This window comes from Beta vulgaris, chromosome 2 (genome assembly GCF_026745355.1).
Source record: "Beta vulgaris subsp. vulgaris cultivar EL10 chromosome 2, EL10.2, whole genome shotgun sequence".
In the NCBI taxonomy this organism is placed as follows: Eukaryota; Viridiplantae; Streptophyta; class Magnoliopsida; order Caryophyllales; family Amaranthaceae; genus Beta; species Beta vulgaris.
Window position 1 is genome coordinate 4,520,914 of NC_079203.1, and position 108,235 is coordinate 4,629,148.

Sequence of the window (108,235 nt, forward strand, 5' to 3'; positions counted from 1 at the left end):
GAAAAAGTTCATAAAATAAGTTTCGGATCGGATCATCAGATATCCGACCTTGAAAACAGATATTTTGGATTGGATATCCGAAAAATTCGCATGTTTCAGATATTTTCGGATATCCGTAAATGTAAATTTTCAATCTGAAATATCCGAAAACTAAAAAACCGGATCGGATATCCGAAAAACCGGATCGGATCAGATATTTATTAACACCCCTAAAATAATGCATGTCTGTTACAAATATAGTCTAGAAAGCTCATAACCACTAATTTATTGGCTATACTGTCAGGCACATATTCTAGAGTGACAAGATGGGAGTAAGATTGATTTACGAAATAGCAAAGCACCATATGGCTCTTTATCTATAAAGCACAATGCTTGGTTACATGAGGTTTTCCTGTTTTCAAAACGTTCTTGCTTCCAACACCCCATCCACTTCCATGCTAATAAAGTTGCTAATGATCTCAAACTTGTTCTTTGACATAAAGGTACAGATGAAACATGTTCATGAGTGATTGTGGCTTTCTTCCTTCCACACTTGTGCTTGTTGGTTTTGACGTTTATGAGTAGCCCGCCATCGTGTTGCTTCTTGGCCTTCTTCCATATGGTATAGACTGTCCTTGTGCTGATGTTGAACTTCTCAGCACATAGCTTCTTGGCTCCCCATGGTAGACTTCCCACCACTGTGTGACTTAGAAGCCACTGCTCTACTTTTTGTCGTACCTCATTGTTGAGCCTAGGCCCATGATGTGGGTGAGATACAAATGCTACAAGAACATATGCTTCATCTTCATTGTTAGACCCTTCATACCCTAAGGCCATTGATGGCAATGATGCCCAATATTTAACTCTTTTTTTCTCCTCTTTTAAGTCACTTAGTGGTGTGGATACTGTGGAGCACTGTATGGAGTTTTATATACTTAAGTCAGAATTTGTAACTTGGTTGAATTTTTATTATGAGAGAATTTGAATAGAAAACCCACGTATGAAATTAAAGACGGAAATGAAAATGTAACTTCCCCTCTTTATTTTTGGTTGGCTGTTGTAATTAATGTAATTGTACTTTTTATCTCTGTTTTTAAAATAAAATCATATGTCACTTTCATGCTTTATACACAAAATGGTAAAATAATCAGTCCATTGTACTTGATATCTGCCTTTTTTCCTTTTTCTCTTTATTTTGTAAAATCAGATTCCTCCCATGTGGGGTGAATCTCTCCTTTCCTTATTTTTTGTGCAAGATACCAAGGAGGAAAGATTTAAAAAAAAATACAGAAAGAGTATTCCTTAAATTTTTATGATTATATATGTTTTCTAGTCCTTTTGAGCTTCTCATTAGTATTAGTGAATATTTTTACCATTAATTTGTGATTAAATTTTGTAACGCATACAATAGAATAGTTAAAAGAAGACTTTTGAGTATGTTCACAAGCATTTTAAGACAGACTTAGTTGCGCTCGTCTTGAAATTTTGGAGACGAAGTCGAAAAGTTTACAAGTCAGGCATACTCATTAAAACTAGATCCGGTGATCATTTGCGGGCATGGGCGGATTGCGGGCAAGGCCTAACCTTAAATTTTTGTCTAACTGACCTAACATGTCTAGTCCAAGCCCTTTTATGCGGGCTTAACTATTTGTTCATGACCCGATCTAATAAACGGGTGGGCTTATCCATGGGCTTAACGAGCCTATTGATACTTTTATTTTTTTCAAATATCTATAGTTGATTTCCTTTAATGTTTATAGATTAAAACATAATTTTGGTTAAAATAGAAAAAAGTTGATAATGACAACGTAAGATAAAGAGAAAGTTAAAAAATTTCGTAATAAAAATGTTAGAGGTCGACAAATTATTAACAAATTAAGTTGTAAAGATAATAATAAATATAATTATATGTTATCCAAAGCTATATTAGTGCAAATAAACTATATATTCCAAAAGACAAATCAACACTAAATTAGTAAGATTAAAAATTTCAATTGCATAGAAAATAGATATTATAATAAACGGGCCGAGCGGGATTGCCCGCGGTATATTTGAGTTTGTCCATATCCGCCCATTAATATTAGCGGGTTGGGCTTGACCAGCCCATTTAGAAAAAAATTTTCAAAATTTGTTGAGTAAGCCCGCAATTTTAGCGGGTCGGGCTGGAAGGGCTTAGCGGGTCATCCCGTCCATGAATAGCTCTAATTAAAACCCTAACAGTTAGGGACCACATTAATTAATTTCCCACCAAATGGGTGAGTTGGATAAAGGGGTGTGTTTCAACGGTGACGTAGTCCAAGCCCTTTTTCTTTTGTTTTTCCTAAATGGATTATACTAAGGATTTTTTGGTAAAAACACCCTTATGTTTGATCATTTTTAAAACAATCCCCCTTTTGTTTTTTCTTTTGAAATGAACCCCCAAACGTTTTACAAAAATTTTGGTTGCACCCCCAAAACCTAACTTCCGTCAAATCCAGATGTTTGTGGGGACCACCTATGCTATTATATAACAACCACTTCATCCCCAAATCAGGATATTCCCTCTCTCACAACAGTCATTTTCCGACACCCACAAAATGCACCAGTTTCCATGATGACGAGAGAGAGAGTGTTGGATGAGAGAGACTGAAAGAAAAGATGAAAAGGTGTAGATGATGACAAGAGAGAGATGCTGAATTTTTGATTGAAGCAAGTGAGAGAGATGAAATCAGAAATGAAGGAATTGAATGAGAGAGATGAAGAGGTTAGTTTTTATTACCAAGGATACAAATGGCATTTCATGCAACATTTAGGAGGGAAAATGGAAAAAAGGGCCCCACAAACGTCTGGATTTGACGGAAGTTAGGTTTTGGGGTGCAACCAAAGTTTTTATAAAACGTTTGGGGGTTCATTTCAAAAAAAAAAACAAAAGGGGGATTGTTTTAAAAATCACCAAACGTAAGGGTGTTTTAACCAAAAAATCCTACTACTAATGATAAACGTTTAGTTGTCCGCAATTATTTTTGCTACCTTGGGGGGCCGTGCGCGATAGCCCGCGGTCCAACCACTAGTACAAAGAAAAGAGAGGTCTCATAAAAACAGGCAGATGTACAACAACTTTTCATTTTCTAGATTTTTACCCGTATGTTCTTAATAAATTATATACTTTTATAGATATCTGACATATCCTTTGAAAAAAAAAAATAATTCAAGTATCCAACAATTTTCATAGTTTCAGTTAGTGACTTTAGTAAAAGGTTCATAATTTTCGTCCATAAAAAAATTGGGGCATTGCCTGCTCAAGAACTCCCTAAAACCAGTGAACAATTGAAAGGAGATCACAAATTCACAAGAATTGAAAATATGCTTAATTAAACAATGTCACTTTATTGAGACTTAAAAGCAAAAATAACATTTCACAATACTACAATAATTAGTAGTACAACTACTAGTATAACTTCCAACAACAACAACAGCAACAGCAACAGCACGCAACAGCAACAGCAGCAGCAGCAGCAACAACAACAACAACAGCAGCAGCAGCAGCAACAACAACAACAACAACAACAACAACAACAACAGTAACAACAACAACAGCAACAGTGTTACAGGTTGGGTTGATAGTATGTAGAAGAAAAACCAGCCTTACTAACATTTTGTTGCATTTCATCAAATCGCTTAGCCATCAAAGGAGTCAAGTAATTGATCCAATCTCCAACCTCACCTTTTCGAAACAAAGCTTTGTTTTTAACTAAAGGATCAAGCTTACCACTTTTATTGACCTCCATTTCCTTCAAACTTTTAAGGCTACAAACTTCTATGATCTCATCTATAATGTTCCCTTTTTCTTCTTCCTCTGAAAATGGATAGCCCACAAATTTAGCCAACTTTTTCAGATGATATTTTGGGTCATTCTTCAGCCCTTCATATTCTAAAAACAATACCTTTTCTGGGTTTTCTACACTCTTCTTCCAATACCCAATCACATGATCATCATAAGGACCAAATGGAAATATCCCCTTACAATATTTATCTAAATGTTCCTCCATCATTTCTATATTTGGTTTAGTATTATCCTTACTTGTTTCAAATTCCAAGAAAAAATGCCATAATGAAACAAAAGTGTCTAAAGGATTTCGACAAATATAAACAATTCGAGATTTTGAGGTTTGAATGGATTTTGGCAATGATATATATGGTAAGTGGCTAGCGAATATTCTAGGTAACGATACTTCGGTTAAGTGATTTGATTCCGTTTCTGAAAACCCATCGATATAATTCATGCTACGTACATTTGGTTGTAGGTTTTCTAGGTTGTTTTTAGTGTTTTGGTTATATTGAAATTCGAGATGGAGGACGAGTTCATGGGGATTTTTAGTGTGGAAAGGGTGTTGAGAAATATCATTAGATAATTTTTTACGATTGACAATTGTAAAAAGGAGAGATTTTAACCATGTTGTACCAGTTTTGGGTACGCTAGTTAAAATAATATCATTATCATGAGCTTGAAAATGAGTTTGGAATGAGATTACTCCTTTCAAAAGAAGACTTGAACACCAAAAACTTTGGTGAAATTGAATTGGAATACCAAACCATGTTTGTTTTAGAAGGGAGATGAGTTCAGCTGGCTGTTGCAACTCGTTTTCCATTCGATCTTCATCTTGAGATTTTGAAGCTGCCATTGAGATGAACGATATGGGGATTTGTACGTACTACTAATGGAGAATTGGAGATTACTATGAAGACATATGGGCGTGTAATGTGGACTTGTATATAAAGGTGGCCATGGGCCGGGCTGGCCCGTGGGCTGCCCGAGCCCGGCCCGTTTTCGGCCCGGCCCGGCCCGAGCCCGCTATGGGCCCGGCCCGGCCCGCTGGCCGTAACATGGGCCGTGGGCCTTGCACGTTTGGGGATTTTAGATTTCGGCCCGGGCCCGGCACGAGCCCGTGGGCCTTGCAATTTTTTTTTTTTCAAAAACTGTGATTTTTGGACCAAGCCCGCGGTGAGCACGAGCCCGGCCCGCCAGGCCCGTGGGCCGGGCCGGGCCATGGACAAGTTTCCCATAATTTCAGCCCGGCCCGGCACGGCACGAGTTTCATGGGCCACGGGCCTGGCCCGGCCCGTATTCCACTTCAGCCCGCGGGCCTGGCCCGTGGTCAGGCCCAGCACGGCCCATGGCCAGCTCTACTTGTATATAGTACTACCAATCTATCACTATATAGCACTATGAGCCTGTTTTTTGTTCGACATAGAACAACTGAACTGAACTGAACTGATTGTAACTGAACCGAACTGATTGCAATTATACTGTACTGAACTGAAATGAATTAAATTATAACTAATAAAAATGATAATTGAAGTTGAACTGAACTGAACTGATTGCAACCAAACTGAAGTGAAAATAAGTTAGGGAGAACAGACCATCCCTCTATTTTCTTTATCATTCTCACATTCTTATGCGTGTCTCCCAATCCACCTCTTTGATCTTAAACATCTATCATTATATACTAATAAAAATTATAACGATTGAATATATTAATTAACACGAATTAAACAAGACCATATATGACTATAATTTTTTATATAAATTGAGAAAATTCTGCAAGTACCAAAAGTATCAAGATTTTAATTGACAAAAATTAAAAAAAAAAACAAAAAAAACAAAGAGAGTAACAATTAACATTTACGAGCTTTGATTGACAAGCTAAGTATACAACCAGGAACCACCACAGTCCACAAACGTCGCTATCTTTTTTTTCTGGCAGGATCGCTATCTTTTATTAGCTCTTCATTTGCCATGTTTTATTGTTTATCACGTCAAGTTTTTGGCACTCTAGCTCATTCTGGCAGTTTCCACATGGTCTAAATAGTCTACGTCATTATCATCGATTTGAACCTCCAACCATGAACCACCACAGTCCACAAGAGTAATGATATGCCGATATCCGATATGGGCCAATATCATAGTATTTATGTAATTTTTATGATAAAAGTAATGTTAAAAAATTATAATTTCATTTTTTTTTGGAGCTTATTAGTTGAAATCTTATATCATGTCAGTTAGTTATTAAATCATATATGGACTACATCTAATCATATCAAGTATCCGATATGGAAAAAGTTGTCTCGTATCGGATATGGGCAAATACTTTCTCCAATCCACAAATATAGATATATTTTTTAGCTCTTCATTTGGCATGTTTAATTGTTTATCACGTCAAGTTTTTGTACTTTGTACTGCTTTCGTGCTTTCATATGAATAATTTTTTTTTATAATTGCTACATCGTTTAGTAGTCTGCGTCAATATCATCGATTTGAACCTCCAACTTCCAAGTTCCAAATAGGTTAAGGGTGCCTTTTTTTCAACTTATTAACCTTGAAATTATCTGAACTGAATTTATTGAACATGAACTGCACTTAGTGGAACTTATCAAACCTGATTAGACCCGATTCAATTGATCTTGATTGGAACTTATTGGACCTAATTGAAACTTATTGATCTGATTGAAACTTATTAGACCTTATTGACCCTGATTGAAACTTATTAGACCTAAATACCTGATTGAAACTTATTTGACCTTATTAGACAAAAAAATTGACGAGTAATAACATAAATATTACCCCTAACGTAAATACTACCCCTCAAAATTTATTATGATGAAGTAATAATTATTAAAATTCGTCCTTTTAAAAAATTATTATTATTAATTATCTCTTGTGATAAATAATTTAACAAAAAAATTAATATTTATATATTTGCCTATACTTAACTTTCACCACTAATATATCTAATAGTCTCGTTTTGATTGTTATTCGTAGCGAAAACATGTTATCTCTAGTAATTTAAAGACGAATTGCAAAATATTGTAATTATAATGATTATTATTGTTAACCTTATTTGACCATGATTATAATATTTTTTAATAATAATATAATCAGCTAATAGTAATTTGGATAATCAAATAATAGACAATAATACAAGTATAATACTATACATTGTGGTACTTTAATAAATAAAAAATTAATAATAACATAATCAACTAATAGTAATATGAATAATAAAATAATAGACAATAATACAAATATTTAATAAAATAATAGACAATAATACAAGTATAATACTATATAATCATTGTGGTAATCTAATTAAAATTCTAATAATAACATAATCAGCTAATAATGATATGAATAATAAAATAATGGATAATAATACAAATGTTATTGAACATTGACTATTTGGACCTTATTGGACCTGATTAGAACTTATTGGACCTTATTGGACCTGATTAGAACTTATTGGACCTTATTAGTCCTGATTGAAACTTATTGCACCTGATTGGATCTTATTGGACCTTATTAGACCTGATTGGAACTTATTACCCTGATTGCAACTTATCTGAACTTATTGGACCTATAACGCATCCTAAATGTAGCTTTTACCCTAGATGATTTTGAAACACATCTATATATAGAACATGACTTTAATGTAGAGCTGATCATTTTGACCCGGCCTATTCCGATTTTGGGAAGAATTTTTCGGCCCGCGGCCGGGCCCGACCCGGTTTTTTTTTGCTTTGGACAAGTCAAAATTGACTTTTTAGTCTATTTTTTTGGTCCGACCCTAATTGCCCGCTAATTTTGACCCGAAAGAGCGGGCTTTGGGCACAAAAAATTGACCCGGCCCGGCCAATGGGAATTTTTTTTTGCCGCGGCCTGACCCATGATCACCTCTACTTTAATTTATGAAATCAAATCTCACTAGGCACTATTTGAATTGGGATGAAGTTTTCCTTATCATTTTGGTATCCTCCCTCCCCCCCCAATGAGTCTGACCTACAAACTTAACTAGTTAATCTCTACTCCCTCCGTTTCATTTTAATCCACACACTTTGACATTTTACACTATTCACAAATTTCACTTTGACCATCATTTGTGATTTATACGCAGATGAAAATATAGTCATGTGAGATCCTGTTAGATTCACCATAACATGTATTTTATTAATATGTATTTTTTATTATTTTTACAAATACAAAAATAAAGATATATGTCCTCAAAGTTTTTGCATTGACATGCGTGAAAAGTGTAAGTGTGTAAATTAAAATGAAACGGAGGGAGTATTAAGTGAAGAAGGGAGGAAGATAGTGTCCCCTATTAAAAAGTCTAATATACCCTTATTGAATTTAAACTATTATACTTCCTCCGTTTTTTTAGATGTTACACTTTCTATTTTAGGAAGTTTTAAATTAGATGTTACACTTTTATTTTGGGTAATAACTTCTCTCTATCTCTCTCCTATCACATGTTCACATCGGACCCTTTTGTTTTTCACTATATCTCTCTCCTCTCCAAAAATTACCTAGGAGTCCGTGATTTGAAAAGTGTAACATCTAATAAAAAACGGGGGAAGTATGTATTAAATAATCTTTTTTTCCTCTTACTTGCCATATATATTGAACAAGTTAATAATGGAATTGAATTTGAAATTTAAATTGAATATTAAATTAAGGAGAATGATTTCCTCTTCTTACCTATGTGTGAAAAACTCTATTAAAAAATTGAAATGACAATATAATTTGATTGACACAATTAGAAGAAAAATAAAAATTTGAATTTCATATTGATAATTATTCCTATAATATTTCAAAATCTAAACTCTTTTCGATGATTGAACCTGATACACAAATTTTTCCACTTTATTTGAGCACAAACTTTCTTCTATTGTATATTTCTTTCTCTCGATAATATATTTGAATAATGATGAACAAATAACTAAAAAAATCAATGAAGCGTTGATTTAAGAAAAATATATTTAAAAGATTAATGTTTATAAATATATTTTCAAATCAGATTTTTTGTTAAATTGATTAATAACTAATTGAGAAAAAAAAAAGTTAGCTTACACGTGCGTGTAAAAAATGCTAGTTATATCTGTGTGAGCCGTGAGGTACAGTCCAATAGGGTCTTTCATCTTACCAACTTAAAAAAAAAATTCGACAAAAGTTGTTGTTGCTGAGTTGTTACTTGGCGGTAGAAGTATGTTTTCCATTCAAGAGATTTATTTTCTACTCTTTATAAAACAAACAAAAAAAAAGTGTGAAAATTATCTGCAAAAATATTATTTTCCGCTCAACTAAATACTCTTTATATTTCATTAAAAATATTAGATATTATGAGTTGTTTCTCTTTTTCTTTTTAAAAGAAAGATAGTCATAAAAAAAAAAGATTAAGTGTCTACCACATATGGAGAATGATTCTTTTCAAATCCTAAAGATTCATGATCTGTTACATTTTGCAAATGTCTACCAAGCATAAATTGTTTAGTACAACACGGAGGAGGGGTGTGTAAAAAGTAGACATGGTTCACTAATTCTGCATTCTTCCTTGCCATCTTGGCTACGACATCTACAACTTTGTTCGCTTCCCTTCCTACATGATGTAGCTCAATATCTGTATCTTGTTGCCTTGTTGGAGCAACTCCCTGCATTTTCGAGTCAAGAACATTAGCTTATTTCTTAGTTGTGACCGGGATGAGATATGTTGATGGCTTTTAGACTATCCGAATCAATGATAGAATTACCCCAACCCTTGCTTATAATCCATGAGAGCTTGAAGAATTGCTTTAATTTCTGCTTCAAGGGGGGTCTAGAGGAGGATCGGGAGTAGAAGCCTTCTATTTCACAGGCCAAAGAAGCATTTATTTTGTGAAGAAAAGACCCATCAGTGTTAACTTTGAGATAGTTTCGGGGAGGGGGGTTGCAAAGAGAGGTTCTGGGGCGGGGAGGCTACCTTCGGGTAATTCTGGATATAGAACCATTCGGTTGCCGCCCAAGAGATAATTTTGAGGACACGAGAGGGTAGGTTTTCATTTTTGAAGATCCATTTGTTTCTTCTAAGCCAGATGCTAGATATCAAAGATGATTGTTTCTTCTTCTGCTTCTGTGTTGTTTCTCTCCCACTACTATTTCCAACTAAAACTCTGTATCTAATACACTTGAACCCGAAATTACTCAATCAGATTGACCGTGTTGCAAGGATTATCTGTTAGTAACATTTGAAATGTTTCAAGATAAAGAGAAATTATTACGTTTGTGCAAAGTTAGACCAACGTAGACGTATTAGATATGAAAATCCTTTTTGTCTTTCAAACTTCATTAATCATCTTCTGATTAGAGTGTAAGCATGTACAAAAGCTTTTACAACACATGAACTGACTTCTTATAGCATCAGGAAAGCAAAGCCACACTCGTCATTTTTATACAAGCAAAGACAACAATGACACGCCATTGTTTTTCAGCAAAAGCTCTGAACTTCACATCCTCGCCGATAATTCAGCAATGGTAGCAAGCTTCCTGAGAAGTTCAACTTTGTTGGCTCCGACTAGTTTGTCCATTGGTTGTCCAGCTCTCAGGAAATAGAAGGTTGGGGTGGCTTTAATATCCCATGAAGTACTGAACTCCTGCCAGGATAATGCAACAGTAGACTTTTTATGAACCAGAAACGAAGATGGATAATTCTAAGATAACAAAAAAAGACTTCGTAACGAGGAGCATTAACAAGGGTGGACCTTATTAGCAAGGAAACCTACTTTTAATTCTCTGATACGTTTTTAGTTCAAGAATTGAACATGGTTCAAGCCTGACGAATAAAAGAGGTTAGGGGAATTGAGCTTGCTCGGGTCCAAAACTAAAATTTAGTCTAGATTGACTATACGGGCAGGCTGCACCCTAAAAACAGCCAAGCTTATCAGGTCATGACACAGTTCGAGTCAGTCAAGAATCTGATACCATAGTCAAACTCAATCAAACTCTATTTTGATCCAATATTGCAATCTAAAGTACCATAGTCAAACTCAATCAAACTCTATTATGATCCAATATTGCAATCTAAAGTTCCTTGTGCTATCTTGTTGTGCAATCAAACACAATGTATATTTTTCTTCAGGTTGGTAATAAAATTTAAAGCACCATAGTGGAATGGAGCCTCACACAAGTTAATGTGATCCAAGTGTATGGGGGAGTAGGGGAAAGGGTAAGGAGAATCTTGTTCACTAAAGAGTCACTAGTGGGGTTTGATCTCACAATCTTATCGTTTTGAGATACAAACCTTTACTACTAAATCAAACAATGCATTACACACATTGATTGAAGTTTGAGAGTGCAAAAATATACAAGTGACACTTAAATCTTAAAAAATATCTCTAGCACACTTGGCCAATCTTAGGGAGTATTAACTTTGAGATCATAAAGGTTGTTAAGGATTATACATTCATATCACTTTAAAGTACGATAATGTCAGTGTGCATAGCCCCAAAAGAAGAGGAAAGCAAAATCCATCATTTTTCTGTTTCCATTTTACAAGAACTGTTAGTGCATACTGCATAGTACTAAATTTTGAACTTTTTTATTGAGGAAATTGACATTAATTATAAACTTGTTCTTAAAATTATGTCAATTATCTTTTCCGCGGGTCTAATTATTAGGGTTATCACATAACCATCATATTGTTTTAGATGGCCCACATGATAAGACCAACTTTAATTCCTGATGTTAGCCAAAGTTTATTGAAGTGTCCCAAAAACTTTGTCCTAGCCCATTTGATTCTTTCTTGGCTGAAAGTTATCAGGTTCATGTAATTGTTAAAATGTTTTCCATTCTATATATAGCTAAGTATCAAGTGATTTAAAAGTGATCCTTAAACCTTGAGATAATGTGAAGCAAAGCATACTTACTGTCATCTCATCAACATCAACACATAGAAATAATAAAGAGGGATATTTATCAGCAAGCTCGCGGTAGGTTGATGCTATCTCTTTACAGTTCTTGCACCATGTTGCACAAAATTTAACCACAACCTGCACAAAGGGAAAGTTAAGGCAGAGTAAGTTCTAGATCTTGATACGAAAAGTTAATTCAGAGAAAGAACTGTGCCACACTTTGAACTGTTAATTCCGGAAGTATACTTGCTTTTCTTTCTACCTTAATAATAAATTTCAAGTAATGATGTGTAATAAAGATTGATTGACTTTAAAAAGTCATTGTTAAAACTTAAAAAGAGGATTAAGTATCAACTTACAATTTTATCATCTTGCCTGGCCTCTGATATCTTTTCTTCCCAACTCTCTTCTTTAGTGATATATTGAACCTTTCCACCAGTTTGGCGTCGTTTACTATGTCCTTTGCATAACTATCAAATTTAAGTTTTTTTCGACAAAGAATTACATTAAGACACGCATAGTTTAAGCATAAATAAAAGGAAAATTAAAAAAAGATAACTACTTGCAGGAATGGAAGCAAAGAGACATCTCTAATCACAAAGGTCAAATGAACAAGCTCTTCTGAATATTACATGAACTGAAGTTCCTAATGCACGAAAGGCATTCAAGTTATACAAAAAAGGGACTCGTGAACTTGCAATGTTCTGATGACCTACAAGGCATTAACTATGCTAAGGATAATTAATAACAGAATATGCTTGCATTTAAAGATCTAAGTCTCATAGTCCTTTCTGTATGCAAATCTGAAACAATACGCATAAAACATTAATAATCATCTATGTTTTAATTGAATCGTCATTTCTATTGAAAAAAAATGAAATGCATAGTTCATATGAGTAGCTACAAGAAAAATGAAGGAAAAATGGAATCAATAGTCACAATTGACAGTCGACACTATGAAGTTGACAAAATACAAATGACAGTCGACACTGTGACTATAGTTTCAACGGGACTAAATTGGAAATGATTTTACAAGAAACATAGTAAGAACTAATTGTACAGAAAAAGATAGCAAAAACAGAACTGCAAGCGTAATTGACAAATCTGAGAGAAGAAAGTTACCGTAGTCCAGCACTGTCCCATTAAGCGTGGGAAGCCAGCCTTCACAAAATTGCAGCAATCCCCTGTAAAAGAAAGGAAGTGGGAGAGTTAAACTCTGAACAAGAGGAAAATGTGGGCTAGAGGTGAGAACAAGAAGAGAAAAATCATCAAATACTACGTTCAGTAATCAAAATTAACAACCAGTACCACACACACACACATAAGGGTTACTAATTTCCTTGATATACTCAGATTCCGAGGCATGCCTCCTACACACTTACACTTGACTGAAGTACTCTAGGGTGCCGCAAAGGATGCTTTTCTGAGCTTGGCCCCTTACTGCCTCAGGAAAGCTTTTCTATGCGCTAGTTTGTTTCTAAGAACCTACAAAAAGATCCAAATGTGAGCAAGGATGACACTCTACATTGCTACAAAGTTAAATTCTCAATGGGACTCCTCAAGCCTTCCGTATTTCATAAATTGCGAAATTCCATGTTATAGGGTATTTAAGACTCTTATTCCCTAGTTCCCTTCTCCCATGTTGTATCTAAACAAGGAAGATCAATCCGTTTCTTCCCCTTCTCTCCTATTCCCTCCAAATTCCCCTACTCAAACAGACTATAAATAAAGATCTGCCCCATCAAAGGAGACACTAGATCTAGAAGTTCCAGAAAAATCTGACATTTTTTTTAGAAAGTTACAGGGAATATAAGACTCTTATTCCAAATGGAGTGAACAATTTCTTTCTGGGTTCGAAAGGAAATGCATTCTACTACAAAAAGTTGGAAGGAGAATTGAGAAGTTTAACGTTAATGTACCCAAGATCTAGTCTTAGTCACTAAAAACCTCTTTGGTTGGTGAGATAAACTTCATGGCCATATACCTATTGTGCATCGAAGCTACTATAGATAAACTTCTCATAACTCCTAAATACAACAAATTTCTTTAGAAACACGGCAAGACCTCTTATTCAACAAATGAGCACCTTTCGAGACTCTCAACCTCAAACTTACACACTTACACATAAGTTAAGCTCTTATGCTATGCTCGTATCCTAAAAAGTTTCACAATGCCACATATTGGAGATATGGGTTAGTTTTAGACTTTTAGTCAAGTCTAACGTCTTCCAATAACTTAATCTATATATATAGATAAAACCCAAGACAAACAAATATCATGCTGCCACATGTACTCTCCCCTCCCACACACAATCATATGAGACATTAAACAATAAAAATGTCTATTTCAAGACTCGAACTCATGACCTCTCATTTGATATGATAATACACTAACCATTCTAGTTAAACTCTGAACAATACTCATGCTAGTTTTTGTGATGGAAAAAATCATTTAAAGACAATATAATATTTCTATTTATGAAGATTTCAAATGCATGTTGGTAAATAATAAGCGTAACCCGGGACAAGAACTAGTTTCCTTCTAAGACTCAATAAGTTAGCACTTCCAATACTTTCCCTCTTCATAGTAAATTAGGGGTTCAAATTTTAAATGTGCCTGTATACCAGGCACATATGATATTCTGAAGCAAAAGCTTAAGAGCTCATTTGCATTATCCCTTATGTCGCACAGCTACTTCACTTGATTTCCATCTCCCCATACCGGCAACAACACAGACACTTCACTTAATAGCATGTCCTATCCATTGTGTTATAATTCCAAATTTGCCGTTTTTCGCCCCCGTCCTCGTACCCGTTCTTGTCCCCATACCCGACTCGGCACAATCCCAACCACCAACGTGTATAAAAAGCCATGTACTTAGCTCTTACATGATTACTTGGTCTCCATCAAACCCAATAAAGTGCAACAGATATAAGCCTTCTTTATGCCCACAATTCCTTCATTTGATCATTTTAGTTTGGCACATATGCATATTTAACATATAAAGTATGTCATAAGTAGGCATTTAGAAAAAGGCAGTTAAACTATAATCACAGAATTTCATGCCTAAACATAAGCCATGTTCATATAACAGCTTCAAATTCTCATGCAACATATATATTCTGATAAAATTGATTTCTGCAAAAAAAAATTACCATATTCATATGATCATATCACATGTGATGAGAATCATACATAATTTGAAAACAATATAATTATTGCAGCCTATGATTAGTTGGAATTGCTAGAAATTCATGCTATAGTGAACCAAATAATTGGATTATACCTTCAGGGATTTGTTCACCAAGAATCCGTCGTCAACAAAAACCCAAATCCAAAAAAAAATTAAAAGAATCATGTGAAATTAAGAGACATTTTAATAGAATTGATTAATTGGGGGGAATAAAATCTGTGTTTTCGTGTGTTTTGAAGATCCCCCAAGAAATGATGGTTAAAATAGGTGGAACAGCGTTTTTCTAATTTTCTCTCTCCGTTATGCTGAGGAAAGAGGCCAGGCAGACAATCCTCCCTGCCAAGCCCCAAAATTGCAATTCTTGTAACTTGTATTTCATGGGACATTTTCATATAAATAATACAAAAATTATAAAAAGAGACGGTCAAATTTTAATGGAAAAGTATGGACATTCTTCTTGTAGAAAAGTCAATTATAAGTTATTGTTAAATATTTTTAGTTAATACCAACTATGTCATTGAATAATCTAAAGTCTTGTTTGGCGATTAGCGAATAGCTGTTAGCTTATTGTATTAGCTAATAAATGATCGTATTAGCTAAATACTATATTGGTTTATTTGACTAGCTGATTATATTAGAGGTTTGTTTAAAGGTATTTGGTTAGTAGTTGATAGATGATTGCTACATAATTGTGTAAAATGACTAATAAAGACATTTGCATCATCTATTGTTGTACCTTTATAGTTTATTATGTAATTTTTCAACAACTTTATGACATAAATGTAATTGACACACTCATTACAAACCTCTAATGTGAAAAAGATCCTCCCGACATTTTTCTCGGAGTTTTTTTTGCCCCGTTCAGCTAATTGAAACCTCTCTTTACCAAACGCTCAAATTAGAGGATTGACTAGTCAAATACTCTAATATGAGTTGAAACCTTTAATTTTACCCCAAAACTCTCTTTAACAAACAAAACCTAAATACTACGGTTTTTTCACTAGGTACCTCTGTGGTTTTTTAAGATTCAAGGGGTACCCTACTTTTTAAAAAATGCACCAAGTACCCTTACTATTTCAATAAAACTCACCAAATTCCCTTAATGACTAACGATGTTAAGTTTTATTAGTCGTTAATCCTAATTCACCCTGTTGTAACCCAAGGGAACACTCAAGAAGGGGGGGGGGGGGTTGAATTGAGTGGTGAAATCTAATAGTTTTTCGCAAAAATCCTTTCGTGGCTCAGTGCCTGGCACTGAGTCGAACACTCGAAAATCGCTAATTTGAGTTTCTGCGAATAATAAACTTAAAAGATACTAGATTTGACACAAGATATAACGTGGTTCAATCTCACCTCTGAGATCTACGTCCACAAGAAACAAAAACTCTTTTATTTTTTTGAATCCTAAAATATCAAACTCTTGATACAATACGATTCCCCTCACTACTAACCCTAGTAATGACTCCCAACACTTAACTCTAAGTGTTGACACTCTCTATAATGTAAAAGTTACAAGAAAAGAACGATCCTCAAAGATGTGCTTCTTAGTCAAGCAAATAGAGGACAATTACAATAGTGAAATAGTAACTTAAACCTAACTAGCTCAGTGCTATGCTCAGTGCCGGAGGAAATAGTTTTCAGCTTTTAATAGACTCGATTTTTCTCTCTGAAAACGTGAGATTTAAAAGTGAATTCTGATTCCCTTTTATAAGACTTGTTTAAGACGAAAATCACTAAAAAATATCTTTATCTTTTAATCCTTGATTTAAGGGATAAAACTTTATCTTTTTCTATTTTTATCTTTTAAACAAAAAAGATAAGTTTTCCACATAGATTTTCTTTTTCAACTCAAAGTCTGTTTATATCTCAAAAGTATTTTTCCAAATCCTTTTAGAAAATCTGAAAACATGTTTTAATAAAATTCTGTTTTATAAAAATCTTTTTATTAAAAACACGGTTTTTACCAAAAACGATTTTTTATCAAAATCTTTTTCAAAAACTCGTTTTATTAAAAACTGATTTTTATTAAAATCTTTTCCAAAACTCGTTTTTATCAAAAACTTTTAGAAACTTTGTTTTACAAAATCTTTTTCTAAAAACTCGTTTTCCTTAATCCCTTTTTATTTCTGATTTCGAAAATCTATTTCCTCTTATATAGATTATAATTTAATATAATTATTTACTTTCTTAACTCTAAGAAAATAATAACTATACTAACTTTATATTTTTATATTTAGCACATAGCATATTACTAAGCATATTACATTTTTATCTAAAGTTACTATTCTAAGAATTATAAACTAGAATTCATTCTTGATTCTTCTTTTCTTCAAAGTCTTCGTTTATCAATTTCTTTCTTCATGCATCTGTTGCACTGTTACAACTTTCATGCTACAACATATTATATTAATTTTCATCATCAAAACATAACATGTGCATAAAACATAACATGTACCTGCACAACAAATTCCCCCTTTTTGATGATGACTAACCATGAATATAATATTGTTAAATAAACACTTGTTCCCCCTGAAAGTATGCATATTGACTTTTGTTCCCCCTCAAACAATGCATGGATGGATTGAATATTCACCCTTTTGAACCTATCCGTACATCAGATTAATAGCATTCAATTATTCACTTGTCCCTACATGCTCGTTTATATTTTATTCACATTATCTCAATCTAGGATATCATCAAGATTCTAGTCAATATTATATGCTTTCTTTTCCCCCTTTTGTCATTCTCAAAAAGCAGCAAAAAGACAAAAAAAACATGCACATAGTCAGAATATATCCAAAATAATCCAATAGCTCAACCAAGGGAGCTAGTGATGCTGGTGCTACAACTAAACACCAATTCACAATCAACAGAAAGTTCCAAAGAAAACATCCAAAAGTATCAAAACATTTTAAGCAAAAACTACAAGTTTATCCAAAAAACTACAAGTCATCGTCAAAAGTACATAGTGGACTAGGACAAAGAAAGTGCTCAGGGTTTGGACATAATCTGGCGGTGACGTTGAGCAGCAAGAGCGTCACTTGCACGTTGCCTGGCCAATAGCTGCTGCATCTGTTTCTGCATGTCTCTCATATACTCCATCATCTTCAAACATCCTTCACATGCCTCCCTAGGTTGAAACCCCAAAAAGTCTTTCTTGAACAACTCACCCTTTAACACACACAAATCCATACGACTCAGGATCCCATCATTCATTACATCATGACACGGTATTCCCTTAGAATCAGGTGTCAACACATCAAAAGCATGAAAGATCTTGGTGAGCCATAGTCCATACGGATAATAAAGAGGAGTTATGGACAGATTTTTCATATGGCGAAACATCAGATGAGGGAGGGTAATAGGAGTGCCTTGTGTTAACAACCACATCAACACCTGATCCATAATGAGGCATTCTCCCCTATTTTCGATCCTAGGAAGAACATTTTTCGTGATGAAATTTCGCAGCAATTTATTTTTGGCAGAAAGCATCGTGGTGGGAAAGATCTGGGCATGGGGCAAAGGCTGATCAGATATTGTGCGACTTATAGTCGCGTTATCTACCTCAGAGACAAAAGGCCAATTTTGGTGAGGCAAATCCGAAAAACCAGCAGCAGGAATTCCAAGAATTTCGGCTAGAATATCCACAAATAAAGTAATAGAAATTTCGTTGACTGTGGTGGACAAAATCAGATCGTCGGAGATGGAAATTTTTTTATAAAATTGACAAACTTCATCCTCATACACAGCATCAGTGAAAGCAACTAAAGAAACCCACCCCTGAGATTGAAGAGATTCCAAGAAAAACTTAAAAGCAGAATTACCTAACCACTTTTTGGGGAAGATCCGACCAGATAATACTCTTGGAGATTTGTCAGACGCCGAAACCCGTGGTCTTTTAGAGAAGGAGGGAGTTTCGGTCGTCACAGCAGGTGAACCGCGCCGTTTTCGAGGCGGCGGTGTGTCAGATGTAGTGGCAGCGGAAGGTGTAGGAGGTTTTCGAGTGGATCTTCGAGGGTTCGGTTGTGGTACAGAAGTTTCCGAGACCGGAGGGTTGTTTTGTGGCGGTTTCGTGGGTGGTCGTTTTGAGGCGAGGGTTTTGAACCGGCGTTTGGTGTAAGTAGGAGGTGGAGGGTCATTTTGTGGTGGCGGAGAAGGGGTAGGATTTCGGGAAGTTGAGGGCGGTGGAGACGGCGGAGGCGACGGTGTGGGAGTTGGGGTCGGAGTAGGAGGAACTGACCGTTTCGGGGGGAACCGCTGGGTTGTTTTTCGGCCCATGACTGTGTGGAGGGAAGGAAGAAGAGAGAATGTGGAGAGTTTTAGGGTTTAGGAGGGTGTAGGGAACCGGTTATGAGGATGGGTTAGGGGTTTGGGTTTTTTGAAAAAGGTGGGGTAGGAGTTTAGGGTTATGTGTGTAGGTTGGAGTCCACTAAACTCTTTTACTTCAAATGCCTTGCATTATTTTCTTAAAAAAATTTTGAAAAACAATTTTGGAAATCATTTTAGTTTTATCAAAGCAACATCAATGGAGATTTTCGAAAATTGTGATACTTTTGTTGGAATTTTTTCATGGAATTTTTTCTAAAGCAACTTAGGTGTCAGTTATCAGGACAGCATCAATAGCCTTTTTAGGAGTCTTGAATTAAATCAAACATCTGACTTAGTGTAGGTATAATCTTTTGAACTCTTAAGATTGTAAAGGGATCAAATAAACACATAATTCAACTAGGCACTAGAAATCAACCCCAAGGCTAATCTAAGTTTTTCAAATCTTTCACGAGCAAGTGGTTTAGTGAAAATATCAGCTATTTGGTCTTCACACTAGTACAAAAAAGGCAATTTGCGTCGGATGTGAGGCGCCTATTTGCGTCGGACTTTGGTGCGACGCCAAAGCCCTCGACACAAATGACTCAGAAACGATCTGTGTCGTATGCGAAAACGACGCAGATGGTTCACTATTTGCGTCGCACCTGTATACGGTGCGACGCAAGTGGATCTTGCCAGCCCAAATCACCAAGCTCAAAGGGTAATTTGCGTCGCACATCGCCTAGGGTGCGACGCAGATGAGTAATTTGCGTCGCACCTTGGGCCACGTGCGACGCAAATTGCAATTTTTTTAAAAAATTTTTTTTTTTTTTTTATTAAAAAAAACTAGAAAGCATAGAAAGTGGAGTTGGTAGTGATACAGAAACAACAAACTAGAAGTTACATGGTGTGCAGTAATTGAAAAGGAAATGAAGAATCAGATCTAAAATACAAGAAAACAGCAAAAAATACTAGAAGTTACATGGTTTTATATAATTTTAATTGAAAAAAATACAAGAAAAAAATATCACCATTACCACTAACATCAGATCTAAAACTAAAATATACAAAAAAATAACAAACGATGGAGAACAATCAAGAAACTAAATCAAAAATAGAAAAAAGAAATTCTAACCCTAACCAGAAGATGAAGGGGAGATAAAATTAAAAATAAAAATACAAAACTCAAACGCAATCTTCATAGCAATCCAGATCTTCACCTCAAACGCAAGACTTCGAGAAGAACCAGATCTGAAAACGAGAAAAGAATAAGAATCAAAATTCAACCAAAAAAATAAACAAAAAAATCAGACATAAAGAAAAATAAAGAAAAAGAAAAAATACCTTCACAACTCGGCTCCCCTGATCTGTAACGAACTCGTCGAGTTTCGGCGAACTGAAGCAAACTGAAAGAGAGAGACGAACTTGTCGAGTTTCGAAATCAAAATTCAACTCCCTTCATTTTCGGCGAACTGAAACGAACTCGTCGAGTTTCGAAGATGAATTTCGGCGAGTGAAAGAGAGGGAGGGAGAGGGAGAGAGAGAGACGAACTCGTCGAGTTTCGAAGATGAACTCGTCGACTTGTATGCCGGAGATCCGAAAATACGAAGATGAATTTCAGATCCGATGATGAATGCCGGAGATTTCGTTGTTGAGATGAAGGTAAGGTGGGTGAGAGAGAGACGAAGGTAAGGTGGGTGAGAGAGAGACGAAGGTAAGGTGAGAGAGAGAGATGACGGTAGGTGAGAGAGAGAGAGAGAGATGAAGTTAGGGTTTGAGAGAAGTTAGGGATCTAACTGGTGAGAGGAGTGTCGTTTAAAAGTCGCGCATGTTGTGGATTTGGGCCGATCTGCGTCGGATGGGCCAAGGGTCCGACGCAGATTACTTTATTATGTGCGTCGCACTATGGGCTTCATGCGACGCACATAGATGATTTGCATCGCTCGTTAGTTACATACGACGCACATAGTTCGTCTTGTGCGTCGATTCATTGTTGCATGCGACGCAAATAGTATTTTTGCGTCGTTTCCGTGTTTGTGCGACGCAAATGGGGCGACGCAAATTGAACTTTTTCTACTAGTGTCAGTACAAATAAATTAAAGGGCTATATTACCTTTTTCTACATGATCACGTAAAAAATGATATCTGATTTCTATATGCTTTGTACGTGAATGCTGAACAGGATTTTTAGAGATGTTTATGGCACTTGTATTATCACACATATGGGCACATTATCAATCAAAACACCAAAATCTCTAAGTTGTTGTCTTACCCATAATACCTGTGCACAACAAGATGCGGCTGCAACATATTCAGCTTCTGCAGTGGAAAGAGCCACGGAATTTTGCTTTTTGGAAGCCCATGAGATTAAGCAAGGACCTAAGAAGGTGGCTGTTCCAGAGGTACTTTTTCTATCTACTAAAAATCCTGCATAATCTGCGTCAGAATAACCAATCAAGTCAAAGTTACCTCCTTTAGGATACCATAGATATAAGTTATTAGTGCCTCTTAAGTATCTAAGGATTCGTTTGACAGCTTTGAAGTGAGACTCCTTTGGATATGATTGAAATCTGGCGCAGAGACATACACTGTGAAGAATATCTGGTCGACTGGAAGTTAAATAAAGAAGAGAACCTATCATACCTCGGTAGATTGTTTCATCTACTTTCTTACCATTTTCGTCCAGATCTAACTTAAGTGCAGTAGGTACAGGTGTAGGATAAGTCTTTGAATCTTCCATACCATACTTCTTCAATAGTTCCTTCACATATTTCTGTTGATGTATCATGATGCCATTATCCAGTTGCTTGATTTGTAAACCTAGGAAGAAACTTAATTCTCCCATCATAGACATTTCAAATTCACTTTTCATTAGTTCAGCAAAATAATGACATAATAATTTGTAGTTGCTCCAAAAATAATATCATCACTAAATTTGAACAACTAGCAATTCTTCCCCCTTACTTTTCAGAAACAATGTCCTATCTACTGAACCTTTTTAAAGCCATTTTCCATTAAAAAGATAGATAGGCGTTCATACCAAGCTCTAGGAGCTTGCTTTAAACCATAAAGTGCCTTATCTAGTTTATAAACATGTTTAGGAAAATTTTGATCAATAAAGCCAGGAGGTTGTTCAACATACACTGTTTCTTTTAAGTACCCGTTTAAGAATGCAGTTTTGACATCCATTTGAAAAAGTTTAATATTTTTAAAAGCTGCAAAGGATATCAAAATTCGAATAGCTTCTAAAGGGCTACAGGGGCAAAGTCTCATCATAATCAATTCCCTCTTGTTGGTTGAAACCTTGGCACACTAGTCTGGCTTTATTTCGAACAATCATCCCACTATCATCCAGTTTGTTTCTAAAAACCCATTTAGTTCCAATTACTGATTGATGAGTGGGACGAGGTTCTAATGCCAAACTTCGTTTCTTTTGAATTGATTCAACTCATCCTGCATAGCCAAAATCCAATCAGGGTCAGTCAATGCAATTTTATAATTAGACGGTTCTATTTCAGATATAAAAGCATTGAAAGCACAAAAGTTATGAAGAGATGACGAGTTTGACTCCCTTTGATATGTCTGTGAGTATAGGTCAGTAGGATGTGATCCTTGGTGTTTCCACTTCTTCGGAGTGAAAATTTCGTTCTGTGGCTCAGTGCCATGCTCTGAGCGTTCACTGTTGTTTTCGCTTTCTTCAGCTTCTGTTGGTTCTGCCACACTTCTTCTTCGACAGTTTCAGTTACTCTTCTGCATCCTTTTCACGTTCGTCGCAGTTGTTTTGTTCTTCAAACTGTGCCATGCTCTGAGCCTCAGAACTTGTTTCAGTTTGTTTCTCATCATGCGTTTTGTCTCGTGACTCTCTAATCAGTCCAATAGAGAAGTCTTCGTCATCATCTACCTGCACATCTTGTAAGCTTTTATCAGATTCATCAAATATGACATGGACACTCTCCTCCATACGCATTGTTCTTTTGTTGTATACTTTATATGCTTTGCTATGAGGAGAGTAACCAATGAACACTGCTTCATCACTTCTTGGATCAAACTTACCCAAATTATCCTTGCCATTGTTGTGAACATAACAAGTACATCCAAAACATCTTAAGTGAGAGATATTTGGTTTCCTACCTTTGATGAGTTCATATGGAGTTTTATTCAAGATGGATCGTACTTTAGTTCTGTTATATATATAGCATGCAGTACTTACTGCCTCGGCCCAAAAACTTCTAGGTAAGCCACTTTGTAGAAGCATGGTTCGAGACATGTCTTCTAAAGTACGATTCATCCTTTCTACAACTCCATTCTGTTGTGGTGTTCTTGGTGCAGAGAAATTATGATCAATTCCATTGTCATTGCAAATTTTTCGAAATCTGTATTTTCAAACTCAGTGCCATGATCAGTACGGACAGACAGCAATTTACAATTTGTTTGATTTTGAACTTTTCGAATATGAACAAGAAAAACATCAAATGTTTCATCTTTCCCACCAATGAATAATGTCCAAACAAATCTAGAGAAATCATCAACAAGTACCAACACATATTTGCTACCACCTCTACTCCTTACACGCATTGGGCCACAAAGATCCATGTGAATTAGTTCCAAGGGTTTAAGGTGCTAACAAATGTCTTTGACTTAAAAGATGATCGAACATGTTTGCATCTAGCACATGCATTACAAATTGTTTCCCAATCAAAGTTTATGGATGGTAAACCATCTACTAAATCCATTTTTCTCAATTTGTTAAGCAGTCTAGAGCTAACATGTCCAAGTCTTTTATGCCAAAGTAGTGGATTATCTTGTAGGGCACTCATGCATGAAATTTTCTCATTAGGTAAGGTATCTAGACAGATTATATAGACATTGTTTAATCTTTTACCTTCCAATATTACTTCCCTAGTTTTCATATTCAAGATTTGGCACAAATTTGCCTGAAATTCAACAACATTACCTTTATCACACAGTTGTGATATACTTAACAAGTTGTGTTTCAGTCCATTTATTAACATGACATTCTCGATGGAGTGTGTTAGAGATTTGCCGACGTTGCCTATTCCAATGATCTCTCCTTTTTGTTGTCGCCAAATGTAACACACCCTCCATTGTGGGCTACTAGTGAGAGGAATTGTGTTTTGTCACCAGTCATATGTCTTGAGCAACCACTGTCGAGATACCATAGGTTGCTTCCTCTCACGTTTACCTGCACAAGAATCACTTGTTAGTTTTAGGAACCCATATTGTTTGGGTCCCTTTTTCTTACGTTGAGCATCTAGAATGTCTTTTCTAACCCAGATTTGAGTACATGTTTAATATTCTTTGCAATTCGATTTTTCTTTTTGTTACAGTCTCAATTAGGTGCCATTATTTCCACAAAAATTGCAAATAAGATATTCAGGAAGGCCAACATATTTTCTTTTTCGAAAGTCTCTTTCGAAGGGTCTGGCACTGAGCCTGGCACTGAGTCGCTGGTCAGAATATCCTAATCCTGTTTTGTTCTGTTGTTTGTGGTGCAAGTTAGGTAATTTAGAGCATTCTTCCCATTGGTCCATTTTTCGTGCATCTTTCGAGCAATAGAAAGTTGTGATTCCAAATATTCAACTGAGGTGTTCAAATCACTACTTCTTTTTCGGGAAATCTCTAAGTCCTTTTTAACCTTATCCAGTTCTTCTTTTATTTTTCATCACTAGGTACGTAGTGGGACAATTTCAGATTGTTGTCTTGATTTTTAAGTTCATTCAACTCGTGATTTAAATTTTCAATTTGTTCCTCAAGACTAGACTTTTCAGCTTGGAACTCAGTGACTGGCACTGAGTTTTTACGAGATTATCAACTAGAGTCTTTTCTTGTTTTGTGTGTTTATCTCTAAGTCTTTCTCGTCAATCCTTTTTATAGAGTTTTTTTCCTTCAGCAATTCCTTATATTCTGTTTCTAATCCAATTTTTAGCCTGGTCAAATTTTTTATTTCCTTTTTCATGTTATCAAAATTATCATTCATGTTTTGACAATCATCAATTACGTTTTCAAGCAATATGACAAGCTTACTTTTGGAAAGAAGATGAATTGAAGGTTTTAAAGAAGTTAGACTTACCTCACTGTCTTCTTCCTCTTCAAGAGGGTTCGAACTTTTAGCCATCAAGCATAGATGTGAGTCGTCATGGCTCAGTGCCGTCTTCAGAGTTGTCTGTACAGCATTCAGACATAATTTTGCTTCGTGGCTCTGAGCTGGCACTGATTTCGTCAGAATCCGAGTCTCCCCAGACTGCTGCGATCATGGCTTTCTTGTACTCCTTCTTAGACTGCTCCGTTTTTCTCTAGGCTTTTCTTCATCCCACAGAGGGCATTCTTTAATCCTGTGATCATACTCACCACACTTGAAACAACCAGAGTTAGTAGCACTTTTCTTAGGGTTAAAAGTAGTGCCTTTACCTTTGGAGTTTCCACCTCTCCTGAAGTTGTTATTCCTATCTTTTTCAAAAGTTTTGAAATTTTCTAGTTAGAAAGCTAGTTCTTCATCACTATCTATACTATCATCCTTTCTACTTCAGTTTTTAAGGCCAACCCTTTATTCTTTGGTTCACTTGATTTAGAGTCTAAAACAAGTTCGTGAGTCATTAAGGAACCAATGAGTTGTTCTAGTGAGATTTTGTAAATCCTTAGCCTCTTGAATAGCAGTTATTTTGGGAAGCCATTTATTAGTCAAACTTCTTAACACTTTTCTAACTAAATCTTCAGAAGAATAGATTTTTCCTAAAGATCTTAGTTCATTAGTTATTAGTGTAAATCTGGTAAACATATCTTTAATAGATTCGTCCTTATTCATTGTGAACAGTTCATATTGTTGGACTAGTAAATCTATCCTAGACTGTTTTACCTCGTTTGTACCTTCATGTGCCAATTCCAGTGTGTCCCAGATTTCCTTAGCTGTAGTGCATGCCGAGATCCTTGAATATTCATCAGGTCCAATTCCAGATTGGAGAATACTCATAGCTTTGTAATTCTTTTCGGTTTTCCATAGTCAACATAATTGTACTGATCTTCCTCCTTGTCGATCAGCTTTCCTTCAGCATCTTTGACTTGAATAGGTAGAGGCCCAGTCTTTATGATTCTCCAGCATTCAAAATCAGAACCTTGAATGTAGATCCTCATCCTAGTCTTCCACCATCCATAGTCCTTCCCGTTGAAAACAGGACACTTGGAATACTGTCACGATAGTCTCTTGGTTGTTCATGATTTCTATTCTCTAGATGTGAGTCTTACGAGAATAGCCTGCTCTGATACCACTTGTTGTAACCAAGGGAACACTCAAGAAGGGGGGGGGGTTGAATTGAGTGGTGAAATCTAATCGTTTTTCGCAAAAATCCTTTCTGGCTCAGTGCCTGGCCTGAGCGAACACTCGAAAATGCTAATTTGAGTTTTTGCGAATAATAAACTTAAAAGATATAGATTTGACACAAGATATAACGTGGTTCAATCTCACCTCTGAGATCTACGTCCACAAGAAACAAAAACTCTTTTATTTCTTTGAATCCTAAATATCAAACTCTTGATACAATACGATTCCCCTCACTACTAACCCTAGTAATGACTCCCAACACTTAACTCTAAGTGTTGACACTCTCTATAATGTAAAAGTTACAGAAAAGAACGATCCTCAAAGATGTCTTCTTAGTCAAGCAAATAGAGGACAATTACAATATGTGAAATAGTAACTTAAACCTAACTAGCTCAGTGCTATGCTCAGTGCCAGAGGAAATAGTTTTCAGCTTTTAATAGACTCGATTTTTTCTCTGAAAACGTGAGATTTAAAAGTGAATTCTGATTCCCTTTTATAAGACTTGTTTAGGACGAAAATCACTTAAAAATATCTTTATCTTTTAATCCTTGATTTAAGGGATAAAACTTTATCTTTTTCTATTTTATCTTTTAAACAAAAAAGATAAGTTTTCCACATAGATTTTCTTTTTCAACTCAAAGTCTGTTTATATCTCAAAAGTATTTTTCCAAATCCTTTTAGAAAATCTGAAAACATGTTTTAATAAAATTCTATTTTATAAAAATATTTTTATTAAAAACACGGTTTTTACCAAAAACGAGTTTTTATCAAAATCTTTTTCAAAAACTCGTTTTATTAAAAACTGATTTTTGTTAAAATCATTTCCAAAACTCGTTTTTATCAAAAACTTTTAGAAACTTTGTTTTACAAAATCTTTTTCTAAAAACTCGTTTTCCTTAATCCCTTTTTATTTCTGATTTCGAAAATCTATTTCCTCTTATATAGATATATAATTTTAATATAATTATTTACTTTCTTAACTCTAAGAAAATAATAACTATACTAACTTTATATTTCTATATTTAGCACATAGCATATTACTAAGCATATTACATTTTTATCTAAAGTTACTATTCTAAGACATTATAAACTAGAACTTCATTCTTGATTCTTCTTTTCTTCAAAGTCTTCGTTTATCAATTTCTTTCTTCATGCATCTGTTGCAACTGTTACATACTTTCATGCTACAACATATTATATTAATTTTCATCATCAAAACATAACATGTGCATAAAACATAACATGTACATGCACAACACACCCCTCTAACCTTAAACCCTAACGGTCCCACAAGTGATAGCCTAGTGATGTTGGCATCACCTCCGATCCCAGAGATCCTGAGTTCGAGTCTCACCCCTTGCAAGGAGGGATCCCTAATTTTCCCCCTCCTTGCAAAGGACTTCATCTACCTTAAAAAAATGTATTCTGTTTTACTCACAAGTGTATTCATTATACGCTTGAGTTTATATACGTTAGGCTATTTTTTGCTCATTTAAAACTTTTTTCATAGCATTGGATGTACCATGAACACGAAACCCCCAATGTGTATAAAAGTTGTATCCACACGCTATTTTTGTATACCACATCATTACCAATTATGTCTTACTTCAGGTAATATTTTCTCATTTGCACCTCGTATATAGTTGTATCATGTTTCATGTTTGTTGGATTCATTGGCATGTTTGATCTTGAGTCCACAGTCTACAGTTCACGTATCCTTTATTGCCTTATTGATTTTGAATTACAATGCTATTCGACTTCAGAGGTGGTCAAACTCGTCCTTTTTCTCATGATATGACCAAGATTCATTCTCATATTTCCTCCATTTCTAATTAATTACAGCTTGCAATATAGTATGTTTTTTATGTTATCTGATAATCCGATGCATAACTTGAATTACTATTATTTTTCAACAATATATTAACAAAAATTAGAAAAAGTTTATATTTTGGCTATACGTTGTAGCTAATACAACCAAATTTAACAAAAATTTTATTATTAGTAGAAATATAGTAGTATATATTTGCGAGTTTATGACTAAAAACATCTAACAAAGTCTTCTAGAATAATGCAAGGCAAAAACATATGACTATTTTGGTCTACGGAAATTTGGAATGCTTCCTCCATCTCTATTACTTTGGGGGTATTTGGCAATTAGAGTTTTGGGGTGAAAAAGAGAGTTTTGGACCACTTTTAGAGTTTTGACTAGTCAAAAACTCTAAAAGGAGTGTTTGATAAAAGAGAGTTTTAGAGAGAATTTTGGAATAAAACCCTCAAAATGAAAAACTTTTGAAGATTAGGTAAAAATATGTTCAATGACTTTTATGTATCTAATAATAATACTATCCATGTACATTAAAACGTCTATAAATGTCATTTCACACAAACAAATGACAATAAACTTTTAGCAAGTAGTTAATTGTTACCAAACACATTTAAAGAAAAAAGTTGTCAAATCAGCGGCCAAATCTGCTTAACAAAAAGTTAAAACTCTAAACTCTAACAACTAAACTCTATTTGCCAAACAGGACCAAGTCTCAATTGGGTTTAGATTAGTTTTTAAAGTTTTGGTGGGGTAAAGTTGATGAAATACAATATTAGTCGTGAATGTGAGTAAAAATGTTAGTCTCATATGGTCATTTTTTTGTATGCAGCAATCTCTTGGGCATAATTCATTATATGAGTTGAAAAGGCTAAAGCACAAGTCATGCATTGCTTGTAATCAAACTTTTTTTTTTTTTACATAATTGTAATTTGACATCACTCCAATCTAGACCCTTTACTGCTCAACAAACAGCTGCACAAAGCCTAGAAAGATTGCATAAATTAGGAATAATCATCACCTTATGATACTACATCAGAAAATCAATTATCAATTTCTTCAGCAATCCCAGATTTGTACTGAAAAATCAGGGGGTAGGGGTACCAGCGTTCGAGTCCTTAGATTTGTTCTCGTCAGATGACGGCCTCTCTTCTGACTCAGACGGCCTGATTTCTTCTATCATTCTAACAACATCATCCATTTTAGGCCTCATATCAGGCACTCTAGCTACACAAGCCAGTGCTATCTGTAACATGTGCACCATTTCCTCTTCCGCATTTGGACACCTAAGTAACTCAGCATCGAATACCTCAGAAGTCCATTCTTCTCTGACCACGGACTGCACCCATCTTGGGAGATCAATCACATCGTTGTGTCCATGGCTAGTTTTCAGAGGAGCTTTTCCTGTTAAGATCTCCAGGAGTAGTACCCCAAAACTGTACACATCAGATTTTTGACTAGCTTTTCTTACTTCGATCACTTCTGGAGCATGGTACCCTATGCTCCTCGAGGTGATGCCTTGGAAGTTCATCAATAGAGGCAAACCGAAATCAGAGATGCAACCTTCATAATCTTGTGAAAGGAGAACATTAGAGGACTTTATGTTTCCATGGATGAATTTTCCACCGGCCTCAGAATGGATGTGAAGTATTCCTCGTGCGGCCCCTAGTGCAATTGCAATTCTAGAATTCCAGTCCAAGGGAGTCTTCCCATTGTATCCATGGCCTGAAAGTTCAGTAAAGGATGCACTGAGAATGAGAAAAACGATAGCTGCACAGTATAATTTGCAAAAATAATCTTACAAATTTGCTATACAATGCCAATATTCCTATGTTAGTCACAATCTAGATCTTGAAATATTAGAAGCATAGAGTCAGTGAGGGGAATTTTTGTAACTTTATTTGTGGCACCTACTGGCCACTACTCTCCTATTTCGCATTTAAATTTTTAAAATTTAGGTATCTATAGATACTGCAGTGGGAAGAGAAGGGATGCATACCATGCAAGACTGCACTTAAGCTGCCGCCAGGTATGAAGTCATAGACCAGTAGTTTTTCATCCTTGGAAAAATAGTATGCCCGAAGAGGCACGAGGTTTGGATGTTGACCAACCTTGCTAACCATCTCCATTTGCTGCTCGAATTCCCGCTTGCCAATCCCCACCTCCTTGAGCCGTTTTACCACCACAACAATTCCCTCGTCCAAAATAGCTTTATATGCTGTTCCATAGCTCCCTTTCCCAAGAACTTCTGCCGAAGCCCTAAGTAAGTCCTCAAGATCAAAATTATAGGAGCAACCTCCAAAGAAGACCAATTTGTTCTTTTCAGCTGTCTGCACACCACTCCCAAAGTCTTCCTTTGGCAACTGGTTTTTGCTCTTCTTGACATTAGCTTCTTTTCCCTTGTCAGAATCACTACCTCCTGTACGTCTTCTCTTCAGACAGCATAGTAAAATTATTACTACTGCAAGAAGCAGCACAGCAGAGCCGCCTATTACAATAGCAATGATGGCCCCTATACTGAACTTTGTCCTATTGCCATCTTTGCTTACAATCGGAAGAGTTGGAGCCAATGATGGCCCATTCAAGGAGCAATCTTCTAGAGGTGGTCCACATAAGGGATTTCCCAAAAATGATGAGCTTGGGAACTTCTGTAGTGAATCTGGGATTTCACCATTTAACATGTTGTCGCTTACATTTAATAGCTTCAGCCTTGGGGGATTAAGATCAGGGATAGACCCAGAAAGCATATTATCTTGGAGATTTAACACAATAAGCCTTGTCAAGTTGTTAATAGTTGATGGAATATTTCCAGTAAAGGAGTTAAAACTTAAATCCAACACCATAAGTCCACGAGAAAGAGATTTAGGAATGCTCCCTGAGAAGTTATTAGATTGAAGGAATAAGGAATGAAGAGATGATAAACAAGGAATGTCAGCAGGAAGTTCCCCATTGAGGCTGTTTGATCGTAGACTTAGAACTTCAAGTGCGTCTAGTTTCCCAATGGTACCAGACGGTATTGAGCCAACGAGCCCGATTCCTGGGAGATGGAGAGCAATAACACGGGTTCTTTCAGTATTGCACGTGACACCAGCCCAAGTGGTGCAAATTTCAGAGGCAACATTCCAGTTGAGCTTTCGTCCATGTGGAACATTAGCAGCAAAGTTAAGAAGTGCTTGCCTGTCTGAGTTCAAATCGGCACAAATGAGGGGAAGGATAGCAACTAAATAAAGAAAGATAGATATATCTAGTAAGAAGGATTGAAGCTTCATGGTGAAGTTTTCTGCCGAAGCTAGTGACTCCGAGATGAAACCATGAAATCGTGTTGTGATTCTGTCTCAATAAGAAGTGCTTCTATGATTGATATAGCATCTGAAAGAAGAGGTTGACAGGAACATCGATCAGTGAATAATGCAAAATCAATTATTAGAAAACAGCAAAACCAATAAACAAAAATCTCTTTGAGCATGCATTATGCCTCAAACATTAAACTCACTCAGACATACAACATAACCGCCTGTAAAAGAAATCTGTTGTCAGAGTTGGAATGGAAAAGGAAAGTGTCCCATGTTCAACCCCGACAAAAGATAACTATGACATCAGTAATATATCTTTACTATTTGAGAGCATAACTTTGGCATTCCCCTCATACCACTTCATATATCTTGCTTCTTATATCGGTTGACGAATTTATTGGAGAATGAGTTATACTTCTCTAGGATATACCAACACAAAGCATCTGACTAACAGGCCAAAAGAGTATCTTATAAGATATTATGTATTTAAGAATATTACTTCACAGTGGAAATCTGCTCTAGACTGCATCTGATCAAACCAGTTACTTCATCTTTTCATATTGATCTAGGCAAAGATTCCCTGTAATAATGATTTAAAAACAAAGCATAGAAAATCCTTTGGTCTAGTTAAATAATATGATGCACGGACACTCTCTTTGGGTCAACGTGTCGCGTTTCCGACACTTCAGGACACTTTCAGACACTTTGAATTTTCTTTTGAAGATAAATAGTGAATTGAAACGAGATCAACACAGTTTTTTGTTACTAGAAGACATGTTTTCCCTCTCAACCTTACTTTTTCCTTTCAATATCTCTAAATCTCTCAAAATATAGCCTAGTCTACTATCAAAACTGTAAAATATCGTGTTCTCTAACGTTTTCCCTGCGTTTTTTCACTTTTAGAATTTGTGTTTCCCTGTGTCCCCGTGTCAGTGTCCCGTGTCCGTGCAACTTAACTTTCACATATATTAACTTTGAAGCAGAATTTTTTTTGTAATTATATTAAGCTAGGACCTCAAAATATTTTCTTGGTTTATTCTCTATGCATGGAGTAAAGATTCTATCATGCAAGGGCAAAAATATACTTATTAAACAAGTTACCCTACTTATCCTATGAAGTATTAGCATCTTGCACTGGTAAAAAGTGATTATACATTTACTTAGCTTCAATTATAACTTTCCCATATATTTTAGTAAATAAGAATATGCTCCAATGGTTTAATAGAATCATCTTCAAGTAAGGTGTTAAGAGTTGATACTTGATTCTTATCCAACTTTACTACTTTAGTGCCCTCTTTCCAAACACAAAAACATAAGATATTCAGATAATTTGGAGCGAATTTATTATAACAAATTTAATATTTAAAGTGATATAAAACAGTGCTTCAGGAATCTATACTTCTATATATGTTGAATGCTCCTAATTTATACAATGCTGTAAAGTTTAAAAGCAAGCTCTAAAGAAAAGAAAAGAGATCAGAAAGAATCCAATGCCCCATTATAAGCAAAAAAAGCTAAAGTGAAAACCATACTTTGCCATGCAAAGAAAAATAAAGTATCAAGTGCTTTTCCTCATAAAGCTAGGTCTTCTTATATTAGACAAGCTTAAAACATGGCCCTTAATTATTGATTTTGAATCTTTATTTTGACTACTTAATTACTTATTAGCTAAGTACATGCTTCTGCACTATTATTAATTGTAACCGCATACCAAGGATGTTTTGGCCTAGTGGTTACGATTGAGGTGCTGTGAATGAGGTTCGAATCCCCCCTCCTTTTATTTGTACTTTGTACTGTCTTTGTGGCTCATATGGATCAAAAAAAAAAATACTAATTGTAACCGCATGATTTTCCTTATTTACAAATAGATAAATTACGGAAAAAATAAAGAAAAAAAGTGAGTTCTATTTTGCCTAATCTATACTAATATATTAAAAGGCGTCCTTAAACAATGAACGATCCCACATGACGTTCTTCAATAGAATTCAAGCTCATATATTAAAGTTTTAACCACTAAACCAAGTCATATTTAGTATTATCATTTTAAAGTAAAATATTAATATATGAATGAAAAATGTCATTACTCGAGTTGTAGTCCGGGCGTAAAACTAGTTGTATAGGAAAAGGAATATATAATACTCATAATTTACTTCAATAATCCACAAAGCAAATCAACCATTAAAAAGACATTTCAATTGATTGACAAGTCATGCTACATTCTCCTACTATATATTTTGGCATCATCTAAATATACAAAACTAATAAAAGGATGAAACAACTTTGGAGTATAATGGGACAAAAAAAAGAGGGAATTAACACACAAAAAAGAGAGAGAAATAGAAAGGGAAAGCTGCCACAGCTTAGCTATCACTATGTGGTTATTCACTCTATTTTCACTATAGTGTTAGTTCAACTTATTTTGACTTAATTCGGAAATAAAATTAACTTCATACTACAAGTTAAAGATAAGTCCAACAAGTTCGAATAAGTTCTAATACTGACTACAAATAAGTTCAAATATGTCAAAAATAAGTTGTACAAAATACACGCCTAATGTAGCCAAGATGCTTGAGGGAATGTTAATTTCTCTCAAAATATATTAATGAAATTGTAAAAAATTACGAAAACACTTCTATTATGAATCTAATAGTAAGGTTTTTAAATTTTATACCAAAAATCATTTGAGAAAAATCAAAGTCTTCCAATCAAGGATTTCAAGGAGTATATGGTAATACATATATATAACAGTGACTAATATGTATCATATAATTAGATTTGCAATTATAATTACATAAAATCAAAAGCCCGCTCACTTTTATCATTTTGATAACTACAATTTGCTAATGTAACAAATTTCTTTCACTTGATAGAATTTTTATTTCCATGAAATAACAAGTGAATGATTTTCCTTTGTCGTACAACCTGATTCACATCAAACATTATCTTACAAGTACTTAGAGTTATGACTAATACCATGTCAAAGGACCAACTTGACCAAAAGCTAAGCTAAGCTAAACTAATGGTTAAAGTCGCAAGAATAGATTTATACTCTATCAATCACCATATATATTGTCATTCCATAATGATGTGCGCATTCTTAATTTTTGACCGCAACAAGACTAGCCGTTATACCTCTTTTTTATTTTTAGTTTTACATCAATTTTTAATTTTTTTTGAGACCCACTAAAAGACAGTTAATGCATGTAAAGTTAAAACCTAAGTAAAATTTCATTCAAACTTCTAAAATCCAAATTCAGAAAAAAAAAAATTCAGTCAAACATCTAAAATTCAAACACAAAACATAATAAAGAAATTCAGCAAAGATGAGTATAGTTCAATAGATTTGAAATGCACTCTACCTCAACTAAATCCAAAATTCCCAAACTCACACATAATCACAGTCAAACTTACAAAAATAAGCAAAAACCCATAAGAAGAAAATTGTTATAATAATAATACTAGTCTTATATGCACGCGACGCGAGCGAAAGCAAGTTGAATAACAACAACAATAACAACAACAACAAAAAAAAAAGCAGAGAAGAGAGAATGAACCTTGAGGAGAAGCAGAGCAACCAAAAAAGAATGTTGAGAAACCCAGAAAAAATGTGTTATGTTTCTGAGTAAGATTTTTTTTGTTTGCAAAAATGGGATTTAATGTTTAGAAAAAGACAAGCGTCGGCAAAACCAAACCTTGCTAAAGATGTGAAGAATATAGCATTAATTGAGAAATTATTATCTCTCAACTAGAAAGAATGAGAAACCCTTCAATTCTCACACATTAATAGAAAGAGAAAGAAAAAAAGAGGGAATTTTTATGAGAGAATAAAAAAGATGGCCCAACAAACCAAAAACAAAAACAAAAGGAGAGAGAAAGAAAAAGTAGGAGAAGTTGGGATTAGCAGAAAATGGTAAAGTGGGAGAAAAAGAAAGTAGTGGGTATTATAGTAATAGTAGTAGAACTGTAGTACTGTAGACTGTAGTAGTGTAGTGTGAAGTTTAGAGACAGACTAGTCAAATAAAGAGTAAAAGAAGTGTTGTACAGTGATAGTGAAGTTAGAAGTTAGAAATGTTGGGATGAGCAAAAGCTTCAGTTATTGTGTCTGTGTGCAGAAGTGGGAGCAATTGCGGATTTGCTGCGGTGTTTGCTCAGTTGTGGGATTTTTTTTTATATACTTTCATTATTCTTATTTACCTCGAGATGATCATAACTGTTATTTGCTTCACAAGTAATAATCTCTCTTTTATTTTTTTGTTTAACAGCGAAAAAGGACTAATGCAATTAGAAACGTCTTCTCTCCGATGAAATAGTATAAAATGGTGAAATATTGAAGAATTTTTTCTTGAATAATACAAAAGTGGGTTTTAATTCCCAAAATATGCGCAAAAAAATTAAAATTCCCTGCGTACCGTCCATGTAGGACGGCACGCGAGAAAATTATTTTTTTTTGTTTTAACCCACGGAAACCGCTACTCAAAGTAGCGGTTTAATTTTAAAATAAACCGCTACTCTGAGTAGCGGTTTATAAATATAAACCGCTACTCTGAGTAGCGGTGTATAAATATAAACCGCTACTCTGAATAGCGGTTTACCTGCGCAAAATATGGTAGCAAATATCAGTTTCCATAATAAACCGCTACTCCGAGTAGCGGTTTTACCTAAGTTGAAAAAAAAAATTTCTCACCACTTGTAAACCGCTACTGCAAGTAGCGGTTTTACTAAAAAAAAAAAATCTCGCGTGCCGTCCTACGTGGACGGTACGCAGGGAATTTTAATTTTTTTGGACATATTTTGGGAATTAAAACCCACTTTTGCATTATCCAAGGAAAAAACATACCCTAAAAATTGCTTATAAAACATCCCCTAAAAATTTAGATAACAAGGACATCTGACAAATGATTATATTTCAGTTAGTATAGGTTAAGGACACAAGGTTTCCATGAATAAATGTTTGGTTGCTATTTGCTTTAAGGAATCTATATTTTTCTAAATAGTTGAATGTTATTTATAATATTATATTAAATTAAAAGGAAAAATAAATGGGTTTTTATATATTCTAACGGCAGTATATGCACTTCTCATTTTGTGTTTTTTTTTTGTACGTGATAATAAATAATGGTTATCGTGATGAATTTTACGTAATTTTGTAAGGAATATATCATTTTCTTATACTCATGGTAATGATGGTCCACTTCCAAAAATCTAGTTTCTTCACATGATTTCATTATTATCCATTATCGCTTAAAAAGAAGTTATATTAAATGGTAGTGAAAAACTTAGGATTGAAAAATGTATTTAAGGTTGAAATTTCATTAGCATGAACATTGGCAAAAGTTTTCCTTGTAAATTTACACTAAACTTCTGCATTACCATTACTATCATTTATCACCATATATCAAATAGACTATTAGAGTTTGTGTAACAATTCTCCACAAAAAGGTTAATGGATCTATTGAAGACATCAATAATGAAATAGTCCATCAGCTTTCAAATGTTTTTCACACTAGGGTTGGGTCATAAATTAAGTTTTTTTAGGCCTTGAGAGCTATATATATGTCAATTTCTCACATACAATAAAAGTGCTTAGTTTATCGAGTCAGTAAAGATATAAATTGAATAAACTGAAAAGTAAAACGCTCACGTAATAGAGTTGTCTACCTAACATAAACGTCAAAGTCAACAACATATGAATGTGTTTACCTATTTCCCCTAGGCGAGTACTTCCTAAAAAAGAAAATTCTTACAAGTTTTTTTTTTTTTTTTTTTTTTTTTTTTGACATCAGATAAACTTGCATTTAATAAAAACTGAATTACAACCTAAGGAACATACTAACCATACATAAGAACATCATCTTGAACAGGATTAGTTACTAAAACAGGGGGGGAGGGGGCATAACATTTCTTCCGACAAGGATAGCAGACGTCCTCAGTAAAGCAGGATGGACTTCTCTTGGATCCAATGCGCACCCTGCAAAACAAAGGGTTAGAGAAAGAGATACCTCGACGCTTTACCGTATCATGTTGGCTTTTGATACTGGAGTGCAAACGAGAGGAGATTTTCATCTTGCTGGTAGACTGATTGTTGACCCGTGAAGTAGACTTTGCCGGCGAACAAAAGGGGGAGCTCGGAGGTAGTAACAAAGAGACACAAGACGACTTTTCGGAATCCATACTTGTAGCCGCTACATCGGGGCCGAAAATTGGAGTTTGTTTACACTGCTCGTACCCTTCCACAGGGGGGTGTCTCATCTCCATAGGTGTATGGTAATCTATAGTCGTGTTGCAATCCATCCCTTGTGATGGATTTAAAGTTCGTATGCTGATGATTTGGTTTTGGGAAGAGCAATGGTAATGCAAGGTTCTCCCCGCTGACATCACCCTGTACATCGAAGGGGTGATATGCAGATAGGTATCCTGCGCTTTCCGAAAATTCTTACAAGTTATTACTTCTTATTTACAGATTCAAATTTAGAAGATTAACATATCACACCCTAAGAATAGTTGCTTAGTGAAATATGATAAATCAGACAAGATTAATATAGAAGGCCTTATTTCTCTGTTTCTTAACTTGTAAAACTGTTTTAGAAGTTTGTGAAAACACTACCTTAGTTCCATGGAAATAATCAAGTAAACGCCTCTTCTACAGATTAATAATGAAAATAAGCTAGTTGTAAGTATTGAAATTAGATCCCAAGAACAGTATCTCTTGGAGGTACTCCACCATTAAAAAGAAACAACTAAACAAGCGTTAAAGCGACAATTTGCCGTTGAGGTTACGCCATTGATTGTCCGTTTGACTATATTCACTCTTTGAGGTTGCAAACTTTCACATAATCATCAAAGGGTCATGCCACCGCTGCGCACCGCAAAGGCAACACATATACTGGGTTTATTGAGTGTATGTATCACTAATTAAAATGTATATTGCTATAAAAAATATTACAAATTAAAATGTTATGACAGATAATTTTGTTTTTAATGATTTGTTCTTTATCTTTGTTTAAAATATTTGTTTTATGAAATTTTCTTTGTTTAGATTTGTATGAATTCTTTGTTTATAACTCAAAAAAAGAATTGTAATTTTTTCTTTTAATTATTCATATATTAGTTTCATCTTATTCATCTTCACCATTTTTCTACTATTGATTTCTACTAAATTTTTCTGTCGTTTTCAATTATTTAATTTGTTTGTAGAAAAATAATGTTATATTTTCATCCCTACCATGCAAAAAAATTCAATTTGAAATATAGTATTTCAATCGTTTATGTATTATGTAAATTCAAATATCGTTGAATAAAACAAAACAGGTTCAAATGATTGTAAATTTGTAAATTTTTTAGTAATAGTATACATTTCAGTATTAACACGTATAAAATATATACATTTTAGTAGTAAAGCATACATCCAGTGTATGTGTGGCCCACATACACCGAGTGTATGTGTATCATCTCTCGTCATGCCACATGAAGTTTTTTTTAAAAAGAGAAATTTCATTAATTGAAGGCCAAACGACATCTACAATAGATATTAAGAAAAACAAGATACAATTAAACAAGATTAAATCAAATTCGTCTTCGAATAAACTATAATGAACCAGATGCCCTTGTATTTGCTGAATCAAACAGATATTGATAAGGAAGTCTGTCATTTTGACATAGTTTGGGAAGAGCATTCTTGATAGAGACATGTTAACCGCATTCGAGATTCCAATACCTTCATGTTGAGTCTTGAATTTCAACCAACAAGAACAATTTTTCATACCTAAAAAAAACACACTCACAACTCCCACAGGGGAGGAGAAGATCTCCACAACAGAAACTAAAAATCCCATAACAGGATTTGAAGAAATCTCATAAAGAGATACTAATTTATTCAATATAACAAGAAAATAAACTAAAAACTTAAAATAAAAGGGAAAAGGGGAATTACCATGGATGAGATCATCTATGGCAGCCCCTAACTGATGAAGAATGAGTAGGGAAGGCTAGAGTTTTAGAAAGAAAAAGAAAGAAGGGGAGGCTAGGGTTTCATGCCACATGAAGTTTGAAACATAGATATGAGATTTTTTGTCTAGAATATTGTTAAAAAGAAATTACGTGCAATTGGTGTACTATTTTGCATATTTGTTTAAGCAGCACAAATGATTTCATATGATAAAAGAAACTTAGTATTTAGGCACATCTGGTGGATCTAGATGGAAACCTGGGTAACACATACGGTAAAAACAGTCTTTTTTTTTAATAGTTCACACTTAATCTGATAATAGCTTAAAAAAATTACGCTTGCTCATTTCTTTACTAGCTTTCAAAGTCGTGTAATATACTTCTTTCGGTTTTTATTAATTTACCCGTTTCTTTTACATAAAGTTTTAGAAGAAATAATATTGTGGGACATCGAAAGAAAGAGAAACTATTATTTTTATTAAAGTTGAATGTATGTGTGATGAAAAGTTAGTGGTCTTATTCCAAAAGTAGAAAAAAAACAATCTGACTTGTGTGGACCCGGTTCACGTTAACATTAGTGTGCACCAGGCAAAACAACATATCAATGAACAATCCACTATATTATGCAAAAACCCATATTATGCAGATTTCCACTATATCATTCAGACCCAGATATATCATGTAGAAACTCACTATATTATTCACACACTTATAATATCATTCAAACACACACATACTATATCATACAGAAACTCATTATATCATTCAGACACACACTATATCATACAGAAACTTACTATATCATTCAGAAACACACTATATTATTCAGAAACTCAATATATCATTCAAACACACACTATATCAAGTAGAAACTCACTATATCTTCCAGACACATTATATCATGGAGAAACTAAATCATTCCATATGTTAGAACACGTGTCATGATTGTAGGAACTAAAACCGCTAAGAACATTAATTAAACTTCTCTGATAACCGTGGCGTGAAGAAATCACTGCCCTAAAGTTGAATTTGCCTCGCTACAACTAATGGTTCATTAAGGGAGAAAATAATGGAAAAAACGGTAACTTTAATACTGGCTAAAAACGGTCATAAAACTAACAGATTTTTGATCCAAAACTTTAGTTAAGTTAAGTCCCCAAGGCCCAATGCCCTGGCCCAGACCGGGCAGGCGCGTGGTGACTCCACTCACCACATGCCCACTAAAAGTCCTTGTGCTACACAACTCAATGGGTATAGAAAGTGTAATGTTTATAAACTCCTTACCCTCCCTATTATTCTTTCAATGTGGGAATTTCCACATTATCTTTTGAAGCAATTCTTGAGTTTCTTTAAAAACCTTTTTTTATAAACTCCAACAATGATATATACTACACAACTTAGATCTTCATGTATGTTAAAATATTTTAATTAATTCCTCTATTGTATTGCATATAATTTCACATTATGTGTTTTCGTTAATAAAATATACTATATTGTATATAAGTTCATTATATCTCTGTAGAATTCACTATATGAAATTAATATCTTAGCAAACCGGTACACACTAAGTTAGTGTGCACCGGGTCCATTTGAGCTTTTTTTTTTTAAAAAAACAAAAAATGGGTAAAGTAATAAGGGACATTTCAAAAAAAAAAATACGGATATACTAATAAAGACCGGAGGTAGTATAAGCTAAAATTGAACATAAAAATTAACTTTAAAAATTCATCAGTGACACCAAAAGCATGTAGCCACGTTTTCACAATCACAAAAAATAAGGCTCATATAGTCATATAGTTTAGGAAATTTCATCTTATATCTATCTTTTAACCTGTATGATACTTAATGATCATATATTTGAATTTTTCAGCATAATGTATGATTGTACCTTCGCTTTTTGGTTCGGATGAGCTGAGAGATGATAAAGGATGTCAACAGAAGACATTATGATAAATTTGAATTTGTGTCTCACTATGATGAAATCAACAAATGAGAAATATTGATTAGTGTTTGATTTGGAGACCATATTGATTGTACATCATTCATGGCAACTAGTCTCCAGAACATTGAGTTTGGACTTGAAGTTGAAGGTCAAAGGTTTCAATTTTCAACCACTCCACAAGTTAATTAACATGGTAGTTACACCATGTTATCAATTTAAATCAGCTCAAGGTCTTTCTCAAAGCCGTCTTGGAAATTTTGGGGTTCCGGTTCCAACATGAAAATTGGGTCCCTAAATTTATAGAAAATAAAGATGGAACTCATGGAAGGTTAGAGTTCTAAAGATGGAAAGTTGAAAAATCTAAAGATAGATCATTGACAAGTTGATTAAGGGTGGAAAACAAAAATGATTTCTTCAAATATGAAGTAAAATTTTCAAAATAATATATTTTGGGGCACTTATAATTTTGGGGGCCCTGTGCTATTGGGCTCTTTGCACACCCTCATCTACCCCTCTGGTCTTTCTCATGACCGAATTTCCAAAGTTGAGTATTCTTGGATTTGGAAGCTTAATGTTTCTTCGAAAGTTTTTTTTTTTTTTTTCGGAATGCTTGTAATGAAGGTCTCCCTACAAAAGCCAAATTAAAAAGAAGTCATATTTTTCTTCTTCATGAGTGTGTTTTTTGCAATTTTCATCCTGAGTCTACAGCTTACTTATGTTTTTGGTGTCCTTTCATGCTGGATATTCGCTCATCTTCATTTCGATTATGGCTGGCCTATTACGCCTTCCCCTTCTTTGCACTCTTCTTCCTTGTCCTTCCACAAGCTGCTCAATGAGGTTCATGGTCATTCTTTGGAAGTTTTAGCCTTGTTTGCTATTAGTTGTTATGTTGGTTTAATTGGTATTTTAGAAATAATCTCATCTTTAGAGAATAGTCTATTTCTCATATTCAAGCTGCTGTGATTATTGCAAAGTTTACCAATGAGTGGTTCAAAGCAGACGAAGAGAAAGTAGATGCTTCTACAGAGTTTGCTCGTGCAGATGGTGTGCTTCCTAAGGCTTTATGTTCGGGTCCTAAAGTGATTTGGCGCCCCCCCCCCCCCCTTCCAGGCTCTTTTAAATTGAATTTCGATGGTGTTAAGAAATGGAGAGTTGTAGTTTGATTAATGCGGAACAAGTCAATGAAATAATAAAGATGAGAAAAACAGTAAAGAAGATAAACAAAAGAACACAAGGATTTACGTTGGTCGGTCAAAATAGACCCACGTTCGCAGGTGGAGAATTTGAGCTTCTTCACTATGATTGAGAAAAACAAAGAGAATAATTACAAGGAGTCCTAAAATTCTAGAGGCTAAAAGTGGTTCATAAGTTGTGTCAAATAATGAGCACCAAGAGATCCTTTTAGAACATAAGGAACCCCGCACAAAAATCCTAGAACATACTCCACACAAATCCCTAAAAGAAAATCTGATTCGGAAACGAATCTCGCAAACCGCGAGGCGCCGTGATGGCCGCGAGTCGCGGTATGCTCTCGACATTCTTCGTAAAACGGGTGTAACTTTCTCGTTTCTCAACAGAATTGGCATATGACCTATCTTTGGAAAGCTCTAGAAACGAGATATCAACTCCAATTTGAATAACAACAAAACAATTCATAGATTGAGAGTTATGTGCATTCAAAATCAACTTTATGCCATTCACAAGATTTTAAGTTACAAATAACAAATGGTTATAAACTAAATATTGGGAGCTAGGCTGCCTTTGGTTTTGTTATTATAGATGAGAATGGCATTGTGGCCCTTACAGGTGCTCAAGCTCTTGGTTCCTCTGCTTCTATACTCCAAGCTGAAGCCTGGGGACTCCGTGCAGGCATTAGGGGGGGCTTGTTCTCTGAGTATTAGGGATATTGTTATTGAGGAAGACAACCTTGCATTTATCAATTCAGTTAAAGAGCTGTGGAGTATCCCGTGAGAAATTAACATATTATTTCTGATGCAGGTATTAATATAGATAGCTTTTCGACGGTTCGTTGTGATCATATCTTCAGGGAGGCTAATAGAGCGGTGGATTTTATAGCTCGTAAAGGTCATTCATGTTCTACTCTCTTGTATTCCTCCCCCCTTTATGATATTGATTTCTCTCTTATCATCCGCAAGGATGTTTTAGGTTGGTCTCCTAATTAAGGGAGTCTTTCCTATGTTCTCTTTCCTAATAAAAAAAACGTGGTTGTTACTTGTTGCTTGTTAGTGTCTTGAGGAAGCCCAATGTCAGGTGTGTTCTATTTAACCTTTTCGAATTAATTTTAGTTTAACTTATCTTATTTTTTTCTAAAATAAGTTGAACAGGGTCGTAGTACCTTCGTGCCGAGACAATGGCTAGGCATGACCCGCAGGTTGTCTGGCTTGGTGTCATACCATACCATCTTAGGTTAGATCTTAGTCCAGACATACTTTGACCTACAGAATTTAGTGGATCTAACTCATTTTTTTTCTTCCTTTTGAAAGTAGTTATTATATGGAAAAAAAAAATTAGTTGCTGATTTTCAGTAGTTATTACTCCCTTCGTCTCAATTTATTTGCTACAATTTGCCATTTAAGTGTGTCCCAATTTATTTGCTACATTTGCAACTATTTCCATATATAGTACATAGGTCCCACACTTTATTTACAAATTTGCCATCACTCCCTCATTGGTTTTTGTAAATATTTCCATATATAGTACATAGATCCCACAATTTACCTATTTGCTTTTTTGTTAATTCTTGTTATGGCAATGGTCCCCACTCCCTCCTTGGTCTTTGTGATAAAGCAAATGTAGCAAATAATTTGGGACGGACCGACAGAGGGAGTATATGCATACTCGTATCTGGTTCACGAGTAACTTTTTTGAAACTTTTTTTTACTACCCACTGAATCTCATGTTGTGTAATTCTCCCAAAACCTCTACTCAAACATCTTTGTGTCAGCATGTATTTAATCTAAAGAGGGTTGGTTCAGCCATTTAAATTACCAATTCTAAAGGTATGTTCCCTTCGACATAAAGCAGTTAAACTGAATTGAATTGAACTGAAATGAATAGTGATATGTGATAGTAAAAGTATTATCCAGAGCTGAACTGAACTGAAAATAAGTTGGGGAAAACAAACCCTAAATAACTAACTAGTACTCCATTACTAATTAGTGATAGTATGAAAAAGACCTTGTCAATGATAAGGACATAATTTTGTATGATAAAGACACTTAAAGAAGACAGGCCTCATTATCACTACCTGCTTTTCTTCACGCCTGTTCGGGAGTTTAACTCAGTCTCTGCAGCTTACATTCTCTTGGTTCACTATCGTGAAAAACAACAATTATAATAGGACAGCATTTCTGCATTTGTATCTTTTCTTCCTATGAGAATCGTGCTCCATTCCTTTCCCTTTTTTGTTTTGTTATGCCTAAGGTTTTCTTTAAGGTAGGTAAAATGAACGATCCTATTGAGTTGAAATCTCTCAAGGGTCAACCTGACCCGAATCAATGGGCTCTGGTGCTACACATTTTAGGGGAGGGGGGAGTTCTCTTCTTCCATAATACAGCTAATGAGGATTGAACCTTAGCCTTAAGTTCGAGAGGTGTTCTCCTTTTCATTAGGCCAAACTTATCTATAAGAATGTTAGTTAATCACAATGTCTTGTGAGCATTTCAAAAACACAAAACACATCATCGTGTCCGATTCAAAGAATATTGTACAATGGTGTACCGAGAATTCAGGAGGGCCACCGAATATTGGGTTTTCTCTAAACTTCAACAGGAATGCGAGAAACTCATGGTTAAACCTGTCGATTATTCACAAAGAAAGAGAATCAAATATGGTGGCCGATTCTTTGGCTAAACAAGGCCCAAGCAGAGCAGACGAGTTCGTGGCATGGTCCTAAATCTACTTCTCACCCTATGGCAGGAAGATCAATATGTAGAAGGTGATAAAATGTAATATCCTTTAGAACGAATCCTGTCAAATATTAGAAAGCAACGAAGTGCCTTTGTAATAGGACTATGCTCCTCTTGTACTGCTTAATATAATCAATAAAAACCAACACAAATTATCAAAAAAAAAAAGGAATGTTACTTAATAAACTCTCCGATATTAATACCTGCTTTTTTGTGCACAAGAATTTAGAAGAAATAGATATCTGACTCATACAAGAGAAGAGGTGAGGAAGATGGTGTCTCTGTTTAAAAATACTAAATTACCCTTAATGATCTAATGGAATGAAAAAAATTACAAAAAAAAAACAATTTAAGAATCGTTTTCCATTTCAACTTTACATTTTAAGTGGATATAAGACACTATTTTAAATTGATGCACGCATCGTGTGCATATAAGGCTATTATTAACTTATTGCATGTTGTATTGAAAGTAATGTTGTGGGCCAAGAAAGTAGAGTGAGAAAAACTTTATGTAAAGATAATATTATAAATTTGATAGGACCACTCAAAAAAAAAATAAAGTAAACTAAGAAATGACAATCCAAAAAGGAAAGTGAGTAAATTAGTAAAAACTAGAGGAAGTAAAGATAGAGTCGAGTAACATAAAATTTGTAATGTGTATTTGTAAGACTAAGTGTTTGATTTCTCAACATTAAATAAGAAGTATATACATTAATATAAAGAAGAATATTATGATTTTTTTTTTTTATATTTAAAATACAAAGATATTGAAATCTAATTATTCAAGTAAAATAAAAGGAACAAAGCTAGAAAAAAAGCCAATCAAAAGATAAAAATATAGAGAAAAATACTATCATATTATATTTTTATGATAGTAAAATCATAATAGCAGAAGCTAAATAACCACGTTCATCAGTAAGCTGCTTCACTTCACAGAAAATTCCAAGAACTGTAGCAAAGTTCTACTGCAGATACTAAAATTTGACCTAAGTCTGCTTTCTATTTTTCGGGTTCCTATAAGAGCCTACACCTTAAGCTGAAGAGCTGAAGATGCTTGAAGAGTAGCACCAAATTCCCACAGCAAAAGGAAAATGGAGTCTGATCGAGCATCAAATGATAAAGCCATGAAAATCAATTGGTTCCGTCAAGCTAGCTATATGTTGTGTACTGTCAACTATTTCTACATAAGGTAGCAATATGATATCTTGAACGGTTACGAACCCGGGGAAACTAGCAAAAATAGACGCCTCACAAGTTCCATATAGATTACTTCTCAATACTATTTCGTGTACTCATTCTTGAATACCTAATATGGTCGAGTATTCATGTGGTATTTTCTCAGATTTTGCGTGTGACATGTTCCTTTTAGTTCTCCAAGTAACGCTCTTTTCATTGCAATGCTGATCGTATCACCTTGACCTTGCATGCCTTGTAGGCAGGCTTACTGTGCTTTTGAAGTTCTAAGGAGTGATGATAATTGTTTGAGGTGCTTTGATCATTATACAATGCATGCTGCCTCAAATAAAAACTGAAGTACCGGATAATATAGCCTATCTAGAGTCCGAGGAAACAGAACTACAAGAGTGTTTATGCTTGCAACAGGCAATCACCAGCCACTGCATTCAAATAAGATGTGCACTGACTCACCCTCTACGAAGCAGATCATATGTTTGTTATGAACTAGCATAACTTGGACTAATTAAGGACAAGATTTAATTAGTAAAATCAGAGTTGTATTGATAATTTTCTGATAAACTGATAATAGAAGGATAAATACAAGCTTTCGAGAGGCTTGCTCTCTCCCAAAAGAACTCTTAAAATTAGTTACATGGACTCTTCAACTCACCTCAACTACCCCTGTCAGATCCCCTTGACACTCGGATGTGGACACGGACACTTGGAAACTTCATTTTGGGCCAAAATCACTAAAAGTTTTCATAGATTAGCCGAGTCAGACACCGGGTAACATAGCTTAAAAGATCACTAAGAACACTCATCAAAATTCAGCATGCCTTTCCTTTTCTCCTTACCCTATATATAGAGTATTTCCCTTAATAACCTACCTAGCTTATTTCCCAAACTACTAATCAAGATAATACTTAAATTACCCTCCCCCTAATATCAGTTCATTACAATGTTACTCTTTCTCACTTAAATTTCATCTGAAATCCCAACATGTTCTAAAGCTTTCTTTGCCGAGCTAAAAATATGGCAGGTTTTCCCCAAAATAATCAATTTTGATACTTGGGTATATACATATCCAACACTCGTAGCAGCGTTTGAGTAGCATGAAAAAATCACATTCACTCCTTAACACCTACTCCAAAGTATTAATAAGCAATTAAAACTATTCAACAACTGTTCTTATGCAATACTCGGAAACAACTTTTCAAGTAGCTTCATAGGTGAAAATTGGTGTTCGGCGAACTTATTCTTTGAGGTAGATTTAAGTGGTCAAGGTCGTTTTTTTTTGGACAGTAGCTTTCCAGACAAAGCTAGCTTTTGAAGGTAGTTCATTTTTGTTCTATAAACCTCCAACAAATGACATCTAACAACTTCTAATATAACCAACTAATACCTAAGAAGTATAACTCACACCAATTACTTTTGCCAAACAAACCTTTAAGCTGCCTTATTTTCGCCTAAGAGCACCCAGCATTACAGCAAAGCCATACAGCAAAGCCCTGTAAACCGAGCTCAATCTCTAGAAACACAAATCCAGTGCACGTGCTCAACAGCAAAATCAATGTTGCACATACCCGAGCTTCCACAAAAGCTTGAACTAATTTCATACAACTATAACCGCTGTGAATCACTGAGTTGTAGTTCTTGAGAATTAAAAATCAAAACATTTCACACTTTCGTTATGAATATATCCCACGCGCAAAACACCTTTGAGCATGGTACGGATTTATTATGCTCACCTCTCCCCTTCCTAATATCTGCCCCTTACAAAATTATACTATTAGCCATTAGAATTAAAGAGCAACCAAGTACTGAAGTAAGTGGTAACCACTACAGAAGTATCCAATCAAACTAAGAGCCATGAACAGGAAGAAAAAAATTGTAAAAGCAGCTATACGATGTTTGAATTTTGATAAAGCTATTTAAACAGCAAGTAATCATATAGAACTCAAGATACTCAGATAAAACAGAAATAAGACTTGCAAGATATCTCAGTAAAATTCGGAAAATTCAACATAACTACAACTGCTTCACCTTCAATCAGTAAGACCTCGGCTGAAAAACCACACAAGAACACTGAATTGAGAACAAAGAAAGCTTGGAATCACAAAATACGAGAAACATATTCGATTAGATTAGCATGAGATTCAGTAATTAGGCTGACCATAAGTTAGCAGAGAATCACCAGTAAGTCGACAAATCCGCCATTCTTGCATAACATCCGCTCCAATCTTCTCATAAAACCTAATGGCATTCATATTCCAATCAAGCACACACCATTCAACTCTCCCATAGCCTAACTTCACCGCTTGATTTGCAACTGCCTTCATCAACAGTCCCCCCAAACCCTTCCTCCGATAACACTCTCTCACAAACACATCCTCCACATAAAACCCAGGTTTCGCCAAAAACGACGAGTAGTTCGGGAAGAACAGCACAAACCCTGCAATTGTTAATCATCCTTCATCAATACTAAAATAGCAAAATTAGCACCCTTAAAAAAACATCCAACCATACATAAACTTCATACATTAACCCTGTCCATAAAAGATCTTATCAATTAAAACCTTGCACTACCCTGTGCTATTAACTAGGTCCATTGCACTACCCTGTCTACTAATCAGGTCTATTGCCCTACCCTGTCCATTAACCAGGTCTATTGTGCTACGAGCTACAACCTATTCCTAACTATTATAAGTTCTAACAAGCGATTTTGGAAAGAAACTTGGGGGGAAATAAGGGGGTTTTGTATCATTGTATGTGTTATAACTTATGATAATCATATTTTTTGAGTTTCTCATTGCGCTACCCTATCTATTAACCAGGTCTACCGTGCTATCCTGTCTATTAACAAGATTACATCATTGCGCTTAGTCACTCATTTACAAAAAAAGTCTATCAACAATATCTACTGCGGCTACCCTATCTATTAACCAAGTCTATTGTGCTACCCTATCTATTAACAGGATCGAATCTCATTTACATCATTGCACTTAGTCGCTCATTTACACCGAAAAAGACAATTAACAGCAGGTCTATTGGGCAATGCGCTACCCTATCTATTAACATGATCAAATCCCACCTACATCACTACACTTAGTCGCTCATTTACAACAACAACAAAATAACAACAGTATCTATTGCGGTATCCTGTCTATAATCATTCGGGTGTTAGTGACAAAGCGATAATACTTTAATAATTCTCTATTACGAAAAGACAAGCACAGAACCTGCAATGGTAGAACCTTCAGAAGTACAAAAGCGGGCAAATTCAGGATCATCCATGGGTTGAGAAAGATGGAAGGTTTTATGAATAGGTTGGAAGAAAGAGATGGTAGGAGGGTGGTGAAGAGATAGAGGAGTAGAAGAAGCTTCGAGAAGGAAAACAGTGAAAGATTGGAAAGGAGGAGAGTTAAAGAGAGTAGAGGAGAGAGAAGATTCAGTAGCTTCAAAAAGATGAGTGAGTTTCTCAAAGACAGCCATTTGATGGATGAGTTTGTGGATGAAAGGGACATCAGATTTAGTAGCGAGACGTATGCGAGTGTAGAGTGTGTTGGGTGGTTGTTTTTGGTCTTCACGAAGGTTCATGTTGGGTTCTGGTGTTGGAGTTGGTGGTGGTGGTGGTTCTACGGCAGCCATTGATGGAACAAAGGTTTTTAGGAGAGAGAAAGGGGGGAGATTTTGGAGTGTTTTACTTTGCTTCTTTAGTGTGGATTTTTTGTGGCGAATTGGGAATGAAGAGGATAGTTTAGGACTTTAAAAGTGTTGCTTGAGAAGGATACTTCCTGAAAGAGGTGCCTTGCACTTCGTAGATGGTGCTAAGTGCTATTGTAATTTGTGAGGGGGTGTGCGCATATCAATATAGCTAATAAGTCGAATGTATATAAATAACAAGTCAAATGAATATATGTAGATTACTAATAAATCAAATGAATATATGTATATCTTTGTTAGTATATTACATGTTAATTGGTATTGGTCTTTATACTCATAACATAGTGCTTGGTGTTTATCATGCGACTTTTTCTACCATACGGACGTGTGCACCTACTAATTTGCAGGTGTCATGTCTTGGAGCTTGGAAGTTCTTTTTTCGCAAATTAGATCTTACACCTGGACACTTGGAGATTGAAAGATGATTTAGAATAAGGATTTTACATATTTTCATTTACCTTGTTTTTAAAATTTTACCATTTTAAAGTTAATGACTCAATAAAAATCACCACCTAACTTATTTTCAAGTAAGATTCTAGTCAAGTCGGGTCCACAAGACGAATTTTTTTTTTTTACTCTTTATCTCCTTCATTTGACCCAAAAAAACCATCACACCAGGCGATTTTCTCTCTTCACTTGTGGTCAAGTATGGTAGACAAGGGTAAGCCCTAAGTTAATTTGCTTTTAGAAGAAAAGAATTTGTGATATGAGATGGAAGAAAGGTTTGAGAAAATGATGATTTTGTTTTAAGGAGGAAAAGAAAGAAAGGAGAAGGGGGTAGAGAGAACAAAAAAGAGGAAAATTAAAAATTATATCCATTATGATAGGTCCTATTTGGTCGAAATTTTGGTCTGTGATTGAGTTAAGTGGTAAATTTTAGCAACTCATAAAGTTTAAGGTTAAAAAGTTGGTAAGGTTGATTAGAACCTTAGATTAAATGAACATATTTCATTTTCATCTATAAAAGTACATATGGTTTATAATGAAAGAATAGTGTAATCTATTGTACTTACTCTCATATTCTCATACAAGAATTACATTCAGGTGAGAACAATTCTTATACTTCCTTCGTAACAAAAATAGATGTAACACTTTGAAGATTGCACTATTCACCTACTACATTTGATCATGTATTTTTTAGTTTTAGATAAAATCGACTATTATGATATGATATGTTGTCAAATTCGTTTCAATGTATATTTTCATAATATTAACTTCTTATAACTTTTACTAATACACAATTAAAATTATTAATGCTCAAAGTACTCCATCGACAAGCATGAAAGCCAAATTGTAACAATTATTTTGTTAGGGAGGAACTGAGGAAGTTAAGAACCTCAATTCCTATAATTCTTATATAAGAACATAAAAACTATGGAATGATAATCCATTTTAGTTAAATGTTAAAATATCATATAATTCTTTAAGAAAATCTGACCTCGTAAAAGATAGAAAATAACATTTTGTCATTCAAACCAACAGGTGGGAAGAAAACACTAGAAAGTTCAACCCCACCATTTTGTCTCAGTTGTAATGTTGTATACACCTGGGAGTTATGGCTGCTTAAGAAAATGGTCTGCCTCACAAGCCAAAGAATCCATAGAATCATTCCCCAAGAAAAGTACGCACAAGTTCAAGGACAACCCATGTTCAACATTTACATTACAAATTCATTTGCTTTCCTTTCTTCTGTGTGCAGTTTCCTGAAAAAGCTTAAAACACATAGGAAGCTGTTTCTTATTCTTATGGAAAATTGAACGATTTACCATTCAACGGACTCTCTCTTTCTCAAGCCTTGCTACCTCTTCATGGTGCTTCCTTTCGGCTTCCTGTTGTTCTCTTTCCTCATCTTCCTCGGCCTCAATGTCATCTCTCTCATCCAACTCTTTAGATGCAGCCATTGCTCTAACTACAGGATCTCTTAACTCCCCAATTAGTCCTCCGCCAAGTTTGTACTCTTCTTCATCCCCGATCAGGAATAAACGTTGATCTGGTCCCTCTGCCATCGGAATGTCCACAGCTAGTAACTTGCAGTCATACTGCATGTAACATACACGGTTCCAACATTAGGTCATACAGTTATCAGCTTCAGATTAGAGCCAACTAAAAATGCCATGCAAATTAGACCCACTTATCTAACTTATTTATCATAAACTACTGTGTTCAGCTTCTTACTGTGACTGTGACAAAGCATTACATGTAATCGAAATGAGCAAGCAATTACTATAAGTAAAACGCTAATCTCTAAAACAATGAGTGATGAGAAAGCAACCAGCATAGAAACAAACCTTGCCATCTTTCTTCTTGACTTGAACGCTCACTAACCCTTTCCTTTCAGGGCCTCGTATTGGGAAGATAAGAAAACAACGCTTACTCCTCAGCCTAGGTTTCAATTTGGACATTGTAAGCCCACCTCCTGACATCACATATGCTCTCAAGTCCGTTCCAGCAAGAGGAGCACCCATAACTTCAAGAATGCCAGCAGATGTATTGAGCTCCTTCATGGCCATCCTATAAACTTTATCTGGGTTGATTGTATATCTTGAACGAAGATAGAGGCCCTATCGCAAGAAGAGTAGAAGTACCAAAAACCAATTAGGGGTAAAGTTGACATCAGTACAAACAGGAAATGTGAAAGTGTCACAAGACAACATGGCTACACATCATAAGCAGGGAACATGTTAGAAGGCTGAATACAATTGAAAGCCTTATAATCCATAACCCACTCCTCCCCCAACCCACAAAATGAAACATGCATTTGCAGCAAAGAAAGACTAAGTTGTTAGACAACTACTTAATTTCCTAAAACTAACAAATTCTTTTTAGTCGACACAGACGCAGAATAGACTGATGAAAGGGCTGGTTGATGAACATGTCAAATCTGGGTTTCTGAATTTGTCATCAGTGAGCAAATTCCAAATTGGATCCATCAATTTCAATTTCTGAGCACCACCACCAGATCAGGAAGAAGGGGAAATTAAGCAATTCAATAGCTTAAGAACCATGCTGTTAGTTTCATGAGAATAATACAGATAGAAGTTTATCAATTGATGATAAGTTACAATTACCTATTGTACACTTCAATAGCGTAAAAAATGATCGTTTCCGTTAACAATTCAGAAGCAGTTAAATGTTAATTATTCACATAGAGTTCTTCATTTCATAACACTAAGCATCCCGATTCCCAAATCTACTCTACATATTCTAGGCTAAGCTGTGCTCAAAGGACTTTACTAGCAACAACGTATATAAGGCTAGCTATGTCAAACTAGCTGTTTAGTTCCAAAAAGTTCAATTGAAGATCATCTAAGAATACTAATCTTGGCACAAACAAAAAAGAGGGAAGGAGAGAGAGAGGGAGATTCACAAACACAGTAGCACCTTCTCCGTCCACCAAAACAACCATTAAGTGTCAACAGATTCTGGGAATTGGTGTTGCATCTTGTTCCAGATAAGAACTCATAATACAGTTTGCAGAAGTTACATCTTTGGGACAAGGTAGTTTTTATATTTTTACTGCTCATTTATAACCAAGATAAATAACCACATGAGTTAAACACTTCTCCCAAACTTTCCCTTAGTCCCTCTCAGAAATACCTAGTTGCACAAAAAGCCACCAATGTAGATCAAACTCAATCGATGAAGGGTTAGATTTCCAAGTCTTATTGCATACTATAAATCAGTCTCCACTGACAGTCTGACACACTAATGAACAAAACACAATAACAAGAAAAAATTCAGCAAAACCTAACCTTTCCTAAGGATCAAAATTTCTTCTCTTATATTCATAAAAAGAAGCTAAGTTGGGGTTTTTTAAAGGGCTCGGCCAACTAACCTATAAAGTATCCCAAAGATAAATCAAACAATCTAATACGGCTTCACATCTTCTTCCAAAGAATTCCAAATAACATAATGTCTTTACTCTTTATAAAGATCACAACATTAAACCTAATAATATAGATAAACAGGAGACAGGATGTAAATAAACAGGGACCAGTATGAGAAAGTTTGTTTAGTTGATCCTCTAACTCCATCTTACAGCAGAGAAAAGATAAAAGTTAAGAAAATATTGATTTCCTTGGTGTCTATCTAGCATACCTATCAAAAGAAAAACCTTGGAAGGAAAACTCTGGAATGAGTTTAAAGGGAAATGAAATAGCAGGAGCAAGGAAGCTAGAAGTGATCAACATTCCAGTAGCAGCAGTTTATTTATATGCTCACTGAAAAAGTTACACCGACTTATCCCTAGCCTGAAAGAGGTAAAATTTGCGTCCAAATAAATATTTTCAGTGGCCTGTTAAGGGAAGTGAACTAAATCTAGTTTCACTTCGATTCATGAGTCAGATTTCAATAATCAAGCTGCTTATGGCATGATCATGCTGCCTCAGAATGATTCGAGAATGGGATGAAAGCAACGAACAGCAATTTTGGTTGGTTCAACACAAACCCAGTCCATATGCACAAAACATTGAGCCTTTTAGGTTTACTTTGTCCTGTGTTACATGTCCAGTTATTGAAACGGCTATTTCATGAAGTCTTCCATGATTTTGGCCCAACATGAAGTGTCCAAGAGTCCATACCCATGTCACAGTGTCGAGGATCAAGAGTCTACAGCAGCCTGGCTCTCTATATGACAAGGGTAGGGTTGTATAAATCTGACCTAGTCACCTCCCTTAGTCCACTATAACCAAGAGCCTCTTTACAGGCATTCGTTAACATTCATCTTGAAGAGTTTAGTGTTAGTCAAGATTGGCACATTGATTGCCTATAAAATATGATTAAAAAGGACCATTGTCATTTAGATGATCTGGTCTGTAATAATTTTTTGTTCAGATGTACCTGCTTGTTCTACATAAAGATATCTTAAACCATGTTCTCATACTCAATTGCATCTAAGCAGTAACATGCAGCTGCATTATCTGGATTTCCCCATAAAATGTTGTAAGCTTTTCTTTCCTCGGAAATTGTTGGTTAATTTTAGGATAACTTTTTGGGAACTCAAAATTCACATTTGAAATTCGGAACAATTTAAGATCTGAACGGTAGTGATACGAGTTAGGGGACAACGAAAAGGTGTATCATAGACAAATCTCAGCCTCAATGGAGTAATAACACATCTGTTAAGGGTTCACAGTCTACAATTATGCTACATTAGCTCACTACATCATCCGACATGTTCTAAAATCTCGATTGAAGCCTTATATCTCAGTCGTGGTAAGCTCATAAACCTTTAAAATCGCGATGAGGGGAAGGGACCGAGACACCTTAGTCTATAATAACAAAGCTGAATACTATTACGCAGTAATAGTAACTTTTTGTGGGCAATGAAACAAATGGAGGGGGAGGATGAGAAATAATCTCTACTCTTAGCATAAGAGTAATAGATTGAGGGAAAAAATCATCTCCAAGGAAACATCATCTAGGTGTCCTCTCAAAGGAATCATATATATACCTGTTCCTTCAAACATTCTGAGATTTCTCTCCACCATAATGGCTAGATTTTTCTCCTGTCTCCACCATAACAGCTAAGCCATAGCCAAACAAATCTTAGCTCGCAATTCGAGCTTCTTTTACTCTTTCTAAATCATTACCCTTTGCTGAGTCTTTTATCACCTTCTACCAGATTTTGTGAAAACAAGAAAGCTTATTTGAAATAAATTTCTTTTCCTCTTCTTCTTATTCTTTTTCCCTCCACTCGCTGCCAAAGAACGGTGGCTCGGTTACTTGAAAGACCAGGAAGCTTTGCTTCAACTCACTCTCATTCAAAGATTTCTCATAGGCTTTTCCCCGCATTAATGAGGAAGAGAAAAGAAGAATGAATACACTTGAAAATTAACAATTTCTTTTAGTACACTGACACAATCAGCGAAAACCCTTGAAGTATATGCGTATTGATTGAGGTTAAAATGGCAAGTCAAAATTTAGATAGTACATTTCGGGAGTCAATCTAGATTCAAAAATAATTAGCTGATGATATACAAGAATGCATTCCAGCAATGGTCACATGAGAAGGAATACTAGCTAGATTCTTGACGCATGCATTATGCAAGTCGGACAGGGAAAGAAGCATGGTAGACTAACTGGAAACTTATGCGGCTCATGTGCAGAAGATTACATATTTGAATCTTGTCCCGCCTAAGAAGAAGTTCAGCTCCTCCTGTAGCAAAGCTCAAACCTTGATTTATTTTTTTATACAATCATGATAGCACAAGACCCTTCTATTCACCAACAAAGGTGACCAGCTTTAGCCATAAGGATTCCTTCTACCCAAAATGCCGTAGAAGGGAGCCCAAAATGGACTGTAATATCTTGGTAGTCCTTAATCCTTAAGGTCACATGCAAAGTTGACTTCCAAAAGTAGCCCTAGGCTATGTGACCAGAAATTTTATGGGATAGTGATGGAAAATATTGAATATGAGACTAGAGTCGTTGTTTGACCTTGAAAACGGATATTGGTTATAATGGAATTGGAGAGGAAAAGCAAGGAATTCCCAAAAAAATTAAAGTTGTGCAAGGACGCTTGGACAAGGGCAGTCCGAACTCGAACATGAGAAATCAACTTCAGTTCAATTAGTCCCCTATCTAAATCTTAATCCCTTTTTTTCCTAAGAGAGCGAGCGAAGCAAGCGGTATATAACATACACGCCTGGTAAAAGAGCTAGTTTGTCTTCACAAATATTTAACCTTTTCACTAAGTTTACTGTAGTAGATATACTCCCTCCGCTCCCCAATAAACTTCTCGTGACACTGTACTAGGTAGGGGTAGGATAAAATTAGCCAAAACATCCACGCCGGTCGGCAACTCCGGGGACACAGCAGTATAATTTATAGATGCAAAAACACCACTAAAAATTAATACAGAAGAAACCTTGGATAGAGAATCACCACCAAGGGGTGGAGAGATTACACTCAACCTAAACAACACTCAACGTGTTTGATAATATTTGGACGCAAAACAGCTCGACTTTGCCAATTACATCTATGGCCTTTTACAGCCTTATTTTTACTACTACAACTACCTTTTTCATTGCTAATCTTTATTTCCGTGAGGTGGTATGCCTACATGAAATTCCAAATACCATCACTTCAGATCGAGATGTTAAGTTCATGAGCCGTTTCTAGAGAACTCTTTGGCGCAAACTGGGAACTAAGCTATAATTTTACTCTACAGCAAATCCGGTAAAATTGAAGTTGTCAACAGGAGACTTGAAAATATGTTGAAAAGTCTTGTCAATAAGAATCTCCGACAATGGTACGTGATGCTACCTTGAATTTGCCTATAATTGCTCCCCTAGTCAAACTACTAGTGAAAGTCCTTTCAAGATCATATATGGTAAGAATCCAACTACACGAGTTAATCTAGCTCTGTTACCTTCCCCTCACCACTCGAACGAGCTAAAGAAATTGAGTTTACATGAGAAAGTTCGCCCAGATCATAAGACAAAATCAACGTTATCAAGAGCAGGCAAGTAAATTTCGCAAACCAACTAAAGGAAGGCAATTTAGTTCGGATTCACTTGAGATAAGAAAGGTGCCCACAAGGATCACATTGCAAGCTGAAGCCTAGAGCTAATGGACCATTTCAAGGTGTTAAAACGGATTGGAGAAAATGCATACAAAATCGAGCTTCCAGGAGAGTACAATGTTTCCGCACCCTTTAATATTGCTAATTTATCACCATATTACGAAGATCTGGAAGAGAGTCTTCTCCAACAAGAGGAGCCTGATAGTTGCACTTCTAGAAGCACCCTTTCTCTCTAAATCTTGCAACCCAATAGGCACCCTAGCTACACCATAGCCTATCATCGAAGACTTGTGAGGAAACTTAGTACAATATTTCAGTCCAACTTAGCAATGAAGAAGGTACTCGTAATAGTAGTAAAAATATAGCTATAAAAAGCCATAGATATAATCAGCAAAGTCAAGTTGTTACGTATCCAAATATTATACACATCGAGTGTTGTTTAGGTTGAGTGTAATCTCCCTATCCCTTGGTGGTATTTCTGTATCCAAGGTTTCATCTCTATTTAATTTCTAGTGGTGTTTCTGTATCTAGAAATTATGGAGTTGTATCGCTCGAGTTGCCGACCGACGTGGTGTTTCGGCTAATCTTATCCTACCCCTCCTAGTAGGGTGTCATCTCATTTATCCTTTTCACATTTGCCAACGTACCTTTTGTAGCATTTATAGTTATATATTATTAAAAGTTATAAAAGTTTGATTTTCGTAATGTACTAAATAAGATTAATCAAACAAGACCCCACGTGACTATGTTTTTTCTTATATATTGGAAGATATGTTTACTTATGAATAGTGCCAAAATTAGAAACGGAAAGACTTTTAAGGGACGAAGGGAGTAGTATATTTGCTTTGTTATCATTTAAAGCATTTGAAGTGAGATTCTCAGCCATGTTTCATTAGCAGTCACCACAAGCTAGTTCACCAAAAAGCCTAAGTATGTTCTTATGACTTCTACGTACAAAAGTACAATAAGGGAAATGACACTAGAGCTGACAAATGAGTCGTGTCATCTCAGGTTCGCGTTAGTAGCACATAATAAGCGTGTCAAGAACCCTTGAAACTAATGCGACCCGTTTAATCAAATGTGTCAGAATTGTAAGTACATAATAAGAAAATTTAAACAAGTAATTATTTTCTCATGTTTGATTATGTTACATTATGTAGGTCGCTAGTTAACCCCTAACTTTTTAGTACTTCCTCCGTTTCTTTTTAGATGTTACACTTTCTATTTTAGGAAGTTTTAATTAGATGTTACACTTTTATTTTGGGTAATAACTTCTCTCTATCTCTCTCCTATCACATGTTCACATGGGACCCTTTGTTTTTCACTCTCTATCTCTCTCCTCTCCAAAAATTACCTAGGAATCCGTGATTTGAAAAGTGTAACATCTAATGAAAAACGGAGGAAGTATGTCAAAGTTCTAAAGCATTGGAATAGATGCAGTTCCAAAGTCAGGTTGGCAAGGGCTTCACTTCCAACTTCCAAGACTTGGCTAAGGCCTTCAATCCGGGCCGGGTAAATTGTATTATATCTAACTCTTACCTTCACATCGTACTAAATTTTTTTACCTTTTCACATGTTTAAGTTAGAAGAGTTGGAGCACGTTATATTCGTGTTTGAAAACCCAACACTAAATTACATGTTTGGGTTGATTGTGTTGACCCACATATATAAACGTGACAGAATCTCAACACTAACCCGTTTAATCGTACCGGATTCACGTCATGTTGTCGGGTTGGGTCAACTTTTGTCGGCTCTAGATGGCACTGGCACCCTGAAATATACATTCTTCATTTACGCTTGAAGAGAGCAATACATGTTGCACATACTTTATGATATATAGTCTTTATTTTTTCTACTATTTGATTCCAGACAAAGAGAAGGGAGGAAACAACTGAAAAGAACATTACTGCAATGTAAATGGAATCCCAACTGCTGTAGACCAGAAATGAGTAGGAGAACTAAAACACAATATGACATACTTAATTGAAAAAAGGGAAGTTGAGCATCAAAACTGTTTTTTTCCAGTCAAAAGAAAGAGTCTGACCAACAATTAACCCACAATTGAATTTAATCTTCTAAACAGTGTCTTTTTGTCTTATCATATAAGCAACCTGATTGCGCAACACATCTTTGGGTTCTAGTTGAGGAGCTTTTCTAGTATCTAACAGACAATCCTCAAGCCTCCAATACACCTCCGAGAGATTCTATCTGCTTCCAGAAACTTTAGCAACAATGCATGGGACAGGCATTAAAACACGGGAAAAAGGGATTACGATTTTGTTATCTGAGAACTCAGAAAGTATGGTGTTCAGTCTCCAAATTACCCTGCCTCTAATGAACACAGGGATGTAAGACAATAGATGCTCTTAGAAGTGCAACTATAACCAAAACAATGATCAATATTCAGTGTCAATAAACAAACTTCTAGAGGAAGTTATATATCGAACAATCACCAACCTCTGCATCTAATTGAGAATAGGACTGAGTCAACCTTTAGCAACTGAGCAGAGAATCATATGTACTTCCAACTTATTACAAAATAACAATATGACATGACCGAGGCAACAGAAGTTATCTGCTGCAAACTAACATCTCTAGATTCAATCCTATTCATCTATAAGCTGCCTATTCAATCCTATTCATCCATAAGCTGCCTATTCAATCCTATTCATCCATAAGCTGCCGAATTCAATCTTGTGCAAGATACTTTTTTATTGCAATTTGCTAAGATTGAGAATTTGAGATACTTTAACTTTATCTACAATGCAGTGGCCCCAGATTCAATTTTCTGGAAATTGAACAGCTTAATAACTAAGGCATACACTAAAGCTTTTCCATTGAAAAATCTAGTCAGTGTTTCCAATTTCATGGCCACAAGGAGGGTTCCAAGGGAAATACTAGCCTTTGGATAAATGACATAGCTCATCCTAATGCATATAGCTTTGGCAATGAAGCTCTCATGAGAGTCCCTAAGAGGAGTAAAGTGAACCATCTTATACTAATCTCTAGCACCTCTCCAATCCCCTCCACAAAACCCTACAAAACAGGTTAATTATCCTTCTAGATCTATAATTTCAAAATCAATCAGATAAAAACAGAAAGGCAGCACAAGCATCTACATAACTACGAGCAAGAGAAGCCCTTCAGTAGCATCTATTTGCAAATCACATATTATATATATATATAGTGAACAATATAAGCAGCAAAATAATAGCATTGCCAATGACCAAACTAGACATAGTGCACACCAGGGTAACATAAATTTGAAGAAGATCCTGAATTTACGGAGATCACAATGCTATTTATGCTACAATCAATCCAACAAAGAAACAAAAGCAGAACAGGCTAAAATCAGGATCAATACCAAAATCCAGTTACTAATGTGTAAATCAATTGTAGAACATCTAAAGGGCTTACAGCAAAGGCAACTATGGCACTGGAAAGAGCAAGGAATCCGTACTTCGCCATGCCTTCAGACAATCCAACAAAAGTATTGGCAATCCCAAACATTATTCTCCACAGCATAATGCAAACTACAACCCCTGCTGCCCCTACCACAATCAAGAAGTTCCTCTTCCAGAACCCCTCAATTTGCAGTCCAATTGCTCCCTTGTACCGCGAAAACGTTGAGCTTATAGCAGATAAGGGCTTCTCAACCACTTTCTTAGCCACATTGGTGTTCATTTTACCAGCATTCATCTTGGCCCCAAAACTTGGCATCCTGGTGGAAAACTGCCTAATCCTTAATGGGTTAAACAGCAATTTTGCAGAAAGATCATTCGCCTTAACATCTCCTGCTGAATAATTCCTAATATAAACCCCAAAAGATGACTTGCAAGAGCTAAATTTAGAGCATAAACCAACATTTGGTGAAATGGGTCTTGAAATTGAAGGTGGAAAACAAGGATTTAGGTGAGCTTTAGAAGCTGAATTTGAGAACCCATTTGAGAAATTAGTGGAAAATCTTCGTACATTTTGAACTGAGGGTTTTGGGGTTGAAGAAGAAATCTGTGTAACATTAAAGTGTAATTTAAGAAGACTTCTGATGATCTTTTGTGGGGGTTTCGACATTTTATTAATTCTTACAAAGATTGTACAAACAAATTGAATTAATAGTATTTGAGAATTTAAGGTGCTACCTCATTGATGTTGAACAATGAAAATTACCAGGTGAAATTGAGTGCCCCTTTTGAATTCATACAGATACAGCTGATGAGTGATGAGTTTTGGGATGCAAAAGTTGTTCTTGCAGATCAAGTCAGTGAAGTTTAAGCCCAGAAAAAGACAGAAAGAATAAGGAAATGAAAAGGGTGAAAGAAACAAAGAAAGTTGAGTTTTCATCGATGGCAGAAAAAATGGGCTTCAGAGATGCTCGGTTGTGTAGACAATTGTGCGAGCCCAACTTATTCGAGTTCATTTTGGTCATATGGATTATGGCCTTATGGGGGGTCATGAGTTTTTGTTAAGGTCCTAAAATTATATACTTCCTCCGTTTTTTATTAGATGTTACACTTTTCAAATCACGGACTCCTAGGTAATTTTTGGAGAGAAGAGAGATAGAGAGAATGAAAAACAAAAGGGCCCCATGTGAACATGTGATAGGAGAGAGATAGAGAGTTACCCAAAATAAAAGTGTAACATCTAATTTAAAATTTCCTAATATAGAAAGTGTAACATCTAAAAAAAACGGAGGAAGTACAAAATTCTTAATACATAGAAATTTGAAATGCTTGACCAATTATATTTTTGTAACCCTAACCTTCTAATAGTTTGATTAACTGAAAGCCTTGTACTCTAATTAACAATCCAATTAATAAATTTTATAATTGTTACAATTAAACTGTTATTGAATTACGTATACCCTAAATAAATTTACCAATTATATATCCTTGATATTGTCGAACGTCAACCTTTTGTTAGCAATTAGCATGTCATCATTACTATACTAAATGCTCACAAACTTCTAGAATAATGATGTATTTACCTACCGGGTAGTCATCCCAAAAAAGATAAATTATGATAATATAATATATAAGTTGGTGACTTGTACTCTACTATGTACTAATATTACGTAAAGTCTTGGTTTGACTACGACAATCCAACTGAAACCAATGGAATAATGGCTAGTATCATGGCTCAAATCGTGCATGCTCTTCGTCTATTTTGATACTAGAATTTGGCTGTCATTTTTTTCTTCTACGGAATATGTCATCGTCATCTTTAACAAACAAATATCATGTAATCACCTGTTTTATCACCTGAATCATCTTCTCGATTTATTCCTCGATCGCCCTAAAATCTGCACGACCCCTTGGGAGCCATACTTGAATAATTGTAGAACATCCAAATTATATGAGTTAAAGTGGTAGTTCATGACGAAAGAAAAGAGAAAACGATACACACTAGTACTAGGCAGCAGCAAACTTAGGAGCAATTCTATAAATTCCTTAATTTAGAGTATGTCTTGTTTCACGTGAATAAGATACCTTGAAGTGAAAAGGATGTAGGAGAAACTTTTTTTATAAAAAATAAAAAGGCAAAAGTAATGAGTACATGCCTTGTAAAAACTAATACTAATGAAAACTCAAAAATGATACTTTGCACCCATAAACTAACAAATTTACCGCTAAATCGATAAAAAAACGTCATAAGCTGAAACTCGGCTTAATCAAGACACTTTGTTAATAATTATATTTCATGGGTCATTTACGCATTGGTAATTCAAATCACATGGACATCAAATGTGTCGTTTATTTGTGAGCTAGCTTCAAACCACATGGACATTCAATGTTCTTTTGACAATATTCAACAACAAAACCATGGACGAATCCCTATCAATTGTAAAACGATCAACATTACTGCCTCTTTCAAAAATGTCCGTACTGTAACAAGTACGACTATTGTATGTAGAAACCAAAATGGCGAGTAGATTGAAGGGCTAACACACCAAGGATATTGCATGGATGAAATAGAGTCAAAGGTCATCAAATCAAGAAGCCTTGTAATGGTTTAGGAAAAAAAAACTTTGTGATTTTAGCTAATGATTGAAAACAGGCCACAGATGAAATCACTTCAAACGTTAGAGTGAAATCCAATTTAACAAAGTTAGTACAAGACCAACTACAAGGAGTAGTCAGACTATAACATGAGGACACAAGGTAGGAACTACCAACATATTGGCTGGTAATGCATGCAAAGCATGCTAAGGAAATACCCCAACATAATGTTGGGAGTAAGGATCGAACCCCTGACCTCAGAGATCATAGGGGAGTGCTCTACCACATGAGCTAGCTCCTCATCCTTTTGGAAGAATGATGAATACCTTGTTAATGAATGTATTTTGCTAAGACAACCTAGAGACCATGACAGTTATTTGAAACTAGATAAACTAAATATTTATTCTTATTGATTTAGGTATTGTAACTAACGCTAAAGGGTCTCGAATATTGCCTATAAATATGATCATTAACTCTAATTATTAATATTTCGTGTATCTCTATTATATAAGGGAAGAAGAGGGGGACAAACCAAAAATGATAATTCCTTTTATATCTCCTTAAGTAATAAATATAAATTCACCATCTTTTATCATTATATCCTTAGCCTCTATTATATAAGGAAAAAGGAGGATGACACCAAAAATGATAATTTCTTTTATACCATTAAGTAATAAAATATAAATTCACCATCTTTTATCATTATGTCCTCAATTAACAAAATGTTTACATCATCATTGATTTATTGGCTTTCAAAAAACAGAAGAAAAATATACAATAAAATTTATGAATAATTCTTCGTATATATTATTACGCAATTGACCTTTTATTTGTTTTCGCAGGCATCGCGTGCATATAAGACTAGTTGTGAAATAAGTGAAACACGTCTATAAAAAAGCCATTCTAACAACACACTACTAGAAGTTGTCCAAGCACAATGTCGCCACATCACGAGCAACGTTCGTTTACATTTTACAACCGCAAATTAGATCCTGGGGAAGGGAGTAGGATGAGCATCCTACACCTTCCCCTAAGCGACGTCGTTTCATTAGTTTTAGGGGAGTCAAAATTTTGGTTGGCTTTTGGCGGTATTTTTGAAAGTGGGCCAGCTCCTTCATTTCAAGCTTTTGTACTTTGTTGCTTACATCACTCACTCATTCACTCTCTTTCTCTCTCATTTATTTTTCAAGAACCATTTCAATTCTCTCTCTCATTTATTTTGTTCTTCATTTATTTCTCCCTGATTTTCATTCATTTCTACCATAAATTCCCAAAAGTTGATATTTGGTTTTATTTTCTGTTTTGCATTTTTAAAACTTTGCATGTTTCATGTTACTCAATTTGTAAAATGGATGATATAAGTGGAAATGATGGAATTTCAATTGATAATGTTATTTCATCTAATGAAATGGGAGATTTAGGTGATGGAGGAGAAAGAGAAGAAGATGAATTACCAGGAAATTCTGGTATTTATTTGTTGAAGCAATTTTTTTAATGTACAAATGCTGATGCATATGGTTTGTTGTACAATAATATACGAGTGTACATTTTGTATTTTTCAGTGATCAAAGTAATGACCATCAGTTTACATTGTGATTTATCCTTATTGCGTTGGTTGTGGTACCTTTTTTTATTACTAGCTCCACCTGCAGTTGCAGTTGCATGTACATGCACGTACCTTGCATGTACACTTTGTTGACATTCATGTACATTAACTGGTTTATAATCATTTTTGTTATGTGTTGACCTTTTGTTTAAATACCCATATTGAGTTTTTTTTATTTGTGTCTATAGAATATGTTGAGTCTGAGACATCTGAATTGATACTCAAAGAGGTTGCTAATGACGAAGAAGCTTACAAATTATACAATGAATATGCCTTTAAATGTGGATTTGAGATTCGCAAGGCCAAGGTTTGTTGGAGATATGATACAAAGACCATTAGACAACGATCTTTAGTTTGTAGTCGTGAAGGTGTGAAGGACACAAAAAGTGGTCTGCCTAAGGTATGTTTTTTGTTGTGTTTTGTTTAATGTAGGTTATGGTTATAATGGTTGTGAAAATGATCACCCATGGTTAGCATATGTTCATTGGTTATGAGAATATGTACATTGTAGTATAGTATATATTTTTTTTTTTTGAATTAGTATATGTAAGTTTACATGTTATTGGGCATTTTTCATGTAATGTAAATTAGTAAACATGATATAGTTATTTTTATATAGTGTAGTTTATGAGGGTTTTATATATTGTTTTTGCACCACATTATCCTTGTAAGTTAGTTATTTGTTTTTATATTAATGTATGTGGTTTAAATGTAAAATGGGTTTTTCATATGGTATAATTTTTATATTATTGTTTGGATACTTTATAAATTAGTAAACATGAGATAGTTATTTTATTTGTCGTAAATTATGGGGTTTTAAATATTTTGGGTAAAGATGTACATTGGCATAATTTTTTATATTATTATGTTGGACATGTTGATGATCATTAATTCACACATGTTGTTCACTGGAGTATACTTTATGTTCTTTTTGGCACAAGCATATACTAAGCTTGATCAACGTTGTGGATGTAAAGCATATACTCAATTTGATATTTCCAAAGAGTCTGGGGTCTTTATTGTTACTAAGCACCACATGATTCACAATCACCCCATGGTGCCACTGAAACAAAGACATTTAATAAGATCTCCTAGGAAAGTTATTGTCGAACAGTTGCACATGATTAATAATTGGAGAAGTTGTGGGGTTGGGTTGTTGAAGCTGTGCGCGTATTGAGGAAGGAAGCGGGTGGATCTACTAATCTTGGATTCACGAACAGGGATGCATATGATGCAGTGGCTGCTCAAAGAAAAAAAGAACTTGATGGTTGTGATAATAACCAACTGATTAAGTACTTTACACAAAGAGAAGCAGACGAAAGTGATTTTTATTACGATCTTCAACTAGATGCTGGAGGGCACTTAATCAGTTTTTTTTTTTTGGAGAGATGGAAGAATGAAAAAGGATTATGAAGTGTTTGGGGATTTAGTTGTTCATGATACGACATACCGCACCAGCAAGTATGGGATGATTTGTGGCCCCTTTGTTGGGATGAACCATCACCAAAGGAATGTGATGTTTGGAGTTGGTTTCCTATTAAACGAGGATACCGATTCTTTTGTGTGGTTGTTTGAATATTTTTTGAAAAGTATGGGAGGTAGGTCACCCATAACCATTATGACAGACCAAGATGCCGTCATGGTCAAGGCTATAAGCACTGTTTTTCCCAATGTTATACGTCGTTTGTGTATATGGCACATAGGGAAAAATTCCATTAACAATATAAAAGGGTTGAGGCGAATGGCTGGATTTGTGGATCTATTCAATTATGTTCTAAAATAATGTGAGATCGAGAGTGAGTTTAAGCACTACTGGAAAAGGTAAAGGATGGATTCTTTTACAATAAATTACTGAGTCATAATATTTTTTGTTATATTGTTCATTGTTTTCGGTAATATGATCACCGCATGATGGAGGTTTGTTCAATGTAGGGTGTCTTGATCAATGCAATCTTGTTGTTTACATGTACATTAGAAGGATGTGATTTTTATCTCAGTAAATGTCATGATTTTTGATATTTGTTAATATAATGATTGAAAATGTTTGTATGTACATTAGATAAGGTTGTTGACAAAATTATTTTCACTGTTAAAATTAACTTGTTCACTGGTTTAAGGCAAATGATCATTGTGTATCTAGAAAATGTGCATTGTTTTATATATGTATGATTTTTCTTGTAAATTGGTGAGTCATAACGTGTCATGTTATATTGTTCATTGTAGTCAGTAATATGATCACTGCAGTATGAAGGTTTGTTCAGTGTAGGGTCACTGTAATCTTTCATGCTTTGTACATATACATGTACATTAGAAGGAGGTGATTTTTATCTCGTTAAATGTCATGATTTTTGATATTGTTAATATAATCACTGGAAATATTTTTTTGTACATTAGAATGTGGTTGTTGACAAATTTATGTTCACAGGTTTAAGGCAAATGATCATTATGTATCTAACAAATGTTCAATGTCTTCGATATGCAGTATGATTATCAAGTACAATTGTGATGCATGTCCTTGGTTGATTAGGTTGTACAAGTTAAGGAAGATGTGGTGTCTAGTTTACTCCAAGGATTACTTCTTTGGGGGTCCTATCTTCTCAAAAAAGATAGACCACCAACCATTCTTTGAGTCAAAGGCTTCATAGCATGCAAGGTTTGTGCGATTCTACAATGTTTTTATAGATGTTGTTGAGGAGTTGAGGGATAGGAGAATGGTGAAGATTACTATGCACTAAATAGCAACAAACATTTAGCATTTGTAGATGTTAAGTTACTCAATGAGGAAAAAAAAGTTATACACTATGGCTGTCTATTTAACATTTGAGAAAATTTTCATAAGAGGCGCATCGTTTTGCCATAAACTACCCAAGTATGACCCTCCGTTCTTTGATTATCATGTGGGGCATACCGAGAAAGAATATCTAATGCATTTTGTTAAATTTGACCAGTAAAATTTGACAATTGATTGCACATGTAAGTATTTCACTGAAATGAGTCTCTTATGTTCTCATTTTTTGAGGATTTTTCACATACGTAATGTGGAAAAAAATCCCCCAGAGATACATATTGGGTAGATGGGCAAAACATGCTATGTGCACAAGAGTGAACGATGATGCTGACAAGGGTGTAAATATTCTCCAAGCGTCGGTTTGGCGTGTTCAAACTACAAGGGATGCTTTAATTTTTCAATAATAAATTCAAGCCAACATGACATAGCTGCTAGAAAGCTTGTGGAGAATGCTTTTAGTGATTTGAAGATAAAGGTTGAGTCCCTTATTGGGAAGGTTGATGAATCAATCACGATAGATTATAATACCCCATATTTTTAGTATTTATTTAAATAATTAAATATTTATTTTTCAAAATAACTATTTTAAGCAAAGGGTATTTTAGTATTTTTATTGGTTTTAAATTATTTTGACGGGAATATGGCGCCAAAATTGGATTTGTTAAGCTTTTGGTATTAAATCCTAGTCAAAAAAATTCAGAAAACCAAAAAAAAAAAAAAAAATTTTTAGGGGCCATATGTTCTTACGGGATTTATGGTGATTGGAGGGAGTTTTGTTTTCCTATAACTTTCAAATTTATGATGGAGGTTACAAATCTTGGTTTAATCTCCTAATTTATGGTGAAGATTACAAACTATTTAATTTTTGAAATTAAGTACTACCTATTCTACTCCTACAAATACCCCATACCTTAAGCCATCTTTTCCACAAAAAAACTCTGAAGAATCCATAATCTCTTACTTCAAAGTTCTTCTTTTTCTTCCTATCTATTCTAGTTTTATATTTCTTATTTAAGTTTCAATTTTCTTTGGTTTAAGAAAAATATTTTCATAGTTTTTACTAAAAATTATTATGATCATGATAGGTCATTCATGTTTAAATTCATGATTAAGTTCATGTGGTAAATTGCTTATTAGTTGGTTATGAGAAAGCTCAAGTATAAGAATAAGTGAAGATACTAGTATACTTTTGTGCAAGATCAAGGTACGTTATGTAGCTAAATCTTTTGAAATATAATTTTATGTGATAAATTTTTTATTGATTTAATGGTTGGATTGGTTTAGAAATTTGGTTTGAAATGGTTACAATATTTTATTATTCACTCTTGGAAGTGAAAAGAAGGAATGATTTTATCAATCATTTTTATATAGAAGTTTTGTTATCCTTTTTGGAAAATTAAATTACTTTTACAAGCAAAGGTTGATTGGTTTTTATGAACTTGAATGTTCAAAAAGTTATTTATGAGAAAGGAGGTTTATTCATGACTTACAAGTCATATTATTATTATTTCCGCTTGATTAATATCAAGAGATTCAAAGTCCACTTGTTGGCAATTATAGTTACCCCTTGATATAACTCCGTGATGGGATGACTAGCTTGGGTGGTGTGCACATTTAGCAAAATATAGAAGGGGTGATAAGAAGAGGAATTGTTTTCAGGATTATTTTTAATCCAAGTTGTTTAGAAAGAGTTTGTTCTTAAAAGGTTATTCTTGAATTATCATTCAAGTATTTGGAAAGAGTTTGTTCTTAAAAGGTTATTTTTGAATTATTATTCAAGTGTTTGAAAAGAGTTTGTTCTTAAAAGGTTATTCTTGAATTATTATTCAAGTGTTTGGAAAGAGTTTATTCTTGAAATGTTGTTCTTGAATTATTATTAAGTGTTTGAAAATAGTTTATTCTTAGAGAATTATTCTTGAATTATTGGTGATAGAGTTTTCGAAATGAAAACTTGTTACGAACTAACAAATGTGTTACTTATCTAGTACATTTAGTACTCAGTTTTATACTGACGCGTATTTCCTTTTTCCTATTTGGCTTTGCCCTATTTACCTTTTTGGTAAGCAGATTTGCAGGTGAATTTTGGATGTGCATGGGAGCATACTAGGAAGGGGATCTTCACCTAGATTATAGTGTTTCATTAATTTTGAGTATTGAGACAATATTTACTTTTATTAATAAAGAAGTATTATTATTTTTGGTTAAAAGTCTTTCGATGCAAGTTATTTTGTTAGTTAGTAGTTGGTCGCCGAAAGCGTGTTAGTCACGTGGCGGTAATACTCCTAAATTACTCAAATATTATTTACTAAATTATTTATTTAAATGTGAGTAATTTGGGGGTGTTACATAGATGCTGTGAAAAAATTGTTATATCGCATGTTGTCAAAGAGCCACCTAAAAAGAGGAAGAAAGGAACTAGAGATGTAAGGTTGAAAAACATTGTGAAAAAGCAGGTGAACAGGCTGAAAGATTGGAAAAAAACTGGTGAGAAAGCTGCAATTAGGAAGAAGGCAAAAGCGCAAAAATTTGTCCAGGTACCCTTTGTACATTGCAATTTCCAGAATGTTCATCTCTTAAGTTTACATGGTCAGTCACTAGTTATGTGGATAATAGGATACCACGATGGCATATTCTATGTGTACAATATTAGTGTATTAATGTACACTGATATTATATATGTGTACAATAGTCTATTTGTGTAAGATTGTTTCTGGTGTGATGTACAATACTTATGGTTCTATGTACTTTATCATTGTGTCAGTTGTACAATATTAATCTATCACGTTTAAATGGCCAGTAATTGTTTATGTTGATAATAGGATACTATGATGCCATATGTGTACAACATCATTGTACAAATGTACCCTGATATTATGATGTTGTATAATAGCCCAATTGTGTATGATTGCTTCTGGCACGATGTATGAACAATGTGTATGGTGCTATGTAATGTGTGTTTGGTAAGGTTGTACAATAACTATATGGTGAATATTCATTGTATTTAAATGATTAATTGGTCTTTTTGTATTTTAGTCAACTAACTTTGTCTTATACAGGAATACATTGATATCCCTAAAGAAAGTACTGCAGCTCACTCAATATACAACAAGTCTCTTCTTGATGTCTATGGCCCCGATGAATATTTTCCTACTAACCACATCCCCGAGGAAAGTAGCAAAGTTGAGCAACCGCATCATAAAGCCGCGCGCTTTGGATGTCTACCATGAATATTCTGAGAAGCTTTTTGAGAATGGAGACGTGATCTCTGGATGTCTAACATAAATATGTTGAAGAGCTTTTTGGAAAATGAAACGTAGTCCACCATCAATGAGTTGTTGATACACTGTGTTTTTTGGGGTTGAAGCGTTTTTGTAATTCATGTAGCTCTTTCATGTTGTACTTGGTCTAATACACCAAAAAATTGCTTGTTATTAATTGAAGGTGATGTTAAGTTATACAATGTTTACAATTTGTCTAAATATTAACTGTAGTTAGTGAACAACAGTATAAAGTCAGTGAACATGAAAGTAATGATAATGTACAATTTAAAAATACGGTTTTTCACCAAATATCCCTGACAAAAAAATTTATTCACCAAATACCCCAATTTTTTTCAAAATTCACCATATACCCCTGGCTTTTAACAAAATTCACCAGATACCCCTGACATTTTGAAAAGAACCCAAAATAGCCTTTTTGGTTAACAGACGTTAGTACTCCGTTAGTGGTAAGTATATATTCACCATATACCCCTAAGTAAAATAGTTATGCACTAGATACCCTTATTTTTGAATGACTTGTAACGGCTATTTTTCCAGTTTAAAAAACTAGCCGTTAGTTTTATGTTGCCTATATAAATACATGGATCCAATACCCTTTTCCTCACCTATTTGTTATTGCAATTGTAAGGAGATTTGCCATGAGTTACTCAAATAGTTCATCCACACAATCTTCATACATAAGAGTACCTAACTCCTACTGTACTTGTAGAAAAAAATTTGCAATACGAAGCTCTGAAACCACAACAAATCCTCAGCGACTGTATTACAAGTGTGATACATGCAACAATTTTAGATGGTGCAAAGGAAGTGTGGAGCACAATCTGAGCAACCAACATGAATCTCCACTGTGCAGAGAAGAAGGAGACAGTTCAGAGAAGAAGAAGATGAAGGAAGAGCTTAAGCACTTGAAGAAAAAACTGAAGCAACAACAACAACTAGTAAATACAACAATAAAAGTAGGAGTAGTCATGTTTGTAGTTGTAATAATTGTAATATTTAAGTCAAATATTGTAATTGGTGGAAAAGACCAAATGTAATATTGTTTACCACAAATTATCATGTGTTAACTGCTGTACCATCAACTAAAAACCCAATGTAGCAAAAAATCACCATTTGAAGCACATTTTAATGTAGCATCAACAAAATGATAGGCCCTACATAATCACAAAAAATAAAATAATCTAAGCCATCCTAAAACAGTTCATGCTTTCTTGTTCTTGCTCTATGTCTTCTTAGCTTTAGGTTGGTTGGTTGAGGCACTGTTAGCATCTGTTTCTTTCCTTTTTCTCCCTCTCTTCTCAGTCCCTGTTGCAACTGATGTAGACCCTTTCTCCTTCCTGGTGTGAGCAGTTGGTCCACCTCCACAGGTCCTTGCATTGTGGCCCACTTCTTTACATTTGCTGCACTTAATAGTGATGTGCCTTTTGCCCTTCCTGGCTTCATTTGGACCTCTCGTCCTCTGCTTTTGGGGTCTCCCAGCACCTCTCTTAACATCAGGGGAAGAAATGAGGGGTAGGCCATGGTCAGGCCAGTGAGATGGATCAGCCATGCTGGGGTGAATGTGCTCCCCAAAGGTTGCCTTGTAAGCTACCCCCTTAAAATAAGGAGATACAAAATTAGCAGCCTCCAATCTCTCATCAAAAATTACTCTTAGTGCATGTTTGCAAGGTATACCACAACCTTGCCATTTTCCATATACACACCTACCATCAACTAACCTAATGGGGAAACTCACATCACAACAAGAATGTCAGCGTTTAGCGTCCGCAAAAATCAGACGCTAAAAACACGGAATCGGACGCTAAATATATTAGCGTCCGCCAACGGACGCTAAAAGGCTGATGCAAAACCGTTGGTCGCTAATTATCCAAATAGCGTCCGCCAAGCGGACGCTAAAAAATTAGCGTCTGATATTTCAAATTTAGCGACCGTCAACTTCGCGGTCACTAAATAGCGACCGTCTACTACAATTAGCGACCGCCTAGGCGGTCGCTAATTAGCAACCGTCCACAAGCAGTCGCTAATTAGCGACTGCCTAGGCGGTCGCTAATTGTAGTAGACGGTCCTTAGTGACCGCAAAGTTGACGGTCGCTAATTAGGGACCGTTTTCTCAGACGCTAGTTTTGAAAACAGTCGTAAATTTTTGGTACGCATTTGCACTATTTTTTTTTTTTTTTTTTGCTTTTGGTTAACTAATATTAATTGTAATAGCTTTTCACTTTTAATTAATTGATATTAAATGTAATAAGATATGAAATGATGCAAATACCATCTTTTATTAAGGCAAACAAATTAATCAATTCAATTATTATTGATAATAAATTTAGATACAAGTGAAAAAATAATTCTATAACTAAATTCTAGTATACTTAGAACAAAATCTAATACAAATCTCATATAATTACATGTACACTTTAAACTCCACAACAAAAATCTAGAACCGAAACGGACTTCAAATATGGTATCAGGATCGAAACCAACTTCAAATCTGGAACTCAAACGCAAATCTCATAACCCTGCAAATTAACAAAAACAAAGAAATTAATGAAATTAACCAGAAAAAAAAACAATTATTAACAAGAATTATTAACATGAATTAAATGAATGACTTGTCTCATAAGATAATTGGCAACATGTCGCTTTCCATGAGCCACTTCTCTATCGCCTTCTGGTCGTATGTGTACCCGTCAGCTGCCACATATGGGTCCTCCATGAAATCTTCTTGTAGGAATCAAGTGAAATCACAAGGATTACTTGTATGTTTTCAATCATCTTTATGAAATAGGATCTTGATGGAATCACAAAGTTCAAAGATTGTTTGTGGAGAGTTATGTTAATTTACTTCATCTTATATTTGCTAATGAAAATTTCCTTTCATGTGCTAAACAACGTTAGTCCAAAATAAAAATCTTACTTTTATTCCGACGAACATATGCAGTCTTTTTTAAATTTTTCCTTGAAATATTTAACTTTCCTGAATTTACCAAGTTGCTTGTTCATTTACCATGAAACCAAGGATTATCCATCAAGTAACAATTATAGAGTCTTAACTCACTCCAAAAAATGGTATAATTGAAGTTACCTTTCAATATAAACCACTCTATACAACTTTCATACTGGGGAGTTAAGCAGTGGTAATAACAAAGTTAAATGCAAAAGATCATAAATGAAAAGATAGAGTTAAATCCAGGACATGGAACGCTGCTCATTATGTTATGAAAATGACTTGCTAATAGCAACTGAAGACAACTTAATATATATGGTCACTGGACAAACAGATACTTGTTCACTGGACAAACAGTACAAAACCGCTAATAACAATGAAAAAACTTAGTCACTGGACAAGTATTCCATTGTAGCTAATAATAACTTAATAATCTCCAGTCACCAGACAAGCATTCCAGCATAGCTAATAACAACTGAATATAACTTAATATACTTTAGTCACTGAACAAGCACTACAACATAGCTAATAACAACTTCTTAATATACTTAGTCACTGCACAAGCAGTCTAATGATAGATAATAGATTATGGACCAAAACGACTTAATTTAATGACTTTGGAGATGCTGTCAAAAATAACAGCACTATCTAGTAAGCAAGAAGATCGCGGTCATAAGCAAAATGTTGAAAGTACCAATTGATAACTTGTTCGTACAAGGGATGATCCAGAAGAAAACCATTGATAACTTGTTCGTACAAGGGATGTTAAACTTTGCCCTTTTTGGAGTGAATGAAGAGTAAACTTGCAATAATGGTAGCTAGAATCATCCCTAATTACTACTCATTGGGGGCTTATCCAAATTTTTGGTTTCCTTATGGCGTGTACAGTGGTCAAATAACTTTGTTTTCATAGGTAATTTAACTCAGTGTAGTTACAATAAACTGCAATTGCTGCTTCATGTACAGTGGTCAAATAAATTTTGTCAAAGGTTCAACACCAATAAGACCATTGCAGAAACGGAAGAAAGATGGAAGTATATGTTTCAATGACGACAACATGAAAGCTTTTAGCACCAATACTAAGTATACTAGCAGTTCTACTCAATAAAATCACATACCACCATATAGCAACAAGAAACTCTTCCAAAAGAAACAATTGTCACACCATCAACACACTCCAAGGCAAGGTTAGTGAGGGGGAAAATATGGTCAACCTCACTCCCAAATTGCAGTTATTGCACCAAGGCTATATCAGTTATTCTATCATAAGCAAAACATAAAAGTTCACCTGTTCAAAGGGTGAAAACTTCACCTAAAAAGCCATACTTCAAATGAGAGGAATCAATTCCCACATCATATTAATCATGAAAACTAATATAGGAGGTTACTAAACTATCAGTATTAGGAAAGAAACTAGAGTTTATGTTCCCCTACTCCCACCTAGAGTCTGCACTAACTTAATCAGACTTTCCAAGTGTGAGACTCCTATACAGTGTCAAAGTCCGACACGAACATGTCTACTTTCACCAAGGCTTTCTACTAATTTTCTATGATCACACCTAAATCTAACACTGGTACCGCAACATAGACAAAAGATCAGAGCAACAATAGTCAGAGTAATGAACTATTCCTCCACCTAACAGCCACCTCCTCCCATCAATCAAATTACTTCATTCATCCCATTCAAACACAGCTCGTCGATAACGATTCTCTTACATCACATTCAAAAATGCACAATTAAATACTAATCAAAACCACAGTAAAGATCAATAACTCACCATATAAAATTCCCAGCATAAGCCCACAAATCACTGCAGTTACCGACACCCACAACACCGCGCTTTTAACCCGCTTTCCAACACTCCTACACCACAAAAGAAAAACACACATTATAACTCAGAAAACACCTGTAAAAACCACTACAACCCCACGAACAAACCCACCCAAACCAAAACAACAGATCCAAAAACGCAAACCAAAACAACAGCGAAAATGAACATCCAAAAACGAAGATCCAAAAACAAAAATTCAAAATAAAAATTTTAAACGCGATAATTCAAAAACAGAAAATTTAAAACCAAAAATGAAAATTCAAAAAAAGAAAATTAAGAAACTGAAAATTTAAAAAGCGAAAATAAAAAAATTGAAAATTGAAAAACGGAAATCCAAAAACGAAAATTCAGAAACGAAAATTGAAAATCCAAAAACTGAAAATGAAAATTCAAACGACAATTAAAAAAAAAATATATATACCTGATAAAGAAGCGGCGGTGATGTTTGAAGACGGCGATGATGTTTGAAGACGGCGATGATGCTCAGAGACAGAAGCGACGACGATGATACCAGATCTAAACGAGAGAATTTGAGGTGAGATGAAGAGTTAGACAGAGGAAAGGATTTAGGTGAGAGAGAGTTGAGTGAGAGAGAGAATTGAGAGAGAGGATTTAATTTCTTATCTAGGGTTATGGACAAGTGGACGGTTTGGTCGATTGTTTTGGTGAGGCAAATAAATTAGCGTCTGCTACACGGACGCTAATTTACTTAACGGACGCTAATTAGTGTCCGTTTTTTTACACGGACGCTAATTAGCGTCTGTTTACAACAACGGACGCTAAAAAACAAGAAAGCAGACGCTAATCTGCGTCTGTCATATATCAGACGCTAATTTTCAATTTACCGTCCACTTATTTTGTCGGACGCTAAATTCAGACGCTAAAAAGGCGTATTCTTGTTGTGCATTCCCATCTCTAACCTCAAATTCACCCCCCCAACATGAAGTAGCATATCAAAACCTTGATTCATCACTCCTAGTTTATAGGACCTTCTTTGCATAATTAGTGAGCATGTTAACATCCATGTCAACTGCCTTATCAAACCTTGGTCCAATTCTCTTCATGGACCAGTTTCTTATTGCTGCACAAAGAAGGAAACATGTTAACATCTAACCAATTGAAGCAAGCACAAAGAAGGAATAATTTAGTTTACTTACCCTCAAGCAAAGTGAAAACAGGAAGGTCCCTGTATGGTTTTGTGCAGGCATTGAAGCTCTCCACAAAGTTTGTTGTGTTATGATCACAACAAACTAGTGGATCAAAGACATGCCTGGACCATTATGCATGAGTCCAAATAAGTCACTGCCTCAGGGTTGTATGCATGAGATTATCTTCTAACCTCCCACAAGTTTTGTGTTCTCCCTTTAAAGTCTTAATAGCCCAACTAACCTTATCTGCTAACCTTACAGCATGTATCCTCCACTCACACCCCTCAATTACACAGCAGGCTGTAAACCTCAAACTGTCAGCTTTCTCAATAGTTATGGCAAACCCCTCTTGTATACAAAAGTTCCTAAGGACATCCATGAACTCCTCTTTGCTGGTAAAAATCAATCAAGGCTCTAATCTCATAGATCCATATGGAACTTGATTCCATATTTTCCCATTTTTGTAGATCTTATCCTTCTTAGAACTTCCATCTAACATCTAAGCAATCCTCAAACCCAGGCTGATAAAGCTCATCAGCATATGACTCACTCTCACTTTCATCATCCTCAAAATCATTATCTGATTCACTCCATTCCTCATCCTCTCTTCCCTCATCAGCAGTATAAGAGGCAGTGTTACCCCTTGACCTGCTGCTGCTCATACCCCTATAATATGTGCCCATCTCTTTAGGCACATATGTCCCTAATTTTTTTTGTTGTGCTCTTAGGAACTTTAAACCCAACTGGTCTTGTTCTTGGTGGTCTTAGAGGTTTGGTTGTAGTGGAAGTTTGGGTTGGTTTCATAGGGGTTGGTGTGGATTCCCTTGGTTGATCAGTGGGTGGTGTGGGTTCCCTTAGTGTGGCAGTTGTTGGTGTGGGTTCTCTTGGTGATGCAGTGGATGTGGGGGTGGTGAGGCAGGGGATGTAGGTGGTGGTGAGGCAGTGTATGTAGGTGGTGGTGAAGCAGGGGATGTAGGTGGTGGTGAAGGATCCCTCACAGCTGAGGGAGGGGATGCAGGTGGTGGTGAAGGGTCCTTCACAGGTGAGGGGGGGGATGTGGATGTGGAGTAGTGTCCCTACATGGTGAGGCAGGGGGTGTTTATTGTTGGGTAGGGGGGATTAGGTTGGGAATCTCCAGGGATAACCTCTTCTTGTGATTGATACACCCTCATGTACTCACAAATTGTAATGTCATCCACTGAGAGTACAAGTACCTCAACTGAAACTAGGTACCTCCTAGCCTCCTCAGCTTCCCTCTCCTCTTCTTCCTCTTTCCTCAGTCTCTCCTCTTCCTCTTTCTGTCTCCTTTCTTCTTCTTCCCTCTCTTTCCTCAGTATCTCTTGTATCCTCTTAATGTTTTCAACCTTCTCTCTCTCAGCCTCATCCCTTAGATGTACATATGCCCTAAACACTTTTCCTGGGTTGTCTGTTTCCTCAACCCACATCTCTATGGTGTCAGTTCCCCTCCCAAAACTCCACACCTTCCCTAAATCAGCATCAGTACTAATTTCCATCTTCCAATTAGTTCTAGGGTTATGCACCAATATTCTAAAGGCTTTGGGGAGATACACATTATGTTTTTCAGATTCCACAAATAAGTCTTCATATAATCCCATTAAGTGGCACAATTCTGTGTCCTCCACCCTTACATCAAAATCATGCCCATTAAAATGGACAAGCAACCAAATTGAGGCCATCCTAAAATAAACAACAAACAACCAAAAGCAAGAAATTTCAAAAAACTAAGTACTTCAACTACCACATTGCACAAAAACAAGAAATTTCAAAATTTTCCCATGATAAAAAATACGTAATTCGTAAAATCAACCTTAAACCATGCAAATAACTAACCCAAACAGAACACAATTGCAGTTTAGAAAATTGTTTTTTGGCACATAAACACTAAATAAAGTTACTTACCTTCAAAGGGAGTAGAGATGATTTTGCGTTCCAACCCTCTTTGTGAAATTTCGAAATCGTCTTTTTTTAGTCCTTTGAAGAACACCCAGTTCGCGAATTGTGCAATCCTCTTTGTCTTCCAAAATCGCAGCTTTTTGTTAAGAAATCTTCAAATTTGCAGTTGATTTTTAGGGCTCCTTTGATGTTTGAAACCGCATGAACAACAGAGCAAGTTATGTCAGGTTATCAAAGCAACATAACCATAATGGCGCCAGAAAATAAGGGCAAACTTGTAAATATAGGCTAACGGAGCATTAACGTCCGTTAATACTAAGGGTATCTGGTGAATTTTGTTAAAAGTCAGGGGTATATGGTGAATTTTGAAAAAAACTGGGTATTTGGTGAAAAAAAATTTGAGAAATTTCCTCAGGTACCCCTGAGGTTTGGCGTAATTCCCAAATTACCCCCCTCATTTGGAGAATTCCTCAGATACCCCTGAGGTTTGTGTTTGGGCTCAAGATACCCTTACTATGGACGGAACCCTAACGCCGTTAGGTTTTCCCCCTCTCTCTCCCCAATTTTCTCTCTCCTCCCATTCCCCCACCCACTGTCAACACCCCTCCCCCAGCCGGCGGCTAACAGCCGGCGACCACCACCCACTCCGGCGCTGGAGACCCTACCCCTTCCCTTCGCCAGCCAGAACAGCAGCACCCCCGGCGACCCTACCCCTTCCCTTCGTCGGCCAGAACAGCAACACCCCTGGAGACCCTACCCTCTCCCTTTCCCCCACTCTCAACACCTCACCCTAGCCCTCCCTTCACCGGCCAGAATAGCAGCACCCCGACACGACACCACACCCTCCCTTTTTTCCCTCTATCGGAAGTGTCCCCCCTTCCCTGTCTTCCACCGTGAGTCGACCCCCTTCCCTTCCCCACCCAGATACGCCGCCCACAAACCCTTAAACCCGCCCTCGAAACCACCATAGGCTGTCATTCTACTGTTCTGGCCAGCGCCAACGCCGAGGGTGAGGGAATCGGGAATGGGGAATGGGGAAGGGAGGGGTAGGGTCGCCGGCGCCAGAGTAGGGGAGGGGGGTTTGGCAGTGGGTGGGAAAATGGGAGGAGAGAGAATATGGGGGAGAGAGAGGGGAAAAACCTAACGGCGTTAGGGTTCCGTCCATAGTGAGGGTATCTTGAGCCCAAACACAAACCTCAGGGGTATTTGAGGAATTCCCCAAATGTGGGGGGTAATTTGAGAATTACGCCAAACCTCAGGGGTACCTGAGGAAATTTCCCAAAATTTTTTTGTCAAGGGTATTTGGTGAAAAAAAGAGCATTGTATTTTGTATCTAATGTGATGCAAAAGTGTCCAAGTCACACACTTGAGTGTTCAAATCACCCAAAAAGTGGTTGTTATTATTTGAAGGTGATGTTAAGTTATACAATGTTTAGAATTTGACTTTATAATAACTGTAGTTAGTGAACAACGCCGCAAAGTCAGTGAACATGGAAGTAGTGATAATGTACAACTTAAAAATATTAGTAAAAAGCATTGTTCAAATCACACATTTGAGTGTATATATGTCAAATATTTTGCAAGATAGAGAATACAAGCATTGGTATGTTTTTGTTAACCCAAAAGTTAGTGGCTATACAAAAGTATTCTAGAAAGGGAATACAAGCATTGGTATGTTTTTGTTAACACAAAAGTATTTCTAGAATGGGAGGGACCATGTGTTGCATACATAGTATCAATGTAAATTGTTTTATAACCCAGTAGGAACACTGTCAAATTTTTTGCAAAAAGTACTTGAATGCATTTATGTGTCTTGGCATTTCCCTTTCGCCTGCCTTTTGGCTTTATCCGCAACCCAAGATGCACGGTTGTTGACTTTACTCATGAGAATGTCAATGCAGTACTGCATCCTAAGCTGTTTGATCCTATCAAACTGAGTACCAAATTTATTTTGCAGTGAAAAAGTTTGTTTTTATTAGAACTAGTGAATGAGATGATGTACATATAAACAAATGCAGTGGACACATAAATAACTATAATATACACAGTCACAAAGTGAGGGAATATTAGCATATATAGTAGTATATATTTGAGTGAACAACAATGGACATGTATAGCAAAGAATTAAACAATGACCATGATGAAAGAATTGCTTACATAATCAGCTTCCAGACCAGTTTCAAAGTTGGTTTCTGATTTAGCGTTGTATTTTTTCATATGTCGCATCGTAAAAATGCCATAATTCAAAGTGTTGTTAGTTCTCCATGGCATTTCTACTATGTGAGGCTTTAGAGGACTTGTTATCATGTCGAAGCCAAGGGATACCAAGAACCTACCATAACCAATTGTATGCACACAATCGATAGTTGAGAATATTGACAAAAAAATGAAATAGTACTTGAGAAAATCATTTGGTACTTACGATTTTAGCTGGATAGTCTTAATACTTGTCGTGAATAGAGACATTTTTTGGCAATATTCTGTTGTCAAGTATATCCAAAGTCATTTTGGAGAAGTTCAAGCAAAAGACAGAAAAGTGCCCTCCTGCGCACACAAGGAAGAAAACCTGCGACAACAGAATGTACAATCAATCAAACGCACTGAACAATCAATTAAATGATGATGTACATTAAACAATTGACATTATACAAACAGGGAAAAAACATGGCTCAAGGCAATGTACAACTGAACAATCACACTAAACATTTTAACCATTAAAATATACATTACAGTATTGACAGAGCTTACCAACTCAAACTGGTCTACATTTGCATTGTCATGTTCTCTGCACTCATTCGTGAGCCTCTCCACAAATTGTTCCATTCTTGAGTGCTATGTGAGTCTTGCATTCTTCCTCTCTTCTTCCTCTTGTTTAGGGGTGCTCGGGGGAGGGTTTGCGGCATTTGGGAACAATAAGTGCTTTAAAAAATCAGTAATATACACAATACAAGTATATAACAAAAGTAGAACAAAGTGAAAGAGATCTACATGTGCTATAGTTGAGAAGAAAAGTTGTTGCGTTGAGCGTGACATTTCGAGTTCCGTTGGTTAAGGATCCGGGCCCATGCATCAATGAAGCTGTTCCAAATCTCCACGTCGTCCCCCCAAAGAAAGGAAATGTGGTTTGTTGGGGAATGTTAAACCATCATCGTAGAGCAAGTCCCTGAGTTTGATTAAGAGTGAATCAATAATTTTGCCCAAGTAAATTATACCAAAATGAATAGTAATGGAACACATTTTTATAGCATCAGGGTACATCATAGATAAAACTGAGTTACATTTTTAACAACAACAAAGTACATGAATATATTAGTAGTGTACATTCATGCAGAGGCAAATTAGACCAAGTAGTTTATAGCTTACCCATTATCTCCAGCATCAAAGGCAAAGTCTGCCAAGTAGGTGTTGTCGATTTGTCGCTTGCCTCTTTTCTCTTCTATCAGATGGGATTACTTGACCAAATACGGCGATTTGAAAATTGCGATTTTGATGATTGTGCGACGTGGCCTACTTGTAGCAATTCCCTTGAATATTTCTTCTTTTCTGGATGATTCATTTTAAGCTTGTAAGATCGAAAAATCGAAAGTAATTTGGTATTGGACAATAGATATAAGGAAAAATGAGTTACATGTGACTGGGGGAATGATCATCTGACCCTGATTTGTCATCTCTTCCAAAAGAAATAGATCTAGTGTGAGTTATGATTCCACAAGGAATAAGTTATGATTCGACAAGGAAAAATGAAAATGAAATAAATGCATACCTCATTGAACTATTCAGAACCGACCCAGCTGTAAAATCTTCCATTTGCAGTGGCTCACCATTCAGAACACTATGGGTTTCAAAATTAAGAAAGACCAAAAAAAACCACACTAACACAATAAGGTTTAATTGCAGCAGTACATCAGTAACTAACACAATGAACAATAAGCAGAGTGCACTAATCAACCTTATTAAACCAATGAACATCAAGGAGAGTGCAATGTACAACACTAGAGAATCATATTTTGCAACAGACCAGGTGAGCTAGACAAGGTGATTACTAGAGCACATATAATTGATCACAATGATCATCAGTAACAAACACATTATAATAAGGAGAGTACATTGATCAAATAAGAACAGATCCATTGATCATATGAACCCTAGTGATCTACCACATTGAACCAATGAACATAAAGGGAAGTATAATGTACAATACCAGACAAGACAATCAAATGAGCTAGATACCTTTCATGTGATTGGATGAGAGGCTGTTGTGAAAAGACATCTACTTCAACGTTAAAACTAGGGTAAACTCAATTATAAATATATTAAAAATCGTTGTCATATGTCTATTAAGAAAACATTCACACAAAGGAAATATTCAGTCAACAAAGTAACTAGTTGGTGTTAGTAAATTAGTGAAATCCTGGGCGATTAGCCAATTGTACACTAGGAAATTAGTCTATATAGGGATTATCCCTTCGGCGGATCAGTGTTAGGCTTGCTGGACTGGAAGAGGTTATCAACATGTAGGTCTTTGTGATCTTTGAAAAAATCACCCAGCGACAAAGATGGAGAATCTGATGAAGACAGCTGATCTTATCGTGCCGATGGCCTGCCCACATTTAACTCCAAGTTCAAGGTGAAACTCGGGGCATCTATTCCACTGGTTGCTTGCTGCGGCTTGAGATGTGTTTGTATAGCTTGGTCCACCATTTCCCAAAGCTCCGAGGAGTGGAAAAATGCGTTGTCTTGACTTAAAAGAAAGTCTGGGTCTTGATCAGCGGCAGGGGTGGGAGTAGGCTTGAATGTTGGTTGCGCGGCATTCTCATAACGATTCCAAATGGCCTGAAGAATGGATGGCGCAAAGGCTCCGACCATGGGACCCAAATTGAGTTGTGGGCCCTGGTTGAGTAATGCCGCCAACTCGACAAGATTAGCCGTGAACTTGGAACAAACATTCATGAAGTTTGACTTCCAAGTCTGCAAAAAAAAGGAAAGGTTAAATACTGCGCATTTTTTATAAATATGTAACATATTATTTTATCCCAAAATAAAGTGCTCACCTCAAGGTCAGTGGGGGGTTGTTGTTGTTGATGCTCTGGAAGAGGTTGTTGTTGTTGTTGTTGCTGTAAAATAACCACAATGTACAACTAATAAGTAGACATTGTCAAACAATGAACAGACAATGTACAATAAAATGAAGACAGTGTACAATCAGGAATTACACATTCTACAATCAAATAGACAAAGGGAACCTCCATTGTACAACTTGACAAACATAGTGTACATTAAATATATTTGCTTTGTACAACCACGAGCATTACCTGTTGTTCTTGATCTTCTTGTTGTTGTTGCAAGTGTTGTTGCTGCAGCCAAGAAGTACAATATTGTAAGCACAATGTACATTAAAGGATGGCAACATATATAGTTAATAAAACAATGTACACAAGACTAAGATTGTTAAGACAGGTTAAAGTAATGACAATGTACAATTAAATACACACAAGGCAGCCATTGTACAACTTGATAACCTCCGTGTACATTCAGATAATCACAATGTATAACCAGCAGGTATAGATTGTACAAAGCAGAATAACAATAATGTTCAAATAGAGAAAATACATTATACATTATGTATATTTGATTTGTACAACCACAAGCCCTTACCTGTTGTTGTTGATCTTTTTGTTGTTGTCGGGGTTGTTGTTGTTGCAGATGTTGTTGCTGAAGCCCATAAGTACAATATTGTAAGCACAATGTACATTATGTATGGCAAAATATATAGTTAATTAAAATAACACAATATTAAGATATTTGAGAGAGGTTGTCTTACTTGTTGTTGTTGTTGATGTTGATGTTGATGTTGATGCACCCCGTGCAATGGAGTAGTGATCCTTGGCAGAATAGTCCCCATGCCAAATCTAGACTGGAATTCTAATTTAACCCTGCTCTTTACAAGTTGTCGTTTCCATATAGAGAGAAGCGGGAATTTACGGGGAGGCTTTAGGAGTTCCTTCTGTAGACGATCGAAATAGCATACCTAACAAATAGTAGAAGTATAAATCATTAAAACTGTACCAATTAAATGATCATTCAAATGTAAACCATTGTACAAAAATAATAATGGACCATGTCGATACATATTGAACACTATGAGATGATCATTCAGAAATATAGCATTGTACAACCCCATTAAATCAAGTACATACAGTAATGTAACAGTGATTTGTACCACATTAAATTAAGTGATCATTGACATATAAATCAATGTACATACAAGAAGGAAGAGGAACATGTGTGATGTATGTTAATTGAACATTCAGTAATATGAACATTGTACAACACCATAAATACCAGTGTACAATAATTATAAGGCAGTGAACAACCATAAAATCAAGTTGTAAACCATGGCCAAAATAGTGTTCATTGATTGATCATTCAGTAATATAATAGTGATTATTGAGTTAAAACCAGTGTACAACATTTACGAATTCAGTGAACTATTGATCATTCAACAACAAGAAATATCAATATAGTACTACGTGGCATTTGTGTACCTGTAAGAATGGCATAGGGCCAGAAAAGAACCTCCTTGGGTCTTGTTGCCAAGTACGAGCTGAATGAAGCAAAGACTCTGTGGTGTACTTGCACCAGTTGTAGTTTGGGATGTCGTTGACGTCCATGGAAGCTGTCAAGAAATGTGTGAGAGGCTGGGGGTTTTGGGTTGATTTAATGCAGCTGTTTACGGCCATGACTAGGAAGGTCCTCTTCCAGTTGTCCGTGACTGGCACTGCGGCATTGGCAAGGTGGGTCGATAGCGTAGAAAGGAATGGGGAACCCCTCTGGACGCCAATGTATGCCCTCCACCCTTCTAGCATCACTTGATATCCCGCATCACTCTCCTTGCTCTCATCAATCTCCAACCCTCCCAATGGGAGCCCATACACCAAATGGACATCCATCTCCCTGATGTCGATTTCCTTGCCTCGACGAAGCAAGAGGCAGCCACTACCCACACAATACTTGCTAAGGAGCTCAGCACAGAAGATGGGCTCATTCTTTGGCAAGTCTAATTCAAGGAGACCACCGAACCCCATATCAATGATTGCTTGCCTCTTTGCATGTTGATCACCAATAGCAGTCAGGAAGTTTTGGAATGGAATAGTGCTTTGTCTGACCTTGGCAGAGAGGGGCTCCTCATCATCAGAAATCTCTTGCACCTCATCAGTATTAGCAGATGTTGATTTTTTAATAGAGGGCTTCACCTCAACAGGTACTTCCCTACAATGTACATTTAAGCATATGCAATGAACATCCAAGCAACCACATTGTACACAGAGGCAAAGATATTAGTGAAGCTAATGTACATTTAGTCATACACATTGAACATTAACGCAACTGTAATGTACAAAAACAAGGTCGGCTCTATAAAATAACTTGAACATCCAGTCATAACAACATTGTACATTCAAGCTTAGTAATTGAACAATCTTGCTAGAACATTTGTACATTGAGTCATATCCAGTGAACATTCGATCAAACAACAATGTATATATTTTGAGTTATAACCAGTGAACAATATCAACTTCATAAAATACCTTGAACATTCAATCATAACAACATTGTACATTCAAGCATAGAAATTGAACACTCTTGCTATAACATTGTATATTGAGTCATAACCAGTGAATATTCAATAAAACAATATTGTACATTAAGTCTATCTAGTGAACATTCAATTAAACAATAATGTACATATTTTGAATCATAACCAGTGAACAATATCAGCTTCATAGAATACCTTGAACATTCAGTCATAACAACATTGTACATTCAAGCATAGTAATTGAACAATCTTGCTTGAACATTGTACATTTAGTCATAACCAGTGAACATTCAATCAAACAATAATGTACATATTATGAGTCGTTACCTAGGCAGAGTAGACTTCTTTTGTTTGAGGGTTGAACTCTCTATTGTAGCTTTGCCCTTGCTTTGGGCAATCTTGATTATCAGGGGCTGCTTTGGGGCCTTCCTCTTCCCAGCCTTTGTGGGAGTGGCTTCAAGTGGGGCCTTGTCATTGTCAGCCTTGGAAGTTGTAGAAAGGCCCTTGCCCTTGCCCTTATCAGCCTCTGCAATCTTTGTCCTCTTATTGGGTTGGGCCCTGTGAAAAGTAGGTACAAAATATTAGTTGGTAAAAGAACATAAACATATTCTCATTGAACATATAAATATTTGTATTGTACAAAGAACATACACTTGGGCACTTTTCCTAGCCTTGGCCTTGGACACCAGCAATGAAACTCTTCATGACAATATTTATGAACATAGTGTTAGATGCAATGATCATCTAATGATTTTTATTGTACATAAGAAAAATACTTACTCTTCAGACTTTGAAGTTGTTTTGGACTTACTTCTGGTGACTGGAATCCTTCATTATAGAACAGGGAACATTAATACAGTCATATTGTACAAAACAAAGGTTTCCATTGTACATCAACTTAACATAACATATCCCTTACTCTTTATCATTTTCTGGGAGTGCTTGTGTTTCAAAATCTTGAGTGGATGTTGCGCCTTTCTTTGTAGGGCCCTTTTTCTTCCCCCTTAGGTTGGTCACAATCCTGCATGATAGTATTTAATGAACGTATCATTAGATGCAATGAACATAAAAAAGATTTGTGATGTACACTTTGAATATACTAATGTGTGTATAGACAACGAACATATAAGTATATGCATTGTACATCATTAATACACACACTAATGTACACAGTAGGGAGACAGACTAATTACTTAAGAGTTGTTGTAGGTATTTGCTCAGAATTTTGAGGTGTTGATGATGTTTGCGAGATTGGTCTACTAGTTAGTGAATCACAAAGATGTTCAATGTTTGTAAGATACAATGAACAGAAGTATAATAACAATCTTACATCTCATGATAAAAGACAGAATTTTCAAGAAATTTCACCATGCATGAAGATTCAGATTGCTTGAGTCTATCAAAACCACCATAGTCAGAGAGATGTAATGTTACTGTGTAATGAAATGTATGGAAGGCGAAGGGTTTTTCTTGAGTTCTCAAGTTTTTTTTAATTAGGTTTTAATAATATTTTAGTCTTCTAAAACTAGTTGAGTGAGTCAAGCACAACGAGATTCAGAATATTTGTGTCGTTGTAAATAAAATTCAGAATATTATATCCCGCGAAAAAAATCCCGCTTTCATTTTGGTGACATTTTAGTTGCTTCTGCGATGAGAATTTTATAGCTACGATGAGATTTTAGCCAAACCGCAACTTATATTTAGCTATAGCGATCACATGTAAGACCTGATCGTTGATTCTTAACTTTTACAACGAGAAATCCGTCTGGTCGTAAATTTTGGTCGCCAATGCTTGTTTTTCTTGTAGTGTCAATATTTTTTGGACCTGCTTCAGCTTCAGTAACAGGGGGAATGTCATTGTACATCAAACATTCTACAATGAACAACTTGGCAACTACCAATATACAATGATCACTAAACAAAAAATGTACTCACTTGTCAGTTGAAGCATTAGTAGGATCCTTTTCAGTAGTAATGGGCCTATCATTGTACAAAAAACATTCCACAATGAACAACTTGTGGGACTGTCAGTGTCATTGTACATATATTGAATTTTAATGAACAACCATAGTCTATCATTTATACCTTTACCCACAGTAATCTACAATCAATTTTACTTAATGTACAACAATGTAAATAATAAGAAGTAACCACAGTTTGTTTGCATGTTCATGAAAATAACAACATAGTTCATACGTTCAATGAAAGTGTATTATTGTACAACAGAAAGACTAACAATGTAAGTCAATTGTTGATATCAAATTCCATCATGCAGCCCCATAAAATCGCCAATAACACACAATGAACAATAACAAACATCTAAAGTACAATCCTTGTAATATAGTGAACAATGTGTAAAGACAGATCTTCAAAGTAGAGGTTTAGATATTACCTTTTGTTGGATGTAGAGCATTTCTTCAGATTTTCCCCATTTGCTCTCAAAAGGGTGGCCAATGGTATTTCTTCACTTTGTGTTCTTGCAATCCAAAAAAAAAAAAACGAAATTTAGTAATTAGAGGACGAAATTTTAAAAACGAAATCATCAAACATGGAAAGAGGAGAAAATTACTCAATTGTTTGGTCACCCATGGTTAGTTCTGGAAATGGAGGATAGATTTGCAGCGGTGTTGGGCAAGGAAGTACAGTTTTTTTGGGTTGTCTTGGTTGCCTTGGTTGTCTTGATTTCCTTTCTGGAGGTGTTTTGGCCTTCTTAATATCGTCTCTAACGTCCATAAACGCAATAAATAGAGGCCAAAATTTTGAAATTAGGGATATTGAATGAACTATTTGCAAAATTTATGACTAATTTTTGGGATGGTGGAAGATAATTACAGTGGATTGGAAATATGGAGGTTATAGAGATTTTGAATTTTTTGGAGAGAGAAAATGTAAAGGGAAGTGAAATGATGGAAGCTGAGTGTGGGAAAGTCAGAAATGAGATGGTGGTTTTACCCACATTTAATGGTGAATAATAACGGTCAAATAAGTTACTGTTTACATTTTCCATCTGTACACTGGAAGTAAGTCAATGTTCATAAATCATAGATATCATCTCCATCTACAAAAATTATTCGGGTTCCATTTTCTCTCTCCTCCGCTCAGAAAAACATTCCAACACGCAAACACAAAACTATGAAGATTTTCCATATCCCCTGCTTAGACGACAATTACTCTTACTTGTAAACTACTTCTTCTTTTTCTTCAAATTAGGGTTTCATCAACATCATTTTCTCTTCTATTTTCTGTTCATATTGTTGAAAATTCTAACATCAAGCTCGAATTTTTTTTTTTTTTTTTTGGACAGGATAATCGATGATTCGACGAAAGAAGCTGCAGTTGTTGATCCAGTTGAGCCGGAGAAGGTTCTAGAAGTTGCTAAGCAAAATGGTGCAGATATCAAGCTTGTTCTCACTACGCATCATCACTGGTAATTTTATTTGTTTTATTTCTATTCAGCAATTTAGCTTCAATTAGGTTTACGTAAATTGTTAATTTGCTCCGATTTTACTTTTTTTTTTTAAAGTTATGTTATCGTGTAGTAATCATCTAAGTTTTATATGTGCGATCGCTTATTCCTTGATTATGAGGGAGAATTCAAAAGAAAAATCAGTTGTTTTGGAATGGGTTGAATTTGTGATCAGATGGAATGTGTAAGTTTTTATTGAAATTTTGACAAATGGAAGTTTAGTTCTGGAAGTAGTACTTTTTGAAGCCTCTTGGAAATTGATTGATTTACTTTAATTCATTTTTTGGATGAGGAAGAAGAAAACTCTACCAGCATTTCGCTCTCGGATACCCCAAATATAGTATGAGTACTGCCCAAGGTGTTAACAATACAGAACCTAGATGCATTTGCAGACTTGTAGTAATGGTTTCATGCCTATTGATTAGTGATGATGGGCTGATGTTAAAATTGTTGGTCTAAGTTAAGCTAGTTGGAGTTCGGAATCAGGATGTTGGGTTTTGGGATTACAATACTTTGTTAGCAGATTTAGGATTTTTTTTTTTACCCTTAAAAGATAAGTTTCTGATATGTTCAAGTGATTTTGGATAAGGATCATCCAAATTCAGTTCACAACTATGTGTAGTTTTTATAAGTTTGGATTAGTTCCAATAAGTTCAAGATTGTTCCAACTACTTTACATAAGTTGTTTAAGTTTAAACAAACGAAGCACTGATGCACCAATCAGTAACTCGGTGTAATTTTGTCACATATTCACATGTGACTGATTAGAGCTCTATTCTTTACATCCTATTTTGAATTTATAAATAATAACTTTAGATGGTTAAGTTTAGTGCAAATAAAATCAGATATATTTGGTTCAGGGACAACAAGGATACCTATGTTCAATTCACAACTACAATAAGTTCAGATAAGTTTAAAATAATTAATATGGTAGCCATAGATAACTAGAAGATTTGTGGTGGCTGCCAACACCATGGTGATGATATATTCATTGCCAAATCGTGTCACTATATAGGTACTTAATGCAGCCATTTCTCACACCAGTCAGCCGCATATTTCGCTTTGCCTATCTATGTAACCCCAATTGCTTCCTTTATCATTTGAACATTTTTGTGGAGTCAAAGCTGCTGGAATCTAGTGTGATTGTGGATTTCTGTTGTCTTTTTCTGACATAACGTTCATGGCTGATGGCTCTGCCTCCTGCAACAATTACCCTTCCTGCAGTCAGCACAATTCTGGCCTCATGCTTCTCTAAGAAGAGTTTGATGTATTGACCTTTGTTGAAGCATGGCTAGAGTTGTTATTGTCCGTACTACAAGGTGTATCTATGACTATGATTATACCTTATTGCATATCATATAGAGGCTACAGAATACACATGTATACTTTCATGAAGTGCTTTGAAAACTTATCTAACCAGATCTTTCAAGTTGTAAATTAATATATTTTTAAATAAATTGTTGATTAACTTTCGCAATGCTTGGCTAAGAAAGTCAAAACACAGATATTATAGTATTATGTGTTGACTACAGAAAAGTAGTTATTTAATCCTTCTATCAGCTTACTTGTTCTGCATTCCTTCTTTTGACCTCATAGTTGCTATGTCACCCGAAATGTCTATTTTTACACTGTTCTGTCGACATGACAAAAATATCCATACGCAATGCTTGTCATGGCAGTTGGACACTGCATGTGACTAATCATAAGTAAAGATGAATGGGTGAGAGGACAGACACGGCTTAGAAAAGTATAACCAACAGATAATTTTCATACACAATGGAGAGATGATCTTTTTCTCTCTCACTCTCTCTTTTAGCCAGCCTTTTAAGTTAAGAGTAAAACTATTAAGTTTTGGGCCAAAGTTAGTACTTTATAGATTGTTCAAAATTGTATTCAAGGAGCTAGAATGTTGAGTCATCAAACCGGTATTCAAATCAATAACATTTATTGCGAGTTGTGAGTCTTGAATTTTGGGTTGCAGTGAGTTGGACAAAGGGATATTTTAATAGGTATTCAACGCCCGAACTTGAGGTCAAGTGTCATGTTCTGCCATTTTGATGGCTAAAATGTGTAGGGCACTCTTGTTCATGTCAAAAGTGTAAGTCATGCGTGATAATTTGAGAGTGCATAGTGGCACCAAGTGGGTGAATAAGAGGAATGCTGGGACAGTTTTTTTTTTCCAGGACAGTTTGAGTTTGAATTTGTCAAAGTAATAATTAAAAAGGACATGCATTGGATTAGTTCTAGAGATATATACGAGGAATGTATATGAGTTCTGTGTGTACTATGCATTCCCCAGTAGTTTAGGAATAGAGCTTCCTTAAGAATGTCACCCGTTGTTCAATCAATTGGGACCTGTAATAATTTCTACCAAAAGAGGGCAAAGCATTTTGTACAATATTGCACCTCCATATTTTTTTAATTATTATCCTTTCCTTTTTTGGCCATTTTTATTTAATTGTTACAAACTTGCACTTTCACTTTTCCCTTATACAATAACCTATCACATCAACCTTTTACAATTTTCTACCTCATATACCCCACCACCCATTTTATTAGTCCACCTAAAACCTTCCCTATTTTCTCTCTCCTACATTATTTTAATACTTCTTTTACATTTTCCAAAATCACATATTCTTTTTTTGTACTTCTTCCTTATTTTTTGCACAATTTCCTTGGTTCTCCCCCAAAGTAAAATGTAAAAATATAATAAAAAACGGAGGGAGTATAGCCGTCCACTTCTTTTCACCCCAGGTATGGATGAGTTTACAAAAAATATAAAATCTAAGAGGATGCAGTTTGGTGTAAACTCTTTTGTCGAAGACATAGGTTTGGTGGATTTGATAAGAAGAAGCGTCATTGACAAGTTCAAACTATTTAGAGACTCCTTAGAGTTAAAAATATATTCATATAAGATTTTGTTAGATTTGTCTCGATATATACTTTCAGAATGTCAACATTTTATAATTTTATATGCAGGGAACTAGAGATATTAGTAGTTAAAGTAAAGCGTGTCCGGAGAAGTGTGTCAAGTATTTTAAAAAAGAGGAAGTATATCTCAAGATGAGTAGAGAAAACTCATCTGGAATGCAAGTTTGGGGAAGGGTGGGATGCCTTAGATGGAGCAGATGCTGTACTAACTTAAAACGTGTTTATGCTTATGCTCAATTATGTAATGATGAGATTGATAAGTATAGACCAACAATATATGGGCAAAATGATGAGTGCCTAGATATTTTTTTACCATTAGAAAACATGTTAAAAGTCAAAGGGATATTTCATTAGGTAGAGGGTCTTGTTCTTTTAGACTTATTTCCGATTCAGTTAATTTCAGTTCACTTCAGTTTCTCTTTGCAATTCAATTTCTTTCCCTTCAGTTTCTCTCAGTCTAGAAGAACGTGTAGGTCAACTATCCTTTACGGAGTAGAGTGTTGGCTAATTAAAATAGCTCAACTCATATGATTGGGTGGCGGAGATGAGGACACTTTCTTGGATAATGTATGCGTAAACATACAATTTACAAGAAAGGATAACAATAAAAATTAGGTAATAAGAGATGAGGTGAAAGTAATTTCTTTTTATTGTTGAAAAGATGCAAGCAGCGAAAAAGAGATTAGCATGGTCTGAACATGTTAATGAAAAATTGGATACCTTGGTTAGGAGGTTTGGTAAGATCCCCTCACTGGATTGCAAAAGGGAAGGGCTGTCTATAGAAAAATAAGATGAGATTGAAGTCAATATTTGGGCTTGCTGACTGAGGACATGGTTTGTTATTCAATTGCCTAAAATGATCAACTTTTGTAATCAAGTTCTGGTGCACGTGGTGATGTATATGCTTTTCATATACATGTATCAGGTTCCACATTCTGTAACAAGCTTTAGATATGAGAATTAAATAGTCAAGTTTATTGCATAGAAAATCTTTTGATGAACACATCTTAATATTCTTTTTCTCCGCTTCTCAACATCTCATCTTCCACGAGGAGAATATGAGGCTCATATCACTGTCCGGGCGATTAAGTGAATTTTAGATGCTTGTGATGCTTTTCAAAAGTTACCTTCCTGTTGAGAAGGCACCATACTAGTGTCTTTAACTGAAGACTGCGATGGTCACTGTTATATACTTATATGATGATAGTTTTACAAATCATTATATTTGGCACTGCCTCCAACATATGTTTGCTTTCAGGTCATTAAGATCTATCATTAAATACTCAGCGACTTCTATGTGCTATTAGTTATTGAACTTTTAAAAGATCCATATGGTAATGTTATGTGGACTGCTGCCTTAGTGTTGTGTTTATTAATTTCATATCACAATGTGCTGGATTGTTTTACTTGTGGGACATATCTATGAAGCTACACCACCATGCTTTGTTACTATCTATCTTTCCTGCTTGAGTGAAACTCTTGATTTTCAGGGATCATGCTGGTGGAAATGATAAAATGAAAGAGCTGGTTCCTGGAATCAAGGTTTTTGGTGGTTCAATTGATAATGTAAAAGGATGCACTGATAAATTGGACAATGGTGATAAGTTATCCTTGGGAGCTGAAGTCAACATCCTGTCACTTCATACACCTTGGTGAGTAAAAAGTTGATTTATTGAACATACACATTGAGACAAATCCAATTATATTTATACAATAACATATGTTCTTATACATTAGTAAAAAAATATGTCAAAGTCAATGTAGAACATTAATTGAGAACAGGGGAAGTATGAGCTATCAATTTATAGTAGTTTCAAGTACTGCAGGTATTAGAAACAGACGCTTATATATGGACAAGAGTATATGCCTTGAGTTACCTGTCATTCACTGATTTTTTATCAATATGGCTGTTTGTCATTAGGATAGATTCACAGGGGCCTAACTCGACTTTTATATGTTGATTAGGATGGGAGCACCCTTATTGAGAGAAGCCCATCCTTTCTAGCCGCCTTCTTTTCATCTACTTATATTTACTTTGGGATTGGGGAGGTATGCTTCATATGCAACTGAAAACACCTGTTAACTCAACTGAAGTAGGTCAGAAATTAGTTCATCTGACAGTTAAGTTTATTAGACCATTTGTCTTTGGAGCTTCAGAAAAGAAAATACCTCTATTTTTTCATGTCCTTGCTTCTATAATCTCATGTACTTCTCACTAATTATGGTCATCTTAAGGTTTCTAGAAGAGACTTTTCTGGAGTATTCATTCTTTTACAGCCGTGAATGAATTCTGCTTATTCTTTGTCTTGCTCAGCCACACCAAAGGCCATATAAGTTACTATGTAACTGGCAAGGAAGATGAGAGCCCTGCTGTTTTCACCGGAGATACTATGGTAAGGTTGTGGGAAGTAGGACATGAGGTCTCACTCTTGCTTATTATAGTTCTTGCTTGTTGTTCGTTTTAATTTCCGAATTATGAAGTATTTCAGATACATTTCTTGACAAGTAATTAGTAGTTGAATCACCTGTAAAAGATTCTAATCCTTTGAACAGGAGTAGTTATTCGTGAGTTATAATTCCATATATGATATATTATTAGAGCCACAAAAAGGCGAATTTATGTATCTCCATGTTTAGTGTCCTCTACATTAGTTGATGATCTTACATAAATTTTTATCTACAGTTTATTGCTGGTTGTGGCAAATTTTTTGAGGGTACGGCAGAGCAGATGTACCAGTCACTTTGCGTGACATTGGGTTCTTTGCCAAAGCCGACTAGAGTTTATTGCGGTCATGAGGTGAATGATTTTCCATCTTTCTCATTTGTAGCCTGAATTTATATGATTCTGGCTTATATTATACTTTTTTTTATATTCTGGATAGAAGCTTATATTATGGCTTTTGGTAAACCATAAGCATATTTAAACAGATAAAGAAACACAAACTGCATCTAGGCCTAGAACATTTGCTATTTTTATCAACCAACCTAGGATTTGTTTGCTTGCAGGTTGCTGCAGGCTAGGCTGCTTGAATGAATTAATACATTGTGGCGTATTTCTTTCTGACTATTATCACCAAAAGTCTTACATTTCCTCTAAATTTCCTGACCCCTAAGCGTTGGCAAGTGGATATATAAAGGATTGGCTCCCTTTTCCCAAGACTGAGTCTATTCAGAAAATCCTTTGTTGTGACAGAAGCAATTAATGAACAATTGACACAAGGATTTAATGTGGTTCACTAACAGATGTTAGCTATGTCCACACAGCAGGGAGAACTGACTTTATCAGGTTTAGGAGAGAGAGTACGTATTTCAGAATAATAGAGGCAGAAGTTAATTATAGGATATATATAGTACCCCTATAATAAATCTAAACAGAATGGGCTTAAACAGAATAAAAAACAGTAATGATATACTAAACTACATATACCGAAAAGTTTCAAGACCCCGTATTTGGTCAATCCTAGCGCCAGATAATTCAAGGCATATTTCAAAATCCTTAAAGTTGTACTTGTTGTAAGAATGACAAGGGAGAGCCTATTCTTTTCCTCCCTTTGTTATGGTCAACTCCTGTGGCTTTGAGACTTCAAGAGAATCGCTAAATTTCTTTGAAACTGAAGAGTTTGATTCTGCCGACTCTTCTTGAATAGCTTCTCCCGTCAAAATGTGAAAACACAACCTTAACCTGCACACTAACATGTATCCAGTTTCCTCTTATCTTGATATCTTTAGGCATCTGGGAATCATGTGTATGTGCAAATCAAGCAAATGGGATTTCTGGACTTCCTCATTCTTTTGTAGTTCCCGAAGGGGTGGGTAACATACACATTTGTGATTCTCAAATGTCTGATAAAGAATAAAATACTTTTTTTCAGTGAGGTGGTTGTAAATCTATGACATGATTGATACACAAGAAATCCTCTTCTTTAGGTGACAAAAATTACAGGTTTCTTCAGCTTATGATTTCCTTTTGAAGCTCTTTAATATTTTAGATGCCAGGACATCTCCTTTATATTGCTTCAAGATTTTGAGGAGACATCTTTCTGCTCTAATCAGACCTTGATGTGAATCTGATCAGCATGATATGTTGGTTTATTCCACTTCCGTTCCCACTTAATATCAAGTTTCCGGTCTACTTCCCCTTCACTGTCAATTTCAACCAAGCTATCTGCAGTTTACGACTTTATTTAAGAAACAAAAACTAGTATCAATCTCAAATTTATCATACTTTACATGTATTTGGGAAATTCTAGAGCAAAAAATGAATAGATTCTTTGCCAGATGTTTGACAACCTGGAGGTGAAACCTGCTGATATGGATCTTGTTGGATGGTAGGTTGTAAATGATTTATATGGTGGAATGTATTGATAGATCTTAGAAGGTGACTCCTAAGTTACATTATAATGGCAACAACACTAAAATCCTAGTTAACAACTGATTCGAACCTGCACAAAAGCTCAACCAAAGTTCAATAATCAATATGATAGAAAGTCCTCTCTAACCAAACAAGGCTTGGCCTAGTGGTAAAGGTTTCACCTCATGACTTCAAGATTCATGGGATCAAATCCCAGTAAGGGCTCTTTGTGGGTGAGGTTTCCCTTACTACCCCCCTCCCTCCAAGGAGTTTGACGAGCAAACCTGGCTAGTTATACTTGTGCGAGGTGTCAGTCCAGTAGGGTCCTTCATCTTACCAACTTGAAAAAAAAATGAATGATTTTATCTCATGAAATTTAACCAACAAGAGTTGGCTCAAGTGTAAGCATCTTGATGTCGCTTAAGGGAGGTCTCGAATTCGAGCCTCACCGTATGCAGAGTCTCTTGTTGGGAGACTCACCACCCAAAGCCAGGTGTGCAATCCGGCTCGGACTTGGATCTAGTTGGAGCAAAGCTCTGGTGAATCGGGTGGGCAACCAAAAAACAGAAAGTTCTCTCTAAAGAATATGACCGTTGGTCTACACTTAAAAGGAAAAAGAACTTGTTTCCTACTCACTACTCACTAGGAAAAGGAAACTATATCAAATTAGGGACCTAAATAAATAACTGAATAAAAAACACCTACTATTCAATTCATAACCTAATATAGCTCATAAATTAAATATGATAACTTCGGAGTCCCAAGGCCTCACAAGTCACAACTAATAAAAAAAACTTAAACTGAACACATTCAATACGTAAAACAGTATAAGAGCCATAGTAAAATCGCGTGGTTTCTAGGAAAAAAATAATGATAGTTATGAGAACATATTGACTCTTGATATATATCACATGTGGTAACAAGGAATATAATGGTCATAATTTCCAATAGGTTCAATTTACAACTACAACCAATAAGTTCAAATATGATAGGATAAATTGAGACAAGTCAAATTCAGTTGTATGGAACGCACTTAGTTGTTTAGAAAAGAAAGATACTTGTATTTTCCGTGTTTTTATGCTTAAAGAGAAAACTGTTACTCCTTTGTTCCTGTAAGTGCCATCAGACTAAACCAGGACATAAAATATGATCTACTCTGTGATAAGTGAGTGGTCTTGTAGTTCACTTTGCTCTTCTAATTGCAGTACACGGTGAAGAACCTTCAGTTTGCTTTGACGGTTGAATCTGAGAATGCAAAGATAGCGGAGAAACTGGCTTGGGCTCAGAGTCAGCGAAATGCTGGTTTGCCCACGATTCCATCAACCATTGCAGAGGAGCTAGAAACTAACCCGTTCATGCGGGTCGACACATCTGAGATTCAGGTATCTATGTTGCATGTTCGTTCCGTATTGTTGCTGTGATCTGTTTTTCCTAACTGAGGAGTCTCTTTCTTTGTCTCTTGTCGTATACTTGAGGGCCCAATGCATCAACTTCTGCTGCTTCCAAAAAAATATATTGTACTTTTGGCCTAATCTGAAGTTTTCTAGTGTCGAATCAAAGTTTTCTGAAGTGTAAAAGGATTTGACACAGTTATATGCGATATAGGTTTCATGTTTGAAAACCCCTGATATGAACTTGCTTCTAGTTCTGAAATTAATTTGATAGCTCTCATGTGAAACTTATCTAGACTCATTTGTTCATAAACTAATATCTTTTAGACCCAAAGAACAAGGCCATACTCCATAGCCCATAGTGTCTAATAAAGAGTCACTACAACATACACTCTTGAGATTCTCTCATCCCCCTGGAAGATTCTCAATCTTTTTTCTTGCTAAAATGATTGTGTATGGATAAATATTGTTAAGAGGCTTTGAGATTGGTGATAGAAGGTCGGATAAAGAACATCAATATGAGATGAAGTAGAATGTTGATCGTGTTGGATTTCAAAGCAAGGAAGAGAGTGAGGAAATACTAAATCCACCACCCCTTCCATTGCCGAAGTGAATACTCTGCATAAGCCCTTGTAGTTATGCACATTTGATAAATTTCAAGCGCTTTTTTAGTACTCCCTTCTATTTTTCTCCCGATGTTTAGATGCTGTACTTGACTGATTTCACTTTTAGAAGTTGAATTTGGATCTTAGTTTTTTCTCAATCATAGAGATAAAAGATATCAAATTTAAATGTTATATCTGTATAAGAAACTAAGAAAGTACTTCTGTAATGTGTGTTAAATTTTTTATTGTATTATTGTAAAGTATTTTATATATTATATGAGAAAGACCGTGGGAGTTCAAATTAAAACTACTCAAGGAGAATACAAGTATTAGAAAAATTAGGACCATCATTTTTGTTTTGAATAGAGAGATGAAGTTTTAGGTGAGGTCGTTTCTGCCACCAATTGATCTTGAGACTTAAAGTTTTACCCTAGAAGAAATACAGAATAACTGAATAAGTTAAAATTAAACCATCAAACTTTGTTTCGCTGAGGGCTGAGAAACTTTAGGGCCTCCTAAAGTAAACTTGTCAATGGAAAAAGATTGTGCTAGCCTTCTTTTTCACTACAATCAATCACATACTATATGGGGAACTTCTATAATTTTTTACATCTTTTCTTGTTTCCTTGTATTTTCTTCTTCTGATGCAAATTTTCGATGTAATATGCAGAGAAAAGCTGGTTCCGACTCCCCTGTAGAAGCCCTTCAGAAACTAAGGAAACTTAAAGATAACTGGAGAGGCTGATAAAGGAGTTATCTGTGTGTTTTTTAGTTCTGGTTTGTAAATCAAAGGATGCCGTTCAGTCATACTTTAAAATAATCCTGGGCACCCAACTTTGCACAAATTTCCGGAAAAAGGCTTCATAAACTCTTTAAGAAAGAAATGCACCAGTTTATGAGACAGCATTAGAGCTTGTAAGTAATACAACAAGCAGTTAAGTTGTCCTCCCACTTTCCCCCCATTTCTGAGACACTTTAATGTCTTGCATTTCATTTTTAAAGTTACAAACATGTGAATCTAATTGCAATATGTAATCCCCTTTTCTTTATATAATTACCTTTTATCCATAGAAAATGCTTCTTTTCCCCCCTATTTTCTTGCTTTTCCGTTCCTCGAGCCGTCTTCGTGACGGTAGAGCATTAGAAATAATTGATTAGTTGAGCAAATTAAATTATCTACATATAATTTGGGTCAATTTAATACACTTGGTTTGCTTGTATTATGTGTTTTAAGGTGCTACTACTGTTATTTAGGACAAGGTATGTTCCCCATGATTGCAACTGGCACACAATATGAGGAGAGAAAGTCCAAAAAAAAAGAAATGGTTTGGTCGAGTTAAGTGGTAAGTTTGAATGGAACTGAACTACTGGAGGTCCTTTTTTGATTCTTCTAGTCGGCTTGATGGGGAACAGCAAGGTTGCACTTCCAGCTAGAAGAGATTAGAGATGTAGCCGATTAGTCAGTCAGTCCCACACCATCAACAACATAAGGACACCCAAATAGCGCCATTTCGCTTTTGGCTTCCGTGATGTTTGATGCCTTTTTCTGAATGGCCTTTTCAACCCCTTTTTTTTTTTCTCTTTTTTTCTTTTTTCTTTTTTCTTTTTTTGGGGAAGGAGAAGGATTTTGAATGGCCATCAACATGTGAATTTCGTCTAGTATCTGTAGGTTAGGCACTTGAAAGTAAGATGGTATATAAGGAGACATTTACCCTTCAACATAAACGTCTTAATTTGGAGGGTTTAATTTTGTGACCTTGAGATCATAAGATGAATTGCGAACCTTGACAAAGGGCTTTTTCAACTTGAAAATGAGTATTACAAGAGTATGGAGCACCAATACTTTTTTCGTTGGGTATATGCGCCTTTTTAAAATCCTTTGGTTGAGGGAAGGGTGTTTTAGCTTGATGTCCTTAAATTATAGTATTTCTTTCGATCTATAATATATGAAATGCTTAAGTAAAATTCAGTCCAAATTCAATCCAAGTCCAATTTGATCAGACAAATGCATTTCGAATCTGAATCCAATAAAAGGTGAAGCCTAAGTAAAATTCGACTAAGAATATGACTAGATGATGAGGTGGTAGTTGTGATCGTATTTGAATATGATTAGTCAGATTTTACTTAGGCTTCACCTTTTATTAGATTCAGATTCGAAACGCATTTGTCTGATGAAATTGGACTTGGATCGAATTTGGACTGAATTATGAGCGATTCCTTTTTTGATCCTTCTCTAGTCACAATGACTTAGCTTAGACCAATAAGTAGTGGCATATAAGGGTGTTTGCAAAGCCCATAGGCTAGAGGAATGGTGGTACACAAGGGGGTTGAGGAGGGAATATATGTAATTGAAGAAAGAAATGGAGGAAGCAATAAATAAATAGGAGAGAGAGAAAATCTGGACATCAAGAGGAGTAAAAATATAGTTAACATAGTAAAAAAAAAAAACAGTAGTATGACATAGCATTCGACTGAAAATTGATGACCAGTGATTGAAAGTAAAAATTGCATATGAGTGAAGTGTAAGAAAGAAAAATTGATACTTCCTCCGCTCCGAATTAAATACAACCATTTTCTTAAACGATAATTTCAAATTAGATGCAAACAATTTTCTTCTTCCTATTTTTAGTACGATTTTTAGCCTTGAAATTACAAAATAAACACATATTATACTATCCAAATTAATTACAAACCTAATCAAAATTAATCTATCTAAACAACAACCTTCTCTATCTTCAATACCACCTTCATCGACCACCCACCACCATTTTTCTCTCCTTCATCCTCAATCATTCTTTCTTTCTCCTCCATCCTTCATCACCAATTTTCTCTTATTTACCACCCCATCATCATCACCATTCTCGTCGGTGTTTTTCCTACGTCCTCCACCACCCACCACCATCATCATCACCTTCGTTCCACCTTTGATCTCCTCCCCCACAACCGAAAATATCTGACATCCTCCATTCCCAATCACCTTCGCTCTCCTCTACCGGAGCTGATAACCACCCTACCACTCCATAAACCACCTCTATCAAATCTCTCACCTTTCTACTCCACCTTCGATCTCCTTTCTCGTCGTTCTCTCTCCTCCATCTTCGTTCGCTCTCCTTGATTTCTTTCTCTTCTCGATATGTTTCTCTCCTGCATCTCTCTCTCGCTCTCTTCGATCTTTTTTGGGTTGATTTAGGGTTTCATTTAGTGGTTGAGGTTGTAGTTTGCGTGTTGTGGTAGTGCTTTTAGGATTTTTTTTGGTAGATTCTGGTGGTGTTAGTGGTGAAATTGGGGTTTGGCGGTGGATTTTGATTGGTGTTAGTGGTTAAATTGGGGTTTGGTGATGGATTCGGTGGTGTTGGTAGTGTTTTGATAGTGGGGCGTTTGGGTGGTGTTGGTGGTGCCTCGGTGGTGGTGGCAGTGCTTCGGTGGTAGTGGCCTGCTTCGGTGGTAGTGGTAGTCTCTCGCTGGTTGTGTTGGATTAGGTGGGGGCAATACGTGGTGGCGACATTAGGTGGTGGTGGTATTTTGTGGTGCTTAATTAAACTAAACACTTGCTCTCACATTTGTTAATCAACCCTTAAGAAATTTTGCCTGAGAGTCCTTGTCGATCAAATTGTTGCATTTAATTTGGAACGAAGGAAGTATATATAGTCGATAAATACAAACTTTTTGGAATTGCATTGCTTTGTGGATATCGTCAGTATATTAGGAATTTAACTTTTTGGAATTGCATTGCTTTGTGGATATCGTCAGTATATTAGGAATTTATGATGTCACATCTACCAATCGTGATTCCAACAAAGAGTTTTTTTAAAAAAAAATAATATCTAAACAATTTATTAGTAGAAATATTCGAAAGTAACATCATATCAACAATGCTATTTTAACAAGATGAAGTATATATTGTAAATCAGATTCTATTCTGCTCTTGTTTTAATTAAGTAGCCTACCCTCGACGACGTGTAAAATGATTTCACTAATGAATTGTATATATATCTAATTGCATATTCATAAAACATTTTAGGCAGGTCGTTCAGCTAATTATTTAAACTATAAAAATAATTTTTTTTAAGATACATAAATAATTGCTATATGTATATACTACTCTTATTAGTGATCTTTATGATTAAGGATGGTTGTTACAGGTTTATTATGTTATTGAAGAATCTACATTTCAAATTTTGGTATGGAGCTGTTTTCTTTTTCGAATATATGATTTCTTGATTAATTCTCCAACAATCTTCGCACCAAAAAATACATAACTAGTTATTTATGTGATGTTGATCATGAGCTGCGAAGGGAAATTATGGGATTATTTGTAGGCAATGGCAAGTTGGACATGCAATTATGGATAAATCTTGTACCATTTCGGGCGAATACAAGATTTGTATAGTTTAGCTAGATAAATCTAGGTGGTACTTTAAGCCAAACTCCATTTTGCTTATCATTGAAGTTGCTCTAAGGAGGCATGGACTCCTCAATTTCTTTTGGATTGTTAGGTGTAATAAATATATGCCATTGGTAAATTTTTATTTTTGTTGGCTTTGTATTTTTAAGGTATCACATTTTTAATATTTGTTATTTTAATTTTTTTCTCTTTTTTGCTAGATTTCGCTAAGTAACAGAATTCAAGTGGCTCTGATACTTGTCAATTTTAATTTTTTGTTTACTATTTCTAGTCCAAAATACTGTGTTTTAGCTTCAATGAAGCTGAAGTGATGTGTAGGGATGGCAGTGGGGCGGGTCAAGCAGGAGACCCGCCCCATCCCCGCCCAATTGGGGCGCGAATGGGTCTAGGTTTGGTGGGGATGGGGATTAAATTGTACCCGCAATGGGTGGTGGAGCGGGTGTGGATTTTATATTATACCCGCCCCATCCCCGCCTGCCCCGCCCCACCCCCGCCCCGTATTTTTATTATTAAAATTCTATTTATATACATATATTACTAATGTATTTGAAGACACTTTTGAAATGTAATAAAACATTAATGGGCTTATGGCAGATTTTTTGCGGGGATGAAGTGGGTATGACACGAGTACGACGCGGGTGCGGGGGTGGGTCTAGAATTTCCCCCCGCAATGGGTGGTGGGGCGGGGATGGGGATGGAATCTTCCCCCGCAATGGGTGGTGGGGCGGGGATGGGGATGAGAATTTAATGCGGATGCAGGTGTGGGGGTACCATCCTTCGCACCCGGCCCGCCCAATTGTCATCCCTAAATGCGTTTTAATTACTTGGGAAAATTCAAAAAAACTTAACTATTTATAAATCAGACTCTAACAAGTCTCACATACACATGATGATATACTTCTTGCTTATATATGAGCATGAAACTACGGTAAAATGAAGTTTGACTCTAAAGAAAAAATGGGTTGGACAAATAATAAGGCATATAAATAGTACTCCCTCCGTCCCAAAATATAGTTCTCATTTCCCTTTATTCATGGTAATTTATGCAAGTTGGGATAGTAAAGATTTTTTGTTTATTTAAATAAATGTTGTATGGGAAAAGATGATTTTAGGAGAGAGAATGGAGATAATTGGTGAAAGAGCATTAATTGTAACATTTTGGTGGAATAAACAAAGGAAAAAACAAAACTCAAGAAGCAAATAAATGATGGGACATGATTTTTCTAGACAAATTACGGAAAAATGTGGAACTAAATATGGAAATGAGAACTATATTTTGGGACACCCAAAATGGAAATGGGAATTATATTTTGGGACGGAGGGAGTAGTATAGTAGTATTAGGGTCCGTTCTGTTCACCTTAAAAAATAGGAAAATTTGCAAAAAAAAAAAAAAAATGCCCTTTAAAAGTTCAATTTTGCGAAAAAACTCTATAAAACTTTCTTTGTAAGAAGAAACGACAAACTTAATTTTTCTTGCAAGAAGAAACTTATTCCCATTTTCCGATGTATTTTATTTCTCAAGTACGACGCTGACTCTTCTATCTTTCTTTAACCCCTATTTGCATTAAGGCTCCGTTTGGTATGGCGTAAAACGTTTTCCTGGAAAACTGTTTTCCTCTATTTTCAGTTTGACATTGTTTGGTTAGCAAAAGAGTATAAATCCATTTTCCCTTGGGGTAAAATTACTCTGACAATGATGTAAAACCATTTTCCCTTCAAAATGAAGGGAAAATTGGACCAAAAAGTAAATAAAAGTCAGGGCTCATCATGTCTAATAAGTTCAGGCTTAATAAATTCCGGTGAAAAGATCGCACTCTTAGTGGTTGTTTGGTATGCAGGAAGAAACACAAGCAATGGAGATTCCCATGAATTTCTAAAGTGGTTATGTTTGGTTAACAGGAAGTAACAAAAATGGGAAAACTCAAAATTCCTAGGAATTTCAACTTCCCACAAAATGAAGGAATTTAATTACCTAGGACGATCGGACGATCCCCTAAGTAAGTTGAAATTTCCATGGGAATTTACTCCCCCATTGTCAACCAAACACTTGAGCCAAAATCCCATAAATTTGATTAGGGAAATAATTTCCTATGAATTAGAATTTTATGGGAATTTCGACTTCATACGTAAATCAAACGACTACTTAGGTTGCGTTCTCTTCAACTTAAAAAATTAAGTTTCAGGTCCAATAAGTTCAGATAAGTTGCAATTAGGTCCAACCAGGACAATAAGTTTCAATCAGGTCTAATAAGTTCAATCAGGTCTAAAAAGATCCAATCAGGTCTAATAAGATCCAATAAGTTCTAATCAGGTGCAATAAGTTTCAATCAGATCTATTATTTTATTACTGTCCATTATTTGTATAATTGTCTATTATTTTATTATTCATATCACTATTAGCTGATTATGTTATTATTATAATTTTAATTAAAGTACCACAATGATTATATAGTATTATACTTGTATTATTATCTATTAGTTTATTAAATATTTGTATTATTGTCTATTATTTTATTATTCATATTACTATTAGCTGATTATGTTATTATTATAATTTTTTATTAAAGTACCACAATGTATAGTATTATACTTGTATTATTGTCTACTTCTAATTGATTATTCATATTACTATTAGCTGATTATGTTATTATTAAAAAAAAATATTATAATCATGGTCAAATAAGGTTAACAATAATAATCATTATAATTACAATATTTTGCCATTCGTCTTTAAATAACTAGAGATAACATATTTTCGTTACTAATAATAATGAAAGATATAAATATTATCAGTTTCTCACTTGTTAGCAATAAATGTTAATCAACTTTTTATTTTCTACTAGTGCTTTATGAAATCAAAACAAGACTATTAGATATATTAGTGGCGAAAGTTATGTATAGGCAAATATATAAATCGTAAATTTTTTTTGTTAAATTATTTATCATAAGAGATAATTAATAATAATTAATTTTTTAAAGGACGAATTTTAATAATTATTACTTCATAATAAAATTTGAAGGGTAGTATTTACGTTAGGGGTAATATTTATGTTATTACTTGTCAATTTTGTTGTCTAATAAGGTCAAATAAGTTTCAATCAGGTCCAATAAGGTCTAATAAATTTCAATCAGGTCCAATAAGGTATAATAAGTTTCAATAAGATCTAACAAGTTTCAATCAGGCAATAAGTTTCAATCAGGTCCAATAAGTTTCAATCAGGTTTAATCAGGTCCAATAAGTTGAATCAGGTCCAATCAGGTTTAATAAGTTCCAATAAGTTCAATTCAGGTTCAATAAATTCAATTCAGATAATTTGATAAGTTTAGGGCTAATAAGTTAAAGAGAACGCACTCTTAATTAGCACGATAGAAAAATTCCTAGTAAAGTAATATAATGAAGTAACAAGTACTTCATTTTTTTTTTTTTTTTTTTTTTTTTTTTTGAAAGAAACAAGTACTTCATCTAATTGGAGTCCTCCCTCCAAAAATACATTAATAATGAAATATCGAATTTTAATATGATAAACAGAACTATATACTCTTGGACTCCTCCAGTTGTGAGTTGTGAGTTGTGAGTTGTGATTGTTGAACAACTTGACATATCACATAAGGCTGTCGTTGACATGAAATAATCGGCCGTGAAATTTACTTTCATTGAGATGTCTGCCACCAAATTGTTGCCTGTGGCAGGGACACGATGTAGCACCAAAAAATCGTCAACTTTATTTCGTTCACATGTTTAAATCTTAATCTTTCAGTGTTTCATACAAGTAATTGATAAAAATGTGAAAACAAAGAAAAGGCAAATGATGACAATTTGAATATTTTAGGAAGACCTAGTAGAAGATCGATTATGTAAAAGTGGTCAGTATAAGCGGTAAGCAATTAAGCCATTTCTAATCTCCTAACTAATTCAATGTTTAAAGAAAATTAAAGTGAAGAATAAGAGTAATGACAAACATATTTTTTAACGTGTATATCCTTTTACGAATTAGTAGAGAAAACATCACAAAAAGTCTCACTAATCATTCAATAATAGAGAAGCACATCTAATACCAAGAGAGATTGTTATTTTGCCGGGTTTGTGAGCTTGGATAGCTAAGAGTATTTGCAGTCT

The 108,235-nt window shown here is 35.3% G+C and overlaps 7 protein-coding genes and 1 long non-coding RNA gene across 9 annotated transcripts; 1 reads left to right on the top strand and 7 right to left on the bottom strand.

The window, feature by feature from the left end:
• Positions 1-3,465: 3,465 nt before the first annotated feature.
• Positions 3,466-5,882, bottom strand: LOC104887145 (cytosolic sulfotransferase 13-like). Its single transcript, XM_057392443.1, has one exon. The coding sequence runs from the start codon at positions 4,638-4,640 to the stop codon at positions 3,564-3,566; it is 1,077 nt and encodes a 358-aa protein (XP_057248426.1). The 5' UTR covers positions 4,641-5,882; the 3' UTR covers positions 3,466-3,563.
• Positions 5,883-10,020: 4,138 nt separating this feature from the next.
• On the bottom strand, positions 10,021-15,220 carry LOC104887143 (thioredoxin H-type). 2 transcript variants are annotated; one of them, XM_010671741.4, is made up of 6 exons: positions 14,963-15,220; positions 13,059-13,161; positions 12,799-12,860; positions 12,036-12,146; positions 11,692-11,814; positions 10,021-10,419 (listed from the first exon to the last, which is right to left on the bottom strand). In XM_010671741.4, the coding sequence occupies exons 3-6, from the start codon at positions 12,817-12,819 to the stop codon at positions 10,273-10,275; spliced, it is 402 nt and encodes a 133-aa protein (XP_010670043.2). In that variant the 5' UTR covers positions 12,820-12,860; positions 13,059-13,161; positions 14,963-15,220; the 3' UTR covers positions 10,021-10,272. The 2 variants fall into 2 exon arrangements, with proteins under 2 accessions (XP_010670043.2, XP_010670042.2); XM_010671740.4 differs by lacking the exon at positions 13,059-13,161.
• Positions 15,221-20,143: 4,923 nt separating this feature from the next.
• On the bottom strand, positions 20,144-20,709 carry LOC125495109 (uncharacterized). The gene is made up of 2 exons (XR_007271797.2): positions 20,519-20,709; positions 20,144-20,425 (listed from the first exon to the last, which is right to left on the bottom strand). It is a non-coding gene; the product is annotated as an uncharacterized LOC125495109 (long non-coding RNA).
• Positions 20,710-21,372: 663 nt separating this feature from the next.
• Positions 21,373-22,020, bottom strand: LOC130590424 (secreted RxLR effector protein 161-like). Its single transcript, XM_057392854.1, has one exon. The coding sequence runs from the start codon at positions 22,018-22,020 to the stop codon at positions 21,373-21,375; it is 648 nt and encodes a 215-aa protein (XP_057248837.1).
• A 7,175-nt stretch (positions 22,021-29,195) lies between these two features.
• Positions 29,196-35,724, bottom strand: LOC104887142 (probable inactive receptor kinase At5g58300). The gene is made up of 3 exons (XM_010671739.4): positions 35,181-35,724; positions 30,333-31,702; positions 29,196-30,058 (listed from the first exon to the last, which is right to left on the bottom strand). Exons 2-3 carry the CDS (start codon positions 31,600-31,602, stop codon positions 29,421-29,423), a joined length of 1,908 nt encoding a protein of 635 aa, XP_010670041.2. The 5' UTR covers positions 31,603-31,702; positions 35,181-35,724; the 3' UTR covers positions 29,196-29,420.
• A 12,842-nt stretch (positions 35,725-48,566) lies between these two features.
• On the bottom strand, positions 48,567-50,405 carry LOC104887141 (GCN5-related N-acetyltransferase 8). The gene is made up of 2 exons (XM_010671738.3): positions 49,857-50,405; positions 48,567-49,069 (listed from the first exon to the last, which is right to left on the bottom strand). The coding sequence occupies exons 1-2, from the start codon at positions 50,263-50,265 to the stop codon at positions 48,774-48,776; spliced, it is 705 nt and encodes a 234-aa protein (XP_010670040.2). The 5' UTR covers positions 50,266-50,405; the 3' UTR covers positions 48,567-48,773.
• Positions 50,406-51,789: 1,384 nt separating this feature from the next.
• LOC104887140 (hypothetical protein) lies at positions 51,790-62,205 on the bottom strand. The gene is made up of 3 exons (XM_010671737.4): positions 61,283-62,205; positions 52,629-52,901; positions 51,790-52,379 (listed from the first exon to the last, which is right to left on the bottom strand). Exons 1-3 carry the CDS (start codon positions 61,934-61,936, stop codon positions 52,110-52,112), a joined length of 1,197 nt encoding a protein of 398 aa, XP_010670039.2. The 5' UTR covers positions 61,937-62,205; the 3' UTR covers positions 51,790-52,109.
• A 27,786-nt stretch (positions 62,206-89,991) lies between these two features.
• LOC104887139 (hydroxyacylglutathione hydrolase cytoplasmic) lies at positions 89,992-100,787 on the top strand. The gene is made up of 7 exons (XM_010671736.4): positions 89,992-90,147; positions 90,273-90,395; positions 94,856-95,017; positions 95,680-95,758; positions 96,049-96,162; positions 98,922-99,098; positions 100,383-100,787. Exons 1-7 carry the CDS (start codon positions 90,101-90,103, stop codon positions 100,455-100,457), a joined length of 777 nt encoding a protein of 258 aa, XP_010670038.2. The 5' UTR covers positions 89,992-90,100; the 3' UTR covers positions 100,458-100,787.
• The last annotated feature ends 7,448 nt before the right edge of the window (positions 100,788-108,235 follow it).

What these genes read in the sequence shown, in the direction of transcription:
- LOC104887145 (XM_057392443.1), bottom strand. Translation starts at nt 4,640, where the DNA reads ATGGCAGCTTCAAAATCTCAAGATGAAGATCGAATGGAAAACGAGTTG.
- LOC104887143 (XM_010671740.4), bottom strand. Translation starts at nt 12,819, where the DNA reads ATGGGACAGTGCTGGACTACG. An exon ending in TGGGACAGTGCTGGACTACG is followed by an intron (nt 12,147 to 12,798) that starts GTAACTTTCTTC and finishes TAAATTTGATAG; the next exon opens with TTATGCAAAGGACATAGTAA. An exon ending in CCAGGCAAGATGATAAAATT is followed by an intron (nt 11,815 to 12,035) that starts GTAAGTTGATAC and finishes CCCTTTGTGCAG; the next exon opens with GTTGTGGTTAAATTTTGTGC.
- LOC130590424 (XM_057392854.1), bottom strand. Translation starts at nt 22,020, where the DNA reads ATGGGAGAATTAAGTTTCTTCCTAGGTTTACAAATCAAGCAACTGGAT.
- LOC104887142 (XM_010671739.4), bottom strand. Translation starts at nt 31,602, where the DNA reads ATGAAGCTTCAATCCTTCTTACTAGATATATCTATCTTTCTTTATTTA. An exon ending in CTTAAGTGCAGTCTTGCATG is followed by an intron (nt 30,059 to 30,332) that starts GTATGCATCCCT and finishes CTGAACTTTCAG; the next exon opens with GCCATGGATACAATGGGAAG.
- LOC104887141 (XM_010671738.3), bottom strand. Translation starts at nt 50,265, where the DNA reads ATGGCTGCCGTAGAACCACCACCACCACCAACTCCAACACCAGAACCC. An exon ending in TGAAGGTTCTACCATTGCAG is followed by an intron (nt 49,070 to 49,856) that starts GTTCTGTGCTTG and finishes TAACAATTGCAG; the next exon opens with GGTTTGTGCTGTTCTTCCCG.
- LOC104887140 (XM_010671737.4), bottom strand. Translation starts at nt 61,936, where the DNA reads ATGTCGAAACCCCCACAAAAGATCATCAGAAGTCTTCTTAAATTACAC. An exon ending in GTGCCATAGTTGCCTTTGCT is followed by an intron (nt 52,902 to 61,282) that starts GTAAGCCCTTTA and finishes TTCTTGCGATAG; the next exon opens with GGCCTCTATCTTCGTTCAAG. An exon ending in TCAAGAAGAAAGATGGCAAG is followed by an intron (nt 52,380 to 52,628) that starts GTTTGTTTCTAT and finishes TGTTACATGCAG; the next exon opens with TATGACTGCAAGTTACTAGC.
- LOC104887139 (XM_010671736.4), top strand. Translation starts at nt 90,101, where the DNA reads ATGAAGATTTTCCATATCCCCTGCTTAGACGACAATTACTCTTACTT. An exon ending in CTGTCACTTCATACACCTTG is followed by an intron (nt 95,018 to 95,679) that starts GTGAGTAAAAAG and finishes TGTCTTGCTCAG; the next exon opens with CCACACCAAAGGCCATATAA. An exon ending in TCGACACATCTGAGATTCAG is followed by an intron (nt 99,099 to 100,382) that starts GTATCTATGTTG and finishes TGTAATATGCAG; the next exon opens with AGAAAAGCTGGTTCCGACTC.